Source organism: Henckelia pumila, chromosome 1 (assembly GCF_033568475.1).
Source record: "Henckelia pumila isolate YLH828 chromosome 1, ASM3356847v2, whole genome shotgun sequence".
NCBI lineage: Eukaryota > Viridiplantae > Streptophyta > Magnoliopsida > Lamiales > Gesneriaceae > Henckelia > Henckelia pumila.
The window spans coordinates 86993828-87138006 of record NC_133120.1 but is presented as its reverse complement, the minus strand read 5'-3'; the positions used below and the strand labels follow the sequence as shown (position 1 = coordinate 87138006).

General features: G+C 34.9%; 12 protein-coding genes across 18 annotated transcripts; 5 read left to right on the top strand and 7 right to left on the bottom strand.

Annotated features, from left to right (window-relative positions):
• Positions 1-27571: 27571 nt before the first annotated feature.
• Positions 27572-28928, top strand: LOC140875280 (RHOMBOID-like protein 13). The gene is made up of 2 exons (XM_073278930.1): positions 27572-27594; positions 27679-28928. Exon 2 carries the CDS (start codon positions 27981-27983, stop codon positions 28794-28796), a length of 816 nt encoding a protein of 271 aa, XP_073135031.1. The 5' UTR covers positions 27572-27594; positions 27679-27980; the 3' UTR covers positions 28797-28928.
• Positions 28929-33914: 4986 nt separating this feature from the next.
• On the bottom strand, positions 33915-36518 carry LOC140875625 (protein ENHANCED DISEASE RESISTANCE 2-like). 3 transcript variants are annotated; one of them, XM_073279355.1, is made up of 3 exons: positions 36306-36518; positions 34865-35830; positions 33915-34162 (listed from the first exon to the last, which is right to left on the bottom strand). In XM_073279355.1, the coding sequence occupies exon 2, from the start codon at positions 35813-35815 to the stop codon at positions 34865-34867; it is 951 nt and encodes a 316-aa protein (XP_073135456.1). In that variant the 5' UTR covers positions 35816-35830; positions 36306-36518; the 3' UTR covers positions 33915-34162. The 3 variants fall into 3 exon arrangements, with proteins under 3 accessions (XP_073135456.1, XP_073135455.1, XP_073135453.1); XM_073279354.1 differs by having other exon boundaries at positions 36324-36518; XM_073279352.1 differs by lacking the exon at positions 36306-36518 and adding an exon at positions 36135-36290.
• A 543-nt stretch (positions 36519-37061) lies between these two features.
• Positions 37062-38650, top strand: LOC140876407 (protein STRICTOSIDINE SYNTHASE-LIKE 13). The gene is made up of 4 exons (XM_073280357.1): positions 37062-37432; positions 37529-37816; positions 37903-38070; positions 38167-38650. The coding sequence occupies exons 1-4, from the start codon at positions 37062-37064 to the stop codon at positions 38573-38575; spliced, it is 1236 nt and encodes a 411-aa protein (XP_073136458.1). The 3' UTR covers positions 38576-38650.
• Positions 38651-40702: 2052 nt separating this feature from the next.
• On the top strand, positions 40703-48541 carry LOC140884467 (electron transfer flavoprotein-ubiquinone oxidoreductase, mitochondrial). Its single transcript, XM_073291243.1, has 18 exons — positions 40703-41198; positions 42008-42084; positions 42891-42997; positions 43443-43524; positions 43594-43702; positions 43825-43871; positions 43972-44046; positions 44206-44322; positions 44940-45008; positions 45241-45333; positions 45507-45609; positions 46395-46519; positions 46830-46879; positions 46960-47026; positions 47198-47277; positions 47420-47548; positions 47624-47690; positions 48340-48541. The coding sequence occupies exons 1-18, from the start codon at positions 40730-40732 to the stop codon at positions 48421-48423; spliced, it is 1950 nt and encodes a 649-aa protein (XP_073147344.1). The 5' UTR covers positions 40703-40729; the 3' UTR covers positions 48424-48541.
• Positions 48542-49009: 468 nt separating this feature from the next.
• Positions 49010-53942, bottom strand: LOC140889784 (probable transcription factor PosF21). Its single transcript, XM_073297512.1, has 4 exons — positions 52656-53942; positions 51142-51274; positions 50487-50571; positions 49010-49579 (listed from the first exon to the last, which is right to left on the bottom strand). Exons 1-4 carry the CDS (start codon positions 53366-53368, stop codon positions 49266-49268), a joined length of 1245 nt encoding a protein of 414 aa, XP_073153613.1. The 5' UTR covers positions 53369-53942; the 3' UTR covers positions 49010-49265.
• Positions 53943-57183: 3241 nt separating this feature from the next.
• On the top strand, positions 57184-59593 carry LOC140875218 (uncharacterized). Its single transcript, XM_073278834.1, has 2 exons — positions 57184-57386; positions 59090-59593. Exons 1-2 carry the CDS (start codon positions 57258-57260, stop codon positions 59408-59410), a joined length of 450 nt encoding a protein of 149 aa, XP_073134935.1. The 5' UTR covers positions 57184-57257; the 3' UTR covers positions 59411-59593.
• Positions 59594-66715: 7122 nt separating this feature from the next.
• On the bottom strand, positions 66716-73269 carry LOC140889664 (uncharacterized). Of its 2 annotated transcripts, none has more exons than XM_073297388.1 (10): positions 72840-73269; positions 71797-71956; positions 70802-70863; positions 68867-69047; positions 68670-68790; positions 68043-68124; positions 67856-67959; positions 67273-67351; positions 67101-67151; positions 66716-67026 (listed from the first exon to the last, which is right to left on the bottom strand). In XM_073297388.1, exons 1-10 carry the CDS (start codon positions 73095-73097, stop codon positions 66943-66945), a joined length of 1182 nt encoding a protein of 393 aa, XP_073153489.1. In that variant the 5' UTR covers positions 73098-73269; the 3' UTR covers positions 66716-66942. The 2 variants fall into 2 exon arrangements, with proteins under 2 accessions (XP_073153489.1, XP_073153493.1); XM_073297392.1 differs by having other exon boundaries at positions 68888-69047.
• Positions 73270-74215: 946 nt separating this feature from the next.
• On the bottom strand, positions 74216-82921 carry LOC140875060 (DNA topoisomerase 3-beta). 3 transcript variants are annotated; one of them, XM_073278608.1, is made up of 15 exons: positions 82807-82921; positions 82653-82709; positions 82144-82247; positions 81430-81523; positions 80356-80455; positions 80013-80253; positions 79284-79446; positions 79085-79204; positions 78743-78822; positions 77950-78228; positions 76925-77093; positions 76338-76466; positions 76015-76227; positions 75623-75802; positions 74216-75072 (listed from the first exon to the last, which is right to left on the bottom strand). In XM_073278608.1, the coding sequence occupies exons 1-15, from the start codon at positions 82825-82827 to the stop codon at positions 74422-74424; spliced, it is 2601 nt and encodes an 866-aa protein (XP_073134709.1). In that variant the 5' UTR covers positions 82828-82921; the 3' UTR covers positions 74216-74421. The 3 variants fall into 3 exon arrangements, with proteins under 3 accessions (XP_073134709.1, XP_073134714.1, XP_073134721.1); XM_073278613.1 differs by lacking the exon at positions 82807-82921 and adding an exon at positions 81920-82011 and having other exon boundaries at positions 82653-82667; XM_073278620.1 differs by lacking the exon at positions 82807-82921 and having other exon boundaries at positions 81430-81518; positions 82653-82695.
• Positions 82922-84065: 1144 nt separating this feature from the next.
• Positions 84066-84661, top strand: LOC140866917 (cysteine proteinase inhibitor B-like). Its single transcript, XM_073272011.1, has one exon. It carries the CDS (start codon positions 84102-84104, stop codon positions 84480-84482), a length of 381 nt encoding a protein of 126 aa, XP_073128112.1. The 5' UTR covers positions 84066-84101; the 3' UTR covers positions 84483-84661.
• Positions 84662-84805: 144 nt separating this feature from the next.
• Positions 84806-95279, bottom strand: LOC140866823 (probable UDP-N-acetylglucosamine--peptide N-acetylglucosaminyltransferase SEC). Its single transcript, XM_073271910.1, has 28 exons — positions 94935-95279; positions 93663-93808; positions 93449-93547; positions 93294-93344; positions 92753-92869; positions 92612-92668; positions 92114-92233; positions 91902-91964; positions 91730-91808; positions 89941-90050; positions 89790-89843; positions 89630-89697; positions 89398-89500; positions 88768-88970; positions 88136-88232; positions 87799-87870; positions 87570-87646; positions 87368-87484; positions 87191-87275; positions 86953-87120; positions 86731-86841; positions 86555-86641; positions 86347-86474; positions 86186-86268; positions 85997-86102; positions 85754-85900; positions 85176-85296; positions 84806-85078 (listed from the first exon to the last, which is right to left on the bottom strand). Exons 1-28 carry the CDS (start codon positions 95116-95118, stop codon positions 84965-84967), a joined length of 2967 nt encoding a protein of 988 aa, XP_073128011.1. The 5' UTR covers positions 95119-95279; the 3' UTR covers positions 84806-84964.
• A 4814-nt stretch (positions 95280-100093) lies between these two features.
• LOC140867487 (uncharacterized) lies at positions 100094-100657 on the bottom strand. The gene is made up of 2 exons (XM_073272561.1): positions 100492-100657; positions 100094-100434 (listed from the first exon to the last, which is right to left on the bottom strand). The coding sequence occupies exons 1-2, from the start codon at positions 100655-100657 to the stop codon at positions 100094-100096; spliced, it is 507 nt and encodes a 168-aa protein (XP_073128662.1).
• Positions 100658-101500: 843 nt separating this feature from the next.
• LOC140874798 (uncharacterized) lies at positions 101501-130131 on the bottom strand. Of its 2 annotated transcripts, XM_073278211.1 has the most exons (3): positions 129951-130131; positions 129616-129801; positions 101501-101855 (listed from the first exon to the last, which is right to left on the bottom strand). In XM_073278211.1, the coding sequence occupies exons 1-3, from the start codon at positions 130066-130068 to the stop codon at positions 101752-101754; spliced, it is 408 nt and encodes a 135-aa protein (XP_073134312.1). In that variant the 5' UTR covers positions 130069-130131; the 3' UTR covers positions 101501-101751. The 2 variants fall into 2 exon arrangements, with proteins under 2 accessions (XP_073134312.1, XP_073134311.1); XM_073278210.1 differs by lacking the exon at positions 101501-101855 and having other exon boundaries at positions 129275-129801; positions 129951-130130.
• Positions 130132-144179: the final 14048 nt, after the last annotated feature.

The following is a 144179-nucleotide window of genomic DNA, read 5'->3' as shown; positions in this document are numbered from 1 at the left end:
ATTAACAACAATTAAGGCAAGCTACAATCCAAGATTCAAAGCAATAAAAATTTTTTATTTTTTTTTAAAATGAACAGTGCTCCGCTCGATCTGCAAGATCTTGCAGATCGAGCGAGCCAAAAATCTCAAGCCTCTGTCCGAGGCAAAACAGCCCTCGCTCGATCCGCAAGATCTTGCGGATCGAGCGAGACACAAAATTCTCAAACAGAGGACTGAACATTTTCTCTCGCTCGATCCGCAAGATCTTGCAGATCGAGCGAGGACAGAAACATGGCAAAAAGAACAGCAGAAGCTAGCTGAACTCAAACTCACACATTCAAAATACAATCATGCATCAAAACATACTATCTCCAATTAATACATGAAGTTCTAGAGTCTATCAACTACGCATATGGAAATAACATAAAATCGATGAGCTCGCATAATCGATACAACATAAACAACGAAATTCGAGATCTAAACATGTTCTAACATAAACTAGGTAGACATGCCGACACGACTTCTAAACCGAGTCTCACTTCTACATCTTTCCCTCGAAGCTAACCATGCCTCTTCTGACTTGGTCCTGCCCCACCTGTTGCCAAGTACACATACAAAACAAAGCAATAGCCGGATAACCAGTGAGAATGATAATCCCAGTAAAAGCAACATACCAAATAATAAATAGACAACATGCTATCAAGACAACATATTCCAGTCGAAGATAAAGATATGCATGTCTTTAAAACAAGGATATCGATTCTGATAAACAAGGGAGTGCTGCTCTGCTTTTGGGATCCCGAGGATGAGATCACGTAACGACTCACCGACTCTCCCAATCGAGGTGGTGCCACGTGTCCCACTCCTCTAGACTTTGAGCAACCATAATGAGTATGCTAGCACTAGGCAAAATACTACAACCTAGGCCACTCAATCATAGTTCCCAAGCGTCTAAACAAAAAGGGCGGTTCTGCCCGCTGAAAACAAGATTGGCTCAAGATGAATGCATAACAGAAACATAAAACATAAGCCATTTAACAAAAGCCAATACAATCAAACAAAACACAGTTCCTCATGCTAGAACAAGTTTAGATGCAAGTATGTGATTTCAAAAGGGAAAACTCGAGAACCACAGTCCCGAGTCTGGATACGCTACAAAGAGATTGTATCAAAGTCTAACCAATCTATACAACAACAAGGTAATGGTTCAAGGTAAACTCTTTATACCGTTCTTCATTCAAATCTCTGAAACGATCAAACAGCTGCTAACTCAGGGCTTGAAAACTCCAAATGAATCTGTTCAGATACAAGAGATGATTGATCAATAACCACGATCAACTTACAAGCCAAGTTCATAACTCAAAAACGGTTCGAAATCTCCAAAACTCAAACCGACGGCATAACGGCTATAACTGAACAAACCAGCAACGCAGACAGCAGTTCAATACCGATAACAACTCAATTCAATGCTAATACAACAACAACAAGACAACCCCAACAAATCTCAAAACCATGATTTTCGAAAATGGCTTCCAAAAATCATAACAATTCCGAACGTCGCTCTATTTCAAAACCGACAGATAATAAACGATCAGAACTCTATCAAGAACAACATACTCGAATCTAGAACTATTCTAACAACATCCAAAAACTAGAATGTATCGGATCGAAGAAGAACTTACGATATAACAGAGCTCTCACTGCAGTGATCGATAATCTGTCTTCAGAAATAAATTTCAACGGCCGGATCGAGCTCGGAAGGAAATCTGAAAGCTCAAAACTCCAAAAGGGGCGGCTCTAATGGAGGCTCACGGTTGGAGAGGAAGATGAAGGCTTATCCAATTAAAATCCATGTGTAGATAATATATAAAAATCAATATTTGCGTTTTAGTCCCTGAAATTTCCAAAATTTGCAAAAAGTACCCTGATCAAAATCAAGTCGGCTCGTGAACTCTGCAATCTCCGATTAACTCAAATAAATTCATTTAAGATAAAAACGGGTCGTTACAATTCTCCCCTACTAAGAAGAGATTTCGTCCTCGAAATCAACGAGAACCACAACTCATAAGATAGAATAAAGAACTAAAGACAGTAAGAAGAACTCACGTCATCCGAATAGCTCTGGAAAACGCTGTCTCATGTCAGACTCTGTCTCCCAAGTCGCTTCCTCGACTCCGTGACGGCTCCACTGCACTTTCACCAACGGAATCAACTTGGTTTTGAGTTGCTTTTCTTTCGATCAAGGATCTGAATCGGTCGTTCAAAGTAGCTCAGAGTCTCGTCTAACTCGGCTTCGTCAGGCTGAAGGATATGAGAAGGATCTGGATGATACTTTCGCAGCATAGAGACGTGAAAAACGTCGTGAATACCAGATAAAGATGGAGGAAGTGCAAGTCTGTAAGCAAGATCGCCTATCTTCTCGAGAATCTCGTACGGCCCGATGAATCTCGGAGATAACTTCCCTCTCTTACCAAATCTGACAGTGCCTCTGAACGGAGAAATCTTAAGGAAAATGCGGTCTCCCTGCTCTAAACTCAGAGGTCTACGTCTGACATTCGCATACTTCACCTGTCTATCTTGAGCTGACTTCATTCTGGTCTGAATGATCTTAATCTGCTCTGCCATATCTCGAAGCATTTCCGGCCCCAAATCTGGTGACTCGGACAAATCATCCCAAAACAGCGGAGATCGGCACTTCTTGCCGTACAAAGCCTCAAAAGGCGCCATACCGATACTCGCTTGGAAGCTATTGTTGTAAGAAAACTCGACAAGAGGCAAAAAATCCTGCCAACTAGTGCCAAAGTCTAGCACCACCGCTCGCAGCATATCCTCTAACGTCTGGATAGTCCGCTCTGACTGTCCATCTGTCTGAGGATGATAAGCTGTATTCAGATGCAATCGAGTACCAAGTGCCTCCTGAAGACTATGCCAGAAGTGCGAAGTGAATCTAGGATCTCTGTCTGAAACGATCGACTTCGGCACACCATGCAATCTCACAACATTGCTAACATACAACTCAGTCATCTGATCATGACGATACGTCATCCTGTACGAAATAAAACAAGCAGACTTCGTCAATCGGTCGATCACTACCCAAATAGCATCGCATCCTCGAACGGATCGTGGTAGCTTCGTGACAAAATCCATAGAAATGTGATCCCATTTTCATTCAGGAACATATAGACTGTGCAAAAGACCTCCTGGTCGCTTCCGCTCTGCTTTCACCTGCTGACAATTCAAACACCGAGATACAAACCTTGCTACGTCGCTCTTCATTCTCTTCCACCAGAACTGACTCTTCAGATCGTTGTACATCTTACGACCTCCAGGATGAATACTGAACCGACTGCAATGAGCCTCTCGGAGAATACGCTGTCTCAACTCCGCAACATCAGGCACAACAATACGGTTATTCACAAACAAGACGTCATCTCTAACCTGGAATTCTGACTGATGCCCAGATCTGACTTTCTCTACTGAAACCTGAATGCTCGGCTCAGACTTCTGTGCTTCTCTGATTGCAACAAACAACTCCGGTTCGGCTTGAATAGCAAACACTCTGATAATCTCCCTATCTGTTTCAAACTCTAAACCAGAAGTGCAACAATCATCGATCAACTGAGAAACACCAATAGTAGAAAGAGATAAAGAACAAAGCTTTCGGCTCAAGGCATCTGCAACTGCATTCGACTTCCCGGGATAATACTTGATTTCGCAGTCAAAATCTTTCAACAGATCTAACCATCTTCTCTGTCTCATATTCAGCTCCGCCTGTGAAAACAAATACTTAAGGCTCTTATGGTCAGAAAAGATCTCGAAAGACTCACCATAAAGATAGTGACGCCAGATCTTCAGTGCAAAGACGGTCGCAGCTAGTTCAAGATCGTGAACCGGATAACGGGTCTCGTGCGGTTTCAGCTGTCTCGATGCATACGCTATCACATGCTTATGCTGCATAAGAACACAACCCAAGCCTCGGTTACAAGCATCACAATAGACTGTGAAACCTCCAGTACCCCTCGGAATAGAAAGAATTGGAGCACTGGTCAGTCTCCTCTTCAGATCAACAAAGCTAGCCTCACAATCTGGAGTCCAAACAAAAGGTGCATTCTTCTGAGTTAGCTGGGTAATTGGCTTGGCAATAGACGAGAAACCCTCGATGAAACGACGGTAATAACCAGCTAAACCCATGAAGCTTCGGATCTCAGGTACTGATGTAGGTCTAGGCCAATTCATAACCGCTTTAATCTTTCTGGGATCGACAAAAATCCCATCTTCAGAAATAATATGACCGAGAAAGACAACTCGATCTAACAAGAATTCACACTTAGACAGCTTGGCAAACAACTGCTCAACTCGCAAAATCTGCAGTACGGTCCTCAAGTGCTCTGCATGGTTAGTACGGTTCTTCCAGTAGATAAGAATATCATCGATAAAGATGATGACGAACTCATCTAAATAGCGCTGAAAGATACGGTTCATCAAACCCATAAAAACCGCTGGAGCGTTGGTCAAACCGAACGGCATGACTATAAACTCAAAGTGACCATACCTCGTCCTGAATGCGGTCTTAGGAACGTCTTCCTCTCGCACTCTCAACTGGTGATAACCTGACCTCAGATCAATCTTAGAGTAGACAAAAGAACCCTGCAGCTGATCAAAAAGGTCATCTATTCGGGGTAAAGGATACCTGTTCTTAACTGTAGCCTGATTCAATTGGCGGTAGTCGATACAGAGCCGCATAGAACCATCCTTCTTCCGAACAAAAAGCACAGGAGCACCCCAAGGCGATACACTAGGTCTGATGTATCCCTTGGCAATCAAATCCTCAAGCTGTTACTTCAACTCTCTCAATTCAACAAGTGCCATACGATAAGGAGCTTTTGAAATAGGTTGAGTACCTGGCACTAAGTCAATGCTGAATTCGATTTCTCGAATAGGTGGCAAACCAGGAACATCTTCCGGGAACACATCAGCAAATTCTCTAACCACCGGTAAATCTACCAGAGCTGGGCTAGATTTCAGTACATCAACCGCATAAACCAAAAATCCTTCTGCACCTCTCTGTAGCAAACGAGTCATAGATAACACTGAAATCAAAGGAATTCTAGATCGAGAACCCTTACCAAAGAATTTCCACTCGTCTGCCATTTCAGGTCTGAACCTGACAACTTTCTGGAAACAATCGACTGTCGCTCTGTACTTGGTTAAAGCATCTATCCCAACAATACAATCAAAATCTAACAGTCCAAGTACAATACAGTCGAATTCTAATAAATTTCCTTCAAAACACAGTTCACAGCTCCTGACTAATCTGACAGAAACAATTCCTCCACCCAAAGGTGAAGTAACAGCTACTATTGTAGGCAACAATTCAGTTGGCAAAGCATGCAATAATACGAATTTCTCAGAGATAAAAGAATGGGAAGCACCTGTATCTATCAAGACATGATCAGAATAACCAAAAATCGAACAGTTACCTGCTATAACATCGTCAGGTGCTGCTTGAGCCTGATCCTCTATCAGAGCAAAGACTCATGCTTGCTGTCTCGGAGGCTGATTTGCACTGGTACTACCTCCCTGTCTGTTCTGCTGCTGAGGCTGGAAAGAGTGCACTGCAGACGACTGCCTCTCCGGCTGAACTGCAGGTCTTGAAGAACTCCCACTCTGAGCTCTATCTCTGTTACGTTGAGGGCACACCTTAGAGAAGTGTCCCGGTTGCTGACATGTGTTACAATTGCCAAAGACTCCCACACACTGATCCGGTGAGTGTCTTCCTCCACACTTGCTGCAGTACAAGGATGATGACCCAGAACTCGGTCCTGAACCGAATTGCTTCGAACCACTGGAACTGGACGAACTGTTCCCCTGCCTTTTGAATAGTTTACCTCTTGCCTTGTACTGATCCTTTCTGTTTCCCCCACTGTTTCCACCTTCATACCTCTGCTGCTGGTTCTGATGTTGAGGTGGCTGATTCTGGTACTGAGATGGTTGGTTCTGATACTGCCTCTGCTGCTGAGGTGCCCCCTGATTACCTCTTTGCCTCCACAAGCCTGCTTCTGCTCCCTTTGCATGATTCATGGCATCCGCAAAGTTGCTAGGCCTGTTGGTGTTAACCAACGTGAAGACATCGGGGTTCAACCCGTTTATAAACTGATCTGCCTTTGCTTCTTCATCTCTGGCAATTAGCGGTGCAAAACGCAACAGACTATCAAACTTGGCAACGTACTCTTCGATGTTCAGATTCCCTTGCCTCAGATTGGCAAACTCTGCTCCCTTTTCCTTGCGATACGAGATAGGGAAAAACCGCTTATAAAAACTCAGATTTAAAAAGAGTCCAAGTAACTTCCGTACTTCTATTCTCTATTGCTTTCTTTGTCATAATCCACCAGCTCTTAGCAACCCCACATAGCTGATGAATGATTAACCTGATTCTGCGGTCATCTGTGTAGTCAATGGAACCAAACAACTGATCAATATCATCCAACCAACTTTCACAGTCAACTGGATTTTCTGAACCCATCAACAACGGCGGATTGAACGACTGAAACCTCTTCAGTAAGGTTTCCATAGGCGTCGCTGAAGCATCCAACTGATCAACTTCAGTGCTAGCTTGCTCAGTCGCAGGGATAACTGGCGGTGTGTTTCTGTTTATCACTCGACGAGGACCCATCTGATAATCAAAGGTTAGGACACGAGATATCTCAATCGCTACAATCAGTGCCCTTACAACCGCTTGGAATACCGGATACCAGTCGATAACAGAAATAGTTATATCTCAAGTAGATCATGTTTTATAAATTAAATCACAAAACCATGTAATTCAATAACTCTCAATAATAAAGCATGCTCGCATGGAATTAAATACACAGTTAAAATAATTCAAATACATGCGAGGAGCCAATACACGCAGACTCGATCTACCCGCTCACTCTAGTTCGACCAAGAATCTTAACTCTCTGATACCACTTAATGTGAGACCTCGGTTCTAAACAACTAATCTCGATATTAACAACAATTAAGGCAAGCTACAATCCAAGATTCAAAGCAATAAAAAAATTTTTTTTTTTTTTAAATGAACAGTGCTCCGCTCGATCTGCAAGATCTTGCAGATCGAGCGAGCCAAAAATCTCAAGCCTCTGTCCGAGGCAAAACAGCCCTCGCTCGATCCGCAAGATCTTGCGGATCGAGCGAGACACAAAATTCTCAAACAGAGGACTGAACATTTTCTCTCGCTCGATCCGCAAGATCTTGCAGATCGAGCGAGGACAGAAACATGGCAAAAAGAACAGCAGAAGCTAGCTGAACTCAAACTCACACATTTAAAATACAATCATGCATCAAAACATACTATCTCCAATTAATACATGAAGTTCTAGAGTCTATCAACTACGCATATGGAAATAACATAAAATCGATGAGCTCGCATAATCGATACAACATAAACAACGAAGTTCGAGATCTAAACATGTTCTAACATAAACTAGGTAGACATGCCAACACGACTTCTAAACCGAGTCTCACTTCTACATCTTTCCCTCGAAGCTAATCATGCCTCTTTTGACTTGGTCCTGCCCCACCTGTTGCCAAGTACACATACAAAACAAAGCAACAGCCGGATAACCGATGAGAATGATAATCCCAGTAAAAGCAACATACCAAATAATAAATAGACAACATGCTATCAAGACAACATATTCAAGTCGAAGCTAAAGATATGCATGTCTTTAAAACCAGGATATCGATTCTGATAAACAAGGGAATGCTGCTCTGCTTTTGGGATCCCGAGGATGAGATCACGTAACGACTCACCGACTCTCCCAATCGAGGTGGTGCCACGTGTCCCACTCCTCTAGACTTTGAGCAACCATAATGAGTATGCTAGCACTAGGCGAAATACTACAACCTAGGCCACTCAATTATAGTTCCCAAACGTCTAAACAAAAAGGGCGGTTCTGCCCGCTGAAAACAAGATTGGCTCAAGATGAATGCATAACAGAAACATAAAACATAAGCCATTTAACAAAAACCAATACAATCAAACAAAACACAGTTTCTCATGCTAGAACAAGTGTAGATGCAAGTATGTGATTTCAAAAGGGAAAACTCGAGAACCACAGTCCCGAGTATGCTATCCCGCTACGATGACTGCTTTTACCTTTCAATGCAGTAGCTCCCAAGTCTGGATACGCTACAAAGAGATTGTATCAAAGTCTAACCAATCTATACAACAACAAGGTAATGGTTCAAGGTAAACTCTTTATACCGTTCTTCGTTCAAATCTCTGAAACGATCAAACAGCTGCTAACTCAGGGCTTGAAAAATCCAAACGAATCTGTTCAGATACAAGAGATGATTGATCAATAACCACGATCAACTTACAAGCCAAGTTCATAACTCAAAAACGGTTCGAAATCTCCAAAACTCAAACCGACGGCATAACGGTTATAACTGAACAAACCAGCAATGCAGACAGCAGTTCAATACCGATAACAACTCAATTCAATGCTAATACAACAACAACAAGACAACCCCAACAAATCTCAAAACCATGATTTTCGAAAATGGCTTCCAAAAATCATAACAATTCCGAACGTCGCTCTATTTCAAAACCGACAGATAATAAACGATCAGAACTCTGTCAAGAACAACATACTCGAATCTAGAACGATTCTAACAACATCCAAAAACTAGAATGTATCGGATCGAAGAAGAACTTACGATATAACAGAGCTCTCACTGCAGTGATCGATAATCTGCCTTCAGAAATAAATTCCAACGGCCGGATCGAGCTCGGAAGGAAATCTGAAAGCTCAAAACTCCAAAAGGGGCGGCTCTAATGGAGGCTCACGGTTGGAGAGGAAGATGAAGGCTTATCCAATTAAAATCCATGTGTAGATAATATATAAAAATCAATACTTGCGTTTTAGTCCCTGAAATTTCCAAAATTTGCAAAAAGGACCCTGATCAAAATCAAGTCGGCTCGTGAACTCTGCAATCTCTGATTAACTCAAATAAACTCATTTAAGATAAAAACGGGGCGTTACAAAATATTTACGTGTATGTGTGGGGTTGAGAGAAATCTTGGCCTCCCTTACCAAGTATGGGCAAGATGGGTTGGGAAATACCTGACCTCCTTGCGGCATAGTGCACTGCAGCCATGATCATGATCGAAATAACAGAGTCACAATCCAATGATCTAAGTTCAATATTTATGACTATGTTTCAGTACAGTTTATGCAGATATATGGATTATGTTAGAATTAGCCATGCATATGTTTCATTCATGTTCACTTCATTTTTTTAGAAATCAGTTGTTTAAGTTAAGGGCATAAAGTATTTTACTACAAGATACTTTTAATCTGCATGTGTTTGTATTTATGTAGTACTCGTTATCCCCCCCCCCCATATTCTTGTCGAGTATTTTAGACTCACTACACTTAATATTTTTAGGTGAGGAGTATTTCATTGAGATCGAGGGGCAAGACTATCGAGTGGACTGCGATGCGGGCACGACACATCCCTCCGACCTATGCTAGTCTTCCGCATAAGTTTTATTTTAACACTTTAAAGTCTTTTATTTTGTTGATTGGATAAATGTTATTGTAAGGATTTATAGAATTATTTGTGGGCATGTAAATATGTAATTTCTTAATCTTTTGATGTTCGAAATGTCGAATCTTTTCTCCGGTTCTCATTCCTTTCTCGATCTAGTTTATTTAGTGTTGTTGTTTGCATTTTAAATTTGTTGTCTGTGACAGGTGGTTTGTCATATAAATAGATATGTCATGCCGAAAATTTTGAAAAATCCGTATTTTATTTAGTTTAATTTAAAGTAGAGTTAGGATCGTTTCAGTTGGTATCAGAGCATGGTTTTGGTTTGGGTTGTGCCTACTGCCGGTTGCAAGAAACTCGAGAAATCTCGCATCAAAGTCTGTAATTTTTTAAAAAATTTTATATGTTGGTCATACTTGAATTAATACTTTAAATTTTTTTATGTTATTTTTTTTATATTTTCAAAACTAGTTGTTTAATTTATTTAGGTGTGTAGCTTTTTGTTTATTTTCGTTTTTTTAAAAAAAAATTCTTTTAGTAGTTTAAGGTGTACTATTTGAATTTTTATTTTTATAGCATGCGGTTCCAAGTTAAACGGAGTTGGTGTACCAATATTCCTTCCAGTTTTGGAGAGTATGTGGATGTTGTTTGAATTAATAGGTAGTGCTAGCAATTTTTAGGAGATAATAGGATTTGGACGAAAATACTAAACTTGCGTATTAGGAGTGTAGTGACCCTTACCCGGATCACCTACTAAACAGAACTTATGCATGCAATTAACTTAATAAAACAGATATCAGAATAAAACTGCGGAAACCAAAACATTATACAATCCCAAGTAAAGGAATCTGTAATTATCCAATATTATACAACCAAATCGAATAGCTGTATAAACCCAAACAACAGTAATAAAGCCTAGACGAAGCTCCAACTGGCCAACCACTGACTAGCCCCTCCTGGATCCACCCTCCTCGTCCAATCGCAAACCTGCCCCATGGAATAGGGTGTCCAGAAAATACAGAGTACGAGACGTGAGCATAAAACGCTCAGTGCGAGAGTATGAGTATACATGCATGCAAAGTGAACTCCCTATAGACTCGAGGTCAAGGATCAGATAACAGAGACAGACCGGGCCCTGGTATGTAGCACGCTGTGCCATCGCTTCAGGAGGTGGCTCCCATACCGAGATAACCGTGGAAACGCCGGACCCAAATCGATGGAAGTCCATCCACTAACAGGATAGGGTACAACCCTACTAACAGACATCTCGAAGGAGATACAGCAAGATGCAAATGAATGCAGCATAATATCATGGCATATAAATCATGCAGTCATATAATACATGCATACTCAGTCAGGATATCTCGAACAGTACTTTCGTACCTCAATACAGTGCAAGATCTACCAACTCTAGGTCCACGCCTATAGTCTGCTTTACACTGCCAAATGATACTACTATCATCAAAGTGCTCTAAAAGCCTTAACTAAGCTATTGCATACTCCTAAATATTTATAGGAAGCAAAAGCTATACCTTCGTCCGTCGTTAGCCCTTTGATGTCGATGCCTCCAGAACTTGGGCACAACTCCGCTACGACTATCGAACGCCTCTCCGACCTCCGGACCAAGCCTAAGAAGACTAGAACAGCTCGAATATGACTAGAAATAGAGAGGAAATCCGGAATTGGCAAGGAGAAATGAAGTCTCGGCCTTCTATTTATAGACAACGATCGGAGCCTCCGATCCTCGATCGGAACGTCCGAACCTCGATCGGAACGTCCGATCCTGCCATCGGAGCTTCCGAAGATCCTGATCTGCCACGTGTCAAAATATCATTTGATAACTCCGGATAGGGGTGATCGGAGCCTCCGGTCCTGATCGGAGCTTCCGATCCAGCCACACGTCATGGATGACGTAATATCATCGGTGCCTCCGATCCTCATCGGAGCTTTCGATCCCGATCGGAGCTTCCGATCGTCCCTTCGGAGCTTCCGATCCGTCCAATCCCCAATTTATTTAATTAGCATTAATCCTTTAATTACTCAATTAGGGTTCGGGCTACTACATTCTCCCCCACTTAAGATATTTCGTCCTCGAAATCAGATCTTAAGTACCGAATGCAAATACAGAAATCAGAAACATTCTTTATTCAAACAAACGTTTACAGAGTTTGCAACTGAATACAACTTAAAGAATGAAATCAAAACAACTCAGGATGGTCTTTACGCATCCTGTCCTCAAGCTCCCAAGTAGCTTCCTCAGTGCCTCGGCGCTGCCACTGAACTAAAACCAAAGGAATGACTTTGTTCCGTAAAACCTTATCCTTAAAATCAAGGATGCGAAGAGGTTTCTCAACATAAGTCAAATCCTTGTCTACCTGAACCTCAGACCGCTGCAGAATATGAGATTCATCCGCCACATACCGTCGCAACAGAGATACGTGGAACACGTCGTGAATACTGGATAGATGCGGTGGCAATGCTAGTCGATAAGCCAAATCGCCAATACTCTCCAAGATCTCAAACGGACCGATAAATCTGGGAGACAACTTGCCCTTAAGGCCAAATCTGAGAATCTTGCGGAAAGGTGACACTCTCAGAAATACTTTCTCCCCGACCTCGAACTGCAAAGGCCTACGCTTGATATTAGCATAACTGGCCTGACGATCCTGTGCAGTCTTAATCCGTTTCTTGATTTGATCAACAATATCTATCGCCTGCTGGATAAACTCCGGTCCTTCAGCCTGTCTCTCCCCCACTTCTTCCCAGAAGAGTGGAGTACGACAACGTCGCCCATACAACGCCTCAAAAGGTGCCATCCCAATACTAGTGTGATAGCTGTTGTTGTAAGCGAACTCGATCAACGGCAAATGATCCTGCCAGGCTGAACCAAAATCCATGACGCACGCTCTAAGCATATCCTCTAACGTACGGATAGTGCGCTCTGACTGACCATCAGTCTCTGGATGATAGGCTGTACTCAAACTGAGAGTAGTACCCATCGCACGCTGAACACTCCCCCAGAATCTAGAAGTAAACCTGGGGTCCCGATCGCTGGCAATGCTCACAGGCACTCCATGAAGTCGGACGATCTCCTGAATGTACATCCGTGCCATGCGATCCACAGAGTACTCTCGGCTATAGGCAATGAAATGCGCTGACTTGGTGAGTCGATCCACCACAACCCAGATAGCATCACAGTTCCTCGGGGATACCGGCAAATGGGTCACAAAGTCCATAGTGATAAACTCCCATTTCCATTCAGGAATAGGCAGACTGTGAAGCAATCCTCCAGGTCGTCGGTGCTCTGCCTTGACCTGTTGACACACCAAACATCTCGAAACAAACTGATAAACACTGTGTTTCATTCCCTTCCACCAGAGACGAGTACGTAGATCCTTGTACATCTTGTTGCTCCCAGGATGAATACTCAACTTAGTGCGATGTGCCTGAGATAAAATCTCCTCTCGCAACTCTTCATCCTGTGGAATCACAAGCCTACCAGACAAACACAGAAAGCCATCTGACTGATAATGAAATCCAGACGAGCTACCCTCGTTAGCTAGACGAGCTAAACGCTGGGTCTTCGAATCAGACATCTGAGCATCTCGGATCCGCGAGTACAAGGCTGGCTCAGATAATATCGCAAACATCTGGATACTCTGCATACCTTTCTTATGCTTGAAGGTATAACCTGAAGTACAACAGTCACTGATCGCACTAGACATCGAACAAGTCTGAAGTGCGGATAGTCGCACCTTGCGACTCAAGGCATCAGCGGTGAGATTAGCAGCTCCCGGATGGTACTTAATCTCGCAATCATAGTCCTTAAGCAAGTCCATCCAACGTCTCTGTCTCATGTTCAATTCTGCCTGAGTGAACAAATACTTGAGACTCTTATGGTCGGTGAAGATCTCAAATTTCTCGCCATACAGATAATGACGCCAGATCTTCAAAGCGAACACAATGGCTGCTAACTCCAAATCATGGACTGGGTAGTTGTCCTCGTGAAGCTTCAGCTGTCTAGAAGCGTATGCGATCACATGCCCATTCTGAGTCAGGACACAACCTAACCCCTGAAGAGAAGCATCCGTGTAAACTACATACCCTCCAGATCCTGACGGTAATGCTAACACCGGCGCAGAAGTCAACCGCCGTCGAAGCTCACGGAAATTCTCCTCACACTCGGAGGACCACTCGAAATCCACACCCTTGCGGGTAAGCTGCGTCAACGGTCGAGCTAACTCAGAGAAATTCAGAATGAAGCGACGATAATACCCTGCTAGACCCAGAAAACTACGGATCTCAGCAACTGTCGTCGGACGCGACCAATTAAGTACCGCTTCAATCTTGCTTGGATCAACAGAAATCCCCTCCCTGGATATGATATGGCCAAGAAAGACCACTCTATCCATCCAGAACTCACACTTGCTCAGCTTGGCGTACAATTGCTCATCTCGAAGAGTCTGCAGTACCAACCGCAAGTGAGAAACATGCTCTTCCGTATTACGCGAATACACCAAGATGTCGTCAATGAAGACCACGACAAACTTGTCCAAATACTCCCTGAAGACACGGTTCATCAGATCCATGAATATAGCCGGCGCATTGGTCAAACCAAATGGCATCACTAGGAACTCGTAATGCCCATAGCGAGTACGGAATGCAGTCTTGGCTACGTCCTGATCACGGACTCTCAACTGATGATACCCAGACCTCAAGTCAATCTTGGAGTAAATAGAAGTACCCTGCAGCTGATCAAACAAGTCATCAATACGAGGCAACGGATACTTGTTCTTCACAGTGACTCGATTCAGCTGCCGATAGTCAATGCACATCCGCATCGACCCATCCTTCTTCTTTACGAAGAGAACAGGAGCTCCCCAAGGAGATACACTAGGACGAATGTACCCTTTGTCCAAAAGATCCTGTAGCTGATTCTTCAACTCACGCATCTCTGACGGAGCCAGACGATACGGTGCTCTAGAAATAGGCGAAGTACCCGGCATCAACTCTATGCCAAACTCGACTTCCCTAGCAGGAGGAAAACCCGGAATCTCATCAGGAAACACATCTGGAAATTCATCCACAACAGGAATGCTCTCTATCCCAATACTCTCAGCGGACAAATCAACTGCATAGATAAGGTAGCCTTCCCCGCCAGACTCTAGAGCTCGACAGGCTCTCAAAGCTGATACCAAAGGCATCGGGGGTCGCGCTCCCTCACCATAGAAAAACCAACTCTCACTCCCTTCCGGATGAAAGCGTACTAATCTCTGATAGCAGTCCACTGAAGCTCGATAGGTAGTCAACACATCTATTCCCAGAATGCAATCAAAGTCGTCCATCGCCAGGACCATGAGATTCGCTAACAGAATGTTCCCTTCGAACTCTAAAGGGCAACCCATCACTAGACGCTTAGCCAAAGCAGATTGGCCCGTCGGAGTAGAAACAGACATCACTACGTCTAGTGCAATGCATGGTAACTTATGCCTCTTAACAAAACGTGCAGAAATGAAGGAATGAGATGCACCAGTGTCAATAAGTACAAGAGCAGGTATACCATAAAGCATAAATGTACCTGCGATGACTTTCTCATTCTCCTCCACAGCCTGATCATGTCTCAGGGCAAACACCTGGCCAGAAGCTCGTGGCCTCAAATGAGAACTCCCAGCAGACTGTCCCTGCGACCTCTGCTGAACGGTGGCCTGAGAGCCAGATCCTGAACCAGAACCAGAACCGCCTCCCCCAGACAGTGGACAATCCCTCCGGATATGACCAGTCTCTCCACAACGGAAACAAGCTCCAGAAGCTCTGCGGCACTTGTCGGATGGATGGTTCTTCCCACAGTGATCACACTTGTCCTTCTTACCGAAACGGACAACACCTCCCGAACCAGAGGAAGAAGTAGACCCGGACTTCTTGAATGACTGGGCACGGGGGGCCAAAGAACTAGCAGGCCTCGACTGAGGGAAAGACCTGTTCCGCCGAATGCTGTCCTCTGCCTGATGACAACGGCTCACCAAACCCTCGTAGGACATGTCGTCACCAACCGCCACACGATCATGGATCTCAGGGTTAAGGCCCTGAAGGAACAGATTATACTTCATCTCTGAGCTATCAGCAATCTCGGGGCAATAAGATAGCAGATCAAAGAACCTCTGCTGATACTCATCGATAGACATGGCTCCCTGTCGCAGACTCAGTAGCTCGCCTGCCTTCGACTGTCGGAGTGCAGGAGGAAAATACCGCTTTTGGAAAGCTGTGCGGAACTCGGCCCAGGTGGCCACTCCTCTCGCCGTAACAAAAGGTGCAGAAGTAAACCTCCACCACCTGCGCGCACGCCCATCCAGAAGATAGCCAAGGGTCTCCACCTTCTGCTCATCGGTGCATTGAAAAGTCTGAAAAGTCGTCTCCATGCGGTCTAACCAGTTCTCCGCATCCTCCGGAGACTCACCTCCAACTAAGGGCTTAGGACCCATAGCTAAGAATCGACGCACAGTGAAACGCTCGTCGTCATGGTGACGATGACGCCGTTCTCGACGAGGCTCCCGGTCGGCATCACCCCAACGCCCACCAACACTGCCATGAGAACTCTGGTCATCACGATTTGACATCTACAAAAATACCTCAAGATGAGACTAAATCCCAAGAAATCTTTTGCATGCTCTGATACCATAAATGTAGTGACCCTTACCCGGATCACCTACTAAACAGAACTTATGCATGCAATTAACTTAATAAAACAGATATCAGAATAAAACTGCGGAAACCAAAACATTATACAATCCCAAGTAAAGGAATCTATAATTATCCAATATTATACAACCAAATCGAATAGCTGTATAAACCCAAACAACAGTAATAAAGCCTAGACAAAGCTCCAGCTGGCCAACCACTGACTAGCCCCTCCTGGATCCACCCTCCTCGTCCAATCGCAAACCTGCCCCATGGAATAGGGTGTCCAGAAAATACAGAGTACGAGACGTGAGCATAAAACGCTCAGTGCGAGAGTATGAGTATACATGCATGCAAAGTGAACTCCCTATAGACTCGAGGTCAAGGATCAGATAACAGAGACAGATCGGGCCCTGGTATGTAGCACGTTGTGCCGTCGCTTCAGGAGGTGGCTCCCATACCGAGATAACCGTGGAAACGCCGGACCCAAATTGATGGAAGTCCATCCACTAACAGGATAGGGTACAACCCTACTAACAGACATCTCGAAGGAGATACAGCAAGATGCAAATGAATGCAGCATAATATCATGGCATATAAATCATGCAGTCATATAATACATGCATACTCAGTCAGGATATCTCGAACAGTACTTTCGTACCTCAATACAGTGCAAGCTCTACCAACTCTAGGTCCACGCCTATAGTCTGCTCTACACTGCCAAATGATACTACTATCATCAAAGTGCTCTAAAAGCCTTAACTAAGCTATTGCATACTCCTAAATATTTATAGGAAGCAAAAGCTATACCTTCGTCCGTCGTTAGCCCTTTGATGTCGATGCCTCCAGAACTTGGGCACAACTCCGCTACGACTATCGAACGCCTCTCCGACCTCTGGACCAAGCCTAAGAAGACTAGAACAGCTCGAATATGACTAGAAATAGAGAGGAAATCCGGAATTGGCAAGGAGAAATGAAGTCTCGGCCTTCTATTTATAGACAACGATCGGAGCCTCCGATCCTCGATCGGAACGTCCGAACCTCGATCGGAACGTCCGATCCTGCCATCGGAGCTTCCGAAGATCCTGATCTGCCACGTGTCAAAATATCATTTGATAACTCCGGATAGGGGTGATCGGAGCCTCCGGTCCTGATCGGAGCTTCCGATCCAGCCACACGTCATGGATGACGTAATATCATCGGTGCCTCCGATCCTCATCGGAGCTTTCGATCGTCCCTTCGGAGCTTCCGATCCGTCCAATCCCCAATTTATTTAATTAGCATTAATCCTTTAATTACTCAATTAGGGTTCGGGCTACTACAAGGAGATATTAATTGTGTGTTACTATTGTAAGTTATTTTCTTATATTGGATTTTAGTCGAATTCAACTAAGTGCATAGTTGTTTAGAAAATTGATAAGCCATATTTTTTGGTCTGTTAAGTTGACAAATAGAAGTCGTGTGAATACTTGGGATACATACTTTGTTTTCTATTATTATGGATAGTTTGCGTTTTTCTTTTGTTATATGGGCAAATATGATTTTGGGAAATAGTTAGTCGGTTACTATGAGCCTTTCGATTATGTGAACTATTATTCCGATCGTTATTTCCTTTTTCGTCTTTTGTGCTCAAATCCATTGCAACACATACTTTTGAGTATCCGAAATTTCTTTGCACATCCTTCGTTCATTTATGAATTCATATGACATCAGTCAACGTGTATTCAGCTACTTTGGCATTGGTTGAACTTTTAGTAAAATCTTGTTAATGTCTCTCATACTTCTTGAAAATTTTTCTTCGGTTCTAGAGCCACATGTTGACGTGAGTAAGATTCACTTTCTCTTTCTTTTTGTCAATCTACTTATGTGTGTGGCTGACATCTGATTTTTCTTTGAGATCGGTGTTCCCTGATTATTGACTTGTGTGGACTTATCTCAATTGAAGGCACACCGATTGCTCTTATTTGTGCTTTAATTGTTTGAGCATGATGTCATTACACTTGGATGAATGATCACGAGATTTGTATCTTGTTGGCTCATATTTAATATTCATGGAGCCTCCATTATTATTCACTCATCTCTAGAATTGAATTATGAGTGAGTTGTTTTCACTTATCTAGATTTTCATTTTCAACTTGTTTGCTTGTAATGTTTTCACTAATTAATTTCGCATTGAAAAACATTACTTGTATTTTGTTTCCTTTCATGATCCATCATGATGAAAATTTGGGTGGATCATAATTTCAATTATCATTTCGATTTCTTGTGTAGAGAATTGGCTCGTAACCGCGTAGTAAGTATTTAGACCGTTGGGATTTAGTACTAATACTAGATGAAATCCTAAGTTATCGTTGTGTTCTGAGGAATGACGACTACTAATTATATCTAGTTCTAGCGAGAAAACTTCTGGTTAGTGAATTAATTGAATGAGTGTTTCAATTTTAAATAGGATCGTTAAGAGTAAACCGACGATGTTGGTAAGCTGAGTGGGTGAACAGTTACGAGATAGGAAATAGAGTCGTCCCTAGAGACTTTTGGGTAATTTATATTAGCATTCTAAGATTTTGTGAATGTCAACAAGTAAGACTAATGCACCAACTATGAGCATAGAATGATGAAGAGAATATTTATGAAGATTTCTGGATAAGCTGTAGACGTACTTACCGGTGAAATGCTAAGGTACTTGAGGGACAGTTAGAAAGCAATTGTGATTGGGTTACAAACTCTTCGAGGTGTCTAATTATATATTAAGTTCTAAAAATATGAATTCAGGTTGTATATATAATAATTTGAGAATTTTTGGATTTTCAGACTTGCTGTCGATTTGAACTAGGAATTTGAGATATGGCTTCATACGATATGTAAGAATTATTTGGTACTTAGAGACCATCTAATGCAATAAGTGGATAATATCTCGTGGTATATTTTGATTTGAGGTGTAAATATGGATTTCTTAGTTGTTGCGTCTGGGATAGAAAAAGTGGATAAATATGTTGGAAAATTTTAATCAAGAGTTGGTCTTTTGGTAGAATCAAATATGCTAGAGATGAACGTATAAATTGATGATTGGATGATTGAGATCTGTTTAGTCATCTATTTGGATTGTATAAATTGATGATTGGATAATTGGGATCAAACAACAGTGGATTTTAAGGTTATAATTTTCTTATCAAGGATTTAGTTAGATTTATTTATAGAAATAGGTCGATCAATCCTAAGTTAAGGAGAGTCATTATTTCCACTTGAAGGTTAACTGAACTAGAGTCATTGCTTAAGAGAATTTTTAAGCATCCTTAGAAGCATTGCGAGTTATAGTAACTAATAAGGGATTTAACATAGTCCAAGAGAATTAAGCAAATCATTGTTAATAAGTGGCGTAGGCCTTTAGAATTTCAAAATGGATATTAAGTTGTTCTTGAAGATATCAATATTTCGTAATATTAACGATTTGGGAATATAAGGGAATTAACTCGTTTTGTCGGTCCTTATGCGGTTGTTGAGGAGATAGGTAATTTGTTTTATCTTTTGAGCTGGCGCAGAGTTGTTAGTGATGCATGATGGGTTTCATGTATCGTTTTTGTGGAAGTATGGGTCGGATTCATATCTTATTTCGAGGTCTAACGAGGTAGAATTGTATAGTACATTAGCTATCCTATTTATAAGAGTTTATTGTTAATTGATAAGTTTTTTGTGAACTTGTGAATTTCTTAAGAGCTCAAGTTGTATATTATATGAATTAAGCTCAATTGGTAAATAGACATTAAGCATAGCTTCGTTGTGAGAAAAAATTTTAAGTTATGGTCGGGGTCGACATAAATTATTTATGGGTTATATCAACTCTATTGCATGGAATTCCGACGTAGGGTATAAGGTTAACAAAATGTAAGTTGTGCAATAACTTAAAGATCTAAGAATTTGTAGGATGGAGAACTTATCAATTGCAGTAAGATGACGTTTCTGAGTTTGTAAATTTAGATCGAAAGTAAATTTGAGGAGTGATAGAATTTCCTTGAGGATAAGACCACTTGGGAATAGGTAAGAATTGTAAGTTTTATATTGCAATAAGAGTTAGTCAGATCCTTGATGTTATAGATATCGGTAAGCATCGGAGTGCGCAACGTAAGCAAATTAGTGTCAACTCTTGTAGGTGAAAAGTTAGAAAATTTAGCGTTGATCTGGTCTAAGGTGTTCGAACCTAGTTAGTAAGTCTGGAATTTCGAGGACGAAATTCCATTTAAGAGGGTAAGAAATTGTAGTACCTAAAACTCAATCTACTAAATCGTATTCATTAAATTTAATAAATATTATGATTATTATTTTTAAGTTTATCTGATTTAATTCTTTATTTGAATTATGTGCTAATATAATATTTTGTTATTTATTCAAATGATTTTATTGTGTAATTTATTTGTTTTAAAGATTTTAAAGGTTTAAGGTTTTGCTTATTTAAATGATTTTGTTTTTTAATTGTTTAGTTTATTCATTTAAATGATTTTAACTGTTTAGATTAATTATTTAAATACTTTTGATTGTCTAACTTGTTTATTTTAAATAACTTAAGTTTAGCGGTTAGTTATTTTAAATTATTTAAAATGTTTAGCTTATTTATTTAAATCATTTTTAATTGTCAAAATTATTTTAAAGGTTTTTATTCCGCTTGTGTATTTATTTAATTTTATTTTAAACGTTAGTCTAGTTTGTTTAAATTATTTTAATTGCTCTGTTTATTGTTTAAATATTTTATTTATCGCCGCGACATCAAAAAATTTAAATTGTTGATTTTTAATTCCTAAGTTGTTAAGTTTGGTCTAGCGCTTCTTAAAAGTGTGTAGCACTTTTTCCTAAAATTCATACACTTACATTTCCAATAGGTTCACCTATACATACACACTCAACCTTATTCTTAAACTTAGATTAAACTCTAGCCCCAAACTATCACTCATTTCAAGCGTCAAACACACACACACACACACACTCAAAACTCTCGACATCTCCCATGTTCTTCCAAAACTCACGATTTCTTCCCATTCTCTCAACCTACATCCCTTCTCCTTTAGCTTGCCACCGCCGAACAACCCGTCACCGCCGCCGCCAGCCATCGGTGTGACACCCGGAGCCAAAAAGTCCTAGGGCGGTACATGGTCCGCAATATGGGTGGTTAATACCTGAAAGATGGAAACCCCACCAAAGAATGGGCGACGGGTGACATGAATGAACCGATCCCACACCGGAATGAGAGGTACAAAAGATTTGATATGTACAACTCATATCAAGAAGGTGCATCTTCTTTTCGGAAGCTCATCACATAAGAACTCCAAAGTTAAGTGTGCTTGACTTGGGGCAATTATAGAATGGGTGATCCCCTGGAAAGTTTTCCAGGTTGCGTGTGAGTGAGGACATAAGCACGCTGAAAAGACCCGTTTTGATAAAGTGGGGCATTACAAATGGTATCAGAGCCTGGCCTCTCCCAGTACGGTGTGTTTCGGGGACGAACCAAGAGGAAGCTGGTGGGCATGTGACACCCAGAGCCAAAAAGTCCTAGGGCGGTACATGATCCGCAATATGGGTGATTAATACCTGAAGATGGAAACCCCACCAAAGAATGGGCGACGGGTGACATGAATGAACCGATCCCACACCGGAATGAGAGGTACAAAATATTTGATATGTACAACTCATATCAAGAAGGTGCATCTTTTTTTCGGAAGCTCATCACATAAGAACTCTAAAGTTAAGCGTGCTTGACTTGGGGCAATTATAGGATGGGTGATCCCCTGGGAAGTTTTCCAGGGTGCGTGTGAGTGAGGACATAAGCACGCTGAAAAGACCCGTCTTGATACAGTGGGGCGTTACAATCGGTCCGGCTTAGCTTCATCCCTAGTCAAGCTGTTCGAAACTCCTACATATTTCCTTGGCCGATTTCAGCTCCCTTGAGCTCCTCTTCATTTTGATTTTTGGTAGCTAAGGCAAGAGTGTGGTTCCTTTTCTCACCAACGTAGATTTATTATGTCATGTTTTTTGATTATGTGTGCATTTCATATTTTCTAAAGAATTGAGCAAGTACCATGTTCGGTTACTATCAAATGTGTTCCATACATGCTTGAAAATTCTTGATATTTCGATTGCTTATTGAGGAATGAATAAGTTATAGCTTTGATATGGTGGCTTCATTTATGGCAAAACATTTTTGAAATTTTAGATTTGTTATGCTATGGGATTTTCGTTTTTTTTTTCAGAAATGTATGCATAGTTTGTGATTCAAAAATATTGTGTGCTTGTGTGTTGATTTTGATGGTGATTTAGGGCTACCATGATTGATATGTAGTTCAGATGGTAGCGACTAGGATGACTTGAAGTTAGCTTGGTGGATGGAGTTGAGGTGCACTCGAGTAATGGGGATTGTTGGGCTCGATTTTGGTTGGGATTAGTGGCTGCCATTGTTGAGTTAAATCAAGCTGGTCTGGGTGAGTTTTAAGGTGGTTTTGGGTGAGCTTAAATTTTGGTTATGATACTAGGATAGTAGCTAGAGTTTGGAGACAAATACCTAAGTTTGTTGGTTGAGTATGAAAATGAGGCACGAGCAGAATTTTGAAAATGAGTTGGGATTTTCGAAAACTGGTTTTAACACATGGATTAAACTCATGATTTGGTGAAGGCCTCGGGTATGGAATTATCCTAGGATGTTAGAAATATGTCGGTTCAAGTGGGAATTAATTCGGTTAAGTTTTGATTGAGTTTTAGGCATTTGAATAGAGAGGTGCATATTTTTGATTAAAAACAGGGCTGTCCAGAAATGTCCATGTAAAATAGGGTTAACAATCATGGATTGGATAAGGGCTCGGGTTTGGAATTAGTCTAAGATGTTAGGAATATGTCGGTTCAAGAAGGAATTAATTCGGATAAGTTTTGATCGAGTTCTAGATTTTTGAATGAATAGGTGCAGAATTTTGAAGTCATGGGCTTGCTTCCGGGAAATAAATTTTTATAAATGATTGGATATGAATAATACTCCGAGGATGATTTTCTTACTTAGTTCTAAGTGTCATGGAGTCGTTGTTTCAAGCGGAATCTTTTGTTAATAAGAATCGAGCAAGTTACAAATTTTGCGGGCGAACCACTCGAATTGTCTTAAGCGCTAAATTATGGTTTAGTTTCTCATCTTTTGGTTTGTATCATAAATCACCATCCCGATCATCCATGTATGAGTCATATGCATGATTATCGATTAATATTTACATGTACGTCATATTTACATATGCATGCTAAGTTTCATGTTCAAGAATGAAAGGAAAATTACTTTTTACGAACGAAGTGAGATGATTGTGACTATAAAAATTTACGTGTATGTGTGGGGTTGGGAGACTTTATGGCCTACCTTAACACCTGACGTGTATGTGTGGGGTTGAGAGACGTTTTGGTCTACCTTACCAAATATTTACGTGTATGTGTGGGGTTGAGAGAAATCTTGGCCTCCCTTACAAAGTATGGGCAAGATGGGTTGGGAAAATACCTGACCTCCTTGCGGCATAGTGCACTGCAGCCAGGATCTTGATCGAAATCACAGAGTCACAATCCAAGGATCTAAGTTCAAATATTTATGATTATGTTTCAGTACAATTTATGCAGATATATGGATTATGTTCGACTTAGTCATGCATATGTTTCATTCATGTTCACTTCATTCTTTTAGAAATCAATTGTTTAAGTTAAGGGCACAAAGTATTTTACTACAAGATATTTTTAATCTTCATGTTCTTGTATTCATGTAGTACTCGTTATTCCCCCCCCTCCCCCCCCCCCCCCAATATTCTTGCTGAGTCTTTCAGACTCACTACACTTATTGTTTTCAGGTGAGGAGTATTTCATTGAGATCGAGGGGCAATACTATCGAGTGGACTGCGATGCGGGCACGACACATCCCTCCGACCTATGATAGTCTTCCGCATAAGTTTTATTTTAACACTTTAAAGTTTTTTATTTTGTTGTTTGGATAAATGTTATTGTAAGGATTTATAGAATTATTTGTGGGCATGTAAATATGTAATTTCTTAATCTTTTGATGTTCGAAATGTCGAATCTTTTCTCCGGTTCTCGTGCCTTTCTCTTTCTAGTTTGTTTAGTTTTTGTTTGCATTTTAAATTTGTTGTCTGTGACAGGTGGTTTGTCATATAAATAGATAGGTCATGCCAAAATTTTTGAAAAATTCGTATTTTATTTAGTTTAATTTAAAGTAGAGTTAGGGTCATTTCATTCATGATTTTTGATGAGTCTCCATAATTTTCTAGCCAGTAGTGAACGGTTAAATTCTTCCATTTTCCGAAATCCAAGGCCCTCCTCAGGATATTGAATGACATAGAAAGTACCAAGAACACCAATGTAGCTTTCTCTTACCATTCTCCACCCACCACAAGAAATTTGCACATTTTTTTGTCAAATCGCCTCACAGATTTGAACATGTATCTTAAAACAAGACATAGTATATGTTGGAATAGCTTGGAGAATAGATTTGATTAGATCTCCTTGTCGTCCACTGAGAACAAACTATTGCCCCATCCTTGTATGCGTTTCACCACCAGTTCCACCAAATATTTGAACTAAAGTCGCTTTCTCTTCTAGGATACAGTGGGAATTCCCAGATACAAATAGTGTCATTGAACCATAAGAATAAACAGAGTCTCCTTTATCATCTCGATGAACATGGGATTAGTATAAGAGCTAAACGAATTTATCAAAATTGACCTGATGCTCTTTCATAGAGTGTGATACATTTTTTAACTCATGCCCCTTCTTCCATTGTAGCTCGGAAGAATACCAAGCTATCGTCCGCAAAGAATAGATGTGTCACTGATAGGATCGGTTTGTGGTGTTTCTGGTAAACTGATATGCCTTAAATCAGTTTCTTAGTTGACTCCAAAATCTCTCAAGTTGAGTTCAGTTGAGGTTGGTCAACTAAACTCTGCCTTCCTGTGTGTCGATATTAATTGGAAAATAACTATAGTGTACGGAATGATGTCAACTAACAGATTGAACTTAATATTAATGGACTGTGTGTGATTGTGGTAAACTGAAGACAAATAACACAGATGATTGTTTATGAATGTTCGGAGATTTCAAAGACTCCTACATCACCTCTTCTTTCACCTCGAAAATATTCACTCTAGAAGACTTTGACTATTACAATCAATTTGCAAGAGCCCACTCCAAAACTAGGTTACACACACTGTCTATCCTAGAACTAGGACTGTCATACCATTAAAATACCAAATTATATCGATACCGTACCGAATTTTTTTTTATATACAGACATTTTTTCGGTATATAAAATGTTTTTCCGTATCTATACGGTATCAATATATATTTTTTTCATACCAAAATTTTGAAATTTCGGTATCGGTATCAGTATGAATTTTTTTCATACTCATATTTTTATGACAGTATACCAAAAAATCACCTTACCTAGAACTCCTAAAAACACTCAAAAAAACAGTTCGCGACTGCTTCTTGTTACTATGAGGCTTGCAGCACCTCAACTGATACAAAATTGTATCTCCTGATATTTATATTTTATATTAAATATTTAATTTTTAAGACATCGAGTTTATTATAGATACATCATATCCGAAAAACAGCGAACAAAGCTACACATATGCTAGCTCGTGAAAAGCAATCAATGCTGAGACAAGTATCGAATGACTTATTCTATTTAAACAACTTGAATTTCTAACGATGTATCTTGTGATTTAATTCAAGAGTTTTAATAGATGATTTCTTATCTCAAAATATTAAATATCTATATATAATATTATCAAATAATATCGATTTTCAAATACAAATTTCTCAAGTAAATAGGAGAATATCTTCTTGATTTTCAAATTGTGATATTACTACGTTGTCCATAAATGTTGGTTGTTGGGATATTTTTGTTTTGACAATCATTGAAAATTGATTGTCAAGATTTATATCTAAATTACGACTTTCAATTTCTGAAATTATGATCGATAGTCAATATGTTACTTTTAAGAAATATTCTAATAAACACTAAAAAAGACCGATTAAGATTGATGTGTGACGAAAAAGATTTTCTTTTCACAAAAGTGTGAAAAATGTCAATTTTTTTGTTGATCGTATTAAACGTGAAAAAGCGAGAAGCAAAAAACGTGAATCACACATTTTGCTAGATAAATGTATAAGTTGATTTTTATAATAAATTTTTTATGTAAATTTTTTTTAATTAAAAAATATTTAATAATGTATACAATTTTTTTTAAAGCATTTAAATAAATGTTTCCTTAAATCCTTCTTTTATTTGCAATTTAAGGATGATACTTGATCCTACCGCTATCTAAAAAAGTTATTCTACACATAAATTGTGATTTTGATATTCATGTGTTTTATAACTTGAAAATTTATGCATTTATTCGCAAAGTTAAGGGGCAAACTAGGATTATGTGGTAGGAAAAACTAAAATATAAATTAATAATTTTTTAGTGAATTCATCAACGTTATATGTTGGGTGCATTAATCATCTCTGTTGGGTAGAGCAATTGAAACGTGGTGCTTGAGATGTTGTATGGTTTAAAATTAGATTTTAGTTGCACCGTTGCCATCAGAGCTATAGGTTTTGGTAAAACGGTAAGTGCTTGGTCCTGCAATTGGTATCAAATCTAGGTTACATGTTTAATATTCATTGATTGTAAAAAGTGCAATAATTGAGAAAGGATTATTGTATGCAATAATTGTTCATGTCTAAGACTGTGAGACGAGTCAATCAATGATGGACATTCTAACCTACCAAAAACCCACCATTTGGTTGGATAGGGTGGGCCTGCCCGCCATCCCGACGAGCTAAAAATCCACAACCCGTGGTAAATTGCAGGTTAGATGAATCATTCCAAAAAAATAAAATCAATAAATAAAAATAAAAAATCATTATAATTAATTAAAATTTTCATTTCATATGTAAGTATTTATAGAAAAATATCAAAAAAATTCTTGATTACTGAATTCACGTCTATCATGTATGTGCATTTTATACGAAGTAATTCTACAAAAATATTTCACAATTTTCAGTGAAAAAAAATACTTATATATCATAATAAATCGACAATGTACAAAAAAAATTTATTTAAATTTCTCATCCTGCCTGTGGGCCAACCCAAGGCTACCTGGACCCGTGCAAGCTGATCTATTTTAGGCCCAAATTTAAATGAATTGGACAAAATTTGGACCCAAGTTACTCAACTTAATATGTGTAGCGGGACGGTTCGATCAGACAAGCCCAAACCCAACCCAAATTGATGACGGGCTATAGTCCAGTCCCTTTAATTTTTAGAGAAAGACCCTTCGGAGACGAAAGAGAGATCGTCACTCTCAGCCTCGAACTAGGTAATACTCGTTTTCCCTTCTGAATCTCGTGTTCTATCGTTCTTCGGACTTCGCTCTTTGGTGATAAATTTCGTATTTTTTTAGTATTTGTAGGCACTTTGATGGTCATTTTTCTCCTTGTATAAAGCATACCGGATTGTGATATTTAGGGATCACGGGTTTTGCATATTACGCATTTGCTAGTATTTTGTGCGGGTAAATTTCCACTATTGCGTGGCGGTGGGTTTCTGAGAAAATTCTTGAAGTTGTATTTGGTTATTAGTTGACGAGCAATTCGTCGAAGGACCGCGGCTTTATTCTGAGTATACCCATTGTACAATATAGAGTTTTTGTTATTAATTTATCGGAAAGTTACAGCCTTTAGTTGATATATTGTGGCTATTTGGATGGGGAAGCCATTGTTTTATGAGATATGGGAAAAGCCAGCTACAAGTTGTGTAATAGGGGTATGTAGTTTGATTTGGTTCTATATTCAGAAGAAGAATATAGGATATTCACATGTTGGTTTGAGTTACGAAACTGCGTTAGAGAGTCATCATTGGAGGATAATAACTTCTGCATTTTCACATATTAGCGTCCTTCATCTTGTTTTTAATATGAGTGCACTTTGGAGCTTGGGGATTATTGAAAAATTAGGAGACATGGGTCTTGGGGTAGAATATTATCTACACTATACGTTGCTGTTGGTTGTTCTGTCGGGATTGCTGGTTCTTGGGATCTACCATGTCTTGATTCAGAAGTTCAAGCTGGAGTATTTCAGGAGAGTAACTGCTGTCGGGTACTCTTGTGTTGTTTTCGGGTGGATGACTATTTTGTCTGCAAAGCAACCCTCTTCAAAGTTGGAACTTTTTGGGTTTCTGTCACTTCCTATCAGTTTTGCGCCATTTGAGTCGCTGATTTTCACCTCTATAATTGTCCCACAAGCTAGTTTTATTGGCCATTTATCAGGAATCATTGTTGGGTACTCTATCGCCTGGGGTTTGATACACGGGATGAATAATTATTGGGCGGTATCTATGCTTGGATGGGTTGTTCTTGTATTTGTTTATAGTTTGAAGAAGTCCGGTACATATGATTTCAACTTTCTTGTGATTGAATCAGTGACAGATCCTTCATTGCCATCTGTGCGATTTCTTGCTTCTGGAAATGGTAGAACCTTGCAGATGAGCTCGTCGCCTGATGTTGGTGCCAATCTTGTGTAGCTTATGCCAAGAATTTCACATGATACTATGCTACTAAGATTTTTCATGGAATACAATAGTGCCAGCCAATAATCTTTGTTTCGATGTATATCAATTCAACAATTATCAATGGAAAACAGGGTCATTTTCTCATGGCATTTTTTTGATTTCCTTGACAATATTTATGTTTCATATGAAATGATTTTCTTTCTACGAGTTAGAAAATGACTTCGGTGAGCGGAAAATAAGGTGAGGACTCATTTGTATTTGATACTTATTTTCCAGTTAAATATGGTTAGAGGGAAAATTAGGTTCTTTATCCTCATACGTATACATATTATTTGGTATAATATCACTGATTGAATGACGAATGGATTGACTATAGTTGCGCGGACGCCAACTTAATTTTTGGTTGATGATGGCATTGGAGAGCTCTTAATTCAAACGATTCTTTGAGATAGCAAATGTTGATTGTATTTCTGCACATTGGATATGATTTAGCTGTAATCTTGCATTGGTATCCGCTGAACTTTTCTAGGTCGAATTTTTGCATAGCTTGATCACATCACTATGATCTTAGCATGAGTGTAGGCTTCCAAGTTTGCATAGCTTATATATATATCATAATCAAGTCATAACATGAACAAGTTTGATATGAATGCCGATGAAACTTTTCTTTAGTTTGCTTCAGATTCAATAGGGACATTTATGATTTATTATCCAGTTTTTGTATTTGTTGAACTCAAATTATTGGAATTAATGGGACAAAAATTACACTATAATTCTTTTTTTAAAAAAAAAAAAAAAAAAATTTGATGATGTTCCCTTTTACTTTATCACCGCTGTATCATGCTAAGGTAGGAATGTAAATTTCCAAAAAGTGAAATGAGGGAGAACTAGGAGTCTCGAATGAAAACTTCAGTATTTTTGAAATAATCAACTATCATAAATTAAAACCAATGGGTATTCTCATGAAATAGATCGAATACATTGCATAAAGTACATTAAATCAGAATCAGAATTCAAGTTCATATAAATTGAAAGTTATGAATAGAAGTAAAACAAACTTAATAAATTGCACAAAATGTTATAAATTTTAATACGTATAATCAAATAGAATTACGAAGCTATTAAAAGATTTTGAATGGATTGCCACAAAAAGATCTAAAAAAACTTTAAAATTTCAGTAAAATTAATTTTCAAATTTGAATTATCAAAAAATTTATAAACATGATTAAAAATAAGCAATACGTAGGTATTAACATCATTATATATATTAGTCACCGCAGCACACACATTGCGTGTGTAACATAAGATATATATATATATATATATATATATATATATATATACATAAAACTTGTGGATCGAAAATCTAATTTTATAAAATAATTATGTATTTTTTTATTTTTTTTAACGGTCGTTGAGTTTTTTTATTGGAAAAGTTTTGTATAAATTTATTTAAGAGACTTTTCTGAAAAAAAAAAAATACTTAAAGAGAAGGGCAGAATGGAAAAGAATTTTTGGTGTAGTCATGCCACACCAAAAACAGTTTTTCTAATTACCTCAACTATTATAAAATAGTATATATATATATATATATATATATATAGAGTTTTACTATGCTGTCCACCCATCATGTCCATCAATCATTGGTTCTATTGGACCTACAATTTATCACATCTTTATCACATTCAATAGAATAATGTCACATGTCATATCATTGGTGGGTATGGTAGTGAGCATTAGGTGGGCAACATATATATATATATATATATATATATATATATATATATATATATATATATATTGTCAGGACTAATTTTCATTATTTATATATGATATTCAATGGATTGATAAGTACGAGATACTTAATTTTTGTATTATGACAACAAAATAAAAATTATTTGTATTATTAATTCATATTTACACTACTGAACTAATAATGCGTTTAAAATAATATAATGATAGAAAACATCATCTTATATATTATTAGGACTAATTTTTATAATTTACATAACATAAAATTAAGTATTTCGAAAGATTAAAAAGAATAAAGCTAAAAATGTAGAATAAAAAATAACTGTGCAAAATAAAATATAGGTTCGCGTGTGAATTCACATGTTAGTGAATTATAAATATAAAAAATACAATTTTGATGATAATAAAATTATCAAAGAAATATGTTAATGGCGGAATTGATGGTTAACGATGACAAATAGATTCTTATTTATATAAGATAAAGACGAATATTACATTGTAAAGATTAGATCAAATCCCTTAATCACCAACAAAAGTACAGCGTAGAAACTAGAATCACGTTTATTTATCATTCTGATTGAGTTTTGATTATTCTAAATACCAAACTAATTTATTTTTATATGCATCACATTATCTAAATAATCAATTATGATATATTTGAATTATGATGAAATCATTCAAATTTCATAGGAGATGGATCGAACATATAAACTTACAAGTTACAATGAAGTCCAAACTAAATAAAACACAACTCCACCATCCAAGTTGAAACAAACGCAAAATTTGTTATCACTCTAATAATAAATATAAAAAACTTGTGAAATATTTCAAGATAAATGTACGTATAGTTAAAGCAATGTGATCTTAAAATTCATGCAAACTCGTATATGTCGGTATGAAGCTCAAATTAAATGAAACTCGACTAGATTGATTGATTTACTGATAATAATCATAAGATAATCATAAATAATATATATCCTCATAATTTTTGGGCTAAATATTGATGATACATATTAAAATGAAACAAGATGTGATCAATATTGATTTGATCAGAATTCTAAGCAAACTCAACTCTACTCCTTAGCTCTATAAAATCCAGGTGCCAGACCATTAATCGTGACATCGGACTCAAATTATTCATTCTTCATTCCCAGACCATTATTCGTATTATTCATTCTTCATTCCCAGACCACTAATCGTATTATTCATTCTTCATTCCCATAGTAATAGAAAGTTATACAATGGTATCAAAAAAACTGATAGTTTTCTTTTTGCCGTTGTATATTCTTCTGTCACTAAGCCAAAGTTCGCCTCTTCCACCATCACCTCGTGTGTCATCATCGAATCCACATAAAATATGTCAATCGGTGAGCGAACTTTTGGATACTTGTGGAAAATCAGATTTTTTTCTTCCGGAACTGCAAGATATACGTGCATACTGCTGCTTGCAAGTTAGAAAGATCACCAAACATTGCTACATGAGCAGCTTGAATCCCATGGACCGTAAATTGCTTCAAGTTGTGAAGAATATTTGTGATGATGGTCGTAAGCCTTTGCCGCCTCTACCTCCTCCAGTGCCGTCGCCGTCGCCATCTCCAATCACCCCAACCCCAAAACCATCTCCTGACACATTACCGCCATCTCCATCTCCATCTCCCGACTCCCCAACCCCATCACCTTCTCCAGATGTCCCAACACCATCGCCATCACCTTCTCCAGATGTTCCAACACCGTCTCCATCTCCTTATGTTCCAACCCCAACACCATGACCGTCATCTCCATCACCAGTTCCATCTCCTGATGTCCCAACACCATCACCGCCATCTCCAACACCAGCTCCAACCCCAACACCATCACCTCCATCTCCATCACCAGCTCCATCTCCTGATGTTCCATCCCCAACACCATCACCGCCATCTCCAACACCAGCTCCATCTCCCGATGTTCCAACCCCAACACCATCACCGCCATCTCCATCACCGGCTCCATCTCCTGATGTTCCATCCCCAACACCATCACCGCCATCTCCAACACCAGCTCCATCTCCCGATGTTCCAACCCCAACACCATCACCGCCATCTCCATCACCGGCTCCATCTCCTGATGTTCCATCCCCAACACCATCACCGCCATCTCCAACACCAGCTCCCGATGTTCCAACCCCAACACCATCACCGCCATCTCCATCACCGGCTCCATCTCCTGATGTTCCACCCCCAGCACCATCACCGCCATCTCCATCTCCTGATGTTCCAACACCATCACCGCCATCTCCATCACCAGCTCCATCTCCTGATGTTCCAACCCCATCACCATTACCGCCATCTCCATCACCGGCTCCATCTCCTGATGTTTCAACCCCAACACCATCACCATCACCGCCATCTCCATCACCATCTCCTGATGTTCCAACCCCATCTCCATCACCATCACCATCTCCTGATGTTCCAACACCATCACCATCACCGTTCCATCACACCCGCCCCTCGACATGTTCGATAGACACGGTGTTATATGATTCATGCAATCCAAAAAAACCACATGTTTCTGATGCAAGTAATACTTCAGAAGCAGAAAGGGAGTTCGTTCCACAAAACATCAGCAATGGGTTCATGACTGATGGAGCAGGCTGTTGCATCGGATTCGCCATCTTGACAAACGACTGCTTGCCCACCATTAAAGATCTATCATTCGCAAAGAAAAATATATACCACTACATGGAGGTAGCATGTAGTCCCGCTTACTAAGGGACTCATGCATTTATTTTTTTGATGTTTGTTACTTACATTAGATTAGATTTTTATGGTTGAGTTAGGTGAATTTTTGTCGAGATTTTATTAGTGTTGGTTTTGTTTGTTTGTTTGTTTCTGAAATTTTGGTTGGTTTATGAAATTGCTGAATTTTGATATATATATATAATACATACATATTAGTTGGTTTTGATGCGTTTCCATCGTTTGATTAGCAGAGGTTTCCACACCAATAAGCTAAATAACATGCCTTGAATATGATGGAAAGCATAAACACATTCAAAGGTGATTTAAATGTAGATATTGCGTACGTTAAGAACTGTCGCCGATTCTATATTAATAAAATAAAATTAAAAATTTTAAAATTGTGTCATAAATGTTACTGGCACAGAGGCAACTAATTAAACAAGATACATATGGAATAAAGTCGATGCTTCGTGCGAATAATGTAACCCAAAAATCTCCCTTCCAATTATTGCTAAACTGTTTTGAGTTAGAATCCATGAAGTTGGTTTTTATATCAATTTTAGTTTGTTCCGATTCGATCATTATACTGTACAAGCTTATGACAATCGCTGCTACGACTAGGTGCACAAAAAACATTGATCGTGCAATTATTCTCCAAAGAAGCAAAAGGTTATTTCTATTGACGGATGAAAGAATTCTGAATCATAGTGTAATCAAAGTTAAAGCTGGTGTCAAATGCTAAACGAATGAACTTTTAACAGCCCCGGCAGTGCGTTTCTATATCATATACAGCAACGAATAGGAAAAAGGAAGAAGCAAAGCACAAAAGAGGATTAAATAGCACCGAGGACCATCCAGCTCAAATACTTCATTTCACCCGGTGTTTAATGAAAGAAATCCAATCTGCACCTGTCAAAATAATTGGCCATTGTTAATTTACCATATAAAGTATACTGACACATCAAGATGACTTCAAATATTTAGCATGCATACAAATAGTTTACAAGAAGTTAGACATTTTGATGTCAGAATCCATAGTTGCAAGAATAGCAGCAACAGAAGAGTTTATGTAGCATCTAGCATCAGCTTCATGGATGGCATATACGTCAAGATACTGACAGAATAGAAGACAGTGGCCAAGAATAGCAGTAGTTATTTTGAAGGTCGTGGTGGAAAAAGAAATGCATTTTCATTATTCAAATCCAAATAACTGAAAGCATTGCTAGCAATAAGAAGTCATTCAGGCACATTCATTCTTAATTCGCTCCAAAAAAATTTCTCAAAATGATATATAATGTGTTATCATGGAATTCCTTGTAGACCTGATTCGTCGGCACCAAAAAAGCACATAGACACGCAGTTTCCCAGGATTCAAGTGCTATACAACATCATTTGGTTAAAAAGGAAAGATGATCAGCATTAATCCTGGTAGGCACCTCGACAACAATAGCCAATCAAAAACATATGAAAACGAGGGAAACTCATCCAAAAAGGACTAACTACATGAACTATGCCACAGTGATCAAAATTTTACAAGGGTAATCACCCAACACGGATTCAGAAGTATATGACCTATGAAGGTAATCTACTTGAGAGATTGAAGATTTGTACCTATTGTTTCTTCAGATCTTCACTATTTTTGTCATGATCAATGACCCCATTGACATACGATGCACTTGAATTGGAATCACTCCCTTGACCACTAGGATTCAGAAGTTGTGAAAATCCCTGCCCAACTGATTTCCAGAAACTGGTAGGCAGAGATGACTGCAAATTCCACGTGCTTCCTTCAGGAGGCAGTTCAACTGACCTGGCTGATACAGTATTCAGCTCAGAGAATCTTACAGCTCCTAAGATTCGCTCTGGGAGCTCTGATTCGGTTTGACCTTCAATAAGGAAAGCTAAATCAACTGTAAGGGTGGTCAAGTACCCAAATGCTAGATGAACAATTGCATTTGCAACCATTGAAGACCCGATATCAATGTCAACTTCCATGAAGTTCTCTCCAGTACTATACTTGCAAGTAAGAGCCCGACCAATAATGCAGATAGCCTGCTCACCAACAGCTTTTCTCACAATCCAAGGGCCTTGGACAATATTCGCTATCAATTTTAATCTTGAATTTCTGAATCCATCATCACCGTTAATGAATCGGGTAATTAGTGAGTCTTCTAGTCTAGGTTCACTGTCCACGAAATATGCAACAGCGCTATAGTTGTCTTTACTCGAGACTTGTAAATTGAAAGCCCAGACAAAAGGCTTATTACCCTTTGCAAACTCCTCATCAAGAATTCTCCTAATGCGATTTTTGGGATTGCTCAACAGCTCAGCAACTTTTGCCGTTCCTTTGATCCAGTCAAAACCTATAGGCTTCAGCAAATAATCCCCACCAGGGATCTTAGCCTTCGTCTTCAGGTATTCTGGTCCTCTAACCAAGAAAACATCTCCAGGAGGAGAAGCCCAGCCATTAGAACAGTTATCTGGCTCGAGAAGAGGGATAGCGCCTTCTGATTTAACTCTCTCAATCCATTCCTGATCCTGGTTCTTTTCAGAATATCCCATGCTAAGATAAATCACCTGTCAGCAAATTGTTATGGAGGGAGAAATCAAAAAGTGGGCAGCTACAGAAAGAATGCACAAATATAATTTTTCAAGAACATCAATCCAACAACAGACGTGCATACCACGAACCAAAAAAAGGGGGGGAAAAATAGAATAAAAACTTTTCACAAATTTATACACCATTATAATCAAATTCAAGACTAATGGTCACTTGAACTTAACAATGATTGCATAATCTTATAAACATTCATTAACCTCTTCACTCTCAATGGAGATACTAAAAATCCAATCATTCACATACAAGATTCGAGCACAACACCTGAACCCAAGGAAAGCAACATAACATGCCCTACACAAACCCATAAATGATCTGCGTGGAAAAAATGGCAAAATTCACAGGCCCAAACAACGAAATTGCAAAGAAATAAATTGATCACAGAAACAATCACATGATAAAAAAAAAAGAAAAAAGAAAAAGAGGAACAGAGACCGAATTGCGAGACTAAACCTTAATCCAGCTGGGGAAAAAAAAACTGAATTTTGATATTAGGGTTCCGATCACTGAAATGAAATTGCCAAGTTGGGATCGTTACAGGCACCAAATTCTTGGTTGGATTCGTGCGTGAGATTGCAATATGGTAGGCTGTGTTTCTTTGATTTATCAAACATAAGTTGGGTTCCTCACGCAAAGTTGAGAACCCATTCAGACTTTAATCCAGAAATGCCAACATCAAAGTAAAGGGAATATTTTAATTAATTAATTTTTTTTTCCGAAAAAAGAGTAATTTAATTTTGTAAAAATAATAAATAGAATCAAATTTCAATATTTTTATCATTTTACCTGAATTTTTTAGAATAAGTTATTTACTTTCTCTAATTAAATTGAGAAAAGATAAATTAAGTGACTCAATTTGAATTGGACCACGGGTTTTAAATAGAGAAAAATAAGTTTCTTTTCTTTTTTTTTTTAAGCGAGATGAGTCCATCTCCTTGCCAGTTGCCATCCCTAGTTGGTCACCCTCAAAGTTATAATAAATGTATATTTTTGTCACGTCCTATGTCAAATTATCAACAAAAACAAATAAACACCAAATCCATGAAGAATCTACTCCCAAACCACAAAATGTCTCACGATTCTCACATGAATTTAAAGAGTCCAAATCCTATATTACCATTTCACAACATTGCTCGACATGAATTGCCGCAAAACAGTGGCACAAAACACACTTACTTTCCTTCATCCCAAATGGAGACAAGAACATTGCAAATAAAAGATGGGATTCTATTGCAGCATCCATATCTTGTGCTATTTGTGTTGGCATTAAGCTTTATGGTTATGGACCCGTTCGGGTTGAGTCCCGTCGGGGGAAAAGACTTTAGGCCGGTAAAGAACGACATCGCACGTTACCACCAAGTCATGGAGAGTTGGCCGGGGGATAACCGGAGCCGGCTTGGACTAGGGATATTGGAGTTTAAGGATGAGGTTTTCGGGCCGGAGTCGTTGGAATTTGATTCTCGGGGTCGTGGTCCATATGCTGGACTAGCTGATGGGCGTGTGGTTAGGTGGATGGGGGAAGATGTTGGGTGGGAAACATTTGCACTAGTTACACCTAATTGGTAAGTTCATTTTTGCACCAAATATATATAAGCACAAAAAGCATGGATAGAGTTAATTAATTAAGTAACCATTTTATGCAACTCTGCATGTCGCAGGTCTGAGAAACTATGTGCAAAAGGTGTCGATTCAACTACAGCAAAGCAATGGAAGTCCGAGTCAGATTGCGGGCGACCTCTTGGCCTGAGGTTCGACGCTAAAAGCGGAGACCTGTATATTGCTGATGCTTATTATGGCCTACTAGTGGTAGGTCCCGAAGGAGGCCTGGCCACGCCTTTGGCGACGCAGGTCGACGATGGCACGCCTATTCTTTTTGCCAACGACCTTGATATTCATAGCAATGGATCCATCTTTTTCACGGATACTAGCAAGAAGTACAATAGGGTGTAAGATCCTAGTATGATTAAGATGTTTAAACTGATTTGGTACCTCAATTTTGGCAAGTAATTACAAAACAAAATCTTGAATGCAGGAACCATTTCTTCATCTTGTTGGAAGGGGAAGCAAGTGGGAGACTTCTTAGATATGACCCTCCAACAAAAACAACACATGTTGTGTTGGAAGGATTAGCATTTCCTAATGGAGTCCAATTCTCAAAAGACCAATCTTTTCTACTCTACACGGAGACTACAAATTGCAGGCAAGCAGAGTACTCTGTTATTATATTATCAAGACCTGTGTGGCCTTATACATACTACATAAACATGATGTGATCGGATTCCTAACCATGTCACAGGATCATGAAATACTTCTTAAAGGGTCCGAAAACGGGCACGACACAACTTGTTGCAAATCTACCGGGATTCCCAGACAACGTGAGAATAAACGACAAGGGAGATTTTTGGGTGGCGATAGACTGCTGCAGGACTCGTGCACAAGAGATTCTCGTCCACAACCCATGGCTGAGAAGCGTGTACTTCCGGCTACCGATCCCGATGAGATATCTGGCTAGAATGGCGGGGATGAGAATGTATACTGTGATATCAAAGCTGAACGATGAAGGGGACATTCTGGATGTTCTTGAAGACAAGGAAGGTGCTGTGATGAAGTTGGTGAGCGAAGTGAAAGAGGTAAATGGGAAGTTGTGGATTGGAACTGTGGCTCACAACCATATTACAACTCTTCCTTATCCTCTGCAAATTTAGTTACATGTATGAATTTGATCCAATCTTGTATGATTGGTGATCATTGTTAGAGGAAATATGGCATTATACTCTCTGTGTATTCAACCTTAAATTATAATTTGTTCTTTGTTTTTCATGTCATTAGATTATTACTTTCTTTTGTTATATTATAAATTACAATGTTACGATGATTGGTTTGATGGGGAATTTTTTTTTAATATTAGTTGTAATGGAAAAACTCGAGTAATTGTGAAACTAACTATCAAATTTAATTCATTCCACTATATTTTTCATAGGACAAACCCAAGAAGGAAATATATATTTTATTCCTAACTATATTTAATTTTGGAATAATTAGATGATATTTTATATAAATTAATTTAATTAGATTTTATTAAAATAAAATATTATGAAACTTACTATTAATATTTATTATAATTATATTTAAAAAACTAAATTATAATTTTCGGGTCAAATCGATTTCCTGGTAAATTTTATTTTAAGAAATACAAGAATTTAGTTTCAAACGATTAATTTTCAATTAAATTTAGGTTATATTATGAATTTTCATAATTTGAGACAAAAATATATCATGTTTGCTTGAGCATGCTATTAAATTAATATAATCAGATAATAAATTGGTTAAAGAATAAATAATTTTACTTATTTATTACTATTATTATGTAAGAGACATGCCCACAAAATATAAATTTTTTTTTATAAAAAAAACACACACACACACCTTAAAACGTTTTCCTCCACTATCTCAATTTCTTTTTTTTTATTTAATTATTTTTTTTCCCAATTTTTGTATTTAATATATAATACAATCAATTTATTTGACAATTTTAATTAGAACATAATTTTATTATTAAAAAACGAATTGTTTAGCACGCAATGCGTGCAATAAATACTGGTTTCAATTAAATTACATTCCATAACTTTATCAACTAATTTGCGGTCTAATTTGGTGAAACTTTAATTGGGCTAATTGCATTCACACCCCCTGTGAAAAGTCTAAAAGACATAAAAAAACCCTGTGTAAAATTAATAGCATGTTAGACCCTATGTTTTAAAAAAATTAGCATAAAAACCCCTATGAGAGGATATAAATGTGTCCGAGTTTGTATAACATAGGGATGAAATGTGCTACATTTTAAAAAACTAAGGGATGCATTAGCCTATTAATATTTCTTAGAGGATTTTATGATTTTTAGACTTTTTATGGGGAAGATTAATGCAATTAGCCCAACTTTAATTACTTTAAAAAAATACAATCAAATCTTATTTTAATCTTCAATCTTATCCTTTTCTATATTTTAAAATTCTATCATTTCTCTATCTATATTTAATTTTTTAAATATTTTTTAGTAAAAATTGAAAATAATTATTTTAAAAATAACAAAAATTATGAGGATTAGATAAATATATATCAGTAGATTAATAATACTTTGGGGCTCAGTTTGGTACGGGTGATGGGATAAATAATATATAGATAAGTAATGTAATGTAATAAAAAATAAATAAAAAATGATAGTTGATATTTGATTTGATTGATATATTATAGTTTATTTGATTTGATTGATTAAATTTTATATAAAAATGATAAATTATCATATTATCTTTTTAATAATAATAAAAATATATAAATAATATTATTTATAAGGGGTAATATATTAATTTCAATTCAATGATTTGATTGATGTAAGATAAATAATTAATGATTTGATTGATGTAAAATTATAATTAATAGATGGATAAATAATATGACGAGAAGAACGTGTGATTAGACATGATAATTTTATACATAGATTATTAATAACGGTACCAAACGAAGCCTGGATAAGATAAATAATTAATGATTTGATTGATGTAAAATTATAATTAATAGATGGATAAATAATATGACGAGAAGAACGTGTGATTAGACATGATAATTTTATACATAGATTATTAATAACGGTACCAAACGAAGCCTGGAAATTTTAAAAATTGAAGTAAAAATTGATATTTATATTCCATTTTTAATAAATTAAACACATATTTTACGCTTAAAATAAAAAAAAAAAAAAAAAAAGGAATGTTGATAACATAATATCAACTCTCAATTGAAATACATAATCAAATATAATTTCACATCTTCCAGTTTTCGCTTCTTCCTACCAGTGCAAAATCATGCTCAAGCTTGTCTCCTCCTCTTCCAAATCCAAATCATCTTGCAGAAAATTTTTCTCCTTTACGATTCATTTTCCACCACTGCGCATTATTTTGGAACATAGCAACCTCCACTCTTTGTATGCGCAACCCAAGGTTCTTTATTCATGTTGGCATTCTGTAAATTCGGCAAAGACCGAACTTTTAGATCATAATAGAAATGGGTTTTTCTCATCTGCGTTCCCCAAAATCCCGTCAAAAATTAGAGAACTTTGTCGTTACGGTATTGGTTTTTGGAGGCCTCAGAGTTTTGTTGGTTCAGTGAGGAGTTTCAGTGGTGAATCGGTGTGCAGAGAATCTTTAAATTATGATGTGGTGATTGTAGGCGCAGGACCTGCTGGGTTGTCTGCAGCTATAAGATTGAAGCACCTATGCAAAGAAAAGGATGTTGATTTATCTGTGTGCGTTGTGGAGAAGGGAGCTGAAGTTGGTATGTCTTTGCTTCTCTTTTTAAGCTGCCAAATTTAATATTTCATTATATGCATATGCAAACGAAGCTATTCAGTTCGAATTAGATAAAGGCAGAGCCAGTATATTCTGTGTGATCTACATTTGTATGAAATTTTTTAACTGTAATATTTGAATTTTTTAATCAAGAGAGCTGAGCTTGGTATTATGAACGCTTTATCAAGTGTATTAATGTGGAGATAGTGTGTAGGATTAAAATTTGATGATCGTTAACAACAGGGACTGTTTCTGTGTCTATATAAAGTGTCCAACGGTCTTGCCTTCTTCTTTCGAGCGTTTACTTGTGTTTGGGAATGGATTTGAAGAATGGACTACAAGTTCCCTTCTTGAATTCTCTCATCTGCTCAGAGTGCTTTTGATTGTAGAAGCTGCACGTTTATTTTTTTTTATTTTTTTATTTTTATAAAGGTGCTTATGTTGAAAAATGTAATGTTTGGTTATATAAGTTGTTTTAAAAAAGCATTTAACTTTTTAAAAGCTGTAATTTTTGGCTTTCTAGCTTCTGCTTCCACATCTATTTAAAAATAAAAACAAAATCACCTTTCAAAATTTATATAAACATCAAAACTGTTGCTGTTTTTTTATTAATAAAAGCACTTTGAAAAGCTGGACTTATTCAAGTGTTTTTTTTAAAACTACAGCTTATGTGTCCATACTCACATCAGCTTCATTCTTTATCAATATGCCTACTCTTTGTGACATGTTCTGGTTCAGCATGTTGATTTTTCTAAACAACTTAACTGTGACCATTGTTTGTGGTTTGGTCTTTAGGTGCTCATATACTATCAGGGAATGTTTTTGAGCCTCGGGCATTGAATGAGCTACTTCCAAAATGGAAACAGGAAGAGGTTTGTATTTGGTTTTGTGTGTGTGCCCTCTAAAGATCAAACATATCTTCTAAACGCAACTTTCAGTTTCAGTTTTCATAGTATATGTAAAATTTCCTTTTGAGAGAATTTACCCAGAGCTTGTGTTTTGCTATTTCGATGAATATCTCAATCAATCATGTCGTCGTTCCGGAAATGACAACCATTGTATTAAACATACCTTGATAAGAGTGGGTTGTGTAAAACCCTTACGCACATAGTTTGGAACTTGGAAGGTGGTCGGACTAGATGATCGGGAGTACTGAAAGAATTGTTACCTGAACATTACAATTGGTTTATGTTGACTCAGCAAATATTCAAGAATGAAACCTTAGAAGCTTTTGCATTGAATGTTCTTGGTTATTTTCTGACACCAAAGTTTTGTGATCGAGGATTCTCTCCATTTCCCTTTCCAGTAGTGAGGTGGTAAATACCGATGCAATGAACTCTGGTTTGGATGATTAACATCATCCATTATGATGTGTGTTCTTCCCTCCTCTTTCATAAACAACCAAGCAACATACCCCAAAACCATTGAATCTATTACAAATATTATGGCTTGATATTTCAAAATAGTGTTCTAGACTAGCTAACTTTAAAACGCTAACAGTGTATGATCAAAGTTCAAATATTTGAAGTTAGAAATGTGTTCTCCATCTATGATTGCTACAAATGATGTTTTTCATCTATGATTGCTTGTGCTTTATACTCCACTTTTTCGTTCTTAATAATTCTTATTAGCATACCTGATACTCTAGTTTGTGTCTTACTGGTTAATGTTATTGCAGGCACCTATCCATGTACCTGTGTCTTCTGATAAGTTTTGGTTACTTTCCAAGACTCGTGCTTTTTCCTTGCCATCTCCTTTTAATAACCAAGGAAATTATGTTATAAGGTACTTTTATAGAGTTTTTCATATCTTTTGATGGCACAATTATGTAAACGAGACTCAACCGTTGAGGCCACTTTTGAGGAAAATATTTTGAAAGCATTCTACAGTTTTCTCCTTTGTTACCTTGTTTGTTATGTTCTGACTCGGTGGAATCCTGTGATTCCTCCCACTTGGAGTTTTTTTCCCCAAGAATAGCCACCCCCCCCCCCCCTCTTTTAACTGGTAAAATTACTTCTTTTCTTATGTTTAAGTTCCTTGATATTCTTGTTATGGTGACAACTCAAACTGTGAAGCTGAATAATTGAAAGTGCTTCTTTCTGCTTGAGGAATAAAGAATGCTTTTAAAGTATAACTATATCAACATATTCATATCTATTTACAGACGAGCTTGGTATACATGCAGTTGCCATTTATACCCACATTTATTAATGCTTAAGCTACTTTTCAGTTTGAGTAAGTTGGTAAGGTGGCTGGGACTGAAGGCTGAAGAATTAGGAGTTGAGATATACCCAGGCTTTGCTGCTAGTGAGGTGAATGTCTTTTTTTTTTTGGGATCATTTCCTGATGTAAATGTTTTCTTATTTATCATTTACTTTCAGATATTATACGACACAAATGACAAGGTAATTGGCATTGCGACAAATGATATGGGAGTGGCTAAAAATGGCTCTAAAAAGGATAATTTTCAGCCTGGCGTTGAACTGAAGGGCAAGTATTATGACCTATCAATATACAAATGTGTCTGTTTGAGATAAAGAAACAAGATTATACCTTTTCTTTAGGTTCCACATCTTACTTCTGTTGATTGACTTTGCTATGGTAATATATAGGCCGCTTGACACTGTTTGCAGAAGGTTGCCGAGGATCTCTATCTGAGGTTTTCAGAAAATTAACTAATGTCTTCTTGATGGTATTCAAAAATCCCTTGGAAGGGTCTCAATCATGTAACAATGTGTTCTTATATGATTTATGCTCAGAAAATAATTAAAAAGTACAATTTGCGAGAGAAAGGACAAGGGCAGCATCAAACTTATGCTTTAGGACTCAAAGAGGTGATTTACAGAATCCCACATCTTTACACTCATTTTCTATTTTAATTTTGAGCAAAGCATTCTTATTGGGTAAGAATGGAAATAAAAATTGTTTCTTAATCTTTCCTGGTATTTGGATTTTCAAAAGCCGAACTTGTTCCTCAAATAATGTATGGGCAGGTTTGGGAAATTAGTGCAGACAAGCATGATGCTGGGGCCGTGCTTCACACCATAGGCTGGCCACTTGACCACAAGACTTACGGGGGCTCGTTTTTGTATCATATGAAGGATAGGCAGGTAATTCCAATATTATGTGTATTGGATAATAGGAAGGCACCTGTGATCGTGACACCAGAAAAATTATGCTCTAAATGAACATCAGTTGAAATACTTACTTGGCTTCTAGATATATGTGCTCTGCCAGTTCAAGCACATGTCTTGGATAGTAAATTTAATTTGCCTAAAAGAAAGTTCATCTCTGATCTCTGATAGAAATAATTATCATCTGACTATTTAGGCTTTTGTTGTTTTCATTTTAAATGAATCGGGTTGTTGGATGGATATCATCACTAGAACCGACAATAAACTCCATGCAAAATGTTTTGCATTCTTACTAAGATTTAAATTGCAAAAAATTTTAATATCAAAATACGCGCCGCGGTTGAAACTTTTAAATTTTATAACAAGTGAAACCGACTTAGTTGCTAGTTAGTTTCCAACCTTCTCATTTCCAAGTTAGCTACGGAAAGGGTAAATTTTCTCATACGCCCTGTCCTGCTTGTTTAACATGAATTGTGTATCTTCTGTCTCAACTTATGTTTCAATATATATTTTGCACATGGGGCCTGCCAACCATCTATTATCATATACCTTAGTTGAATTTGGAATGTGGTTTCATTTTTTCCACTTTACAGGTGGCTATTGGTTTGGTGGTTGCGTTGAACTATCACAATCCGTTCTTAAGTCCATATGAAGAGTTCCAGGTATTTTTGGTGAACAATTAATGGTTTCAGTTTGCTTGTTATTGCTTCACTGTTTTCTTCTACCCTCTGGATGATTTTTATCACGGCCCTGGCTCTCTGAATTTTTCTTATTGAATTTATCAGAATTGAAGGAGTTTAAAATTCTTTTCTTGTAATCCCTCACAGCATAAGAGAACGTTTCATGCCAGGAAATATCAATCTTGATTTTTATTTTCTGTAATTTTTATTTCAGAAATTTAAGCAGCACCCAGCCATCAGACCTCTTCTTGAGGGAGGTACAGTCCTCGAGTATGGTGCTCGCACTTTAAATGAAGGCGGATATCAGGTGTATGAGAATTGTTTTTTTCTTAAAACATTTTAAACTTTTGATATCGTGAGAATATAGAAAAGAAGTAGAATTCCAGTGCTTTTCCTAGTTATTCATTTCCGTAATGTTCCAGCAAATTATCGATTCCTTAGACCTTATACAATTAGAATTTTATGTTAGTCAAATTGCAGTCCCTCCCATATCCAGTGTTTCCTGGTGGAGCAATCATTGGATGTTCTGCCGGTTTTCTAAATGTACCAAAAATTAAAGGGTCTCACACTGCAATGAAATCAGGTACTGGTTACTGAACATATTATTATTTAAAATTTTTCCATTAATATTTACTCGATATTTGGCAGTGAATTTGAAACACACGAGAAAAGCATATGATGTTTGGTTACGTCAATATTTCTAATACTGTCTTCAATGCTGATGATAATTGCGGAACAATAGAATGTTTGCGGTGTTGCTCGTCGAGACATGCATTGTGTTGTCTAATGTTCTTTACGTATAAATTAACTTTACTTTGGTTTAAGTAAACAAAATTTCTTACATTTTAAGTAACATGTATATGATTTGGCACTTATCAGTGGAGAAATATCCTGGAGCCTTTAGTAGGAGAAACCCTCATCTGGGGTTGTTCTTGGCCAAATGAAAAATTAAACTTTCTTCAAATCAAGAATCAAGGGGTTTGTTAAAAAATATCGTGTAGTGAGACTAGATGTACAAGCACCATATTTGTGAGCGGATCAAGTGGTTGATGTTTAAGGCAATAAGTTTTTTGACTTAGAATAGGATTGGTTTCATGGAACAAGCATAGTTAATCAACACACTATTCTTGAGATGGGCACACTCTTTACGTTTGAATGGATTTAATTTTTGTAAAGATTTTTTAATGTAAATGAACAATAACTATAAAGTGTGTGAAGTTGGTGGTTTTAAATATTTTAAGGATATATGTATAGCAACGCAGATTGGATATGTCAAGGTAATATTTTAAGGTATCTGGCTGGATAAAAAAATTTTATCATATATTTCTGTTCATAAATGACAGCATGTCCATTCACTTTCTGTCTCAGGAATGCTTGCTGCTGAATCCGTTTTTGGTGCACTCTGCGAAGATTCATCTTTAGATGCCTTCTGGAGCAGTTTAAGAAATTCATGGGTATGGAAGGAACTTCATACTGCAAGAAACTATCGTCCAGTTAAGTGTTTTTATTAAACAGTAACTAGGTTGATGGTTCTATTACGTGAGAAACAAAATGTATTTCCATGATTTCAATCTTATCACAGATGTACAGGTCATGAAGCTCATTTTCACGGGACTATTAAAGTGTTTTGTGTAAATAATGTTCCACCCCCCAAACGAACAAGTTTGTTTGTCTTTTTTTCCAGAAAAAAGGAACTTTGTGGCATAATTTTATCGTGTCATAATATATTACTGCATGTTTGGTTTCTCCAAAAAAAAAAAAAAAAGAAAGAAAAAAACTAGAATTTTCTTGTGTGTATTGCAGGCATTTGAGTATGGACTCTTTCCAGGTTTGGCTCTAAGTGCCATAGAACAGTAAGATTATCTCTAATTTGTGCAGAAACGTATCTCTGTTATTTGGATTATAAACAACCAACTTAATTTGCCTTTGGCAGCTACGTAATGAAAGGAAAATCTCCTTGGACACTGAAACATGGAAAACCTGACCACGAAGCAACTGAGGTAAGAACTTTCTGCAATATAGTCACACATTTATTATTGCACTATCTGATGGCGAGTTTCTATCTACATAAAGTATCGGTTTAGCAGTTTATTGATCGGTTACATTATTATTTGCTGAAATGAAAATATGAATATTCTTTCTTGCTGGTTGCTTGTGAACAAAATTTTCAGGAAGCACGGTTGTGGGCACCAATCGATTACCCAAAACCCGATGGTGCTGTATCATTTGACATAACAACCTCTTTGTACAGGTACTTTCTCTATTCAAGTTTATCTAGACGTTTATATTCATCGGGAATCCTTGGAAAAGCCATGAAAAGAATCTGTCATTTGATCTTTTCCTGTAGGCCTTCCATTTTTCATTGCTAAATGCTATGTTTCATTTTCAATTAGGAGCAATACAAATCATGATCATGACCAACCTGCTCACCTTCGTGTGCGTGATCCAAAAATCCCCGAACTTGTAAATTTACCAACCTATGCTGGACCTGAATCCAGATACTGCCCTGCACGCGTTTATGAGTAAGTATGGTTTTTATATTTTGTATAAGATAAAAGTTTTTCATCGTCACGGAATTACTTCTATGATCCATATAGGTACATTGCAGATGAAAGTGGTCAGTTAAAACTGCAAATCAATGCACAGAATTGCTTGCATTGCAAGGTACAAACTATATGATTACTTGCTTTTCTTCAATGATGAACTTGGCATGAAAAAAGTAATTGAAATGTATTGATGCAATAACTTGACCCCACAAAACCAGAAAAAGATAGTTAAAGAAAGGATTCAAAATGGACGTTTAGTTTCAAAGAACTTGAGGGAGCGTTCTAAAACTTAGTATTTTGATCGTATACTACAACGTAAAGCACTGGTCGTTTTGGAACTTCAATGTCATCACACGTTTTCATGTGAATCGGTTTGGGAATCATAAGATTGCCAACCCCCTAATAGTTAGAAGCCTACAAGGCCTAGTTTGTACCGATCTCACTCCTACACCAATGTTTATTTTTTTTTTGAGATTACTCCACCAATGTTTGGTCTGTGCAAATTCATTGATTCTAAGTGAGGAGCTTGCATGGAGAATGTACTTGGTAGGAGTGCCAAATTCAAATAATTGGTCTAATAAGTGGACATGTAGAGCCAATATGACTCTGGTAACATATGAGAAGAACATTCTCATGCAACTACCATGGTGATTATACCTGTTCCGATTCATTTGATCAAGGCCCTTAGGAGATGGGGACATTTGTTTTTTTTCTTACATTTCTTTGTAGTGAACATAAATGAGCCGGGAGTTTTCATCCTTTTTCAGGCTTGTGATATTAAAGATCCAAAGCAAAATATTGAGTGGACGGTGCCAGAAGGTGGCGGAGGACCTGGCTACACAGTCATGTGATAATATTGGAGTCAGAATCTTGTCTCCTTGCCATGCTGTAGTTATATGAGTATCAAAATGTTCTTTGATTCTGTAAAACTACAGAATAAATATGATTTTTTTATGAGAAAACATAAAATTGCAAAATCTACCTTAGTTTGATTTGATTTTTCTTTGGTTTCCTAAAATTCTTGACGCTCATCTTTTCTTACCACCAAATATTGTCCCTGGAACAGTATTTACACCCAATTCTGATAAGAATCAAACAGACCTACAGTTGTATTTGAATTTATGAAATTTAATTCACGTAAAGACATTTGATTTAAGAATATATTTTAAATATAATCGAATGACATCAAATTTGGATTCATTTAAAGTCTTATCGTAGTTGCTCACATTCAGAGATTGAATTTCAAATTCATCCAAATTATATTAATAATGATATTTCAGAATTTTCCATTAAATTAATATTTGGAGAAAATAATGTGTCAACTCACTCTGTAGGTCTGGCTTAAGCAAATAAAAAATCATATGCAATACTTCAGATGACTATTTTACACAACTATTCACTGAAATGAATAAAAAGAATACTTGTAACTCACCAAAACACAGAAACAACAACAAACTGAAGTATCAATTAGTAATACTAAAGCAACTGACTAAACCAAGGAGCCGAATGCTCCAGAGGCAGCAACTGAACAAATACAGTAACAAGTAATTCACTACCAGGACAAGAAATCACACATCACGTTAATACAATGCCTAAACATACTGACCAAGAGTTTCCAAGCTTTGTGATAAACAATATTTCATGCATGTACAGATCTTCAACATCGAAAAAACAATATGCACATTCACCACTTCTAGTCCTTCGACAATGCATTGGGAGCAAGGTCTTTATGCAGAGATGGCACAGAATTTCTCAGCTGCTGCAGTTCCTGCTGCATCGAGGGCTGCACCTGCTGAGTCAGGTGTGGCTGTTTCTGACCCTGTTGTATCTGGAGCTGCTGCAATTGTTGAGCTGTTAACAATGCATGCGCCGCATGGTTGTTGGAGTAATATTGCTGGTTCGTGCCATAGGACGCAGGGAAATTCATTTTCGCTCCACCATTTAAAATTGTTTGACCTGTCAGCATTTTCAGATGCTGGATCTCTTCCTTTAGTGCATCATTCAAAGCTGGTTTAAACAGAAGGAAAATCAGATTTAAAGCTTTTGATATGAAATAAGAAGGCCAGATGAATGAAAGTGAAATTATATCACATGTTCCTCTTGCATGAAATAATGGTATAACTGTTTAAAACATAATAATAATAATTATTATTAGTATTATTATACAGGAGTAACTAACAAGAATATCAAGTAATAGACGTGCAACTCGCAAAAAAAAAAAAGCATGTGAATTAGTTTCCAGTGTTTTCATTAATTTTCTTGAACGAACACAAAATGTTTTCCACAAGAGAATCAAAGATGATAATAACATAACTTAAATGAAGCTGAAGGAAATCTGTGTACGAAAATTTCACCCTCCCCGCTTCAGTTATTTACATTGAGTTTTGAGCTAACAAATTCAGGATTAGGATATTATTTATTAGGCACTAAAACTTGTAATTTGATTATTATTCAGTGATGTTGCGGGAGAGGAGGATAAAATGCGCGGTGACGAAGAAATTTGTGTTAAATTTAGGTAATATATCGATAATAAATATTAAGCTATGTTAAAAATATGTCACGATAATTAGGAAAAAACTCACCCAATGTGATGATAAAGATACCCTTTCATAAAAATGTAAAGTTTTATTTCAGAATTCAATGGAAGTTGGAATGCCGCTCTAATCCTATCTCATTTGAGAGAATTAAAGAATAACGAAATGATACTAATCTCTATTTCTTTTTTGAAATGGCAGCAAATGGCACTAGTTAATCCACTTAATTATCAATCAAGGGCAGCACCAACACTATAATGTCAAATCCAGTATAAGTTCACATCATTCTAGTTAATTGTTCCGGTATTCCCCAATGACTATTCACTAGGAAGTAAACAGAAAAAAGTGACTGAAAGTTACTGCCAACAAAGCAGTCTTACCATCTTGCAAGTGTACTTGTTGTTCCGATGTTTGCAACCGAAGTTTGAGTTCACTGTTCTCAGCGGTAATACCGTTTGTATCTCTCTGTTGGTTAAAAAGAAAAGGACGAAGTCACACAAAGCTGTCTCAATCTTGGTTCGATGCAGCTAAAAGCTATGGAAGTAGTTGAGAAAGAAGAAATAGATAATTATGTGACAATTGCATAGGGCATACAACATTTGAGCCCATAAACCATGCCTTTTTGTTATCTTAGCAAAGCCAAATCATGTTCGTCCTGTTTCCTGAACAAAATCAAATGCCTATATACCAATAGTCACGTACACAGAGACGGGGCCTGTAATTTCTTAGTCCAGTTTGCAGTGCAAAAAGTGAAGAACCTCAATCCAACCCCAAAAACTAGCAAATAAATACAAAAAAATCTTCATTTTACTAGGTTTCTGTTTTCATCCTTTTTCGCATTTCATTTTATTCAACTAAGTTCACTTTACTTTCCCCAAAGGACCCTGAGGAGCTTTATACTTGTAAGCCTTTTGGAAGATATGCATGATTTTCTCTAGTGCTTTTGCCTAAGGATGGATGGAGGGCAAGTGTTGTTTATGGAAAGCCATCCAACAATGACAATTATTATCACTACAATTAAAGGTTTACACGAACCTGCAACAAGGTCAACTGTGCAGACAAGGAAGTTGCTTCCGTTTGCAAGGTCTGGACTTTCCTTTCAAGCTCGCCTATATACCTCATTTTCCGTTCCTTTGACCTTGCTGCCGACTGCCTATTCGCCCAAATCCTGTTCAAGATACACAACATACATATGAGAATTAAAAAAACCTGCTGGTGTGCCCTCTCTCTCGCAATAATCCAATCAAGAAAAAAGACCAGCTAAATGTTCAGATATGGTAAAACCAGCAAGAGAATAAATGACGGGTTAAGAGCACATATTCAAGTAAAAAAGGCAAACAATTCTAAATCTGCTTCAGCACTTTATATTACCCAAAAATTAAAACTCGAATAATGACAAGAAAGAAATAGAGGATATGATTAAGAATTCAAAGTCAGTGGAGTAAATCTTCTAACATATCAAGGCCAAAATAGAATGTGCCTGTGCATGCATGGAGGAGACAAACAATAGAGCAATCCAAAGAATGATATGCAGAGAGATTGATAGAAAACATGTCTTGGAAATAGATAGAGATGTATACATAGCTTTTACTACCAGAAGCCCAAGTACTATAACAGAATATTACCAGTATTTACAATAATATTTTAAAATTTTAAAATAGATTTATGTTATCTGGTAAAAAAATACATAAAAACATGTCTGAATCTTCTGAAATCTGAAAGTAGAAAGACATCATCCAATCAAATACCTTCAGCCAAATATTGGATACAGGGGCTTGATAAAAGGAAAGCACCCAAGTGTCAAAAAATTATGTGCAAGTTTCTACTCATGACCGAGGAAAAAGAATCATGTTTGATAACTAACATCTAAACACAAACTCTTCAGCGATACCATTGCTAAATAGATATTATTCGAGTAGCTAGCATCAAAGCATACATTCCTCAGTTGAGTTCAGGTGCTTTCAAGAAACTTGCTGATCCTTAAAAATAGAATCAAATATTGAAAATAGAAAACATAAAAGGTATCTTGAAGAGTTGCTTGTCAACCGCTAAGAACGAAATCACCATAAAATCATACTAGAATCAGTGAAGTAAAACTCAGAAACTACCGAAACACATAAGCAAGCCCACTCAAATTGAGGAATCTACGAAAATTTGAAGGTAACACGCCAAAGAAAAACTTAAAAAAGTGATGCACGATAAGTAAACGAGCTTTCTATTACTCATAAAAAAAACATAATCAAGGTGACAACTTGATATTTGGATCTTGACAAAATGGCATTAATTCCTTGCATCTTCACTCTTAAGGATATTATAAAAACAAAAAAATATATATAAAATAACGTTCAACCAATGGGCATAAAGTGTAAAGTTACTATGCATTCAACATCCTGCTATTGTAAACTACAAATAGAATAGAAGATCATCACAACACCCCAATTAGTCGAGCCATACATATAAATCAACCAATGGTTTGGTAAATACTACTAAAGACCAAAAGAACTAACTTGGTTTTAAAGTTATCAATGTGTTAGCACTGAAAATATTACCTCTTAGCACGCTTTGGATCGATGAGAGCAAGTTCAGCAAGCTTAGCAGCAGACATTGCTTTCTTGGATTCAGCTAGTGTTAGATCTTCTGAACCAGACATTAGCACCTCAGATTTGACAGTAGCCGATCCATCCATGGACTGGCTATGCTGATGCCTGATTCTTGGCTTATCATATAAACCAGTGGCAAAAATATCGGTTGACATGCTGCCTGATGCCGATACCGATGGCCGAGCAAAATGAACTTGTGACTCGGTTATTATAGAAGCAGAAGCTTCGCCGACTTGGAATTCAGAAGTCACCGAATGTGAATTGAACTTATCCATATCAAGATACATCAAGAGCAAGTCCTCCTCTGTATCATCAGAAAAAGATGGTCCATCAAATCCGCCCACGACCCCAAGATCACTATCGAAGCTTATATCATCTGGGAGGGTGAGAATCTCCGAGTGAGCCCGTCGGTGCCCCAATTTCTTAGGTGGGTTATCAGGCATCTGGCTTATATCATAACTAAAACGGCTAGAATCAGGTAGTGACCCGTGAACAAAATGACTTGTTTCTAGTGAATTGTCTGGTCCAAAAGGAGGTAAATTTGAAGATCCTGATACCTCTGACTTCACATTATAAAAACTACCAGATGGTGAAAAAGCAGAATACCTCCCCGAAGGTGGTAGTAAGCTTTCACTACTATGGTGAGAATTATCCTTATCCATTACTATAAATCTTTCAAAAAGCTCCAAACACAATGCTTTTTACTTCTAAAGGCTCCTTAAAACAACGAAATTGCCCTATCAAATAGCAAATGAGGTACACCCTATTTAATAGGCAGCTTAAAGTTTCAACAAACAAGATTGCCTTCCTCTGGTGAACCTGCCAAATGGGTGTCTGATATCAACCCTAGAATGCCTCTCTCCGGGACTCAAACGCAAAATAGAACAAAGGGACGGGGAAATGGTTGCATAAAAACCATACAATCTACAACTCAACAGCAGAATACAAAATGTGCATACATATAAAACAAGCAAGCGTGAAATAGATCAGCGGGGAAATGGGATTACAAATACAATCCCAAAAATCACATGCACGCAGAAAAATCCATACTGCAAAAATTTCATCCTTTCATCAGATGTCCGAAGATCTGCTGAGACAAAGCATATGCTTTTCCGCGTCTCACATGGTTAGATACAAAGGGAGGCTTCTAAGTGACGGGTGGATCTTTCATCAATTATTATTATTAATGCAAACAAATAATTTTGTCAATTCCTAATATGATTTCAGTGTTTGGGAAAACTTACCCCTATCCTATGAACAATTATCTTTCCGTGTTAACATAAGCTAATTAAAGAATATTTAGGAAATTTTTGAAATTAAGAGTTTCATATTTTTATATTATTATTTTTCGATTATATTTAGTAAAATTGTTATTCTAATTTTAATATATCATTGATATTGAATCACAATATTTTTAATGATAAATTAAAATATTTTTTCTAGTTTGAAAAGCTATCATTTTTTAGACCAAGTTATCTGATGTGCAATCCTAAATATGTACAAATAATCTACAAGTCACACGTCAGCTAAACTTACAAAAGATTATAGGGCTCAGACACATAATACAAAATTATTCGAACTTGACATCTAAAATTTAAATTTTAAACGCTCGATCACTTCAATTATCCCACGAGGACATTAATAATGATATTTTATAAATGGACGAAATGACCAGTTCTAATCAAAAAGATAAATTTGGAAGAGAAGAGAGATATCTAATGACCTTACACTTCCGGCTTCCCTGTCGTGAACTGTATTTTATCTCAATTGGATGGTAAATTTATGTTGGGCCTGTACACACAGAGAACCATTTTGGGCCTCTAATTTAATTGTATAGCTCTCTGTATTGGACCCCAACATTCACAATAAAAGATCAGTCTCGTAGCCCAATTATACACATGAATATGATCCAATTTTTTAAATCATAGGAAAATATAATAAACTAAATGCATTTCTTATATTAGTTTGTATAATTGGGCTGCGAGACTGATCTTTTATTGTGAATGTTGGGGACCAAATGTCCAATACAGAGAGATATACAATTAAATTAGAGGTACATATATACTGCCCAATAATTCCTGCCCACCTCGTTTTCAGTTTTTAATTGTTTTTTTTTTCGCATCACTAAAACACGTTACCAGATTTTAGTGGTCGGGGACGAATTGAACATCATTGGTTGGACAGCTGAAAATTTCTATATATATGTATATCTATGTATGATCCAATTTTTTAAATCAGGCGATGCTCACATAGTTGGTCACGGTGGTTGTCCAAAAGATTAAAACTCTCACTATATATAAGTACACGATGCAATAGACACTTTTTTACGATTAAATCAAAATATATACTATATGCATACGATAATATATTGCAAAAAAATCATCGTTCAAGATTTGTTGCAATAAATTAACACATTCGAATAATTTATAATAATAAAATTTTCTTAAAATACAGAGGAACACTTTTAACTACATGATTTCATAAATTTAGATACGTTAACATGTGATATTTAATAAATTGAACATTTCTTTTCATATATTTGATCCACCGAAAAAATTGAATATCATACATATTGAAAAATATTTATCTTTGAATACATTTTTAAGAAAACTTTTAAGACATCTCATTTCTTAGTGTAATATATATATATATATATATATATATATATATATATATATATATTATAATCTGATAATCATGGGATGAAACCGTTTGGTATCCTATATTATTAATCTATGTATAATTTATCTTATACAATCTCGCGTTCTTCTCGTCATATTATTTATTGATCTATTAATTATTTATTTTACATCAATCAAATCATTAATAATTTATCTTACATCAATCAAATCATTGAATTTACATTACTATATTATCTCTTATAAATAATAATATTCTTATTTTATTTATTGTTAAAAACACAAAATGATAATTTATCATGTTTATATAAAATTTAATCAATCAAATCAAATAAACTATAATCTATCAATCAAATCAAATACTATATTAACTATAATTTTTTATTTATTATTAATTACGTAATATTACTTAACCATGTATTATTTATCTCATTATATCTTTCAAACGGTACCAAATACACGTAGAAATGAAGGCACATTCAATGAAAGGATTGAACGTGGGACGAGAATCAATCGTACGGCTACACAATCATATGACTACCATGGTTCCCACGGAAACCCACTCACCTATTATTAAATTCCAATTGGGCCCCCCTATTCTACGCACACACTCAGTTGCCCTAATTATATATTTATATATACTCGAATAGGGAAAAAATAATAATAAATAAATATTAGAGAAAATGACATTTGACTCCTCAAATGGTCAAATAAATATCATATCGCACCTTATCAGGAAGATATTATAAGAATCAGGGAAAAAATAAATAAACTAAAGGTCCTTTTTAAGCCATATATAATTAACATATTGATTAAAACTCAAATTATTAGTTTAAAACCAACTAAAATTTTGAATGGATGTATTTAAGCCATATATCTAACATATTGATAATCATAATTCATATACAATAAAATACTCATGCTCCTCTACTCGTGTTCAATATTGTCGAAAATCAAATTAGTAACAAGTAGCTTGTGGTCACTATACTTCATACGTGCATCGGATGAAATTATAATTACATACATAATATAAATCTATAGAAAATTCATAAATGTACAAACTTATATGAAATTCCAATGGATGTAAAATTCATTAAATGTATAATGAGATATTTTAAAATAGATGTCTAATACTATGAAATCTTTTTATACATATTTCAAAAAAAAATCTCATTATACATATATATAGCTATGTTTGGTATGGATGATGAGATAAATAATATATAAATAAGTAATGTATTGTAATAAAAACTAAATAAGAAATGATAGTGAATATAATATTTGATTTGATTGATAGATTGTAGTTGATTTGATTAGATTGATTAAATTTTATATAAAAATGATAAATTACCATTTTATATTTTTAAAAATAAATAAAATATAAATAATATTATTTATAAGGGGTAATATAGTAATTTAAATTCAATGATTTAATTGATGTATAATAAATAATCAATAATTTGATTGATGTAAAATTATAATTAATAGACGAATAAATAATATAATAAAAAAACACAAAATAAATTTATACATTGATTATTAATAATGCTACTAAACATAGATATACTAATATGTTGCTTAAATATGTATTTGACCGAAGACCGTGGGCAAGGGAATTGTCTTATTCAATGTGATTGTCAGGAGGATATCATGGAATCTATATTTCATAGGATCGAATAATAATTATTATAAAATATATCAAATTAATATTTTAATAAAGAAGTTGGAATTAATTGTAATTTTAATTCTAAAAAAACAGAAGAAAGAAAGAGTGCAAATGTGCAATTGAATTGGAGGAGGGGCAAAATTGAATATATATATATATACACCCTAAAATCATTTTAGAGTCACGCATAAAAACCGAGACATCAAAGAAAAAGGAAGTTGCAGCTGGTCTGAAAACGATATCAATATGAACAACAAGGGAGAATCGGAGCAACGGGGGGTGACCCTCGATGATCTGAAGATCAAGATGGCGAATTTCGCCAAGGAAAGAGATTGGGATCAGTTTCATAGCCCAAGAAATCTGCTCCTGGCCCTGGTTTGCGCCTCATTCTGGACCCTTTTCACGCCATTAAATTTCTCGGAATCTTGCTTTCAATCTCGTGTCGGCGTCTTCTTTTATACGTTTTCTTTTGTTTTTGGTTTTATCTCCGACGTGGGTTTTTGGGGATTATTCATAAGAGGGGAAAAAGATCGTTTCTTTTTCGAGTTATTTTGAATAGGATTTTTTCTGTTGTTTCTTCTCTTGCTTTACATGGTCGGTAAAGGGCTCGCCGTGTTGGGAGGGGTGGGGTGGTTCGTAATTGTTCTTGGTTGAATGCTATCTAGTGCAAAATAACATGCTGATACGCCTATCTTTGCTTCTGTTCTTTGATTTGTGAACAACATTACCATGCACATACGAGACTTTAGGTTTCTTGGTCTCCTCGTTTTCACTGTCTCCGCTTTCCCATTTAATCTTGCTATTGTTCGCGTTTGGTTCTTGCTAATTAATCATTCTGTGTTTGTTGAGTTTATCCCTTGTGAAATCCCGTTGAAATATTGAATAAATTGTTTTTCTTTTTCTATAATCCTTTCTTTCAACAAACATATTTCTTTTTCCTATGTTTCTAAAGCATATAGGGTAGCTATCTATATATAGCTTTTTTTTGTTTTTTTTGGTGGAGATGTAGTTTTAATATAATTAGGGTCTGAGTAGAGAATTGGGACGGGCCAGGATAAAGCTAACTCAATAATGTTTTGATGGAATTTACATTTTTAAATATTGTACTTCAAATTTATTCGTGGGTCCTTCCGTAGAGAACAAAAGTGATGAGATAAACGAAAAGGGTCTTATATTGACAGGCTTTAATATTTACTTGAATCCGTTTCTTGGGAATTCTTGAAGAACAAGTGTAAAGTTTGTTGCTTGGTTTCCCATAAAAAAGGCAGGCCTTTTTCCGCAAAACTTCCTTGAAAGTTCTCTCTTTTTTTCCTTTTGATGTGTATATCCTTAAAAAGTTCAACCATTTTTGTTTTTGACAATAAATGTTTGGCCGTTGATACAACATTAATCACCTCAATTGTTCAAAGACATCATGTCTGAAAGGAAAAACCAGAAAACCCCTTTATTTTCCACAGATTTCATTGTACCTAAAACTAGCTAGTATCGTGTGATTTTTATGTTTCCCACAATATCATTATAGCACTACTGTCAGAGAACACTGTCTGAAGCAACATCAGAACTGCCACCAACAATAATATGTTTCTACTTAGCCACACTTAAAATTTATCCGAAACTGTGACTCAAAAAATAAAGTTATCCAAAAGTGCAGTTGCTTTGGCACTCCTACACAAAATTATCATCATATCGTGTCTTTTAGCTGAATGCTATATTCCTGCATGCCTTGTTTTTCTAGTGTATAATATAAGACAACACAGAATGGGGAGAAGTGAGACTGATTATGCCTTAAATTTGCTGCACTTAGTAGACTAAAATACATTTTAAAACCTGGTGCTGACTCAAATTTCAAGAATTTTTGGCGTCAGCAGTTTGTTCCAGTACATCTAGGCTCTAGTTGTTCAGTATGTTTTGCCAAGTAAGCAATTTTTGCAGGCGGCTCTACCAATATAATAATCATCTACCGAAGTGTTTTAGCACATATATTAATGCTCTTATTTCTACAAAAATTCTGTTTCCCACGAGATGGCTGTATGATTTAAAATATTTAACTGTAACATTTCATATGTGCGTCAAATCAGGTGGGGGAAGTGGGGGAATTGTCTGAGATATTTCAGTGGAAAGGCGAGGTCCCAAGAGGGCTGCCAGATTGGCAAGAAAAGGAGAAGCAACATTTGGGAGAAGAGCTTTCGGATGTTTTGCTTTATCTTGTTCGATTATCTGATATCTGTGGCATTGATCTTGGTAAAGCAGCACTTCGAAAGTTGGAACTAAATGGATTGAAGTACCCAATTCAACTTTGCAAAGGATCTTCCCAAAAACACAACCAAATTCATTGCACCAATGACAATCAAGATCATCTCGTAGCATCTATTCGTAACCATGATAGTGATGTTAATTGATGCATGAATCTTTTTATTTCATTTATTATTATGATCATCTTCATCATGTCATAGCTATTATTGCTTTCTTCCCTCCCCCCACCCTCTCTTTGTGTTGTCAGTTGGAGTACAACCTATATTTGTGATATATATTTGATTTGAGTGAGTCTATGAACTGTCATTTTGGGGTCTATTGAACCTTTTTCCCCAGCTTTTATTGCATCTTTAGTTGTCCATTTTGTTCTTTTGACACTTACATTACACAGTGGTCTGTGTTATGTGGTACATGTAGAAAGTGGTCATCGAGTAATTACTCCCATGTACCATGCCTAGTTGTGGATATGTTCAGGCCCACTGCAAGTTCACTCCTTCCTATGGGGATGGGACTGACTGATTCACCACCAATATCTATGTTTCGCCCAAGTTTTTAATCCGACGTTTTTCTCATCTCTTTAATCATATATCTCCACCCGTACGATGAACTTATGATGAGGATGATGTGAATGAAATTTTATGGTTAATTAATCACTCGACAATTATGATTGATTTAGATTTTGTGACGACATTTAACATATTATGACATAGTAAATGCAATAATCATGTAGGTTAAAATTATACAAAACAATATATTATTAATTTATCGCATATATTGTAGACAATTAAATTTGTCAACCTTCAAATATGGCAAGTACGAAATAATTAAATATCAATAAAACAATTAGCTATTTTTGGGAAGATTAAATTCCTAAAAAATAAATAGTTATTAATTGATATTTTAATATATTTTGTGATCAAATCAAGATTTTTAAATCAAGATTGCATTTTGCACAAATTGGAATAAAATACTAATATTTTTAGTATTTGAGATCAAATCTTGTATCAAATAGAAGAAAATACTAATATTTTTAGTATTTAAAATCAAATCTTGTGATTAATGGAAAATAATCACCAAATAAATCATGAGGAGCCAATCAAATTGCGACATCTCATAAAATCAAAATGGTAGGAATCTGCATCCTTCAACTATAAATAGGGGGCAGATGACCAACAAAAAACACAACACAGAAGACTAAAGCAAAGGAATAGAAGAATTCAAGAGTTTTTTTCTCAAGTCAAATTCAAGAAGTTCAAGACGCAATCAAGACGTTCTTATTCAAGTCCATCAAATTCGAGAAGATCAAGGCGTGATTCAAGGGATTAATTGTGTTCTTCTTCAAATATACTTAAATTCATTCAAATTCAAGAAGATCGCGTTCTTCATCAAATTCAAGAAGTTCGTGTTCTTCATCAAACAAATCAAATTCAAGAAGATCGTGTTCTTCATCAAATTCAAGAAGTTCGTGTTCTTCAACAAATAAATCAAATTCAAGAAGATTGTGCTCTTTATCAAAATCAAGAAGCTCGCATTCTTCATCAAATAAATCAAATTCAAGAAGATTGTGTTTTTCATCAAATTCAAGAAGTTTATGTTCTTCAACAAATAAATCAAATTCAAGAAGATTGTGTTCTTCATCAAATTCAATAAGATCGTGTTCTTCATCAAATTCAAGATAACAAATTTCAAGGCGCGGTTCAAGGAGTTCATCGCGTTCTTCCCAAATTTTGAAGTTTAATTCGATATCAAGGTGTTAACCCATCGAATTAACTTTATCAAGACATCAAATCAAATCTCAAGACATCAAATCGTCTTCAAAAAATATCAAATACTCAGGAATTTCAAATCCAACAAGAAATTGTCATTGAAAAGAAAAATCAAGGGATTATTTAGAGATTGCATCCACTAATCTTTATTTAATTTCTCAAATTCACTTTGTATCCATTTTCTATTTCTTAATTTCAAGAAATAAAGAATTTTGTGCTACACATATATTTTGTTCATTTTATCCATAGTATCAAACAATATTTGATGGTATTGTCGTAATTTTATCCGATTTATGTTTTATCACATTCATAAGAACATTACTTTTCCTTCATTTGTTCTTCTTGTGCATTTATTGCATTCCTTTTTTTAATTACTAAGTATAGTTAAAAATCATAGTTTAATATGTAATTAATGGTAAGTTAGATCCTACCTATACAGGCACTGCCTTGAGGTAGATCTAACGGTGGACATTTATCAATAAATGTGACATCCATTATTTTTTAGTGGACCCCACGTGTATTGATAAATGAGAACTCTTGGATCTATCATGAAGATAATGCCTGTATAGATAGGTTGAAATAAACCCAAATTAAAAATCAACCATATTCAAAGTTTAAAGGTATATCTATGCAATAAATGATCGAGGACGAATGCAAAAAGCAAAAGGCACATTACCAATCGAGTACGTACATTGAACCCGTAAATTTTCACTCAAATGGACACTTAGAGGCTTAGAGCAATAATTATTGTCCAACTAATATTTATATATTGACAAGATTTGGGTCACGATTTGTTAAAAAAATTATTGATAATGCGTATTTAGTGCGACTGCGAATCATGTCAGATCCTTGTCGAAAACGATTTAGATCATTGAAAAACAAAGATTTATAATTAATATTGCTTTGACAAAGAAATGTTGACAATTGTAATCCTTCTATTCAATGCTATCACCTAACAAAATAATTTTTAATTTTAAGACCCAGTACTAATGATACTTGTGATCTCTTTTCTGATTTTAGACTTATGTTTGGTTAAATTTCAGTTTTCTTTTCCAAAAATATATCTTTTGAAGATCACTTTACTTAACTGATCAAACTTTTTAACTTACAATCTTCGGATAATATGATTTACCATACATATGATCTTTATATAAGTATCATATATGAAGTATTTATGAACGTCATTTTCTAAGTTTTTTGACGTTGTCCCCACTATAGTTATCTAGATTGAAAGTGCATATATAAATTGGGTATTTGGGTTAACCATGGACCCAAAAACTTAGTTTGAAAGTGAGGAAAGAAAAGAAAAGAAAGGGAAAGAAGAGAAAAGAAGAGAGGAGAAAAGAAGAGAAAATATTTGTCTTCCCTTCCATTTCCTCTCACAAATTGGAGGAAAACTTTCCTCTTCAATTTTAAAAAAAATTCCCTTCTTTAGAGAAAAAAATATAATATTCTTATTAAAATTTGTAATTTTATTCTAATAAATATATTTTTATATATTTGTCATAAATAAAAGTGTGGAATCTATAAATCAAATATTATACTATAAATTTTTCATCTAATATCGAACAGACACACGAACGCGTCTAGTAATGAAATTGTTCACGAGCTAACAAGCCGAATATGATCTTAAAGCTTGAGCTTGGTTCATTTATCTCAATGAGCCACATTAAACAATCTCAAAGGAGCTTTTATCAATCGAGCATCGAATAGCTCGCGAACGACTGGTTCATTTATGTCTCTCAGGGGCGGAGCTCTTATATGGGCAAGAGTGGGCTCTTGCCAAGCAGACTCTTGTCCATATTTTATGTATATATGTAGTCCATATTTTAGATATTTATGGCCCAAAATTACCTCAAAATATCTTACATGTCTAGCCCACACTATAAAAACTTATGGCCCAATGTGTGTGGGTTTCACTTCACATGCATATTGACTCACAAAGAATTATGCTATCATTAGTGCCCTGGTCATGTCCGATGCCCCTACTATACAAATTAAGGTTACAAACTTACAACCATTTTTGTATGATATTTTTTACTCGAATCTTATATGGTATTTTATTTTAATTGAAACTGTATTATTAATTAGGTTTAACATTCAGATTACAAATCCGATTTCGCCCACTAAATACAAATTTCCTAGCTACGCTCTTGATGTATCTGCCACCACCACCACCACCACCACCACCACCACACACATATTATTGAACACAATTATTTCTCATTTTCCCATAACCACCGCATAAATTAAAATGAATGCTTATACAAAGTAACAAGAATTAATTATAAAGCTATTTCTTCTAGTGTCGTCATTAGGATATTAAACAAAAATTATGTAGTATAAATATTGAAGTGTGATCATCATTGCATTTACAATAAAGAATTCAAAGCATTCATGGATAATTAGTAATTTTAAACACTATTTAGGTCGTGAGATGAGATGCATGTTAGAAGATGTAATATTAATAAAGATGATAAATCAACATATATGAATAACATAATAATTTACAAATCCACTTATTTTTATAAATAGAAACGTTAGATAAAACAAAAATATGTAATGAACATGTATTCTATAAGAACATTGCGGTATTAATCGATATACATTATCCATATACAAGCCTTCTCCAAATATTATATAAAATAGATCCCAAGGAAAATTTCCAAGTGAATGCTTAATTGAACCGAGTGTTATGCCGCAGACAAAAGAAACAGCTAGCTAGCTTGAACGTACGAGGGACAAAAAATATAAACACATATATATATTATGGTACATTGTCGAAATAAAATAAATGAGACTACTTATAATATGTCCAAATGTTATATGTATGTATAAATTTTAGTTAAGATTTAATGTCGCCATGTCGGCCATTTGAATCTCTCTATATATATATGTATGAAAGATTAATATATTTTATATAGAAAGACGTGCAGTTTTGACATGCATGCATGCAGCGTATCTTGCTTTCACAGGGCGTTTCTGCAGAAAGGGCCGACAGGGCAACAAATTCTCCTGAAACCAAAATATTATATGCTTATTTAAAAATCTAGCTATTTCCCGGCCGGCTCACTTTTGGATTTTATTGTAAGATATTTACATAAAGATTCGTTTTAAGGAATCTGTTTAATTCTTTTAATTATTACAGATTAATAATTAATTCGGTGTATGCACTCATCGGGGTAAAAAAATTAAGGATAAAGCTATGTGTACATAGAGTTGTACATAGAGGTTTACATGTCATATAAATTAGGAAAGTATATCAAAAATATTTTAAAATATCTTTATTTTCAATAGTTTGTCTTGCTCAAAAAAACTATTAACGAAAATATTATTATTTTTTATTTTATTATTTATTGTGCAGTTTTAGGGGATGTCAAAATTGAACCCGATCCGAGCTGACCAGAAAATTATCGGATTAAGGTTTTGAGGTTTTGGGATTCGGGTTGACCTGAAATATTTGATTTTTTTTATTTTTAACAAAATAATTAAATACACATAATAATAATAATCAATATATTTTAATTTAAATACATAATAACAAAATCTCACTTATATAGTTTTATATAATTTAAATTGAAAGTTTAATTGTACGAAATTTAAAATATACTTACTACACAAAATAAAAATTAATTTTAAAAATCAATGTTTTAAAAAATAATTATTACATGTGGAAAATCTATGATAATATACAATAAATGTTTTTCAAACATATAATATATAAAAATATAGTAAATACTTCTTAATTAATCTATAAGTACAAAAACTTTTTAAAAATTTCTCAAACTAAACCCGAATAAATCAATAGCGACCGATCTGAACTCGACTAACTCGATCAACCCAAACCTACATGTTTGAGTTTTGATTTTGTTTTTTAACAAAATATTAACTATTACACATAATAATAATAAATATATTTTGATTTAAATACATAATAATAAAATATCGTTTATATATGATTTAAATTTGAAAGTTAAATTTTAAAAATTATAAAATATATTTACTAAAAAAATAAACAATTATTATTTTTGTTGAACTCAGTAAAAAGTTATATATATTTTCATAATTATTTTTTTAAATATTATAAAATAATTATTTTTGTTGAACTCAGTAAATTAATTCTAAAAGTAAGTAATAGAATAAAAATAATAATATTTTAGATAAAGGTTTTAGAGTAAGACAAAAAATTATAGGTTGAAGAGAAAAAAAAAATTTAAGATACTTTCCTAATTTAATTGACATGTAACCCTCTATGTACAACTCTATGTACACATAGCATTGTCCAAAAAGGATATAATACTAAGGAAGCTAAACTTTCAGATTGTTTTGCTCATGGACAAATAATGGACATGCAATATAGTCTATGGCGGATCCACGTGGAAGCCAGGGTGGGCCCTAAATTTTTTAAAATTTTGTATATAAAAATTTTGAATACATTTTGTTTAATTTGGTGGTAGCTTGGGTAGCTCAATTTAAAATATTAAAAGATACGAGAGCTTAGAATTTTATTTCGAATAGACTAAAAATCCTGAGTTCACCACGAATTGATGTTTGATTTCATCCATTATTTGTTGTTCCCTACCTATATATGCATGATATTCTATATTATATAAATGTTATATTTTAATAAACCCAAAAACTGTTTTGTCCCAAAGGTCGTTTCTTTATTGAGTGAATTAATAAAACCTCGTGGAATTATAGGTAGAGTTCAACATATCTTAAAGGTTTTATCCGAATCATAAATTCAATATCACATGATTTGCCACATCAACAATATCTCATTAATTATGTTCATGTGTAGAGATATTGACCATCAGATACATAATTTGGATAATACTCATAGTGTAGGATCTCATTAATCAGAATTATATATAAGTCACTTGAGTTGTGTTTGGATTCTTCCATTTATGGCTCGCCCTTCCTTATATGCGTAGTATTCTACATTAATATTACATTACTTTCTGAGAAAAGAAAGAGTCGATTCATATTTATCCAACCATAGGAATTGGTAAAAATGTTTGAATATTAATGATGTAATAATAATGAATGGATAGTATCGAAAGTACAAACACAGTGTCACGAAAGATGAAGGTTGAGACACGTTGAGACAGCAGCGTTACCATATCTTTTCACAAAAGACTTTTTTCACTGGTCGGCATGTTTGTTTGCTTTAAATTCCAAGTGGTCCAATCCCTATAGCCACCAATCATATAGTACACTTACAAAGTGCACAAAAGCTCCCAATAAATCCTAGTACATGTGTCACATGGATGTTCGAATTTTATTTTTTATGTTAAATCCCAAATGGGAATCATACACTTGTCATTTTCAACGTCATTATTGTAGCTATGCAACCTTTTTTGACACAGAGGAGAGGAAAACTCGAACACGACCGACGATAAAAATAACATCTATGGCACCCACTTGGGCTAATGTCCACTGCCTGTAGCTATGCACTTTTAAGTATAATCACAATATGCAACAACTTTGAACTTTATTTCACCATAATAACAAATTAAAGGAAATCCTGCACAATGATCCATCGTGTGTTTTCTTTTCTTTTTTTTTTAAAAAAAAAAACGATAAGGTTTGCTAACAAACACCAAGAATATAAGTTCGGAATAGCTCGTGTCTTTACTGCTTTTTGACAAGTATTAGAAACGCAAATATATGTGATTACCATGGAACAGTTGAAAATAAACAATGACATTATGAATCATGTAAAAATTCACTCAACTATGTACAGATGTGTGAGTTAATTAATAAGGGTTACACTGTACAATAGCTGCTGCACAAGAAATGAACATGGAACATTGAAATTGAGCATAGTAAACCAGAAATTTCTATGTTCTTTAGTTTGATATATATGTTGGACCTTCACCAATATTAGTAAGAGACTTTGAAAAGATTAGTCATGGCACCCGTTCTAAAACGTGCTGCAACGCTCCTTTGATTCCATCTTGATCGAGTGAGGTAGTTAGCTGTATTTCTTGTACCTGATTCAAAAAATGAATGTATACTTAGATTACAGAGAAAAATTAGACGAGTGGGTCCTGATAGAGTTACATGCCTGTCGTCCAGCTCGAGCAAGAAGTGTGTATTGATCTCCCACAGGGGGCGCCTGCAGATAGCAAGATTTGAAGTTACTGAATAAATTATTATTTTTTCCACTCATAAGCAGAGGAAAATGAACTTTTACGAATGGTTTTAAGGATGGGAGAGCATAGATTGTTCACACTAACGTTTGAAAGCCATAGCTGCAAATCTTGCGAAACCACCCGTTTCTCAAATCCTTGTCGGCTGATTCTCACATCATCAATGCTGAGACACCATAAGTATATGAACCCAAACAAGTTGGTTTAAGATTTTGGAGATGATGAGATAAAACCAAGAGAAGAAGACACTTGTCTTGTGTGGAAGTTGAAAGACTATGCTATGTCTCAAAAAATGAAAAAAGCTCAAATGCATAGCTGCATCTTAGTCCAAGCACCAGTTCTTTACAGTAGTAAATCAATCACAAGGCTATCAATGCGAACAAATAGCCCCACAGACCCAATTTCGTTTCTATGAACACTTTACAGCATTAAACTTTCAGCATGAGTGTTACCTTATCTTTGTTCCATCATTATACATAGCATGAAAAAGTAGATCGCCCTTTAAATTCGTCAAAATGCTTAAAATTTGATTTTTTATTCCACCTATATTCATGTTTAGGCACCGAAATCAGAATTGACATGACAAATGCACGTGCAGCAAATATTTCAAGTTGATATTTACTATAATCATAATCAAATAACCATGAATGTCAACAAATGCTAGTCATACCCATCTTCCTTCAGTAATTCTCCAATGATTGTGTCAAGACCAGGAAGAGGTTCAATAGTTACATGGTCATTTGCATTTAAAGTATCGGAGTCCACAGAATCGTCCTGTGAAGCAGAGTAATTATTAGTAAATCGAACTGCAGTATGAAAATAAAAAATAAGGCTGAAGAAAAATAACATCACAATACCTGTGGAATAACTTTGTCTAAAGTTTCGAGAAGTGGATCTTCCTCTAGTTGCTTAATGGACAATGTGATCCGTGACTTTTCCCTGCATCATTTCCAGAGCAGTAGAAAATAGCTACATCAGTCCTTGAATCAAATAATGTATTCCATTGAAAGAAGGAAGTCAAAAAGTAACAAAAATTGATTTTGTGAAACATGTCCTAAAAAAAGATGCTTAAACTCTTTGGTCACGATATAATTCTATAATTCAACAAATATGTAGAAATAGTATTTGCTGTTATACCAAAATATAATGGTTACCAGCTCAAATTTTTTAAAATGCACAAATGCTATATTTCGATCATTGCACCACACAGATCGGCATGCATGACAATACAATGGGTGAAATTGCTTTTAAACTGCACATAGTCTAAACACTCTATTTCAATTATTTACCATATGGACTTGCAAAAAAGATAACGGGAGCAATTGTGACTACCTAACATGATACTTGTGAAGAAAGTTTTAGTTCTTTTACACAGTTAGTTTAGTATGTTTGGATTCATATACATGTGGGTGATTTATATTTTATAGACACTGATGTATTGAAGAAACAAAAGATGACATAGAATAGCTGAATTAAAAAATTACCTATCTATGTTCACAATTTTGACATTCACCTTATCGCCCTCAGTGAGGACATCTCTCACATCTTGGACTAAATCCCATGAAACTTCCGAAATATGCACTAGTCCGGTGAGATGATATTGACCTGGATCAGAGCTTAAATGTGAGATTGATGAGATTGAATTACATCATATAACATAATTATGCACTGCGTCAAGTACCACTGTTCAAGAAGTTAATACCATCAGGAAAGCGAAGATGGACAAAGGCACCATAGTCCTCGACCGATCCCACTATACCCTCATAAAGGTCCCCCACTTTTAGCTGAGAAGAATATCTTGACCAGGCAGTTTCCTTTTCCGAGAATATTAATTTCCTGTTTTCCTCATCTGCTTGAATAACCTAAGAGAGGTAACAAGATTTCACTGTTATTCAATGGTAACTAGAAACATTGTCAGTTTCTCTCCAAAAAAGAATTGTCAATTAACACTGTTATCCTGAAAATCTTTAACACATTTAAGTTCAAAACTTCTAGGAAACAAATCAACAATATCTCCTAAAAATGGCGCAAGTAATTATTTTTACACGCTTAGTCATCCCACATAAGAGACAATAATACTTAGACCTTAGTTCAAGTACTGTTAGACAACGTGTGTCAAAGGTAATATGTATTTTTTCCGGGAAAAAATAGTCAAGACAAAAGTCGAATTCGATTCTTAAAACATCGTTACCCCGCACCAGTGATTAAGGTCATAGACAATAGATGTCCCAAGATACAATGACTGACAATTTTGAAGTAGCAGCACCACAAATTTTTTTTTTGATAGGAAACATATGTATTATATATAAATGAAAATGATAGATTACAAAAAGTGGACCAGCGATCCACGCTAGCTAGCTATATTCAAAGCCAAAAAGGGCTTCTAACAATCTAGATCAAAGCCAATTTCCAATCTCTATACAAGTCTAACATGGACAAAGATTTAAAGTTAGAACCCTTGAGAGCCCACGTGGCAACTCTCAGTTTGATTTTATCCCAAGTAGAAGAATTGCTTCTCAAAGATTTGTGTTTAAATGTAATTGATTAAAAAAAATCATGATTAGATAATCTAGAAAGAAAGATGACGGATTATTTTGTATTCAAAAATAAATTTTGTTGGTGTTTTTATACTTCCTCAAAAGCTGTGGACTCGACTGGAGACATTTTCCATGGAAGATTTCCGACCCCGTGTTTGGAATCGAGGCTTTTGGGCCAGCATCGTGATGCCTCTCATGCAAATCCATAAAATGAAGGATTGGCATCACAACATCACTCTGTTGTGGCTTGACCCACAAACTCGGTTTCACAACGCATTTTCTATGTTTCCTACACCCGAAGACTCAAAGTCGCGATGCATGCAGTCCCTCCCCTACAATACACTTGATTCCCATGCAATAATTTCAAACAGATAATTTGGGACATTAATTTTTCATTCACCAATATCATTCAAGCACATAAGCATACTACTATAATTTACTCTTGAAATAAATTAAATTAATCCAAATTGTTTCGGTAGTTGACTCATAATAAGTATCTCTCATGTCATCCTTGAAAAAAAAGAAAATTGATACAGGGTGCTTTTCTCAACAATCATAGATTGAGAACTAAATTGTTTCTCAACGTATGGTTGGAAAGAAATCGGAGGATTTTTGAAGACGTAGAAGACTTGATTGAAGAGATTTGGGATAAGATCAAATTGAGAGTAGCAGTGTGGTTACATAGTTTAAATGAATTCCAAGTTTTTGCGATTTCAGATTTGTATAGGGGCTGGAATCTGGTTTGAATTAGCATAATCTTCAAACTATACTCCTAGAGGAAATTGTGGACCTCTAGTCCACATATGTATTTAACTCTTTTAACTTATTAATAACAATATTTATGTTTCTGATAAAAAAAAAAAGAACTAAATAGTTTGCATATTTAAAATATGGGTATCTTGTGACTTGTATAACCACAATAACACTCGAGTTAGGACATAACAGATGTGGATTTCAATGCTAGTATGCAACAAACTATAAAAACTATTTCAGGAAACAAATAAGTCAACGCAACATCAGCAACATCAGCAACAACCGGAAAATAATATATTCCACACATCAGTGATACAACTCAGTACCTTCACGGGAATGATTGAACCTGTCAAAGCTCGTGCAATATCTTGGATGCTCTTCTGTGGTTCTACACGATAAGTCAAAATTTTAATATCTGGTTGCTGATCCCAGAAGCCAATGATGCATCAGTATGACAATGGGAGATGCTGGTTTTTTTTTGGGGTCAAATTCATCAAAATTTATTTCATTCATCAAAATACAATATGGTGAAAAGATTCACCAAAAAATGTAATATGTACCACACAAGTGTGAAGTAATACGCAGATACAAAAAAGTTGGCAGTCGCTTGGAAAAGCCTCCAGCTATCAGGGGTGCCCATCGGCTAATTTTTCTCAAAGTTAGTAGGCCCCCAGTGTATTGAAATACACTAGGGGAGGGTCAACTTCAAAATGAAAGGTTGATAAAACATAAAATTATAACTGCCCCCGGGGACGGGGCCGACGTTAATTTTGTAAATAATATTTCTTACCCCATTTCACCCCCCCCCCCCCCCCCCCCTCCTTCCTTTAAATATGATGATGATTAATTCAATGTATTTTCCTCTCTTTTGGATTTAATTATAATATGCTATCAGAAGTTCATGAAACTGCAGTTTACAAGTGTTGAACTAGTTCCACACATGTGAGGTGTACATTACATTATTTTGATCAAACTTTTCATCTACCTTAAATTTGTAAATGAAAACAAAATTTTGATTATCCCTCCAAAAAAAATCCAATTTTAATATATTTGATACAAAGCAGAGAAGTGGTGAGAGATGACACACTCAAAATAAGATTCTTCCAACAGACTATGATGGGTGTATCCAGTCCAGCAGAGAGTGACTCCTTGGGAAAAATTGAAACTTGTGTAATTTTTCTTAATCTGACGAGTCAAAACCTTCATATATATATACGAACCATTCCCAGATTGCAGTGCACCCACTCCCTCGATTTTCTGGGTCAGCTTAGTCCAAAACAGAGAAAAAAAAGTACTAAATTTAATGAGATTCAGTGCATACCTTTACATGAATGCGCAGGGCTCAGCTGTGGGAAAGGAAGAAAACCAACGAGTGAATAAAACTTAATCAGCAAACCACCACCATTGAATCCTTCGATTCTTCCCTCATAGATGAGTCCCTTCTCGTTATAAGCTCTTGCAGCTTTCCAATCAGCAGACCTCTACTTCTTTGTGGAACAAAGGAACAGGTAAGAAGGTTCCATTGAAAGAAGCCACCAAAAACACGCATATAAAAGGAAATGATAATGAAAATAATGGTTACTATGGATATAATAATATGCACAACTGTTGAAGTTGGAGCAAGTGGAATACTTAGTTTAGTCAAGTGGATAAAAGAGAAGAAGTCATAACAGCTTCATCATTCACCTGATATAATCCATCCTACTCAGACTATACTACTCACTATTCTAGTGTAATGAATTTGAACTGAAAATTTGATCAAGATAGCAAATGCAAATAAAACCAATCAAAAGTAGGCTATTCAAATAGAATGAAAAGCCAAGGACTTGTTTAACAATAAAATTCGATATTCCACAAGTGCTACATGGATGTGTTTGTCATTTTGGCTAATCATAAAAGGGCACTCCAAATTTATAGTCATTTTAACACATCATGGTTAATGATATGATATGATCTTGGGCTTGTGGCCCAACAAAAGACGACATTGTTCAACAATGTATTATTTTATATAGCGGGAATCGTACAAGACATCCTCTATAACATATCTGTATCACCTATTTCTCCTTAAGGCTTCATTTTTGTCAGAAGTGAACAATTTGAAACCCTCACCTCACCATAGAACAGACACGCACTTTATAAATAAATAAATAAGTTCCCCGAGATAAATAAATAAGTTCCCCGAGACTATATCATGTCATAAAAAAAATTAAATAGTCACAGAAAATCTGATATATATAATCCTGACAGCATAATCAAGCACATATATCTACTCGAATCTTCCCATACAGAAAGAGGGATTACTTTTCACTCAATAATCCACAAGGAAAAACAGTAAAAGGAAATTGAAATCAACATAAAACACACCCGGTCTTGTCTAATGTGATCAGGCAACACAGCCTGATCCAATCCATCATCCGTTCTGGTGGTACTGCCACTTGAAACTGTTACTTTCAAGAAAGTTGCCCGCTTGCTGGAATAACTGCGGGAAAGGGAACAGGGGAAATTGAATGAGGGTGCCGGATTTGTTATCAGAGCGGCATTATGGCTGGTGTTATCAAAGAAATGGGAGAGAAACGCTAGGCCGCTGGAAACTGAGCCTAGAGAAGCAGTGAAAAGTGGCATTTTTTCAAGATTTCTTCGAGGTATGTGGTGTGTAGGCCGCAACACCAGTGGACATAAGATTGGAATATGGGAGTGTTGGGGAATGTTGGCTGTTGCTTTTGTGGAGAGCTGCGGTGTGTGTGTGTTTTGTGGATTTGGTGACGTGGGTGATATGAGTGCCAGCAGTTTTGGATCATCCATCCCCCCACCCCCGGCACATCCCTTTTTATCAATGCTCTAAAACGTTCGCGTAATATCGTTTAAGCTCGATTGACCGTATTTTTTGAATGAAAGATTTTATTTATTTTTTAAAATAAAAATATTTTTATAAATATGTATATTTATAGTTTAAAACTTGAATTATCAATTAAATCATATATTTATGGTTAATTTAACATTTTATTTAATGTTTGTTTTAAAATAATTAAAATTATAGTAAAAATTGAAAACGTTTTTTCACGCTTAAGCTCGTTCTAAGCTCGCTTAAGCTTGACCTTCACACTTCGACACGCTTCACGCTTTTTAGAACATTGCTTTTTATATAGTCAGTGTGTATGTTTTTATTTTTATTTATATTTTTGCAATATAAAGATTAAAGAATAATCTGTACAATTTTTATTAATTAATCTCTACACCTTATTATAAATTATTGCTCTCTATAGTTGTTTAAGAATATTTTATTACAAATTACTAAAATTAAACGCGCATTTATATACTTTCTTTGTTTTAAATGTATCGATTGGATTAATCTGATTTTTATATAAAATATTTTTAGCTGGTTTTGTTTTGTGCAAATTATAATAAATCTTGGTTTTGACATTTTGATTCTATCAATAACTAATTCAGCTATTGCAATTATATGTTTGATTAAATGGTTGTAAAATATTCATGTTCAAAAAAAATTTTGTGAAATATTATAGAATTGGTACTCCACAAATTGTGTTTTGTTGAAACTGCGTTGATTATATAATTAATAACAAATTCAGTTTATTTACAATAGACTATGGACATATTAATGTACATTCTCTTGATTGTTACTGAAAATAGTAATTGACGATAGAGAGTTTGACTTTGACCTACTTCTTTGATGACAGATAATTTCCTTACAAGAACTAGGTAATCTCATAATGGATGTTCAATTATATAATAACAAATTAATAAATTTTATAACTAAAATAAATTAACATTTTTAATACATTTTTTTTATAAAAATTTAAAAGTAAAGCAACAAATCACCATAAGTTGTTTCAGACATAGTCGATAAGGACCTAATGCATATGACTCCAGCGTCCACTCTTCTACAGATTCTGCTCAGACTAATAGTCAGCTACAATGCAGAATATGTTCAAAAATCTCGAAAGCTCATCTTCGGGTCTTGAGGTTTCTTCCCACCACGTCCTCTACTACTACGATGTCCACGTCGTCCTCTTCCCCTACCCCGTCCCTTGTGTCTCCCATATCCCGAAAACGACTTCCCATGCTTCATCTCCACCAGTGAATGCAGCAATTCATCGCAAAGAATGCATCCAACGTGTAACGTAGTTCCATCCTTTAAAGGGGTAGTCTTCTTATTAAAGTCTACCTCTATGATAGTTGAGTCGCACTCAGGACACTGGTCCTCGGTTGTAGAGATCCTATGAGCGCCTTCAGGAAGGGAAACAAGGCACTTGCACATATTGCAATACAGCCTCCATTTCGGAGCGCTGACTGGGTCCAGCACCATAGTGCCTTCACATTCTGGACAAGCACAAACGCCTTGGGCTATCATGGAATGCTGGCACGTGGGGTGTGGGCAAAGGAAACATGGCATGCCAGCTCCCTTCCCCAATGTGACAGCATTGCTAGTTTTACTTCCACCAAATAGATTTTCGATGCCTTCGAATGGTGGATTATTGTAGCAGTAAGGGCAGAAGGGGAAGGATTTACCGTCCGGACCAGGCATCGAGAAGATCAAAAGCTCGAAATTATCCAGGGGGCAGGTAAGTTCCTTGTATAGCTGCAAGAAAAGAGATACCCAGTATGTAGCAAGTGCTACTAAGCTAATTAAAAAGAACAGTAAAAAAATGACATCAAAGCCAAACAACGTAGTAAGGAATCTATCATCGGCATCTCTTTATGAAATACTCTCTGGTCTGATACCGCCAAAACACAGTATGCTAGTTAAAAGTACAAAAACAATTTGCCAGTTCATTTACTAGATCGAAACCATGAACACTATTGTAGAAGAAAGAACCTCGTGACAGTAGAAATTATTAATCAAGCAAGTCTGATAAAGACAAACAAACTAACGACTATAAAATAGGGATCACGTCTTTGTTCAAGTTCACAATATCAGATATTTTATGCATATTTTTAGACTTATAACAGAAAAATGCCCAACAGGGGTTAGTTATCTAGGAGGTTGAAGTAACTGTACCCAGAAATTGAATGCAAAAATCTAGGTTGTGAAGAGGGGTGCTAGAAGAACATGAAGAATGAATAAGGATCAGTGCAGTCTCTCCAACCTCGGGAAAAAATTAGTAAACACATGCGATACACGTGATTACCTTGATTGTACCCTTTTGAGGAGTGTAATAAATTTCCTCACAGGTCGCACAGTATAGCCGTGACGGCTGGCTTGATATGTGTTTCATGTATCTCAAACATTTGCCACATTTGCTGAGTACACGCCCTGAATCCGAGAGAGGAGAAAATTCTGCTTCAAATAGTGCATCCATGTTTTCAATCTACACCGAGCAAGTAGCATCAACTTATAAGAATTACAAGCTCTCTGTAAGGAAAAACGACAAATCAAACTTTGCCGCATCAACTGAACTAATTTCTAGCACAGAATACAATATAGAAGAAAAGGATGCACTTCGAGCACTAGAAAAAGGTAAAATGAAAAGAAGGATAAAAGGCCATGCACTGGAAAGCTAACTCAATATAATCTCATCACCTGCTTGACAAAGTAAATAAACTTCTTTTTGAACTGCTCTATCACATGCTCTACAACTATAGAATGGTCTGCTTGACCTTTAGCTACAAGGTTGATCTGGTGCTCAATGAAACTTCGAATGTCAGGCAAACAGAGATCTGGATCTATACATTGGTAGCCTCTTATTAAGCTGATACCTAAAACAGTAGGATACAATCTTCTACCTGCTTGTACCTGTATTTTGATTACAATGGCACATTAACTCTATAAATCGACATCTTACCAAATCATATTCCACCTTTTTTCAAGTTCAGCCATGAATATAAATATATTTAAGCGATAACCTGCACATAATTGCGTTCACAAATGTTGTTGATATGGACAGGAATGGATGCATCTGTCCCTATGCCATTTTTTTCCATCAACGATATCAGTTCACTTTCACTAAGGTAATCTGGGGGTTGTGTGCTTCCCTGAAAGTCCAGAAAGTTTAGATAGTATGGAAGATATGTAGTATCACACTTTAGCATATCTCATCACATTGCATGCAGATGAAGAGAACATCAGTGTTGTTACCAAAAAAAGCTGAACTGTTGAGATTCACGTATATTGTCACCCAATTAATAATTTTGGTATAATTACTCGCCAAAGATTCACTGGCCAGTTCTTCTGAAAGCTAGATTAAGCACTCAATCAATACTAAGATTCCAAGAATAAGTTCTCAGCCTTTCACCTGGAACTTCATTTCGGGAGTCCAGCATAAATAGTTAAGGATATTGAATTATTAAAGAAAAATAATACACACGATCACAAAAGGTTGACGAAGAAAAAATATGAGGAATAATAGGAGCATATGCAGCTCTTAGCACAAAATGAGAAAGGGGGAAAAAGGAAAAAACGTATCAACTAAAACATTGTGTCCTTCCGGTACCTCATCAATTTCAATTCGCGAAATGCGAATATTCTCCCCTTCAGAAAACTGAGGAATATTTATCTCACTTACTGCCAACCACGGCATAATAGATGTGAATCCTTGAGCTGTGACATGCTGTCCAACACAATGGAATGATTCTCCACCAGCTTCAAATTCAACTTTTACCCTGGAGGAAATCAGAGTCATGGAAAGTATAACCGAACGCATAAATATTGATAACTAGCTTTCAGTTAAAAATAAAATAAAATCACATTGTTCATCAAGCTTCCCAATACATTTCAAAAGTTGTAAAAAACTGGAGGAAAAAACTGGTTATGTTTCAAGCCAGGCATCTGTGTCAGATTTATTAGTTTAGTTTATTTTTTGATTATTTGCGTTCGTTGATTGTGCATAATGTAAGACATAAAAAATGTAAACTAAAAGCAGAACGTAGAATACAAGATGGTTTGTTCAAACCCATAAAATTGCACATCCTCAGTCGTGAAGAAAAAACGCAAATGAGATTTTTTTTCTCGACAATGCTACCAAAACTCCAAATTAAAGAGCAAAAAATTAATTTCAGGACAACAACCTCAAAATGCTTCTGATCCTCTATTTTGTAGAGCTGCCAAAAATATGTAATTCGTGCTGCAATAACATGCAGCTGCCAAGCTACATGCACAATAGTATCACCATGCTGACATAGTTTTATGAAAATCGCATGATAATAACTTTCCCATTCATAAACGTTCACAAACATCACACGCATACAAATATTGCAGAAAATGAGGTCTACTTAGTCAGCTGACTCCAAAATTATAATCAACTGAAAAATAGATCCCTCTGCAAAGTAGCAATTTACTCATACAAGAGAGGAAGGCAATGAAATATTTTACGAATAAAATGGATTGTATAGAACTTGAGAAAGCCAAGGAAAATAAAATTTTGGTTTTATAATAATAAAACAAACCCGAGAAACAAAAAAAGCACTCATGTAATACAATAATCGCAAATTTCAGGGGGGAAAAAAGAAATAATTTTACCTTGTGTATTTGCAATCAGGAGAAAGAGATCCGAGAAAATGTTGACAGATGTACTGGTAGAGCTTCCATGCATCATGCCCAAGCATATCCTCAGTAGCTGAAGACATTGGAGTAATTGGGGGATGATCACCTGCATCAGTTCCCGAGCGTGGCTTGTGATATCCCTCAGAGAGAAGGTGCTTCACGTAACCACCCCATGCTGGATTCTGGACTAGTGCCCCAAGAGTGCCCTTGTAATCAAATGAAGATGGATATGCAGTACTCTCTGTACGAGGATAGCTAAAGTAGCACCAAAGAAGGAATAAAAACCAAGATTCATAGCAATTATGATCAACTCAACACGAGACCCAAAGACACATATATCATCACAATGCATGATCTCAAGCTGTAACATCAAGAGCAAGGGGGGATTTTCCGTAAAGCTCGCATTATTTTTATGAAAATGCAATTATACAACACATGGAGTGTCACAAATACTCATTGGAATGTTAGTGTAAACTGTTGAATTATTTGTGCTACAAAATTCTAAATTTGAAGTAAGATGTGAAAAAAATCTGGGACAATATGCAGTCATAAATAACTATTTCCAGTAAATTTTTATACCAAAATCCCACAGTGCTGTAGATTTCTTCAAGAATGAAAGAAAACTAAACGTGTGATCTAGCCATCAGCAAGCACGCCATTCTTTCTGAGTCACTCATGCACCTTTTATTGATGGTATGTGATTTTATCAAATACACAATGTCGCTAGAACACACAATAGTTAGATGAAAACAGATGAGAAATGGGAAACCTGATAAAACCTTGCGTATATAATCGCTCTGCCAATTGCATAGCCAGGTGAGGTCCAAAGCCCAAAGCACTTGAAGCAACCTAAAGTTAGACAAAATTGACATTGTTAACATTTTTATTCCCCTCCAAATCATAATTTCCTCCTTCGCTTTCAGGTAAACAGGAGAAAAGAGAATGATTTATTTTTCATTTGTTTCTTTTCTAGCTGAAAATAATCTAAACAAAGGTTGAGGATATTTAACAAAAAAATGGGTGAGTGGCATTAAGTAATCAGTCCGACAATGAAGGCAAATCATTCAGACCACAAGAGAGGTCAGGAAATATCCACTCAGCATGGTCTCACCTTCAGAAGGTTCACCGTGTTTAGACCAATAGGACGACCTTTTGACTCCTGTTTTTCAGATATAGCAGTAACTTTCAAGATTCCATCTTCTTTTACAAGGTTCTGGAACATCATAGCAATCTGCGAACAGTAAAATACGATATCAGAATTTTCTGATAATATGAAATAGGTTATTCAGACTTAAGATAGATGACCTCACATCTGAGTCAAATAACCTGCGGCGCTCCCATTCTAATTTGAGTTCGTAGCCTTTGTGCATTATGTAAGGATGCAGCGCCCAAAATTTTTCTGGTTTAAAAGTAGTAATTTGTAGGTGTCGCTGCACACAAAATCCAAGAGTTGGAGTTTGGCACGGTCCATAACTGCAGATATAATCCATAAATTAGTAAGTTGCAAGACCAAGAAAAATCGGCTTTCATGAAGGTCATTAGTAAGTATATGATAAGGATAAAAGCAGCATAGCCAATAGGAATTACCAAACATGGTCCGGAGTTGAACTACTATAAAGCAGTAAACTGAGCAATTAACAATCTATCATGATCAATACTTTTCATAGGTCATGCAATGTGTTATGAATCAAATGTAGAAATAAAAGCAAAACATGCGGGTGAATTCATCAAGTTTCCTCATTATATAATTCACAACAATGAAAGAAGCTGCCATGTATTTGAAGTACCCAGCAACAACACAGTTACATCTCAAAACTCACTGAGACTGATAACAATCAAGGGACTCCACTGGGAAATTGAGAGAATTGCATAAAGAATGAAATAGCAACCACGTTGCTGTGGTTTAAACGCAATTGTCATTAATGAATTGAGCAATGAAGCAAAAAGATAAAAAACATTCAGCAGAGAATAAATACACAGCCCAGAGAGAGTAAAAGATTCTGCTGGGAAAAAATGGCTGGACGGGTAGAAAGACTAACGAGATAACTCTTGAATCAAGGTTTCCATATTTCCCATTGAAATAGCTTGTCTGAAATCTCGTGAAGGCAACACCAACTTTCAAATCGATCTCTTGGCGGGCGTCCACAGCCAATGCCTCATTCTTGTTAGGTTCGACAAGGCTGTCCATGGCTTTATGAATATCCTTCTCAGTGACAGATGAGAACCGAGCACGATAAACTTTTTTGCCATCTTTCAAGTGGAATCCAGCACTCTCAATGACTGAAACCAAATGCATAAAAGAGCAAGAGATGGCCATTTAAAAAAAAACCAGCTTCAAAACATAGTAGTATACTACAAGCTGAGGCATAGAAACAATAATACCTTCGAAACATATATTTTCACCTTCACGATCACAATCTAACCACAACACTAGATGTCCACAACCACGAGCTTCTTGGCTTAAATGCCTACAAATGTGAGCCTTTCTCCAGAAGCATATTAGTAAATGTCTACTTCAAAAACCAAAGGAAGAAAAAACTGAATAGTACATTATATAATTGAGTAGAATTGAACAGTTGTAGTATCACTATGTTCAGAGGAACTGAGATGTCTTTTACCGGACAAAAATACAAGAAGACCAAATAAAATGATTAAATGAAAGTAATTAGTCAGATAAAAACATCAGGAATATATGGCATTGCGATGGCATTCATAATATGTAGAATTATTAATACATCAAGCTCTAACATGTTAAATTTATGGCATTCTTCTAATATCTTTTTAGTCTCGTTCTTGCACATGCTTTTGTACTTTTCTGCTCCAATAATAGAGGCCCTGGTTTATGATGGCACCATAAATAAGACTCTAACATGACTCAAAATATCTCTCTTTCACTCTGTTTATTGATATGTGATGATTCATGCAGCTAATAATTTTCATTCTTCTACGTGTTTGTCTACGACTCTACGTGTGCTCAGCTGTACACAAAGTAATCATCTTTCAAATTTGTACACATCTATCAAATTGCTGATTATAATTTATACATGCACAGTGCAGCACCAGTAGAGTATGCCCTAGTGGCTTCTTGTAATTTAATACAGCTCTTAAAATGTAGGAGAATGCTAGTTTTGATTTTATTAATTCAGTTAATTCAGAGCTACATGATGTTATATTGCTTGAAAAATCACTTTAGTTCCCTCAACTCGCTCCCTAAGAGGTACGTAGATGGCTTTCTGAGACAAACTTAATTCTAAGCACCTTGCATACAGTCAACTGACACAGGTCAAAATATTATCAACAAGTGGGAGGGATATGTTAAATTAATGTTTCGAATATTAAAGTTTCCTTAATGCACTTCACATCTTTTTTTCTTTTTAATAGAGATTATGCATCACATCTGAGTGCTATCAAAGACGTACATTTCAAGTCTTAGTGAATTACAACGAAAGATTTTACCTTTGGGTTAGATTCTGTCTTAGCAATTGGGGCATCGAAGAGATCGAGAGGATTTGTAGCATTCCAATCCTGATATCGAGCTGGAAAATCTACACTAAATGTCCAACAAAATTTCAGTAAACATCAAACTTTTTTGGAACCCATACAACTCAAGTGTTAGAACAGAATATTTTTATTTTAGATAAATGTGTTGTACGAGGACAGAAATCCAACTTTAACTAAGAAAATATATCGTCAAATTCTACACTTCCGAGATAGGAGAAACTATCTCCAAAAGTCTATATCAGGAAGTCATGCAATTTGGGCTGGATGTATAGTTACTAGTCAATTAAAGTTTCGATATATTCAATCTGTAGGCCTAATAGGACAGACAACTGAAATGACCGTGCTCTTTCTAGATAAATCATTTAGTGTGAATAAGAATGTTTCAAGGAAGCCATTCTTGTACACCAACTGAAATAAATCGGAAGAGAACTTGTTAAAGGTATACTTGTTTATTCGTTTCTTGATATTAGGCACCCTTGTGAAGCCATCAATCTTTTTCGAGGCCTGATGTTGATGATGGATATCCATGGCTTCTAGCTAATCAAAAACCAGATAAAAATTTATTATATATCCTCTTCTACTGGTAATGTACCGGCACCTACCCTCTATTCAATGACATCATCAAGTCAGATAGCAAAAATTCAGAAACATACAAAGGAAAATTTTAACCTGAAAACATGGCCAATCACTGACGTCACTTTATAATGAACGGGAGATCCCAAAAACATCCCATCGAACTCATGCACCTCAGTACTCCCCCTTCGGGTAGACATCTGCAATAAAATGAGCCTTTTAGATTCGAGTAACCATTCCTTGACCATGTAATCAACAGAATACCAATACTAGATACAATCTAATTCTAGGTATGCAAAAACGTAAAGAAATGAAAACATTTATTCCAGTCATGACTCAATCAAGCCAATTAAACCCAGAAAAAGCCAACCACAGCCTGCAAAAGGGTCACGTTACCGAGCCAAAACAAAAAAACTTCATGATGCATATATACGTGATAAACCAAATAAAGCCATAATCTTTTATATTTTCCTTTTCGCATAACCACCTCCAGAGCAAATACAAAACCGGTATCTATTATAAACTGACTCAATGGAATTCCATTAATTCCCAAAGCCATCCAAACACAAATTTGTAAACAAAAAAGAAAAAAATTGACTACATACTCGGTCACCGGAAAGTACTGAAGCGATCGAGACAGCGATGCTCGGCTTCTCTGCTACCTGAATTTATGAAATGCAAAATGTCAGACATCAAGAAGTACAAGCTGCGCATCAACTTATTTGAGTAAAAAGTGAGTTTTTTATGCAACTGTGTTACCATGAGAACTTTTGGTGCCATATTTGAAGCTTTTCTTTTTCTTTTTTTTCCCAGAAAAATATTTGAAGCTTTTCGGATGAATTATGGTGAAGCAGTTGATTGAATTCGTTGTCCTACTAGGGTGTAAAGCATATGTGAATACTTGTATAGTCGAGACGGATGACCCGTGGACCTGATTTTGGATCTCACCCGACCCGAAAATTAATAAATTTTTTTCTACTTTTATTTTAGTAAGGGGTGTCCTCTCCATAAAATTGGTAAAAGTGGTATCAATTTTTTGTTAGCCGCAATATTCGGTGCGCACTGGATAAATCCGAACTAACGCAGTAGCCTGCAAACTACATTAGTCAGTTAAACCACACTAGGTTAGTCATGTGTGACAGGCTAGTCCAAAAAAGCGTGGGTAGGAGAATCGAACTCCTTATCTCTGACCAAGAGTTACCTACTCCACCAACTTGGACAACCCCTTAGGGGTTAAAAAAAGTGGTATCAATTATCATCAGACCAAGTAGTGATTGACGAAAACGAATTTAGAGAAGTTTTCTTATAACAAATTTAAGTGATCTTCGTTTATGGAAAAATAGTGATGACAATATAGTAATTTAACTTGTTTTCTGGTGATATACAAATCCTTCTACTATGTATCAAATTTCATGCATGGTTCAACAAAATTATATATGTAGACGTTAAAACTATAATTCTATAAATATGGTTTATAATTATGTAAATTGCAACGGAAGTGAATTGTGCTTCCTTTTTTCATATCCTTGGTTTTGATGTCATGTATTCCCAAAATGGAATTTGTCGATGACTTGTATATCAACTTATGTCGTCCAACATAATTATAAAATATATCAACTTATGTCGTCCAACATAATTATAAATTTATAAAATCATTCGGTTTGGTTTCTTGGATTTGATTTGCAGCTAAGTATATATATTTGGTTTGCATGACTAAAACAACGTATTGTATTTGTGCATGTCCGTTTGTATAAAGAAACAAGAAGGTTGAAATTTTAAAATACCAACACCAACATGTGAAATGAATGAATGGATTACTTTACTTGCACGAGGTGACAAAATGTGATGTCACGTTAATCGTCCAATGCATGGCGACGTCCGATCCAATGGCACTGCTAATGCCTTCAATATACGCGGCAGTCTGTGGCTGTTGGCTGTTGCCACCATCTTCGTACGTGTCCATGAGCACCCCCCCGACTTCTCACCCAGACCCCCTCTATATATATCTCCCCACCCGTTTATTGCATCATTCTAGTTCCAGCTAAACAGCAAAAATGTCGAAAGCACTCACCATAACCTTCCTCCTCCTCACACTCCTCCTCGCGCCGCCAATATCCATCCGCTCATCCGTCGCTGTCGGAGCAAGACTGGGTGGCCGGACAGAAGTCAAGGACGTGGAAAGCAACGGGGAGATTCAAGATCTCGGCAAATTCTGCGTGCAACAATACAATCTAAAGCTCCAGAAAAGGGGTTCGAAGCCACTGGAGTTCTCCAAGGTGGTGGAGGCGCAGACTCAGGTGGTTTCTGGGATCAAATATTACCTGAAAATCTCGGCTTCCGGCGAGATTTATGACGCAGAGGTGGTGATTAGGCCGTGGGTTCGCGCCAAGGAGATGCTCACGTTCGCACCTTCGCCGCATAGCTCCGGCAATTAAGTATTATCGTTGTGCAACTCTTAATTACTTAACAATGTAATGTGAAACACTCAAGAACCACAATCATCAAGGGGTTATTAGATCTTCGTAATGTGACGATATCTCGTATTTTAAGCATCAATTATTGAGAAGAAAAGAACCATCCTTCGTGCATAAAAATAAATTACAGTTTGGGTGCATATTTCAGTGACGTTTCAAAATTCGTCAAATGTAAAGTGTTTGTCCTTGTCGAGAAGAAAAAAAAAAAGAACTAAATTGTGTATAAATCATAATCAATAGTTGATTATTTTAAAGTAAAAAAATCGGACAAACTGTACTATCGCTAATGACAATCGCTTCCTCGTATTTTCTCAGCCGAATTAAGTTCCACAAGACACTATAAAATTATGAAGTATAATAAATATCATACGAGTAGAACTAACCCTCCTACAATCTTCGTTCTTTATCTACAAAAATCTAACCTTTTTCTCTATATAAATCAACTACCGATCATGTGGAAATTCCAAGTCATTCTCAGTGACTTTGAAGGGTTGAGGATGTTGGCCTGAACAATACAAATTCCACATCCTGAAGTAAGCACGCTCTAAATTCTTCACCTGAAAAATGTTAGGAAAAGTGTAAGGATTTAGTTTATGTGACTATGTCTGAATCCAGAGGAGGATAGTAGCCTAGTTCTAAGAAAAGCCGACTGACCCATCGTGCAGTGTCGAACAGAGGGCAACTAAGACGGGCAGCCTTGAGCCTGCTGGTGAGATCTTGAAGCTTCGATGGATTCATGGCCAAAGACACCGCTTTTTCTTCATACTCTTTCATACTGTAAAAGATGAGAGTGAATTACAAGCAAATACAAGATGAAGTTCACCAAAATATAATTTTGTACAAAACCCTCGAATATTGAAAGCATGGTGAAACTTTGGTCTAAAGGGGGGAAAAAGGCATAGTTCAACCATATTTCCTTCTTAGCAATATGTTTTCAAGAAATGGATTAGATTTGTGATAACTGGTGCACAAGCACTGGCCAATTTTGGCAAGCTCGAGGTGGGGCCAAAATAGGGTGCGGGGGGGTCTACTGGGTTGGTTGGAGGGGAGGAATTTAATGCTGCCATCCGTTGGGTGAGGATTTCTTAACAACTTATACAGAGCGATTTTTCCTAATTAGAAACACTTTTCCAGAGCTGCATTCAATCCGAGACAATAGGCACACAAATCCAAACATCCACATATTAGGAAACAAAACTAGCTACTAGATAATTCCGGGTTCAAACACCTACCTATGAACAATCATCTCCTCTCCGACTCCTGTCGCCAAACAGAGTGAACCAGCAACTCTAGTTGCCATTTTCTCGAGAGGAAGAGTGACCATAGGGAGACCAGCCCAAAGAATATCCGTCCCTGTTGTATGTGCATTGCAAAGAGGCCTATTCAAATGGAAATTGAAAACTATTGAGAGTTCAATTCAATAACATAACACATTTCTTCAAATGGTTTTTGCTACAACCAAAGTGAATACTTACGTATCTAGAAATAGGTCTGCTAACGAACTGCGCCTAATGTGTTCCTGTTTCATTGCAACATCTGTGAAAATAATTTGGTCTGGTTGCACACCTAATGAAGCAGCATCTGGGCCATAGAATACCATGTTATAAGGAATTGTCTAAGAAAAACACATTTTCATTTGTCACCAGAAAAAATCTGTAACATACGTGCACGAAGCCTCATCTCGCCTGCAGCTGGAAATCTAAGAAGCCAAAGTGCACACTTCGGGACACGCTTAAGGATATTGCACCTGCACAAGCAAACTACATGTTTATATTTCTGACTTGCCATCTATGATACTCAAGAAATGAATGCTAAATCATGCTACCATGTTGTGAGTATTTCAGGGTCCATCTTGTAAAGCTGATTGAAACAGGCGAATATAAATTTGTCCTCGGGAAGTCCATAGTCTGATCGCTTGGGTTGGCAATTTGGATCCAGTACATCACGGTTTTTCTTGGAGACATAACAGCATGTGTAAGAATAACATTGGAGAATTAATTGTGTGTTTGAGAGAGGGAGAGTTCGGTGTTTACCTGTTTATAATCGTTCACAAAATAGCAATGAGGAAGATTGACTATTTTTTCGGAATATATATGAGAGTAAGACATTGGAGAAACAAACTGCCATGAAACAAGAATAAACAGTTCAAGATGATAAAGTCGCGTCATGCGTGCATAGGTTTATCATAAGGGGGAAAAATTGCACATACCTCGTCAGAAACCAAATAATGTATGTAGGACGCTCCTGTGGTCCCGGGAAATCCCATATAGGAAACCTGGATGGGAGCAGGCTGCATAGCAAATATTTCATTTCTTGCACCCTGCAAAGAGTACGAGTCAAAGTCATTTATAATGCCAGAACTCAACAATACAGAGTTCACAGAAATGATGATTACCTAGAAAGGAAAAGTGATATTATAGCAATGTGATACCTTTGTGTACCCATTTAGATTGATGAGCACTTGTATCTGATGTTCATTGATCATCCTCGCTATCATATCGGATGACATTGAAGACACATCAATAAAATGCTCTGCTTCAGATTGGATACGAAGCCTCCATTCAGTGCCATCATTTGGACTCAATGCATAGCAGAAAATCTACAAGGGAACCATAAATAACATGTTAGAAAAATAAATGCAAACCAACTCAAGCACAAATCAAGCTTACCTCAACATTTTCTCTATTATGCATGCCAAAAACCGAACCCATAAGATGAGACAATGGATGGTTGCCAAAGTCACTGCTTACATATCTGCAAGAGACGACATAATTTGAGAAAAAGGTTCTTTCAGTCCCAACAGAGAGACCCAAAAGGAAAAGGAGGAAAAATGTATATCAACAAACCCGATCCTTAACCGGCCGTTCCTGCCCCCGCTCTTTACAGGCAATGGAGGAGCATGATTAAAAGGAGGAAGTGAATAGCGAGATGCTACTACCGAAGAATGCGCTGCATATTTTCGACTGCAAATATATATAAGCTCTTCATCAGAAAATTTCATTTGCAATCATAAAACAAAAAAAGGAAAGGAATAATAGAATTTCTCACCTGATCTCCAATGCAAGCATGGGGTCAAGGGGATATGCAATTGCATGAAATGGCTGCACACTTGGGATGACTGACAACTAAATAAGAAGGGAAGCCAAAAGTTAATCATTATCGATAATGACAAGCTGTAATATGGAAGCAAATGGACAAAATGAGGGAAGCAATGAAATTTTCAAAGGGCAGTAGGATATGAGCATATAGAGTCTGCGAAACACGACTTTTGGCAAACCTTGATCTGTCTCCTAAGTATCCCTTCAACCTCAACAAACAACTTCTCCCGATCATCCCAGTCGCAGACGCACTGAGGTAAATACCAATCAGACAATCATATTAGTGAAAGTACAACCAGTTAATCAGTTAGAACTCAGAACCAAATCAATAAGAAATCAAAACTGATAACTATTAGCTCAGACCACGAGTAAACAGATGAAACAAGAAGATTACAAGAGAGAAATCTCCGTGAAGGAAAATATTTTTCCAGCATATGAGGATTGTTCTCATGACATCTCACAATATTACTTGTTTGGTCCCAAAAGAAAAAAATCGATCCCCAAAACGTCATGTACCTGCAAAGTGTGAAGAAGGTTACATGTTGCCTCAGGGAAATCTGGGCGCAACATCAATGCTTGCTTATAGCTTTTAATAGCTGCTTCCACGTGACCACTGCAAGCAGCAAACAAGGTAAATAAATCTTAGTTCATGCTAATCACCATAAATAGGTCTAAAACTTCCCAAAGCGATGATTGAATTTTGACTTTCATTGAAGAAAACTACAACGAAATGGCATTCTTTTGTGATATTTAATAGGAAAATACAAAGGAAAAGTAAGTACAAGTACAAAATAAGAAAAGATTATGATATTTATTAACATTTTCATAATACCCAAGTCCCAATATCATATATTACAAAAATTTTAAAACTGATAATTCATTTTGTATAAAGTAAAAATAAAGAAAACCTAGATTTGTTTTCCTTTCACTCATCACTAAACTCAGGATTCAAACAGAGAACTCATAACCCCACCCCCCTCAGCCCCCAAAACAATCATAATAATAATAAGCAAATAACTTCAATGGTTGCTTTGTCACATAACTGTGGGATGATAAAACTAGGTGGGAAAGCACTATTGATTCACATATGATTTGTTAGAGTACAAAATTAAGGACTAACATTCGCAAGAGACGAAATGAAAATATACCTGTCCTTGTAAGCGGAAGCCAAATTCGCATGAGCCTCAGCCATCATAGGTCGGATGGCGATAGCACGGAGATAGTCCTGAATCGCCTCATTAACTCTTCCGATTTCTTTGTAAGTGTTTCCCCGATTAACCAAGCCATCTGCAGCCAATGGATCTATCCTCAAGACCTCGTTGTAGCAAGATATTGCATCTGCATGATTACCCTGTAATTGAAGAAAGTATAATCACACACAAATTTCTGATCATATTTCATTAGCATGTGAGCAACAAGTTAGGACTTCAAAAGGCATTCACGCCCATCATTTTGGAAAGCTGCTTCTGCATCGACAGAATGAACGGAATTGACTAAGGCAATTAGTCTTAGGCAATGGAGAAATTTGTAAACGATATTGTAACTTGTCTACCCATGAATTTGCTCTCTGAAATGGTATTTATTATATTAAGCCGAGAAGAGTTGGTGGGAACATCTTATTGCATGCATAATATCAAAGTTATGACACCGGTCACCCACACATAACACTTCGATTGGCACAACCTTACTATTTCTAGAGATGAAAACAATCACTTTAATTACATAAACTAATTTAAGCTCTTGAGACCTTTTTTGCAGGAAAAGAACCAGCAATGCACCTGTTGTTTGTATATTATAGCCAAATTATTGAAAGGGGCAGAAAGTCCTGTCGTGACGGATAGTGTTGCCTTGTAGCATTGAGCTGCAGCACTCATCATATTCCTTAAAAGAAATAGCAGACGAAATTCGTAAAAATTGAAATTATAAAAAAATACAATTAACGGCGAAAGCAATCAGAAATAAGAACCATACACACAACTCACAAGTGGAGCACATTGATAATGAACATACCACTCCATATAAATATTTCCAAGATTGGTGAGAGCTTGAGGATGACTTGGTTGAAGAGATAGGCATTGCTTCAAAAACAAACAGAACTTGAATCAAAAAGCAGCAAAAAAATAAAACAATGAAACCACAACCAATTCAATACTGGTGAAAGATAATATACGCGGTAACATTGAATTGCCTCCTCCACTCTTCCAGAATCTTTCAATGCATTGCCCTAGCAGTTAAAAAAAACAAAAAACATAACATCACCAAAATGCAACAAGTACAAATTTACAAAACAAAAGCCTAAATCAACACTATATAACAGCAACCAAGTTATTGTAGGCCTCCAGGAATCCAGGATCACAAGCAATAGCTCGTCTGTAGTTGAGTATTGCCATATCAAGGTTGCTTTCCTCATAGTACACACTTGCCAGGTTGCCTGCATGGATTGGAATGCATCATTGTAAAAAACTCCAACTTTAGGCAATAACATGAAGTACAAAAATCTAAGAGTAGTGACAAATGAATTGAAAGTTCAAACTTAGATAAATAAACAGAATGTCAGATTGCAATCAGATGATATCTAAACATTAATATATGGCTGCATTTTCCAGCTAAATTAATTTAGCTCTAAAGTCTACAACTTCAAAATAATCTTTACCAGACATGAAACACTACTCACTATCAATCCAAACTCGATACGAAAGCAAAATACTAGTAAGATATCCTCTGAATTAATTTCCCCATAGTTATTAAAAGCGCTCGCCTGGCTGCGCCTAGGCGACAGGCGCAGCCAGGCGCACCCATTGCGCCTGGGTACTGACCCAGGCGCATGTATTGCAACAGGCGCGCCTTAGGCGCGCGCCTGTGCAGAGTCGCACAGCAGGAGAGAAGCGCACAAGCGAGCGCTTCACTCCTGCTGCACGCAATTTAGATTTTTAATTAGAAAAAAACCCTAGTCCAACCAAGTTTTAAGCCCAATAACTAAAGCCCACTTTTATTTAATAATAAAAAAGCCTCCATGCATGTTAACGGCGCAATAGTCTCTACATCTCCCTCAATCTTTCTGCTTTCAATTATAGTTTCACAATTTTCTGAATATTAGAAAGGAAAGAAGACTGCCCAAAACAACTTTTGTTTTCTGATTTCTATTGATTAAAATCAGGTAACCTTAGAAGGCAGCCAGCAGCCTTTCTCTTTTTCGTTTTTCCTATTCCTCTTGGTTACTGCTTCCAGTTTTTCAATTCATATCATGTCATTAACATTCTCCTTCACCTTTTATCTCTTCTAAAGCTTATTCTTGCCGAAAAATGCCGAATTTTGAAACAGCAAACATTCGAAAAGATCCGGCATGGAATTATGCAACCTTATTATACTTATGCTATGCACTTATGACTTCCTATTGCGTTTTAGATGATTGAAGTTTGTACTATTCAAGTTTTTCTTTAGTCATGCACTTATGATTTAAGCCAGGTTATATATTACTTAATGTTTTATTTCTATTGTTTGATATTTTTGCGAATTATATCTAATTTATGTAAAATTATAGCATACATCACTTTATAAATGAGGAATTATAAAATTTATGGCTAATACGCTTTACTTCGATAAAGCGTGCGCTTCGCCTTGCGCCTTGCGCCTCAGGCTCCAGAGCACGCTAGCGCTTTTGTGCGCCTTGCGCCCTAAATAACTATGAATTTCCCACAGTTAAAATGGATAATTGTAGCAAATTGAGCAAGAAACACTGTAGCACTTGAGGTTCTGCATTAATTTTAGCAAATTGAGCAAGAACTCTTAAAAAATAGCAAACAAAGCTAAGTAACTTGATTATTGTCAAGTAGTTTCAACCAACAAACATTCTCTCTTTTTGCAACTTTACACCCAAACTAACATTTTTCAACCCCAACCCCAAACTAACATTTTGAACCCCAGGGCTGCACTTTTTTTTGGCTTAATGGTGATGCGTTGAGTGTTATCCCAAGCTGCTGAGGAGATCAATGATATACGCAATGAATAATATCACAATCGGTATTTCAGAACTAGAGTTTCCAAAAGGGTGAATCAAATGGAGATCAACAACAACAAGACTGGAGATATCAAGGTGTAAAAAGAACTCACCAAAAGCCATTGCACTGTCTGGTCGTGACTGCAGAGCTCGTTGATAACATACAATAGACTCTTGAGGCATTCTCAAGGCCTGGAAAATGTAAAGAAGACTGGTCTTTCCCTGATATCTTGCCCTTGCATTTACAGCTACCCAACCTTACAACCAAAATATGTTAGAGTTTACCTTGTAAACATTTCCCAAATTCAAGTAGGCATCTGAGAAGTCAGGCTTCAACTTCACAGCTTCCTGAAAATAGAACAATACACAGTAAGCAGTAAGCACGAGATCAAAAAGCATCCAATTCAAACAAAATATAACACCATACATGAATTAGTCAACATCCGCCTCACAAGACCTTTACATTCTTAAAAGAATAACAAAGATTAGTCAAATACCTTGTAGTAGTGTAGGGCCCTGTTAAGATCACCCGCCTCCATACAAAGAGCAGCAAGATTAGACCACGCAATAGCAAAAGTTGGCTGTATGTGGAGTGCTTCCATATAACACTTAGAGGCCTGAGAAGAAAAGGACCGATTATAACCTTCAATTAGGAAATAATTAATGAGGACAATGAGGACTGCGATCACAAAGCGCTTGCTATTGCACTAAATTTGGTCAATGAAAATTGCAAAATAGGTGAGAAATGTCACCGAGATGATTGACAGTGTCTATCAAATAACAGGTTTGAAAATTCAAATAGATATTAATGCCGAAAGCCATAAACCAAGGAGTAAAATAACTACGAAGCTAAGTACACAACCAGCAAGCCGGCATAAGATGTAATTATTGTCCCACATATACCCAAATTCCCTACACCCGCACCCAAAGAAGAAGAAGAAGACCAAGCGAGTAATTATTGAATAGCTGGAAGATGGAGGCATCTGCTTCATTACCTCTTGCACTAGTCCTTGAGCTTTCATCAGATTTCCAAGGTTACTATGAGCATCAACCTAATAAGTTGTCCGTTGACACAAATGTGAGTTTACTAACACGGTTGATAAGAGTGATAGCATGATTAAAAAATAGAAACCTACCAACAGAGGATTCAGAGCAAGTGATTGGCGACAGCATTGGGCAGCTTCATTCAACCTTCCTTTTCTCATGTAAGCACTGGCTAAGTTAGACCATGCATCAGCAAAATTAGGTCGAAGCTGCGTAAAAAATTTACATCATAAACAGACAGAAAAGTTTTATATTACACTACGTAGAATGCAGTCATGTAGCATGGGTACTCCTAAAAAAAATTTTAGGAGTATCGGGTACGGGTACAACACGCGAATACGCGTATCGGATACGGCAAATCCCGTGTCGTTGACTTTTTTAAGTTTGACCAGTTGGGTACAGGTTGGGTACGGGCTGGGTACGTTTGAGCTAAATCGCAAAAAATTAAAGTTTTAAGGGTTCAATTGGAAAATTAGAAATTTCCGAGGACTATCTAATAAATAGATTAAAATTTATTGGGCATAAAAAAGCCCTAAATTAGCCAATAGCCAATCTTTCTTCTCCTTCCCCAATCTTCTGCTTCTCTCATTGCTTGATAGTTTAGTACGGTAAATATCAAAGTGACAGACATACCTCAATCGCAATCAAGTAATAGCGAATAGCGAGATCAATATTGCCTTTCTCCTGCCAGAAAAGTATTAATAACAGAAATCAGCTATTTCAAGTCTTCACCATCAAACTAGAAAGAGTTCTGAGGCAGGAAAAACAAAAACATCACAAAAACATACTTTCAAAGCATTTGCCATATTCCCATAGCACTCGGCAAAATGTGGATCAATTCTAAGAGCTTCTTCATTCTTCGCAATGCACAGATCGAAGTCGTGTAACTGTAAAACAATCAGTACAAATTCCAGCTTGAGATGATGTTTTGCTGAAAATGCTAGTTCAACTTTAGTTACCCAATAATAACACGTGACATAAAAAATGTAGTGAATCAGTAACCTGATAATAAACAGCACCCAACAGAAGAAGATTATCAGTGCGACGCGGATTTCTATCATACACAGCCTTGCTATGTTCTAACGCCTGCTTATAATTTCCTGCTTTGTAATTCTGATGAGCAAGGTTCAAGAGCATGTCCGCGTCAACTGAATAATGAGAAATAAGAGAACAAACACAGTAAGATTTCAGAAATATAATTGTACTCCAGACTAACTATAAATTGAATCAGCGAAGTTTATTGGTTCATATGTCTTTGTGGTTCGGCTTCTATCATAGAAACTATTAAAAGCTACACATTCTCATCACAGTTCATATTTATGCTTTCATGGCCTGACATTTACTGAGATATGCTAGATTCAAATAATCACGGGAACCTCTTAAATATTGAAAAAGAAGATCCTCAAAAGTCAAAACCTGGCATATTCATATTTGTTTACGGAAGGGCATTTTTGCTTATGGTGCTCGTAAGAAAATTGTTGCATTTATTAAGCATATATTTTAAGAGAGAATCTCAACCATAAAAGACCAGGCAATTAGGCAATATCATTGTTGCAATGGAAATCATGTGCTAAAGGTTGAATACAGATACTGAACTTCAGTAATGCAGTAAATACTTATCCAATGATAAGATTAACATAACAAAAAGCTGTAAATCCACTTTATCGTAGTCGTTACATTGCCCCTAACAACGACAAGTAGCGTAATAGCATATGATTAAATAGTTGACGTGCATTCTTCCAACTTAAATTTTTTGGCAATTGGATTGAAAATAAGGCATCCCATGACTAAAGCTAATTCACAAAGACAACATAATTGTATCAATGAACAACTTGAGATAGAAGACACATTGGATTGAATAACAGCAGAATCATAAAGAAGTAAGAAAAAGCTTACGCTTTAGGGGGCTTACATCATTTTTTGGATTTGAATAGCTCCCGGTATTAATAAGGCTTATGACATAAAATGCTTGTTCCTCGTGTTAAAAAAAAATGGTTCAAGCATACCGATCATTCAAAACCCAATATTAGGTTAGACTACCAAACAGCCCACAACTTTGTAAGTTTTATATTTTCCCTGAATTCAGTTAACAACTATTTGAAAAGGAGAAATTTTTAATTTCTCTATAAGATTCCTAATTCCACAAATTAACCCAAAAAATACGCAATAAACACTAAAAACCATAATTCTTCTCGCACACCTAGTGAAAAAAATTTTAAAAACAAGATGAATCAAAACGTAATACCAAAATCACAAAACTGAATAAAATCGAACCTTCGCTCGAAAGCTCCTGCTTGACGTTAACCCCGGAGGGAAAAGACAGAGATGGATCGTCTCTGTGATGATCGGCGGCGACATTGTAAGGAGCCCTAGACACCACCTGCGGCTGTTGCTGCTGCCGTTGTACCTGTAGCAGACTCAGGCTGTACTGCCGCGGATCGCTCTGCAACGAGAGCATGTCTCGTGATCTAAACAACTACTACCTCCGCCCCGTAATTAATCTCATAAAACGGCGGAAGAGCTCGAAATCCCAGCGGAGAAGGGGAAATTGAGAAGGAAAAATCCTTGCGAAGGGTTTTTTCTAGAGAAAATTGAATAAAGACAAAAGTTAAAAAGAATATTAAAAGGAAAGTAGAAAAGAATAGAATAAGAAAAGGAAAAGGAAAATGGGCAAAGAACAGAACAAGATTCGCACAAAATGCACTTTCACCCCTAGATATACATGGTTTTCACTTTTCGAACCCGAACATTCTCGAGTCGACACTGTGTTTTGGTACAAGGGATTTGGTTGCACTTAGATTCGAATTTATTATTCTAGTGTTTAGCAAATTGAAATTTTAGGATGAGATTATATTTGATTGGATTTTATAAAGATTTGATTTAACTAAGGGGAGAGTTTTAATGACTTTCAGTGACTTTTTAAAATGATAAATTTTTGTGGAGTTGATGGATTTTTATTAACTTTTATAGAATTTCACGGATTTACAAACAGATTTGCATAGATTTTTTGTAAACTTTTGAAGGACTTTTATAGAGATTTGTAAACTTTTCATACAATTACATGAATTTATGTCTTTAATATATCTTATTATTTTTCTTTTTTTTTCCTTTGAAATAATAATTATTTGACATAAATAATAAATTTATTTGAAATATTTTTTTAATTTATTGATGAAAATGGATTTCATTTATTTTAAATGTATATATATATATATATTAACGTAACAAAATTATAAACTAAAAAAATTGCGATTGTGTAAAGTTATTTTTTTTTAAAAAAAACATATGATAAATTATAAATTATTTTATCAATTATATCATAAAAAATTATTTATCAATTTTTATTTTTTATCGTGTATGTTATCAACTAATCAAATATTTAAATTAAATCATATTATAATTTTTTGAATCATATATTATTATCATTAAATATTATTATTATTGGTATAAATCATAATTTAAAAAACACAAAATATTTTGAAAATTTTAAATATTTAAATAATATTTTTTATTTTTATTTTAGAAAAAAGAACAAATATATAATTCATTTTGAATATGGGAGAGAGTGAGATAGAGATGAGATTCATTTTGAATATGAGAGAGAGTGAGATGGAAAGGAGTGAGATAGTGAGGAGTGAAGAAATGTGAGAAAGAAAAGGAAATTATGAGTTTTATTATTTTAGAAATCCATCCAAATCTTTGGGTTATACCAAAGACTTTTTTTTACAAAATATAGTTGTACCTTAAGCATTAATGTTTGTATGTCCATGATTTTCATGGAGTTATTAAAAGTTAATTGACATTTTGAATAACACTAGACTTTTATAGAGTTTTTAAAAGTTCAGGTTGAATACCACTTGACTTTTAAAACTCTATAAAAGTCTATTTTGAATACCACTAGACTTCTATAGAATATATAAAAGTCATGATTGAATACCTCTAAACTTCTAAAATCCATAAAAGTCAATAATTCTTCGGATTGAATACACCCCCTAAAAGAACTTTTTTATAAAATTTGTCCGATTTCATTGGTTTCATGATATTAGAGATTTTAAAATAATAATAATTTATTAAATATATATTAATTACTCATAATTTCAAGTTTTCTTTAAAAAATTTACAAAATACAATTTATTCAAAATTTATATTATCAATTTCCAAGTACGATTATATTTAATTTTTTTGTCAAAATTGAATTTCATCCATGGAGAATCCAATTCCAAATCTCAATTTTTCTATATAAAAAACACATTGTTATACACCGGATTTTAGTTCTCTTTTCCAAATTAAACGTATTATTCAATTATCCCAACTCGATTGACTCTAATATTCGAAAATTTTCATGCTAATCTTAAGACAGTATTCTAAAGGTGAATTATCCCAACTCGGTTGACTCTAATATTTGACAAATTTTATGCTAATCTTAAGACAGTATTGTAAATATGAATATAGTTGGTGATATTTAATAATAAATGTAGAGTTCACTAAAAAAATAAATGAACATCATATATATTGATAAATAATTATTGTTGAAGTAGAATCTCATCAATATTCACCTTATACCTCTAGATATATCTAATCTTTGTCAAATTTTCAATTGAAAAATGATATTCTATAAAGTATTTCAATACATTCACAGCGAAATTTATACAAATAAAAATTGAGGAAAAAAAGTAATACAATCGACATTTTTATTTAGAAAACATATACCAACCCGACTATTGGATATATAATTGGTTACTGTCGTGCAAATTCATAAATTTTGCAAACATATCTATACTGAATCAAATACTTATGTTTCGCTTGGTATGCATGATGAGATTAATAATGTTAAGATAATGAAAGGGCAAATAATGTATCAGATAAGGATATTTAATACTATGTTAATAAGGTGTCCGTGTTTGATACGTGTGATATTAATCCACATAAAAGAGGGAGTAATATTTCAATATATCGTATTTACCATTTGAGCAAACATTATTTACTTAGGTCATCTCCAACTCATATCCTTTAAATTTCATCATCTATCCTCTAAAATAGAGATCTGTAATCTCTATTTTCAAAAAACTTCTTTAATCCATATCCTCTAAATATTACCAAATACTCCATTTTCTATTTTTGTCTTTTACAACATATATATATATATAATAAAATAATTACATAATATATTTTTTCAACTGTATTAATTCTATAAGATTAAAATAAAAATCGTGCAATATATTAATAATTACTCGACTCTTTTTTTTAAAAAAAAATATATATTTATTTGGTAATTAAATTGCAAACACATCAAAACAATTGCATTGCACACAATATAAACATTAATCATACAGACAAAATATAAATTAACATAAACATAAACGACACATAAAAGTTTAAAAAAATACACCAATTGGCAATTAGAAATACTAAGTTATATTAAGTCGACAAAATATTTGTAGTAAATCGTGTTTTGAATAAAATGTTTGTACTAATTTTTTTTGTGTTTTTCTAATAACTTTGTTCATTATTTCCATTTAATGTTATTTAAAAATAATAAAATTACAATTAATTTATTAAAAAATAAAAAAAATTCAAATAAATTTTAACTAAACTAAAAAAGTGAAACACAAAAATTAATTAAAAAAAATTAAAAATAAAATGGATCAAATTAAAAATGGAAGAACACTCAAATTAATAAAAATTGGACCAATTAACCCACCAATATTTAATATAAAAACTGAAAATAATATACAATAATTTGAAACAAGGATCAAAAAATAAATTCGTAATTTAAAAGATCTAAATAATAATTTTGGAATATGACATTTTCGTAAATATGACATCCTCCAAAACCATATTCCATATGAACAATGATCCACCATATTTGGAAGATCACTGTAGCATCCTCCAAAATGAAGAATGCAAATGAAGTATGAAGGATGCAAATGGAGTACAATCCTCCAAAATGAAGAATGGTTGGAGACACTCGTAAAAACTAATTTGAATACTTATCTTCCCCTTTACTCGCAAAAAGGAAATGCACAAAATTTTTCGGTCGCCTGCACTTATTTTCACTTGCTCAATCTTCTATCGTCTCTCTCAATTCTCAAATCTGATATTAGTTTCTTTTTTTTCTCATCTTTGTGTTCCACTTGTCTCTCTATTTTTTTCTTGAATTCTGACTATAAATTAGAGGTGATGTGAGGTGAGGTTCTTTCTTTGTTGAGCGGAGATGGAGAATTGTACGAAGGAAATTGTTAATTTACGACAAGAAGAAGAGGAGGAAGAAGCCCTGTCTCTGTATGATCTCCCAATGATTCACAACTCAAGAAAAGAGAAAGATGACGAGGAAAAAAGCACGAGTAATGCTCCACTAAGAGCATCTACAATGCTATTTTGTTATTAACACAATAACACTTTCTACATCATCAAAAATTGTGGGTCACACTGTTAATAACACATACATCTTTTCATCCACATTCCTATTAACATTAATACTCATTATTAATGGCTCCCACATTCCACTCAATAATATAAAATTATTTTATTTTAAATAAATAAAGTTTATATAGATTTTCAAATATTTAAAATATATTTATTTTTAAAAATAATAATAATATTTTTTAGTTTTAATTATATTAAATTTAAAAATAATAATAATAAAATTATTTAATATTGTATCTCTCACCTACGTTCTTTTTAACATTAACACTAACACTCATTATTTTTGTGTCCTATTAATCACTCAATCATATTAAAATTATTTTATATGTTTTCAAATATTTAAATTATTATTATTTTTTTAAAAAAATAATCTTACTTTTTAACCAAATAATTTTATTAATTTTAAAAAATAATATTTTTATTTTTATTTTTATTAAATATTTGGATTTTTTAAAAAATTAATTCGGATTTAAATAAAAAATATAAAAAAAACTAAAAAAAAAAAAGAAATGGTATTACCACTTCCAAAACAAAAAAATATTAAAAAAAAGAAGAAAGAAGTAAAAGGTGTGCATACGACGTGGAGTAAACACAACCAAAAAAAAATATTTAAAAATATGGATGAACGCGTTCATTGTCCTGAACGCATTCATCCACGTGGCCAGGGTAGGTGTTAATAACGCCTTATTAATGCACACCCACATTACTTTGAACACACATTAGGTGTTAATAACGCCTTATTAACATAGCAATGCAGGTGCTCTAAGAGCAAGTGAAAATCAAGAAGATTTCTCTTCTGCTCTTTGTACAAAGAATCGGAGATGTGCGCAGCGGAGGAAGTGTTCTTCCAGGGACAAATTCTGTCATTACGCTATTCAGGGTGAAGGGTAGTTACGTAAAATACCCCCGTTATCAAGATTATTGTTCAAACGTGGACTACAATACTTGGATCTGGCCAAAGATTTTTTTTTTTTTTTTTGGTTTTTTGACAATAAAGAAGATTGATATTAAAGATCCGGAACAACCACAACAGAAACAAGAGAAGGCGAAGGAATAACTCGACCTTTCCGACCAGACAAAGAACCAGCTGCTCTGGCTAGACTATGAGCCGCCTGATTCGCTGATCTACGAACAAAAGCAAAAGAACAAGAGTTCAATTCCAAAGCTAGGAATCTAGCATCTTCAATAATCAAACCCACATAGAAATCATCCGGACTCCGATTCTTCAACGCTTCAATCAATGTAAGAGCATCTGATTCCAGCACTATATCCGAATAAGAAAGATCTTTGAACCAAGTAAGTGCTTCCCGGATACTCAGCGCTTCTGCTGTTCTGGGGTCGAACACACCTGGAAAACATCAATGCACAGCAGCAATAGCCTCTCCCATGCTATCCCTAATAATACACCTGAATCCCATCCGAGGAGGAGAGTTGAAAATGGCTGCATCGACATTGCATTTGAGAAACTGCATCGGCGGCTTATTCCATTTACTATTGCTCTGCTGGGTTCTTGGTGGACTGTTGAAAATTTTCTTCTGGTTGGCTTGGAACCATAAGGAATAAGTTTCCATGGCTGAATAAAAAATATTTATCGACGAGTTCTGCTTTCCATTCCAAATCACATCGTTACAATTATTCAAAATTGATCACAGAACAATGTTGCTTTCTCAATATCAAATTTGGAATGATTAGTCTCTAAATCCTGCCACCAAGCCCTAAATGAAGACTGAACCCACGTAACTACCAATGGAAGCCAACTTACTGGCCAGAGATTTAATTCCCATTTTTTTCAAGCTTGAATAATGAATAGTACCCCTATCACGGGCCTGAGGCCCTGAGGTTATCACGAGGATTAAAAATAGAAACAAAATCCCTCCTAATCCTACCTACCAAACGTAGCATTATATTTGAAATATATATAATATATTGAATTTGAATTGAGATTGGCCATATTCGAAGATATTTTCTCAAATTATCTTATTCGATAATTTTTTAACAACTCACACGTTAATATAAACGACTTTTTTATAAATAAAAAAATATTGTAATTTCCCATCATTCTTTCTTCCAAATCAAGATAAAAGATAATATATTATTATTCGTATTTCATTTTATGTTATATACGTTCAACTTAATTCTTTACAGGTAGAGTATAAATAACGAGACAGTTAATAAATATGATCCAATTTTTTCAATAATTGCAATAAAACTAGCACACATACTGAAGAAGATCACTAGAAAGTTCCTACCACACATGATGAGGACCAAATATGTTTAAAAATCATTGTTTTTTTAAAAAAAAGAAAGTACATTTTCTTGAGCAGATCTTCGCATGCACGACAAGGTCCTAATGTACTTTTTTTATTTATTATATTAGAATGTAAATGCTGGAAATCCATGTAAAAATTTATAATAAAAAAAGAGCTTGATTACTGTATTATTGCACATAAACACACTTGTACACGTGTATCACGAGGCATATATGTCCCCTTGTCGCAATTTATTTAATTTGCAAACTATCAAGCAACCAAGTCTAACTATATGACCATATTACAAGGAAATTAAGTACTTGGACCATATTATATATTTTCCACATGCATCTATAGCTTGGTTCAACATAGGAACAACGCCTGAAGCAATGCAAGTAGCTCCGACCGAAACCACTTCAAGGGTGTCCACCACCATGACCTCCACCACCATGACCACCACGGCCGCCTCCGTATCCACCTCGGCCACTTCCGTATCCACCTCCGTATCCACCTCGGCCACCTCCATATCCGCCACCACGATATCCTCCATAGCCACCACCACGATACCCTCCATATCCACCTCCCCGATAATATTTCTCATCACTAACCTCCTCATCTGCCTCATCATGATCTATATCATTTGCTGAAAAATAATAGGCAATAATAATAATAAAGTATTACTATTTACATGATTTGGCATCTATAATATATAACATGTCAAGAAAAAAGATTAATTTCATAGTGTCAAATAATATATATATTTTTATTTGGATATGACTTACTTGTGTCCAAAGTAGTGTCCGTAGCCTCAGCCAATTCTCTAGCTGCAGACACTTCAGAGAGAACAAGAAGAAACGTAGCCAAGAACAAGCCAAGGAAAAAAATCGCCTTCAAACCCATATTTGAATTCTAGTGTGTTATTTAATTTTGTTTCAAGTTTTGGATGAGAATATATGTTGGCACATTCGGGTCTCTATTTATAATACTATAGAGCTAACTAGGATCATATACATATATATTTTTTATTAATAAATATTTAAGAGTAGGCCCCTAATTATTATATAGTATGTTAGCCTTCAAATAATTGTTTCAAAAAATAAAATGATAGCCTTCAATTAACATTTAATTTTTTTTTTAATATTGTACACTTTATTGATTCCAAAAGTCATGAGGGCGCCGAATTTCAATTTCGATCGATGCATATAAGTACGTCCACATGCATGCATTTAATTAAACTTGTCCTCATATACATAGGTCGACGTCTCAAATCTCAATTAACACACACACATGAGAAAGAGAGACTTAGTCACTAACTGGAGTCGACTAGCAAGTTCGATTTGACTCATGAGGTAAGGTGATAATAATAAGATAAAAAATCGAAATTAAATATAAAGATAACATTGCTATTATATTTTTAATTGAGTCAAATATAAAATGATGTTGAGGACGTTTAATCTCGTAAATATACAAAGAGATTGTTTGCGATCACTAAAAAAATTGATGGTTAGATTTTGACTTAAAAAATCACTTTTGTGTATTTTTTTAAACCTAGATTATGTGTTAGTGTATGCTTGCAATTCAAAAATTAGTAATATGGTGATTATGATTTTTCAAAAGTCATTCTAATAAAAAAAACCAGTGTTAAAATCACTCTAATCACTTATTTATGAAAAACTACCTCACTTTGATTTTTAGATTTTTACATTTGTTTCCAAACACTACCAACTTTTGATTTTTCTTAACTTTTTTATAATCTATAAATTTAATTATTTCTATGAAAGCATATAATATATGTTTTGCAAACAGTACTTCCAAAATGTGGTCTAAATTTTTTGCATGGACGAGGTCGTTGCCCAGCAGGGCATGTTGTGTTAATAACTATAAGACATAATATTTGAGATGGTACGTCGCATGATACATGTGGTATATTGGAAAGGAATAAGTTAAGAACGAAATCAAATTTGGAATGAAATGAGATTCAGAATGAAATTATTGTTATATTTCATTCCAACGATTGATACCGGTTGAAATGAAAAGGAATGGAATGAAATTATTTTTAATAAAAAAAATCATATTTTAACTACATATACCAAAATAATAGTTATTCATACGCTTTATTATTATTATTATTATTATTGATGATGTATTAATTATTATAAAATTATCATTATATACTTAACTAATTTAAATTTATATTTTTCTAATAATGATAATTATTTTATTATAATAACAAATACAATTATAAAATTATTATTAAATTTTTATAATAAATAAATATTAAAATAATATTAAATAATAATAATATTTATATTGGTTAATATTAGTTTAAATAATCTAATTTTCATAAAATTATTGCAATATCATATATATTTGATATTAACCGCAAAAAGGTTTAAATGATATATATATAATACGAAATTAATTCATTTAATATATATATCATGATTGATTCCTATATATTGTGTGTGTTTATATATATGGAACGCAGATTCATACGCGGCCCTATGTGTGATCAACATTTCAAATGATTGGGTTGACGAAAGTCAAAATAATAGATTATTGGGATCTTCATTAATATTTACAGACTTTGGAAAGTTTCGACACTATCCAAATTTTTAAAATATTTTTTGAGTATGCTTCAAAAAAAATATTTTTTAACGAAATGGAAATTTTGCATTAAATGTTTTTTTAATTAATTAGGAAGCTTCATTTCCTTTTTTCGATTCATTTCCAACTTGCCTGATGAATATTGGCGTCTGTGTCAGTTTAGTAGGGATAGGAAAGATTATCACATGAATTGGTAATATGGAATATAAATGTCGATTATTAAATGATTGGTAAATGAATATAATGTATATGATATTATATTAAAATAGTCTCATAGTTGATGTATAATTTTTGCAGAGTTATACAAACTGTACTTACATTATACATAAAACGTACACAATCGCACATAATATTGCATTATGTATGTATCGATTCATGTTTTTCCACTGAGTTGAGGGCCAGGCAAATTCACAGTATGCATGGCTTTGGGATTTTTCAAATGAGATAAAGAGAACGAACCCTGGGAGTACAATTATAGTATCTAGACATCAAGGAAGCAAATTGTGATAATATATTTGACAAACTTTACATGTGTTTGTATGCTTCAAAGTTAGGGTTTCTATCTAGACATAAGCATTTCATTGGGGTCGATGGGTGTCATTTGAAAATACCTCATGGTGGAGTGTTGTTGATAGCCGTAGGTGCAGATTCAAACAATATCAATTTCCCCATTGTCCTCGCCATAGTGAATAACGAGACAAGGGAAACATGGGGTTGGTTTATAAGTTTATTGAAGCTATATTTAAACATTGAAAAAGATTATGAGTGGACTTTAATGTCAGACAAGCAAAAATTTTGATTCAAGCATTCAAAGAGGTGTTTCCAAGCGCTGATCATAGGTTTTGTATTCGGCACTTGCATGAAATATTAAAAAGAGCTGGATTTAGAGGTCAAACATTTAAGATTGCACTATGGAATTTTGCTATGGCCACAACTGTGAAAGAGTTTGGAAGAAGAATGGAAAAATTAAAGGAGTTTCATAGAAGTACAGTGGAATGGTTTATTGACTAGCCAGATAGTCAATGGAGTATATCACACTTGAGTGTATTTCCCTTGATTTTATAATCAAACTCAATTTAATCTCTCGGTGCTCGGTTTATTTTTTGAACATTTCAAGAACGAACTATTAATGTTAGCTCAAAACTTTTTAAAAGTATGCATTCATCGTACCCTCCTCTAGACACGTTTTCGATCATATCATTTGGTATCAGAGCAGATTGTTCTTGAAAACGAATTTGAAACTGATTTTATTTTCAAAATTTTGGATTTTGAAATTTTTATAGCATATATATTCCTAGTTGAGTTTCTGACAGCTTGCAGCGATCTTGGAAAAAATGACATAACTCTTTACTCGAGTGTCCAAATAACAAACCGTTTTTTGCATTGCAAACTAGCTAGACTCAGAGAGGATTGCAGCGGTATAAAATTTGCAGTCTGGTGATGCATGAGAAAAAGTAGTTTATTCTATGAAATCGAACCAGTCGTGCTGCAGTAGAAATTAAACATGACATGAATAAGAATTGATGTTTCTGTCAAGATGCTCAAGGTTGTTGCACTTAACAATAGAAATGACAAATAAATTCAAATTTCAGTCACAAATCATCAAGAAAACTGTTACAATCATTCTAAAAACTTTTATAATTGCTTACAAAAGTACTTGAGTTGATGCCAACATGATATTCTACTTTGTGCTAGCATTTCTTTGGTGTGAGAATGCTTAGAAATTCCCTTATAATTGTGATTGTGCTTAATGACTAAGAAATGACTCTTAAATGTTTATAAATATTTGAGTTGGCAAATACATCTTGATCTTGTGTTGTTTGAAACTTTGAGTTGATATTGCCTATTCTTGGTGAAAACTTATTTACTCAACTAATTGAAACGTGTGTGTGTGTGTTGAATATGTCTCATAAATGCCTTATTTTTCTATTGAGTTGAGATTAATTAGTTTGTGCTATTATTTGTGCATTTCATATTTTTAAAAATTTATGAAATGATTTCATATGCTATAAAAGGTTTTGTTTGCTCTCAATTTTTTTTTTTGCTCATATTATTAGGATATGGGGATCAATAATAATTTTTGACTTGCAATTGTATCTTTCATATATTTGCACTTCTATAATTTCCAATATCACATCAATTTATTCGAAAAATGATTTGATTTCAAATTTTATTTTTTTTACTTGCATAAGTAACCACTTGTGTTTGTAAAAAAGGAAGTAGCAATATCATTGTGATATCATTATTTTTGTACGTGAATATCTTTTATAAGTTTATAAAATCTTTTTAGAATCATTTGTTGAAGGAACACATCATAAGCTTACTTGTTTTGGTATTACAATGATATTTTACAACTTTTTGATCTATTTTATACTTCTTGAGTACATATGGTGACAAAGACAGAGAAATATGGAAGATGATTTGGTCAAATCAATTTTTAATTATCTCTTGATCTTTCTGAATGACTAAAAATCACAGCATGTGATATTTTCAAAAATTTTCCTCATTAATTTTAAAACTCTAAATTAAGGTGAATATAGTTAGTGATATTGAATAACAGATGTAGATTTCATTAAAAAATAAATGAAAATCATATATATTGATAAATAATCACTGTTAAAGTAGATTCTAATCAATATTCATCTTCTACCTTTAGATATATCTAATCTTCGTCAAATTTTCAATTGAAATTTGATATTCTGTAAAGTATTTCAATACACTTGCAACGAAATTTATAAAAATAAAAATTGATGGAAAAAAGTAATACATTCGACATTTTTATTTAGATAACATATGCGGAGAGGTGTTAAAACGAGCTAGCGGAACGGGCTGGCCCACAATCCGTCGCAACGCACCATTAGACGGAGCGGGCCGGCCCACATTTTAGGTGGGTTAGGAAAACATCAACCCAACCCACCTATTTTAGGTGGCGGAGCGGGCCAACACGGCGGGCTCACGTGTAAATTGGCGGGTTTTTGCGGGCCAACCCGCAACCCATCACAACCCACCGTTAGGAGAGGCGGGGCGGGGCGGGGCGGGGCGGGGCGGGGCAGCCCATCTTTTAGATGGGTTGAAAAATTGCCAACCCAACCCTTCAATTTTGTATGGTGGGGCGGACCAACCCGACGGACCTAGTCTATTTTCACATCTATACATATGCCAACCCGACTATTTGATATATTTGGTTACTGTCGTGCAAATTCATAAATTTTGCAAACATATCTATACTGAATTATATTTGAAATATATATTGAATTTGAATTGAGATTGGCCATGTTCGAAGATATTTTTTCAAATTATCTTATTCGATAGTTTTTTAACAACCCACGCGTTAATATATTAACTATTTTTTTTTATAAAAAATATTAAAATTCAAAAGAATTAACTTATTCAAGTCGTGGACTAGTTTTTGATAGGGATGCGAAAAAATATTGATTTTTTGGTATAGAGAGGTTACCTATCGAATTTATCGGATTTTTGGTGTACCGATTTTTGGGTACGGTACGGTAACGATACCGATTTCTTCGGTACGTTAACGTTATGAAATTTAAAAATTTCGTATATACCAGTATACTGATATATTATATAAAAATTTAAAAATATGTAATATTTTTAAACAATAACAAGACTGTTGATGAGTATGATCCAATTTTTTCAGTAATTGCAATAAAACTAGCACACATATGAAGAAAACTAGAAAGTTCCTAGCTACCACACACATGATGATGAGGAGGACCAAATGTGTTTTAAAAACATTTTTTTTAGTAAATTTTCTTGAGCAGATCTTCGCATGCACGACAAGGTCCTAATGTACTTTATTTATTTATTTATTTATTTATTATAATTATAATGTAAATGCTTGAAATCCATGTAAAATTTTATAATAAAAAAAAAGAGACTTGATTACTGTATTATTGCATATAAACACACTTGTACACATGTATCACGAGGCACGTCCCCTTCTCACAATTTATTTAATTTGCAAACTATGAAGCAACCAAGTCTATTGACCATATTACAAGGAAAGTAAGTACTTTAGACCATATTGTAGCTTAATTTGTTCAACATAGGAACAACGCCTGAAGCAAGTGGCTCCGACCCAAACCACTTCAAGGGTGTCCACCAGGACCAATTGGCACATTCGGGTCTCTATTTATAATACTATAGCTAGCTAGCTAGGATCATATACATATATATTTATGATAAAATATATATTTAAGAGTAGGCCCCTAATTATTATATAGTTGGTTGTTAGATGTTGTAAGTTTTTAATTAACGTACATTTAAATTTTTTGAATATTGTACATATAATTGTGAAAAATATAGTTCAAAGGGCGCCACACGTTCAATTTCGATCGATGCATATAAGATATAAGTACGTCCACATGCATGCATTTAATTAAACTAGTCCTCGTATACATAGATCGACGTCTCAATTAACATACACACACAGAAAGAGAGACTTAGTCACAAACTAGGGTCGACTATGAACTATCTAGGTCGATTTGACTCATGAGGTGAAGTTATAATAATAAGATAATAAATTGAAATTATATATTAAATATAACATTGTTATTATATTTTTCAATTTTTCAATTATTGCAGAACTTTAATTGAGTCAAATATAAAATGATGTTGAGGGAGGACGTTTAATTTCATAAATATACAAAGAAAGTGTTTGCAATCACAAAAAAAATTGATGGTTATATTTTGACTTAAAAAATCTATTTTGTGTGTTTTTTAAACCTAGTTTATACGTTAGTTTATGCTTAACTTAAATGAAATTCAAAAACTAGTAATATGGTGATTATGATTTTTTTAAAATTAAAATTTATTCTAATAAAAAAATCAGTGTTAAAATCACTTTAATAACTTATTTATCAAACACTACCCAACTTTGATTTTTAGATTTTTACATTTGTTTACAAACACTAACAACTTTTGATTTTTATTAACTTTTTTATAGTTTATAAATTTAATTATTTCAATAAAAGCATAGTATATCTTTTGCAAACACTCCCAAAATGTGGTCCAAATTTTTTACATGGACGAGATTCGTTGCCCAAGGGGGCATGGCATGCTGGGTTAATAACTATAAGACATAATATTTGAGATGGTGCGTCATACGTGATACATGTAATCTTTGATTGATATGTCTAGTTATTAAGGACATCAATGGTATCTTGAAAATAAATAAGTTAAAAACGAAATTAATTTTGAAATGAAATCAGGAGAATGAAATTGTTGTTATATTCTATTCCAACGATTGGTACCGGTTGAAATTGGTTTTAATAAAAAAAATATATATTTTAACTACATATATCAAAATAATAGTTATTCATACGTTTTTTATTATTATTATTATTATTGATGATGTATTAAGTATTATAAAATTATCATTATATACTTAACTAATTTAAATTTATATTTTTCTAATAATAATTATTACTTTATTATAATAATAGGTTAATATTAGTTTAAATAATCTAATTTTCATAAAATTATTGCAACATCATATATATTTGATATTACTATGTGTCATCTTTGATTGATATGTTTAGTTATTAAGGACATAAATGATATGTTGGAAAGGAATAAGTTAAGAATCAAATCAATTTTAGAATGAAATGAGATTGAGAATGAAATTATTGTTATATTCCATTTTAACGATTGGTACCGGTTGAAATAAAAAGGAATGAAATTAAATTATTTTTAAATAAAAAAATCACATTTTAACTACATATATCAAAATAGGGGGAAATGACATATATCACCTCTGTGAAATATCGGGTTTGCGAATAACTCCCTATGAAAGTTTTTTGAGCGAGTAGCCCCCCGTGATTCTAGATCTGTAGCATACACAACTCACACCCCTTCTGCCCAAAAAATGATGAAAATGTCCTTTGACTTTTTTGAACTCTTTAATTTATCATCTTTTATTGAAAATTTAAATGAAAACACCAATGCATTAACTTATATTTTCAATTAATTTTATTTATACAATCACTTTAATTAATTTAAATATTAAATTATATTTAAAAATAATTAAACTTATTACATAATTGAATGCAATAATACAATTTAATATTAAAAAATATTTCGTGTATAATAAATATTAATATAAAATAATTATATATAATTTTCATAGTTATTTAACTAAAATTTGATTATTTTATTCAATCAAATATAGAATTATAAAATAAAATTAATTTAATTACTTATTTAAGGGTATTTTCGTCATTTTTAGCTAAAAAGGGTGTGTATGCTACAAAACTAAAATCACATAGAGTTATTAGCTTAAAAAAATTTCATATGGGGTTATCAACAAACTAAAGATTTCACAAGGGTGATATATGCAATTTTTTTATCAAAATAATAGTTATTCATATTTTTATTATTATTATTATTATTATTATTATTATTATTATGTATTAATTATTATAAAATTATCATTATATACTTAAATAATTTATATTTATATTTTATAATAATAATTATTTTATTATAATAATATAATAATAATTATTTTATTATAATAATAATACAATTATAAAATTATTTTTATATTTTTATAATAAATAAATAATATTATTTATTATTTTCAAAATAATATTAAATAATAATAATATTTATATTGGTTAATATTAGTTTAAATAATCTAATTTTCATAAAATAATTGCAACATCATATATATTTGATATTAACTGCAAAAAAGTTTAGATGATATATGATTATATATATATATATATATATATATATATATATAATACGAAATTAATTCATTTAACATATATATCATGATGCATTCCTATATATTGTGTCAGTGTGTGTTTATATATATGTAACGCATATTCATACGCAGCCTATACGTGTGATCACCATTTCAAATGATTGGGTTGACGAAAGTCAAAATAATAGATTATTGGGATCTTCATTAATATTTACAGACTTTCGAAAGTTTCGACACTACCCAGATTTTTTAAAATATTTTTTGAGTATATATGCTTCAAAAAAAAAAAAACATTTTTTAAAGAAAAGGAAAATTTGCATTAAATTTTTTTAAATTAATTAGGAAGCTTGACTTTCCTTTTTCAGATTCATTTCTATTGGCGTCTGTGTCTGTGTAGTATGGATAGGATATTGTCATATGAATTGGTAATATGGAATATAAATGTCGATTATTAAATGATTGATAAATGAATATTATGTATACGATATTATATTAAAAGGAAAAATTGCAAATTTAGTTATATATATTTGTCAATTTGCGATTTTGGATGTTTTCATATTTCAGTTTTAGTCCGCTATCTTTATTTTTTTGGCAAATTTAGTCCTTTTTTTGACGTGGAGCTGACGTGACACCAATTCAGTGCTGATGTGGAGCTGACGTGTACAGTGCCACGTAAGAATTTTCGAATAAAAAAGACCGAAATTGCCAAAAATCAGAACATGCAGGACTAAAACTGAAATGTAAAAACATAGAGGACCAAATCGCAAAGTGACAAACATACCGAACTAAATTTGTAATTTTTCCTATATTAAAATAGTCTCATAGTTAATGTACAATTTTTGCACAGTTATACAAACTGTACTTACATGATACATAAAACGTACACAATCGCACATAATATTGCATTACGTATGTATCGATTCATGTTCATCCACTGAATTGAGGGCCAGAAAGATTTACAGTATGCATTGCTTTGAGATATTGCAAATGAGATAAAGAGAACGAACCCTGGGAGTACAATTATAGTAGCCATCAAGGAAGCAAATTGTGATAATATATTTGACAAACTTTACATGTGTTTGTATGCTTCAAATTAATTAAGTTAGGGTTTTTTATGTGGATAGCATTCATTGGGGCGATGAGTGTCATTTGAAAAGACCTCATATTGGTGTTGTTAATAGCAGTAGGTGTAGATCCAAAATATATCAATTTCCTCGTTGCCCTCGCCATAGTGAATAATGAGACAAGGGAAACATGTGGTTGGTTTTTAAGTTTGTTGAAGCTAGATTTAAACAATGAGAAAGATTATGAGTGAACTTTCATGTCAGACGAGCAAAAATGTTGGTTCAAGCATTCAAAGAGGTGTTTCCAAGCGCTGATCATAGGTTTTGTGTTCGACACTTGCATGAAATATTAAAAAGAGCTGGATTTAGGGGTCAATATTTAAGATTGCGCTATGGAATTTTGCTATGGCCACAACTGTGAAAGAGTTTGGAAGAAGAATAGAAAAATTAAAGAAGTTTCATAAAATTACAGTGGAATGGTTTATTGACTAGCCACATAGTCAATGAAGTATATCACACTATGCCGCAAGGAGGTCAAGTATTTCCCAACACATCTTGCTCATACTTGGTAAGGGAGGCCAAGATTTCTCTCAACCCCACACATACACGTAAATTTTGGTAAGGTAGGCCAAAACGTCTCTCAGCCCCACACATACACGTCAGGTGGTAAGGTAGGTCAGAACGTCTTCCAACCCCACACATACACGTAAATAAATATAGTCACAATCATCTCACTTCGTTCATAAAAATATTTTCTTTCATACTTGAATTAGAGACTTAGCATATATTTTCTTTCATACTTGAATTAGAGACTTAGCATGCATACATAAATATGACGTAAATGTAAATATTAATCGATAATCATGCATATGACTCACACATGAATGATCGGAATGGTGATTTAGGAAACAAACCAAAGGATGAGAAAACTAAACCATAATGTAGCGCTTAAGACAAATTGGAGCGGTTCGCCCGTAAAATATATAACTTGGTCGATTCTTAATCAAAAAGGATTCCGTTTGAACACGAATCTATGAAACTTAGAACTAAGCCAAGAAATCAACCTCGGTTTTTATTTCCTAAGCGATCATTTTATGAAAAGTCAAATTCCAGGCAGGAAGCCCATTGGCTTAAAAAATTCTGCACCTAATCAATTAAAAATCTAGAACTCGACCAAGACTTAACTGAATTAATCCCCGCTTGAACCGACATATTCCCAACATCTAGGAAAAGTTCGAGACCCTAGCCCTTATCAAAATTATGATTTTAACCTCGCCTTAGATATACATTTCCGGACAGCCCCAAACGCTCTTAAAATTCTGCACATGTTTCACTTTCAAACTCAACCAAAACTTAGCAATAAATCTTCCAATCTTCCAAATCACTAGTCTAGGTTCAAGACCAACATTTAAGCTCATCTTAACCCCTTAGAAACTCCCATAAACCAGCTCAAACTCAGCTCAACAAGGCAACCAAACCAATCCCCAAAAATCTGGAAATTCGAAGTTCCTCCAAACCAATTCACAATCTAACTTCAACCCATCTTAACACTACCATGTGAACTACATATCATGGAATCCATGGTAACTCTAAATCACCATCCAAATCAACACAACAAACACCAAGTGTTCGAACCAAAACATATATAAAAATCTGGAAATTTAAATCGAACCATAAACCAACTAAAATCTGGAAATTCGAACACATAGCATGAAGGCAAAAAAATCTGGAAATTTCGAACTCATGCTTATGATACGACTCTGAAAATTTCGAACGTCATGCCAAGGAAAAATCTGGAAATTCTCAACGAACATGCTAGAGAAATAGATTGGAAACTTCAAACCAACAATGAAACGACCCTAACTCTATAATTATTAAATAAACAAATATGCGGAAATTTTTTTTTTTATATATATACTTACTAAATAAAATATGCACATATATGCCCATACATACATGCACATAATAAAAAGATTTAAAATACATAAATAAAAACTTAAATAAAAGAATTTCCTTCTTTAAATAAAATAATATCTGAGTCAAACATTTAATTAAAAGTACTGCATAAATAAAATGATTAAAATTTGCATGCACTGACAATATTCAATAAAATATTCAAAACACACAACCACTGAAAAATAATATAAAATGTGTAACATGCTGACATAATCAAAACATGCATGTGACTCAGACATCTATCACGGTCACGGGGTCACTGCATGTCCGCTCAACATGCATGTGACTCAGACATCTATCACGGTCACGGGGTCACTGCATGTCCGCTCATATGTCCTCGCCGCCGGTAGGAGCTACATCCTCCTCTACGAACTCACCTGCACCATACCAGTGTAGTGAGCCTAGAGGCCCAACATGCTAACATAACAAGGGTTTAAAATAATTTAAAACAATTGAATATTAATACATAACATATACATGAATGAACATGCTTAAAAATAACATGGCATAAACATAACTTAAATTAACTTAAATAACATAATACATAAACATTGTTGAGCAATTAATTTTCTAACATCGCATGGTTGTATCCGTAGTGTAACCTTAAATCATACATTAAATACTGATCAGCGTGGAAACCAACGTACGTGGCGGTGACGAATCACCTCTTAAATTGGCAGTAAACTGCCCTTCAATAGTTCACATATGGGGACGAATCCCCCTTAAATTGTCACACTACTTCAACTTCCAACATAAAATATTTTATTATTGCTCAGCCTTAAACATTTAATTATGTATAAAATTATTTCATGAATGCATGTACTTAAATAAAATGTGTGTCCTTCATATATATTTAATTTAATTTCTTACTAACATATAAATATTAAAATAACTTCAATGCATAAAAATAATTAAATATATAATCAGGACACATGCAAATTTCTCATGGATTGTACTGGACTGCTGGCCCTAACACTCAAACCCAATTATTTAAATCTGGCCCAATAACATACTTAAGTCCAATAAAATTGTTCTAAGCCCAATAAAATAATTTAAAGCCCATAAAACATTCTAGGCCCAATAACAACTTAAACTGGCCCAATGGGCCCAAAAGCCCAAAGACTGGCCCAATAACTTTTATGGACTCAAAAGCCCATAAAATTAATGGAATAACTTAATTAAAATTTTAAAAGCCCAAATAAAATTATTTGGGAGTCCAAATAATTTTATTTCTAATTAATTGGCCCAAAAACCAATTAATTCATAAAATACTTTAAAAATAAAAAGACTCGAGCCCGGCCCACCGAACCCGGACCTGGACCAACTTAACCCGACCCTATACCCTACTGACCCGACCCAGACCACAGACCCAACCCGGACCACACCTAAAACCCTAAACCCGAAACTCCCCCTCCCCTCTCCTTCTCGGCCGCCGCGTGCAGCAGCCCTTCTAGGGCTGCTGCCGCCCTGCTCCGGCCACCCCTGGCCGGAGCCCCGCCGCCCAGACGTAGCCCACGTCTGGGCGGTTCGAACCTAACCAAGACCCCGACCCCATGCAGCCCAAGGAACCCAGCTCGAGCCCCCTTCCACGAACCCTAGCTGCGCACCCCATGGAGGCCGATCTGCACCAACTCCAAACCTGGGCTCGTTTGGCTCGAACCACTCGAACCACTCGAGTCCAAACCACCCTCTCTCGACCTAGGGACCCTCAACCAGCAGCTAGAACAACCATGGCTAGTAAAAAAAACGTGAACATGATCAACAATTTCAAGAACCATATGCATACATCAAAACCGATTGAATTTCTAAAAGAAAACTTAAATAAAAATCGATGCATACACACACACACCATAACAACTGATATGGTACGATAAATAGAGAAGGAATCATGCCTTTCACCGATGTTTGAGTTTAGAAGCGCGTAGAACGATTCCCGGGACGACGAACGATGAACAACCCTTCAAAACTTACAGAAAATCGAGCTATGGAGTCACCTTGGCTTTGGTTCGAGGAAGAAGATGAAGATGGAGGAGGGGTGTCGGCTGAGTGGAAAAATAACGTGGGGTTTGGGGAGATTAGGTTTAGGTTTTTAATTAAAATAGGTTTTAGGTTAATTAAAAGTTTTAAATATAAAACATAAAATTTTAAAACTCTAAATAAAAGTTAAAATCTGATAATTTAAGTTAAACATATGAAAATCCCGAAATTATAAATTTAGGAAATTTTAAAAATACTAAAAAGTCAATATTTTGGCTTATTTTGAATAAAAATGGAATCCTAAAATTATATAAAATTAAATACTAAAAATTTTGAGATAATAAAACTCAAAATAATATTTTAGAGCTCTAAAAAGGCTCATGAAATTAATTGGCTAGAAAGTTGTCATCTCGTCCGTCCACGGTCCCGTCTACGCGATAAAATAATTAAAATACTAAAAATCATAAAAATCACTAATTATGGGTTAAATGCTTAAAAATAAATTAAATCATGCACAAATAATTCACATAATTATTTAACCCATAAATCTAAAATTTAAATAATTAAATATCCTAATTATGCATGCGGATTTACGTATTTAAAATACCGGGTGTTACAATTCTCCTCCCCTTAAATTGAATTTCGTCCTCGAAATTAAAGTACTTACCCGAACAACTCCGGGTAGCGAGTCCTCATATCTGCCTCGGTCTCCCAAGTAGCTTCCTCCTCCGAGTGATTCAGCCACTGGACTCTGACCATCGGTATGACCCGCGTCCTAAGCCTCCGCTCCTCCCTTGCCAAGATCCGCACTGGCCTCTCCTCATACACTAGATCTGGTGGCAACTGTAAGGGCTCGAAATCCAACACATGCGACGGGTTAGAGACATATCTCCGAAGCATGGATACATGGAAAACGTTGTGCACTGCCGCTAGTCCTGGTGGTAGAGCTAAACGGTAGGCCAACGTGCCAACTCTCTCCAAGATCTCGAATGGCCCTATATACCTCGGATTAAGCTTGACTCTCCGGCCAAAACGTACTACTCTCTTCATCGGTGACACCTTCAGGAATACGTGATCACCTACAGCGAACTCCAAATCTCGTCGTCTGGCATCTGCATAACTCTTCTGCCGACTCTGAGCAGTCCTCATCCGATCTCGAATCTAAGTCACTATGTCAGCTGTCTGCTGCACAATCTCAGGACCCAGTAGAATCCGCTCACCAACCTCATCCCAATGCACAGGAGATCTGCATCTCCTCCCATACAACGCTGCATAAGGAGTCATACCTATAGACGACTGAAAACTGTTGTTATAGGTAAACTCCACTAATGGCAGTCTAGTCTCCCAAGAGCCCCGAAAATCAATGACACAAGCTCTCAGAAGATCCTCGAGAACCTGGATCACCCTCTCAGACTGACCATCTGTCTGGGGATGAAATGCTGTACTGAACAAAAGCCTCGTCCCCAAAGCTATGTGCAGACTCTTCCAAAATGCAGATGTAAATCTCGGATCTCTTTCTGACACAATAGACACTGGTATGCCATGCAGTCTAACAATCTCTCTGATGTAAAGCTCTGCATACTGTGTCAAAGAATAAGTAGTCCTCACCGGCAAGAAATGAGCTGACTTGGTGAGTCTATCCACAATCACCCAAATCGCTGTGCAACCTCTGGCACTCCTCGGTAAGCCAACCACAAAGTCCATCGTAATATTCTCCCATTTCCATTCCGGAATAGGAAGAGATCTAAGAAGTCCTGCTGGACGCTGATGCTCTGCCTTGACTTGCTGACAAGTCAAGCACTCTGACACCACTCTCCCGATGTCACTCTTCATCCCGGGCCACCAATACAATAGCTGCAAATCTTTGTACATCTTCGTACTTCCGGGGTGAATGGAGTACGGAGATGTGTGAGCCTCTGCTAAAATCTCAGCTCTCAATTGATCGACGTTCGGTACCCACATCCTACCACGGTACTGAACGATACCATCCTCCACTGTATACAAGAGGTTACCTCTAGCCTCATCTCTCTGTCTCCATCGCTGCAACTCCTCATCAGTAGACTGTCCCTCCCTAATCCGATCTCGCAGAACTGGCTGCACCGTCAACACTGACAAGCTCGGTGCATGGCCACTCGGATAACACTCCAAGCCAAATCTCTGAATGTCGCTCTGTAGTGGTAACTGTACGGTCAAACATGATACCACTGACGACTTCCGACTCAAAGCATCGGCCACTACATTAGCTTTACCCGAATGGTAGCTAATGTCACAGTCATAGTCCTTCACCAACTCCAACCATCTGCGCTGTCTCATGTTCAACTCCTTCTGTGTGAAGAAGTACTTGAGACTCTTGTGGTCTGTGAAAATCTTACAATTCTCTCCATACAGATAGTGCCTCCAGATTTTCAAAGCGAAAACCACTGCTGCCAACTCCAAGTCATGCGTCGGGTAATTCTGCTCATGAACCTTCAGCTGCCTCGACGCATACGCAATAACCTTGCCACACTGCATAAGTACTGCGCCTAAACCCAGCTTAGACGCATCGGTGTACACCACTAACTCCTCGTGTGGTACTGTCACTGCTAACACTAGTGCAGTAGTGAGTGCTTCCTTCAGCTGATCGAAGCTCCTCTGACAGTCTGAACTCCAGATAAACTTCGCATTCTTCTTGGTCAAGGAAGTCAAGGGTACTGCAATAGAGGAAAAACCCTTGATGAACTTCCGATAATATCCTGCCAAACCCAAGAAACTGCGAATCTCTGAAGCATTCTTTGGAATACCCCAATTCTGCACTGCCTCAACCTTCGACCGATCAACTGCAATCCCATCTCTCGAAATAATGTGGCCCAGAAATGCCACCTGCTCAAGCCAAAACTCGCACTTGCTGAACTTGGCATACAAACTATGCTCCCTCAAAGTCTGCAAGGCTATCTGAAGATGCTGTCTATGCTCCTTGATGCTCCTAGAATAGATCAAAATATCATCAATAAAGACTATGATGAACTGATCTAAATACGGCTGAAAGACTCGGTTCATGAGATCCATGAAAACCGCTGGAGCATTGGTCATCCCAAATGGCATCACTAAGAACTCGTAATGCCCATATCGTGTCCTGAAAGCAGTCTTGGACACATCTGCATCTCTAACACGCAACTGATGATAACCAGATCGCAGGTCGATCTTGGAGAACACCGAAGCTCCCTGCAACTGGTCAAATAAATCCTCTATCCTCGGCAATGGATACTTGTTCTTCACTGTGACCCTGTTGAGCTCTCGGTAATCGATGCACAATCTCATACTGCCATCCTTCTTCTTCACAAATAACACCGGAGCTCCTCACGGAGAAAAGCTAGGACGAACAAAGCCTTTCTCTAACAACTCCTGAATCTGCTCCTTCAACTCTTTCATCTCGGTAGGAGCAAGTCTGTACGGTGCCTTAGAGATAGGCACGGTGTCTGGCACTAAGTCGATGCTGAACTCCACCTCTCTCACTGGTGGAATTCCGGCAACATCCTCCGGAAAGACATCCGAAAAGTCACGAACCACCTCTATCTCTGATAATGATCTGCTAGATGGCTCTGAAGTCGTGACAATACTCGCTAGAAACCCCTGGCAACCCCGTCTCAACAACTTCCTCGCCTGAATAAGAGATATCACCTGAGGAATATCACCGCTCTGAGATGTATGAAAAGTGAACGGGTCGCCCACTGTAGGTCTCACTGACACTGATCTCCGACGAAAATCAATCGAAGCACCATTGACTGTCAACCAGTCCATACCCAAAATCAAATCGAATCCACTCAATGGCAAAACCACCACATCTGCTCGAATGGAGTGTCCCTGCAGCTCTAACTCCAGTCCTCGAATAATCTTCGAGGTAGAAATAATCTGCCCTGACGGCATAGTAACATCATACCCACTGTCACTACTCTCAGGTGTGATGCCTACCCGCCTGATAAACTCCAGGAAGATAAACGAATGCGTAGCCCCTGAATCTAGCAACGCAAACGTGGAGTTGCCCCCAACTAGAATTCTCCCTGCACGCAGAAAATTCCCAACAGTTTCATACCACTACTAAATTTTCCCCAACGAGTCACTACTAATTCTTAATTCTAATCACAAGTAAAACATGCTTCCTATTCTAACATGCAGTTAAATAACCCAAATGACAACAAATTCCAAATTAAAGACGAAATTTTAACCAAAGGAAAATTATTAAAATGTTAGGGGTAAGATATACTGGTGATCAAGGAGGTGTCTGGATCTACCTCCTCGGCCTGCATCACAAACACCCTACCAGCGGTGTTCTTCTTCCTCGGGCAGTTAGCTATCTGATGCCCTGGCTCCCTACAGTGGTAGCAAACTCCTGCTCCCAATAGACAAGGTCCCGAATGCATCTTCTGACACTTCGGGCAAGTAGGATAAGCTATGGCATTAGGGGCCCCGTCCCTCTGCTGCTGCGGCCTCTGCTGCTGTGGCCTCTGCTGTGGATTCGGGCCCTTAGCCGGCCCTGTAAACTGCTTCTTCGCAGGAGGCTGCGAAGATGGTCGCTGATACCCAGCCTGAAACTGCCTCTTCCCCTGCTGCTCTCTCTGAATCTCTCTCCGACCCTCCTCGGAACGCAAAGCTCTACTGACTGCAGACTCATAAGTAAGGACGTCTGCCATGCGAACATCATGCTTGATATCCACCTTCAAACCCTCCACGAACTGCCTCAACTTCTCTGGTGGACTATCTGAAATCAGAGGCACAAAGTGACAGCCCCTCTCGAACTGCCTCACATACTCAACCACTGTCTTGTCCCCCTGACGGAGACTCATAAACTCACGGATCATGCGACTGCGCACATCCTCAGTGAAGTACTTGGCGTAGAAGATACGCCTAAACTCTGTCCATGTCAGTGTAGGAAGGTGAACTCCCCTGACAGCACCCTCCCACCAAAGCGCTGCGTCATCCCTCAGCATGTACGTCGCACAGTTCACCCTGTCGGTGTCTGTGATCCCCATATAAGCAAAGATGGACTCCAGAGAGCGAATCCATCCCTCAGCCACCAAAGGATCGGTGGTATCAACAAACTCCTTGGGTCCCTTCTTCTGGAACCTCTCAGCAACGTCCTCCTCATGGGACAACCTGGGACGAGTAGCCTGCTGCTCTAACAGAGCAGTAATCCCTGCCATCATATTCGCATTGGCCTGCTCCAATGCTGCTAGAGGGTTCTGCGGAGGTGGAGGTGTAGGTGTAGGTGTAGGTGGAGATCCCCCACGTCTGTTCATCGGTCTAGGAGGCATTCTGCACCACCACATATTTCTTTACGTAAATCGCCATGCATAACTAAGTTGTTTAAAATTAATGCTAACTTAAATTCTAAAAATTAAATCATGCTATAACCACTTAAAACTTACAGACCGGTAGCGTGGATTTCTGAGCTCGCATAGCAGTAATGACCCCTCCGAGGACCGTGCTTTGATACCAACTGAAACGACCCTAACTCTATAATTATTAAATAAACAAATATGCGGAATTTTTTTTTTTTTATATATACTTACTAAATAAAATATGCACATATATGCCCATACATACATGCACAGAATAAAAAGATTTAAAATACATAAATAAAAACTTAAATAAAAGAATTTCCTTCTTTAAATAAAATAATATCTGAGTCAAACATTTAATTAAAAGTACTGCATAAATAAAATGATTAAAATTTGCATGCACTGGCAATATTCAATAAAATATTCAAAACACACAACCACTGAAAAATAATATAAAATGTGTAACATGCTGACATAATCAAAACATGCATGTGACTCAGACATCTATCACGGTCACGGGGTCACTGCATGTCCGCTCATATGTCCTCGCTGCCGGTAGGAGCTACATCCTCCTCTACGAACTCACCTGCACCATACCAGTGTAGTGAGCCTAGAGGCCCAACATGCTAACATAACAAGGGTTTAAAATAATTTAAAACAATTGAATATTAATACATAACATATACATGAATGAACATGCTTAAAAATAACATGGCATAAACATAACTTAAATTAACTTAAATAACATAATACATAAACATTGTTGAGCAATTAATTTTCTAACATCGCATGGTTGTATCCGTAGTGTAACCTTAAATCATACATTAAATACTGATCAGCGTGGAAACCAACGTACGTGGCGGTGACGAATCACCTCTTAAATTGGCAGTAAACTGCCCTTCAATAGTTCACATATGGGGACGAATCCCCCTTAAATTGTCACACTACTTCAACTTCCAACATAAAATATTTTATTATTGCTCAGCCTTAAACATTTAATTATGTATAAAATTATTTCATGAATGCATGTACTTAAATAAAATGTGTGTCCTTCATATATATTTAATTTAATTTCTTACTAACATATAAATATTAAAATAACTTCAATGCATAAAAATAATTAAATATATAATCAGGACACATGCAAATTTCTCATGGATTGTACTGGACTGCTGGCCCTAACACTCAAACCCAATTATTTAAATCTGGCCCAATAACATACTTAAGTCCAATAAAATTGTTCTAAGCCCAATAAAATAATTTAAAGCCCATAAAACATTCTAGGCCCAATAACAACTTAAACTGGCCCAATGGGCCCAAAAGCCCAAAGACTGGCCCAATAACTTTTATGGACTCAAAAGCCCATAAAATTAATGGAATAACTTAATTAAAATTTTAAAAGCCCAAATAAAATTATTTGGGAGTCCAAATAATTTTATTTCTAATTAATTGGCCCAAAAACCAATTAATTCATAAAATACTTTAAAAATAAAAAGACTCGAGCCCGGCCCACCGAACCCGGACCTGGACCAACTTAACCCGACCCTATACCCTACTGACCCGACCCAGACCACAGACCCAACCCGGACCACACCTAAAACCCTAAACCCGAAACTCCCCCTCCCCTCTCCTTCTCGGCCGCCGCGTGCAGCAGCCCTTCTAGGGCTGCTGCCGCCCTGCTCCGGCCACCCCTGGCCGGAGCCCTGCCGCCCAGACGTAGCCCACGTCTGGGCGGTTCGAACCTAACCAAGACCCCGACCCCATGCAGCCCAAGGAACCCAGCTCGAGCCCCATTCCACGAACCCTAGCTGCACACCCCATGGAGGCCGATCTGCACCAACTCCAAACCTGGGCTCGTTTGGCTCGAACCACTCGAGTCCAAACCACCCTCTCTCGACCTAGGGACCCTCAACCAGCAGCTAGAACAACCATGACTAGTAAAAAAAACGTGAACATGATCAACAATTTCAAGAACCATATGCATACATCAAAACCGATTGAATTTCTAAAAGAAAACTTAAATAAAAATCGATGCATACACACACACACCATAACAACTGATATGGTACGATAAATAGAGAAGGAATCATGTCTTTCACCGATGTTTGAGTTTAGAAGCGCGTAGAACGATTCCCGGGACGACGAACGATGAACAACCCTTCAAAACTTACAGAAAATCGAGCTATGGAGTCACCTTGGCTTTGGTTCGAGGAAGAAGATGAAGATGGAGGAGGGGTGTCGGCTGAGTGGAAAAATAACATGGGGTTTGGGGAGATTAGGTTTAGGTTTTTAATTAAAATAGGTTTTAGGTTAATTAAAAGTTTTAAATATAAAACATAAAATTTTAAAACTCTAAATAAAAGTTAAAATCTGATAATTTAAGTTAAACATATGAAAATCCCGAAATTATAAATTTAGGAAATTTTAAAAATACTAAAAAGTCAATATTTTGGCTTATTTTGAATAAAAATGGACTCCTAAAATTATATAAAATTAAATACTAAAAATTTTGAGATAATAAAACTCAAAATAATATTTTAGGGCTCTAAAAAGGCTCATGAAATTAATTGGCTAGAAAGTTGTCATCTCGTCCGTCCACGGTCCAGTCTACGCGATAAAATAATTAAAATACTAAAAATCATAAAAATCACTAATTATGGGTTAAGTGCTTAAAAATAAATTAAATCATGCACAAATAATTCACATAATTATTTAACCCATAAATCTAAAATTTAAATAATTAAATATCCTAATTATGCATGCGAATTTACGTATTTAAAATACCGGGTGTTACAAACAAGGCATGAAAATAAATATGAAATTTCGAACAAAGCCATGGAAGTAAATCTGAAATTTTTGAGCAAGCAAGCTAAGGAAACCTTCTGCAAATTTCGAACACCAAGCATGAAGTAAACGCTGGAAAATTCGAACATCAAGCGTGAAGAAATCTGGACAATAAACGAACCAATACTATAAAATCTGAAACTTTCGGAAATGTGGACAGCAATGCAATCACCATAAACTTCATAGCACATTCCATCCCTCAACAATAAATCATAATAGGATCCTTTCTCAAGCAAGAATGCAATAAAATATTTAAGCCAAAAAGAAAGAAAAACGAGCAGGGCACGTTTTTTTTTGTCTTCAAAATAAATTTTCATGAATGCAACACACAACATATAATAATCTACAAGGTGAAGCAAAGAAGCCCATTATCCTTGCCTAAGCTACATTCAATCGATGAAGCAAGAACTCAAGTGAGTTGGCCGATCCATTTTCTTCTAAAAACAGGGCACGAACTTTCTGGAAAAAAAAAAAAGAAAGGCGATTACACAATCTTCACACGACACAATACTCTGAAATGGTGAAGAAAGAACTCGTATTCTTGTCTACTAAGTGAAAGAAAAATCGAAAGAGGCAAGATTTGCTGCGGCCGATCGAAGGCTGGAAATGGAGCTGGAATCGAGCTCAAAAATCTAAGGTAACAACTTGCTCAGCCCGCCGATGAAGCTGCCTTGCCGGAGAAGAAGAAGGGAAGGAAAGAGAAATCTGATGAGGCCGATCGTGAGTGAGGGAAAAATGGAAATTGAAATGAGTCTGTAATCGATTAGGGGATTGGAGAAGGGGAATTCGTACATGGCCGGTTGTTTGGGCTTGAAGGAGTTTCTTTAATGGGTCGGGTGACTTGAGTTGGGCCGGGTAATTTGGGGTGTGAATTCTTTTAATGGCCGATCAACACATTTTAAGTGGGTAATGAAAATAATACGAAAAATATAATACATAGTATTTTATATGTGTTAGGCCCAAATTTCGCAAGTACTCAGATTTGAAATTTTAAGAGTTAAATACTTAAATTCTACTTATCGGATTTGAAAATGCTAATTTTCAATAATTAAATATTTTGATGTCACTACGATATATAAAATATTTAAATAATAACAGAGAGATTAAAATATTTTAAACAGACTAAACTAACGTTTAAAAGAAATTTGAATAAATACAAGCGGAAATAAAACCTTTAAAATGATTTGAACAATTACAAAGGATTTAAATAAATAATCTAGACATTTAAAATAATTTAAAGTAACCGCTAAACTTAAATATTTAAAATAAATAAATACTTAAAAATATTTAAACAAATAAACTACACAGTTAAAATCATTTAAAAGAATAATCTAAAAAATTAAAATCATTTAAAAGAATAAAAATTATTTAAAATTATTTAAATATCCAAGCTTAAACCTTAAAAAATATTAAAACAATTAAATTGCATGATAAAAATTATTTTGACAAATAACCTTAAATAATTAAAAACATTAATTAAATAGTTAGTACAATAGAATCATTGAATAAATAATAAAAAATATTTTATTAGCACATAATTCAAATAAAGAATTTAAATCAATTAACCCTAAAAATAATAATCCTAATATTTATTAAATTTAATGTATGTAATTTAGTAAATTGGATTTTAGGTGCTATAGAATCGGATCCTAAGGAGATGCTAAACTGCGTTGAAGTTACTGTTGCGGAAGTGAAATTCTGCATATTTCTGCAACAGTCTAGTTTATTAAGCATAAATTTCGTATATGAACTCCGAATGGAGTGATTCTTAATTCCATGGAAAGCTAAGAGAAAGAGCCACAACTTTTATGTTGATCACTTTACCCAGAAATCAATGAATCAAGATATATAGTACTAAACTGATCGTATGCACTCAACTGATTCTGTGCTAAACTGATTTTGAGCAGCTCTGGTATTTCAAGCATAACTTTTGAATATGAACTTCGAATTGATTGATTATAGTGACGTTAAAAAGCTAAGATCAAGGGCTACAACTTTGGTATTCATCACTTTGCTCAGAAATCAACGAATCAAGATATATAGAGCTAGACTGATCACATGTCTCCGAAATTGTTAAACTACTACCTAAACTGAAGTTGACCAAGAGTAGTTTACCTACCCAAACTGAATGTCGCTCAACTGCTACAGTGCCGAAACTGCTACAGTACCAGTTTCACACCAAATTCAGTTTACCAAGATCAGTTTAGTGAAATTCAGTTTAGCTCCAGAAAAGGTACAGAAACAGTACAAAAGTATTTTAACGGCTCTATTTTTGTGTTTAACGACTATATCACTCTTGGAGCCTATAAATACAACATCTTCAAACACTAGCTTTGCATGAAGATTCAAAGCATGAGCAGCCTATTTGAAGAAATCAGCTAGTTGAGAGCAAAGCTCAAGGTGTGAAGAACACATCAAAATTCTTGAACATGAAAAGTCAAGTTCTTCACACCCAACTCACTCACATATAAAAGAGAGATTCATTTCATAAATTAGTTGAGTAAGAGTTTTTACACAAATACGTTAAAGATTGTGTTTGTAGTCTTGGCATAAAGACGTAAAACTATATGCGAATTGTGATGTTGCGGCCTACAATCGAGTGGTGGCTAGGAGTTATAAGATAGGCAATGGTAAGTCCTAGTCTTGGATTGGGTTTGTTCAAATGACTTGTATAAATCAAAGTCTTCTAGTGGATCCTTACGAGGAGAAAGAAGGGGTGACATAGAAGTTGTTGAAATTTCCGAACATCCATAAACAAATCCGTGTCTCTTTATTTCTTGCATTTATTCATTGCTATCGTTTTGGATTGCATTGTTGAAGCATTTTATGTGCTTGATAAAATACCTAAATGTTGCCTTCAAAGTGTTTGATAAAATGTTTCAACTAAACTGTTTTCATCTATCAACTTGCATCCTTTTAAAATGATTTACAAAATGTTAAATTAGTTTCTATGAAAGATTATTTCGAGTGTATTCTGCTTGATTTGAAAACCAAACTCGATTTAATTCATCGGTGCTCAATATTTCAAGAACCTAGCTATTGTAGCTCAAAATATTTTAAAAGTGTGTATTCACTCCCCTGTACACACCGTGTTCGATCCCATCAGTATGGAAATACAAGAAATAATGATTTTGATGATAACAAAACATGTTATTATGTTTATAACATATTTACTTAATTGTGTAATTCATTGATCATATTTTGGATGTTTTGAGATGATGAAGTCGAATTCATTTCTAGTGAGTTGTTTGTTTCAAGCATATCTCATCATTCGATGATCCCAATGACTAGCAACCAAACCCACTTAACAAACAACTCAAAAATCTTAAATTCATATTTCAGACCAGTTGGATTAATTCGGATGTTATATAGGTCAAACTGTCGTCTCAAGACTCTACTGGAGCTGAAGTAGATGAGCTTAAAATAGAAACCAGTAATCGTTGAGCAGTTTTGATATTTTGGTCATATCTTACAACTCAATTATCCAAAATGAACTATTAAATATGCATTACGAAGATAAGAAAATGACCTACAAATCATATTCAAAAGTCGAAGTCTGGATCGTAGCATAAGAATCTGATAAACAACATTGAAAAATCTAGTTCTCCACTGATATTTTTCATAGAATAATTTCCAACACAATTGAGTGTTTTGAGCATATCCCTCGCATACAAACCCCAAATTGAGTGATTCTTGATGTGTTGGGAAGACAAGAGAAAGGAATACAAATTTTATGTTCACGACATTACCAGAAATCAATGAATCATATTGAGATATAAGTAGAAAACTTGACTACTGAATACAGCGGTGCGGAAATCATCAATGCAGAAAAATCAGTAGACTTTGAAATGCAGCAGAGTCCAAACTAGTAGACGCTAAAAATCAGTGTCCGATGAACAATAGACAACCAGTATCTACTGCACCAGTAGAGCAAAAAATTAGGAGAAGATGAGAAAAGTGGTTAGAAGCGCAAATATGACCGTTTAAATGATAGAAACAATAAAAAAATTTTATTAACTGTCATATTCTTGTATCTAACTTATATATCTCTCTTGGACGCTATAAATACAACATCACTCTGAAAATCAAAGAGAGAAGAAGAGCATCTAAATAGATTTATAAGCTAGTTGAGAGCTTGCTTTTGATGGGATAGTTTTCAAAAAGTTGTAATACTCAAAGTCTTCTAGTGGAATCCTTTCATAAACAAAAGGAGGGGACATGTAGAAGGATTTGGTCTTCGAACTTCCATTAAAAAAATCATGTCTCTTTACTTTATCGCATTTAGTTTTTGATACTGTTTTTGGATGACTTGTTGAAGCATTTTATGTGTTCTTTAAAATACCAAAATATTGCATACAAAGAGTCTGATAAAATGCTTCAACAAAAATATTTTTATTATCTTAACTTACAATATTTTCAAACGATTTCCAAAATGATTAATCGATTTTTAGAGGATTATGTTGAGTGTCTTCTGTTTGATTTTATAATCAAAATACTCAATTTAATCTCTCGGTGCTCAGTTCATTTTTGAACATTTCAAGAACGAGTTATTGTAGCTCGAAACTTTTGAAAGTATGTATTCACCCTCCTCTACACATGTTTTTAATCATATCATTTGGTATCAGAGCAGGTCGTTCTTGAAAGAGAATTTGAAACTGATTTTATTTTCAAAATTTTGGATTTTGAGATTTTTATAATATATATATGCATAGTTGAGTTTCAGGCAGCTTGCAGCGATCTTGGGAAAATGGCATAACTCCTTAATCGAGTATCCAAATGACAAACTATTTTTTGCATTGCAAACTTGCTAGACTCATAGAGGATCATATCAGTATAAAATTTGCAGTCTGGTGATGCATGAGGAAAAGTATATGAAATCGAACTAGTTGAGTCGCAGCTGCAAATTAAACAAGACATGAATAAAAGTTGATGTTTTTGTCAAAACTCAAGGTTGTTGCACTCATCAATAAAAATGACAAATGAATTCAAATTTCAGTCACAAATCATCAAGAAAACTTGGTACAATAACTTACTTACAAAAATACTCGAGTTGATGCCAACATGATATTCTACTTTGTGCTAGAATTTTTTTGGTGTTAGAATGCTTAGAAATTCCTTTACGATTGTGATTGTTCTTAATTTCTAATAAGTTACTCTTAAACGTTTTATAAATATTTGAGTTGGCAAATACATTTTGATCTTGCGTTGTTTGAAACTTTGAGTTGATATTGTGTATTCTTGGTGAAAACTTATTTACTCAACTAATTGATATACATACATATATATATATATATGTATGTATATGTGTGTGTTAAATATGTCTCATAAACGCCTTTTTTATTGAGTTGAGATTAATTAGTCTGTGCTATTATTTGTGCATGCACGACAAGGTCCTAATGTACTTTATTTATTTATTAGATTAGAATGTAAATGCTTGAAGTCTATGTAAAAATTTATAATAAAAAAAGTGACTTGATTACTGTATTATTGCACATAAACACACTTGTACACGTGTCTCACGAGGCATATATGTCCCCTTCTCGCAATTTATTTAATTTGCAAACTATATATCAAGCAACCAAGTCTAACTATATTTTCCACATGCATGCATCTATAGCTTGGTAAGTTCAACATAGGAACAACGCCTGAAGCAATGCAAGTAGCTCCGACCAAAACCAGTACTTCAAGGGTGTCCACCCCCATGACCTCCACCACCATGACCACCACGGCCGCCTCCATATCCACCTCGGCCGCCTCCGTATCCACCTCGGCCGCCTCCGTATCCACCACCGTATCCACCTCGGCCACCTCCGTATCCACCTCGGCCACCTCCATATCCGCCTCCTCCATAACGGCCTCCGCCACCACGATATCCTCCATAGCCACCACCACCATACCCTCCATAGCCACCTCCCCGATAATATTTCTCATCACTAACCTCCTCATCCGCCTCATCATGATCTATATTTTTTGCTGAAAAATTAATAATATAAGTATTACTATTTACATGATTTGGCATATATATATAACATGTCAAGAAAAAAGATTAATTTCATAGTGGATCAAATAATATATATATATATATATATATATATATATATTAATTTGGATATGATGCTTACTTGTGTCCAGAGTAGTGTCCGTAGCCTCAGCCAATTCTCTAGCTGCAGACACTTCAGAGAGAACAAGAAGAAACGTAGCCAAGAACAAGCCAAGAAAAAAAATCGCCTTCAAACCCATATTTGAATTCTAGTGTGTTATTTAATTTTGTTTCAAGTTTTGGATGAGAATATTGTTGGCACATTCGGGTCTCTATTTATAATACTATAGCTAGCTAGCTAGGATCATATACATACATATTTTTTTATTAATAAATATTTAAGAGTAGGCCCCTAATTATTATGGGTGATGCTACATGTACATAGAGGGTTACACGTTGTACTTGAAATTACATAAATATCCTTAATGAATTTTGAAAAGATTTTTTCCAAATCAATTGGAAGGATAATTTTGTAATTTCATGTATATTGTGTAACCCAATGTGTAGCCTTCTATATACATGTAGTATGATCCATTATTATATTGTTGGTTGTTTAGATGTTACTCTTCAATTAACGTACATTTAAATTTTTTTGAATATTGTATCATATAATACTTCCGATTCTTTAATGATTTCAAAATTAAGGTCAGCGCGGGGGCCCAGCTTAATTACAGCTTTCAAGAAATTGTGAAATTAGTTTCAAAGGCCCACGTACAATTTCGATGCATATATGTACGCAGTATGTCCACGTTCAATTTCGATGCATATATATATGTACATAGGTCGACGTCTCAATTAAACTAGAGAGATATACTTGATCACAAACTAGAGTCGACTGGCTAGTTCGACTTGACTTATGAGGTGAGGTGATAATAATAATAAGATAATAAAATTGAAATTAAATATAAAGATAACATTGTTATTATATTTTTAATTTCAATTATTTTACAACTTAATTGAGGCAAATATAAAATGATGTTGATATGCCATCACTAAAAAATTGATCGTTAGATTTTGATTAAAAAAATATTTTTGTGTGTTTCTTAAACTAATATTAAAATAACTTTAATAACTTATTTATGAGTAACACTCCTGTGAGACGGTCTCATCCGTGAGACGGGCCAATTCTACTCATATTTATAATAATAAGTAATACTTTTGACATAAATTGTAATATTTTTTAATGGATAACCCATATAAAAGATCCCTTTCATAAATATGACCCTTGAGACCGTCTCATAGAAGTTTTTGCCCTTATTTATTAAACAATGTCGAATTTTGATTTTAGGTTTTTACATTTGTCTCCAATCATTACAAACATTTGATTTTTCTTAAATTTTTTTATAATTAATAAATTTAATTATTTCTATAAAAACATAATATATCTTTTTCAAACACTACCAAAATGTGGTCCAAATTTTTTATATGGACGAGGTCGCTGCCCAACTGTGCATGTTGTATTAATAACTATAAGACATAATATTTGAGATGGGTGCGTCATACTTGTCATCTTTGATTGATATATTAATTTGACTAGTTCTTTGTGCATGATTGGTATGTTGGAACTTGGAAGAGGATAAAGGAGGAATGTAATCAACCTCAAAATGAAATGAGATTGAAAATGAAATAGTTGTTATATTTCATTCAAACCGACGATTGATATCGGTTGAAATAAAAATGAATAAAATGAAATTATTTTTAATAAAAAAATCATATTATATATATATATCAAAATAATAGTTATTCTACGTTTTATTATTATTATTATTTTTATTATTATTATTATTAATATTAATATTAATATTATTATTATTGAAGATGTATTAATAAGAAAATATTTGTATATAAACATGGAAATGTGGGAAATGAGAATGATCATTCTCATTCCAATGTCAAATCAAGCATATGTATAGAGAACGAGATGAGAATATTTATTCTATTCTCACCGCATTCCTTTATACCAAACATGCCCTCATTGATCAAAACAATTAATTAGTGCCCTTCAATCAAAGGCATCCCGAATAATCAATTCATCCAAACTATACCATATTTTCAAAATTCATATCTATGGGCTAGCTAGCCTGAAGGAAATATTTATTTTCCTAAAAATCTTTTAAGTTTGTGAAGATTTATTTAAATTTTTTGTCTTGGACTTGAAAGTTTCAATAGATTTATTTGATAAGACATGAGTTATTATATCATAATATCTTTTATTTCTCATATATTACTTATTTTTATTTCCTATATTTGTAGATTCAATCTTTGATTTAAGGAAATAAAGATCAATCTTTTTTTTAAAAATAAATTTAACACGTCTATAAAGAAACAAAGACAAGGATGATTCTTTGAATATTTCTAGAAGAGGCGTGCACATGAGTAAAACAGAGATGACTAGGGGTGGTTCGGTACGATATACCGCATACCGTACCGAATACCGCATATCGTATCGGAAATTTCGTTACCGAAATTTTCGATCCCGATATCGTACCGAAAATTTTGGTATGACATAAATCCATACCGATACTACTGAAATTTAAGGTATACCGAAATTTTCGATATTTTTGATTTTTTTCGGTACGGTAAAGGCGATATGACGGTATTTCGATATTTTTTGTCAGCCCTAGAGACGACCAAGAGAGCTTTCATAAGAGATTTTGTGCGTTCAACTTGAGAGATTTTAGAATCAAATTTGAAGGTTGATTCTAGAACATCTGATCTTGGTTTACTTGATCGACTTGGAAGTTTAGAGATCATTGAAGATTGGATCAGTGTTGTATTGCTCTCGTGTTTCGTCGACAAGGATCATCTTCTTTATGTGTTTTTCTTGTTCTATTTTACATAGAATTTTTAGTAGATGTTTTATTCTTTATTTTCTTACATGTTTTGAGAAAATTGAGTTTGACAATAATTCACTAGTTTTAGGATTTTGTAAAAACTATTCGATTTGTTTTTCTAGTGAAAGTTTTGCCCTGAGACGTTGTAAGAGTATTTTTTACTCTTGTTTAATTATTTGAGTCTTTTTATTTGGTTATTTATTAATTTTTTTGTTTTAACCACGCGTTCATAAATTTCGATGCATGTTAAGCTAGATGTTGCCAACATCTAATGACAACATCTGAATTTGATTTTATTTACAACCATTTATTCCTAACATATCCTAACCGATTTTCTAAGATATTGATCACTTTCATGGCTGGTATGTATTTTATGGGGATTTGAGTTAATAATTGGTCTTATTATTTGTAACTTGGATCGATATAGTACTTTTGTACTCTAAAAAAAATACTTCAAAAAAAACTTTATTGGTTCCGTTCAAACAATTTTCGTGATATACAATATCTCTAATTTTGGGATCACCATTTCAAGTGATGAGTAACACTCTTGTGAGACGGTCTTATCCGTGAGTCGGGTCAATTGTACCCATATTTCTAATAATAAGTAATACTTTTGACATAAATTGTAATATTTTTTAATGGATAACCCATATAAAAGATCTGTCTCATAAATATGACCATTGAGACCGTCTCATAGAAGTTTTTGCCTCAAGTGATTGGGTTGACGAAAGTGAAATAAAAGATTATTGGGATCATCATTGATATTTATGAATTTGAAAATTTTTGACCCTATCAAGATTTTTAACATTTTTTTTTATTTTTTCAAACTCAAAACCCCATTTTATTAAACATCAGTAGGGATAATATTAAACATCAATAATAATACTACTGATAGAACTAGGGATAATATTAAAAGAACCAAAACAAGCATGTTGAAGAGTCATTTTAACCAAGATATGAGCGACTCTATTTGCTTGTCTCCTGACATGTTCGATTTTGAACGAACTCTCATTCATTATAAGTGAGCGACATGCTGAAATGGTGTGGCCAAATTCAGTTAAATAAACATTTTGATTTCGCAAGATAAATAAAATATTTAAATAATAAACAGAATGATTAAAATAATTTAAATAAAATAATTGAAAATCTAAAAGTTATTTAAATAAATACACAAGCGGCATTAAAAGTTAGAAATTTAAAATCATTTAAATAAGTGAATAAGCAGAAGTTTAAGTTATTTTAAATAAGTAAGCTGTATAACTAAAATAATTTAAATAAGCAAACTTAAACCTTTAAAATCATTAAAACAATTAAGTTGCACAATAAAAGTTATTTAAATAAATAAACTTAAATAATTAAAATCATCAATTAAATAGTTAGTACAATAAAATTATTTAAATGAAGAATTAATATTTTTATTAACTCATAATCAAATAAAAGATTTAAATCAACTAAACTTAAAAATAATAATCATAATATTTATTTAATTTAATGCATGCGATTTAGTAGATTGGATTTTAGACGCACACATATCCTCCTCAGGGATAGCCTCCATATCCGTCTCTTCCAGGTAGAAATGACAATGGGGCGGGGCGAGGATTGAGATTGTCTCCGAATTCGAACCCATTTCCATACCCGCTCCGATCCCATAATTTTTTTATCGAAGATTCCTCATCCCCGTCTCTGCGGGGACCAAGTATTACGTTATCATAAACGGATGTATTATATATAATGTATAAAAATATATATAAACCAAATTAAATAATAATAATAATACTTTTAATTTTAATTTAATAAAATTTTATAATTAAAATATTTGTATACTATATTATTATTATTATTATTATTATTATTATTATTATTATTATTATTGTTATTGTGGTGGGTTCGGGGACGGGGATAGGATCCCCATACCCGTCCTAATATTACGAGGATTTTTAAAAATCTCCAAACTCAAATCCAAACTCAAACCCAAATTATACACAAAAATACTCTCCTGATCCCCTTGTATTTCGAATTTTCTCCGCGGACCTGCGAGGAAAATTATCAAAGATAGCCGCCTTATCCTCCTCGGGGATAGCCGCCATATTGATCTACCCCGACTTCATTCTTCGTGTTATCGACTTTATCATTTGCTAAGAAAAAATATACCTATATTGTCTAATTATTGTGCCACTATAATAAGATCTATATGTTGTGAAAAAGTAAAAATTTACGGTAAAAATTAAATATTCTAAAACTCAAAATATATCAAACTCTACACTTTATAATATTTTTCTCTCAACTTCAATTGTATTTTTCATCACAAATGAAGACCTATTTATAGATCCACATTTGAGATTAGTCCAAAAATTAAAACATTATCATCTACATCATCACACACTAATTTTCCACATTTTACAACTCAATATTCAACATTCAATATTCAATATTCAACATAATAATAATATATTTTTCAACACTCCCCCTTGTGATGATGACCGTGATATGATGACTGTATTCATTACGTGTTTTATACTGCCTCGTTAAAAACCTTACTAGGAAAAACCCAGTGGGATAAAAACCATAGTAAGGGAAAAAGAGTGCAGCCACGTAAACTCCCCCTCATGTTAACATGAGTGATTCTTCACATATTCCGTAGATTGCGCATCCCAATGTTGTATATATGCTTTCTGAATATCGTCGTGGGAAGAGCCTTTGTGAAGAGATCTGATGAGTTCTCACTTGATTGAATGTAACAGATATCAATATCTTTATTCTTCTCAAGCTCTTGAGTGTAGGCAAAGAATTTTGGGGGGATATGTTTGGTTCTGTCACTTTTGATGTATCCTTCTTTCATTTGAGCAATACATGCAACATTATCTTCATATAGTGTCACAGGCTTCTTTTCTACTGTCAATCCACACGATATTTGAATATCTTTGGTCATTGACTTTAACCATACACATTCACGACTTGCTTCATGTAATGCAATAATCTCGGCGTGATTTGATGAAGTTGTTACGAGTGTTTGTTTCTGTGAACGCCAAGAAATTGCGGTGCCTCCACGAGTAAATACATATCCGGTTTGGAAACGTGCCTTATGTGGATCAGATAAGTATCCAGCATCAGCATAACCAATGATACTTTGATTGGTGTCTTTTGAGTACAAAAGTCCCAAATCTGTCGTTCCTCGTAGATAACGGAATATATGTTTAATTCCGTTCCAGTGCCTCTTTGTTGGATATGAACTGAATCTTGCCAATAAATTTACAGCAAAAGATATATCAGGTCTAGTGCAATTTGCAAGATACATAAGGGCACCAATGGCACTTAGATATGGTACTTCTGGACCAAGAATAACTTCATCATCTCCACATGGACGGAATGGATCCTTTTCTATGTTTAATGATCTTACAACCATTGGAGTACTTAATGGATTTGATTTATCCATATTAAAACGTTTAAGGATCTTTTCTGTATAATTTGCCTGGTGAACAAAAATTCCACATTCTTTTTGTTCGATTTGCAAACCCAGACAATACTTGGTTTTTCCAAGATCCTTCATTTCGAATTCTTCCTTCAAGTACATCATAACTTCTTGAATTTCTTTATTCGTTCCAATGATGTTTAAATCATCAACATATACAGCAATAATTACACATCCGGATGTTGTTTTCTTGATGAAAACACAAGGGCATATTGGATCATTTACATATCCCTTTTTCATCAAGTGCTCACTTAGCCGATTATACCACATTCGGCCGGATTGCTTTAACCCATATAATGATCTTTGCAATTTTACAGAATAAAATTCTCTGGGTTTTGAACTTTGTGCTTCAGGCATCTTAAATCCTTCAGGGATTTTCATGTATATATCACTATCAAGTGATCCGTATAAGTAAGCTGTAACAACATCCATAAGACACATTTCCAAATTTTCAGACACTGCCAAACTAATCAAATATCGAAACGTAATTGCATCCATAACAGGAGAATACGTTTCTTCATAATCAATTCCAGGCCTTTGAGAAAAACCTTGTGCAACAAGTCTAGCTTTATATCTGACTATTTCATTTTTTTCATTTCGCTTTCGAATAAAAACCCATTTGTATCCAACAGGTTTTACACCTTCAGGTGTGAGGACTATAGGTCCAAAAACATTACGTTTATTCAGCGAATCCAATTCAACCTGGATGGCATCTTTCCATTTGACCCAATCATGACGAGTTTTACATTCACCAAAAGATTTTGGTTCATGATCCTCATTTTCATTTACGATGTCACAAGCCACATTATAAGAAAATATCTCATCAATATCTTCTATGTCTTTTCGGTTCCATATTTTTCCAGTATTAATATAATTGATAGAGATTTCACGATTCTCGTCAGTTTGTGGTTCTGACAGAATATTTTCATCATCAGGTGATTCTTCTGGAACACCATTTTCTATTTTATGATCGTCGTGTTTCTCTATGCCTTTTCTTTTCCGAGGATTTTTATCCTTGGAACCGACTGGTCTTCCACGCTTCAAGCGTTTTATGACATCATGAGTGTCTTCAATTTGTTTCTTTGGAATTTCAATTCGAGCAGGGGCATTTACAGCATGTATATATGATTTTGTTACCCCTTTTGTGTCTGCAAATGCATCTGGCATTTGATTTGCAATTCTTTGCATGTGCACAATTTGCTGTACATCTTTCTCACATTGTTTGGTCCTTGGATCCAAATGTAACAATGATGGTACATACCATGTGATTTCTTTTTTGATGTGTTTCTTTTCTCCCCCTAACACTGGGAAGATTTCTTCATTAAAATGACAATCAGCAAAGCGTGCTGTAAACACATCGCCTGTCTGAGGCTCAAGATATCTAATGATTGATGGACTATCATAACCGATATAAATACCGATTTTTCTTTGAGGACCCATTTTTGATCGTTGAGGTGGTGCAATAGGCACATACACCATACATCCAAAAATTCTCAGATGAGAGATATTTGGTTCTTTACCAAATGCAAGTTGCAATGGGGAGAATTTATGATATGCACTTGGTCTGATGCGAATTAATGCCGCAGCATGTAAAATTGCATGTCCCCATATAGAAATAGGGAGTTTTGTTTTCATAATCATTGGTCTAGCAATCAGTTGTAAACGTTTAATCAATGATTCAGCTAATCCATTTTGCGTATGAACATGAGCTACAGGATGTTCAACAGTGATTCCCATTGACATACAATAATCATTGAAAGTCTGGGATGTAAATTCTCCAGCATTATCAAGTCTTATTTTCTTGATTGTATAATCTGGAAATTGATTCCGCAATTTTATTATTTGAGCCATTAATCTTGCAAATGCCACATTCCGAGTTGACAATAAGCATACATGTGACCATCTGCTAGAAGCATCGATCAATACCATAAAATATCGAAATGGTCCACATGGTGGATGAATTGGCCCACAAATATCACCCTGAATGCGTTCAAGAAATATGGGTGATTCTGTTTGGATTTTAGCTGGTGATGGTCTTATAATAAGTTTTCCAAGAGAACATGCTTTACATTGAAACTTATTATTCTGAAAGATCTTCTGGTCTTTCAATGGATGACCATGCATATTTTCAATAATTCTTCGCATCATTATTGAACCAGGATGTCCCAATCGATCATGCCAATTTGTTAATATTGAAGAACTATTAACCACCATATTTGATTCGATTGGCCTTATATGTGTATAATGCAATCCAGTAGGGAGCATTGATAATTTTTCAACCACATATTTCTTTCCTGATTTATATGTGGTAAGACACATATATTTCTGATTTCCATCAGTTATCGTCTCAGTATCATACCCATGAGAGTATATGTCATTAAACTCAGCAAATTTCTTTTCGATTGTGGTGAATATAAAGCATCATTTATCAGAAATTTTGTACCATTAGGTAACAAAAAATGTGCTTTTCCACAACCTTCAATCAAGTCTACAGGGCCTGATATGGTATTCACCATTGTTTTTGTTGGTTTTATTTCCAAGAAATATATTTCATCTCGCAGAATAGTGTGTGTTGTACCACTATCTGGTATGCAAATTTCCATGATATTATTTCCATGTTTGCTCATAGCATTTTCCATATCAAACTTCACAAAAAATGCAATAAAGAAAAATTAAGTACAATACAAATGCAAAATATAACATGCTTTATAATACAAGAATGCATTAAAAATACAAATTTGTTACAATATAGTCCCACCAATCTTTTAATCAATGTCTTCGAAATCATTCAAAAAATCTGCAGCATTGAAACTAGTTGAGCCAATTAAATGGTCACTATTTTCAACAAAATTGGTCTCTTTTCCTTTCCCTTTTGTCGATTCTTTATAAAGCTTACATAGATGCTCAGGGGTTCGACAAATATGTGACCAATGTCCTGGAGTGCCACATCTATAACAAACACTCTCAGATCTTTTTGAGTGATTTTCATTTTCACTCGGGTTTTCATGCTGCCTTTTTGGTGGGTGGTTCGCGACGTTCTTTTGAGATGAGTTATTGAAGTAACTATCTCTATTATTTTCATATCCACGGCCGCGACCACGACCGCGATCATTTTTACGTCCACGTCCACGTCCACGCCCACGTCCTCGACCTCGTCCACGACCAAAATCTGGTCTATGCCTTTGATTTTGATTTTCATTACGACATTTGCTTCAGGAAATGCCGTTGATCCAGTGGGTCGGGATTGATGATTTCTTATTAACAATTCGTTGTTCTTTTCCGCCACAAGAAGACATGCAATGAGTTTGGAATATCTCGTAAAACCACGCACTCTATATTGTTGCTGTAGAGTTATATTTGATGCGTGAAAAGTGGAAAATGTTTTCTCAAGCATTTCCATCTCTGTGACTTCAAGTCCACAGAATTTTAATTGTGAGACTATTCGATACATTGCAGAATTATATTCACTGACTTTTTTAAAGTCTTGGATTCTCAACGAATTCCATTCATCACGGGCGGTCGGAAGTATCACTTCCCTTATATGCTCAAATCTTTCTTTCAACCCTTTCCATAAAATCATTGGGTCTTTTTCTGTGAGATACTCACATTTCAACCCTTCATCAAGATGTCGGCGTAAGAAAATCATTGCCTTTGCTTTATCTTGTGAGGTTGATATATTAATTTCTTTGATGGTATCACTTAGACCCAATGACTCAAGATGCATTTCTACATCGAGAGTCCATGGCATATAATTCTTTCCAGTGATATCGAGCGCAACGAATTCAATCTTTGCCAAATTTGACATGGTGGTACTAGAAAAATAACAATACATTTTATTAGTTAATTTCCATTAATATGACAATACAAAATAATGGATAAACGAAGATTACAAGTGCGTATACAAATAGAGAAAAAATAGGTGGTGGAAAATCGCTGGTGAGTACAAAACTCATGAACATGATGATCATAGTCGTTATGAAAAATATCCTTAGAAAAGCCAAAAACTCCATCTTCTTTTTCGAAAAAAACCGAGGAGAATGTTTTGAGATGAAGAATGAATTTTGGTGTGATTGAAAATGAGTTTGAGTGAACATATTTATAGGCAAAAAAACTAGCCGTTTATGACCGTTTGTGACCGTTGAGGGTAAGAAAAAAATGATTATGTGTTGAATAAAAATTCGTGATAATCATGTGATGCGTATAATGATAATCATAATTAAATATACGCAATAAAATATATATCATATCACGTTATTATAAGGTCAGTGTCCTAGACAACCTCTTATATAATAACATGAAATTATATATTGATATAGTTAGTATATATACATATATCATATCACGTTATTGTTTAAAAAGCTTAGAGGCTTTTATACTTGTCGTATCCCTTACCGGGAGTGTGGGATGTCGTCTTAACATCCTCCCAGGATTTATAACAAGTTTTTAAAAACTAATTTTTTTTTTCATAACATGATAATATATATTAAATATATACACAATAAACAATAAAATAATTATTCTTACTTGTTGAATATTTTTGACTTCTTCTTGTATTTTGGATCGTCGGAAAATATAGAGAACCTTCGAGCGATCGTGCTGATAACGTGTTGTGAAAAAGTAAAAATTTACTGTAAAAAGTAAATATTCCAAAACTCAAAATATATCAAACTCTACACTTTATAATATTTTTCTCTCAACTTCAATTGTATTTTTCATCACAAATGAAGACCTATTTATAGATCCACATTTGAGATTAGTCCAAAAATTAAAACATCATCATCTACATCATCACACACTAATTTTTCACATTTTACAACTCAATATTCAACATTCAATATTCAATATTCAACATAATAATATATTTTTCAACACTATACATGGTTTTTAACATAGATTAAATGTACTTAAATTACCACTATCCTCAGCGGTGGAAGCAGCTCAGCCAATTCCCTAGCTGCAGCTACTTGGGAGGAAATGACAAGATACGTGGCTAAGAAAAAGCCAAGAAAGAAAAGTGCCTTCAAACCCATATATGTTAATTTCTTTGAAAATATTTAATTTAATTTTTTAAATATTTGGTTTTGATTTAATTTAATATTCGAGTTTCGATTTATAGGTACATGATTGGGATATGATATTGATAATTGATATGAACATATTAATTAAAGGGTCACACGAGTAGGCCCTTGATTTGGTTGGCTGTTGGAAAAATGTCTTTAATTAGCTACCACAAGTCAGCACCATATCTTGATATATGTTCGTAGAATCACGCATGAAAATAACATATTCCTTATAAATCAAATACTTGTTCCAATCCAAGGCCCTAGTGGTTGTTTCGTGTTCGAATCTCATCGACGAACTGAGCCGATGTTTAGGTAGTGTTTGGGAGAGCTTCTTGGAAGTACTTCTTAACTTTTTGTTAATAAAATTTTACAAAATTTTAGATTTTTGTTAACAAAAAAGCTGAAAAGTACTTCTAAAAAGCTCTCTCAAACACTACCTTAGAGTGTCAGGTTAGGTTTAGGTAAATAATCACCTCCATTGTAAAAATAAAAAAAAGAAAAAAAAGACTGATATTTGTTTCATTTTGGTCTGTAATATTGGATATATATCTCTCATAAATCATGCCAACAGGTCTCTTATATTATATATACTAGTATTTCACCCGTGCGATGCACGGATTATATCTTGTGTATAATATAATTAAATTAGATTAAATGAAAATTTTGAATATAAAATTAAATTGTAAATAAATTTAATTTTACAATAAGTAATAAGAATAACGATAAAAAAGTACTTTTAAAAAGAAACAAAAAACTTTTTAAACAAAAATATGTCATGCGATGCACGTGAAGTTATTTTATAAAATTAATGATAAAAATGATAAGAATGAATATTTGAACGAATAATCGAAATATGGATTATATATCATATAATTAAAAAAACAAACAAATTATCTTAAAATTTTTGAAATACTTCCTTAAATATGCTCTATATGGGAGATTATGTGATGATTGTTTATGAAAATATGTAAGTTTGGATTTGAGATTGAATTGGGTGGTAAATTTTTTCCAAGAAGATGAGAGGAGCGGTTTGATTAAATATGCTCTACATTTGAGAAGCATGGATTATGGGATTGAATCCAAAACTTAATTATAAAATTTTTTTTTTAAAAAAATTGATTATGGGGTAATTATATATATTACAATTTTAGTATGAATTCACAAATTATATGTTTGTAATCTAATATGGAATATGTTAGACTTGCTGGTATTTCATTAAAACTACATTATATATAAAGGTTGATTTAACTAACGAATTATTTTGATTGATTTATTAAATCTTTAATTGATATTGTATATCAATTATCAACAAAGGAAATATACACAAAAATTTGATTGACTGGTCACGATTTTTTGTAATTTTACATTGAATTTTTCAGTTACATGTTTTTTTAATCTTTTATGGAATGTGTCATATTTTTCAGAAATATTTAGAAACTAAAACGTGTATTCATATTAAATATATAATTAAATCAAGAAATTAGATTGATTGATTTATTGATTTTCTAAAGTTGGATTGATATGTTCTATATTTTGAAAACAGAGATTATGAGATTGAATCTCATACTTGCTTGTTTTTCATCATCATGACTATTTTTTGCAACAATAATTAGTAGATATTATTCATAAGCTAACAATGTTATAAAGTTTTAAATTTTTTTAATAATAATTATTGCTTTCAGTGTACGGTATTTTAATTTTTGTGTATTATTAAGTTGGTTATGTGAAAGAATGAATTTAACGTAGATGTTTACATTTATGGGATTGAATCCCTTACTTATGTAATTTTTCTTTTTCGAATGGTTTTAATTTTGAAAATTTAACTACGAAAAAATTCGAAAAGTTGATTGGCCAAGTTGATTGACATGTAATAAATTATTACAATATTCGTATCAATTTTTAATCTGCATGTTTTTAATCTAATATGAAATATCTCATAATAAATTGAATATAAAAGTTGAAATTTAAATTAAGGAAATTATGTTGATTGATATTGTTTTGAATCTTTAGTTGATACTGTATATTAAGAAAAGAAATATATTCGAAATTTTGATAAGATTGATCATACTCTATTGTAATTATTGCATGAATTTTCTAATATATGTTTTTAAATCTGTTCTAGAAGGTGTCATATTTGCATGTATTTGATTGAAACTAAAGTATTTATGTAGAATTTTAAACTAAATTAAGAAATTAATTTTATTATAGATGTTTTGAATCTTTAATTATGAAAATGCTAGAGGTACAACAAATATCGTGTACAGCGATATTTACAACAATAATATCGTGAGATTTTGCTATTTTATCGCGAGATTTTGCATTTAATGTATCGTGAGATTTTGATAAATTAAATTATTGTATTGAATTTTTTGTGTTGTAAGATTTGTTGTACATATTTCGTTGTAACTGTAGCATTACTCCTTTAATTAATATGTTCTATATTAAGAAATCAAATATTATGGGATTAAATCCAAAACTTGTGATATTTTCCATCATTATGACTATCTTGTGATAAATAATTATTGTTTAAGTGTCCAATTTTTAAATTTTTTTATATCATTAATTGTTTATTTGAAGTTGCATTAATTTAACATAGATGTTTATATTTTATAGAGATTATGTAATACCAAAAGTAAAAAGTGGATGTATTAAAAAAATTATAAATAGGCAATTAAACTTTATTAATAAATATTCGAACAATACCAACATAATTAAAAATCCTGAAATTATCAAAATGTTTAAACCAATCAAAACTCATTGACGAATGAAACTCCAACCACTACATAAAATTTGAATTTAGCACTCTATATTTTGAAAAATATATTTCAATCTTTTCCCTTCTTGATGGTAGTTTTTAATTTTTTTTTCTATTATTTTTGAAGAAAACTCATTCAACTACGTTCCTTTCAGAGTATAATCCTTCAAACCATCTTGTGAAATAAGAG

Coding starts and splice junctions, on each gene's coding strand:
- LOC140875280 (XM_073278930.1), top strand. CDS start 27,981: ATGGGGAAGCCATTGTTTTATGAGATATGGGAAAAGCCAGCTACAAGT.
- LOC140875625 (XM_073279352.1), bottom strand. CDS start 36,161: ATGTTATGTTGCTTTCCTTGGGTTCAG. Junction 35,831..36,134: donor GTTGCTTTCCTTGGGTTCAG/GTGTTGTGCTCG, acceptor ATTTGCTGACAG/GTGATTTATCTTAGCATGGG.
- LOC140876407 (XM_073280357.1), top strand. CDS start 37,062: ATGGAGACAAGAACATTGCAAATAAAAGATGGGATTCTATTGCAGCAT. Junction 37,817..37,902: donor AGCAAGAAGTACAATAGGGT/GTAAGATCCTAG, acceptor TCTTGAATGCAG/GAACCATTTCTTCATCTTGT. Junction 38,071..38,166: donor ACGGAGACTACAAATTGCAG/GCAAGCAGAGTA, acceptor ACCATGTCACAG/GATCATGAAATACTTCTTAA.
- LOC140884467 (XM_073291243.1), top strand. CDS start 40,730: ATGCTCAAGCTTGTCTCCTCCTCTTCCAAATCCAAATCATCTTGCAGA. Junction 46,520..46,829: donor CTGCAAGAAACTATCGTCCA/GTTAAGTGTTTT, acceptor TGTGTATTGCAG/GCATTTGAGTATGGACTCTT. Junction 47,691..48,339: donor AGAATTGCTTGCATTGCAAG/GTACAAACTATA, acceptor ATCCTTTTTCAG/GCTTGTGATATTAAAGATCC.
- LOC140889784 (XM_073297512.1), bottom strand. CDS start 53,368: ATGGATAAGGATAATTCTCACCATAGTAGTGAAAGCTTACTACCACCT. Junction 50,572..51,141: donor CACAGTTGACCTTGTTGCAG/GTTCGTGTAAAC, acceptor TTTAACCAACAG/AGAGATACAAACGGTATTAC. Junction 49,580..50,486: donor ACAAGTACACTTGCAAGATG/GTAAGACTGCTT, acceptor TGTTTAAACCAG/CTTTGAATGATGCACTAAAG.
- LOC140875218 (XM_073278834.1), top strand. CDS start 57,258: ATGAACAACAAGGGAGAATCGGAGCAACGGGGGGTGACCCTCGATGAT. Junction 57,387..59,089: donor GAAATCTGCTCCTGGCCCTG/GTTTGCGCCTCA, acceptor GCGTCAAATCAG/GTGGGGGAAGTGGGGGAATT.
- LOC140889664 (XM_073297388.1), bottom strand. CDS start 73,097: ATGCCACTTTTCACTGCTTCTCTAGGCTCAGTTTCCAGCGGCCTAGCG. Junction 68,125..68,669: donor AAAATTGTGAACATAGATAG/GTAATTTTTTAA, acceptor GAAATGATGCAG/GGAAAAGTCACGGATCACAT. Junction 67,152..67,272: donor TGCAGCTATGGCTTTCAAAC/GTTAGTGTGAAC, acceptor TGCTATCTGCAG/GCGCCCCCTGTGGGAGATCA.
- LOC140875060 (XM_073278608.1), bottom strand. CDS start 82,827: ATGGCACCAAAAGTTCTCATG. Junction 76,467..76,924: donor CGCGAATTGAAATTGATGAG/GTACCGGAAGGA, acceptor CTGGACTTTCAG/GGAAGCACACAACCCCCAGA. Junction 75,073..75,622: donor CTCAAAAGGGTACAATCAAG/GTAATCACGTGT, acceptor CTTTTCTTGCAG/CTATACAAGGAACTTACCTG.
- LOC140866917 (XM_073272011.1), top strand. CDS start 84,102: ATGTCGAAAGCACTCACCATAACCTTCCTCCTCCTCACACTCCTCCTC.
- LOC140866823 (XM_073271910.1), bottom strand. CDS start 95,118: ATGCTCTCGTTGCAGAGCGATCCGCGGCAGTACAGCCTGAGTCTGCTA. Junction 92,234..92,611: donor CTCAAGGACTAGTGCAAGAG/GTAATGAAGCAG, acceptor TTTTCTTCTCAG/GCCTCTAAGTGTTATATGGA. Junction 90,051..91,729: donor AGACAGTGCAATGGCTTTTG/GTGAGTTCTTTT, acceptor CAATCCATGCAG/GCAACCTGGCAAGTGTGTAC.
- LOC140867487 (XM_073272561.1), bottom strand. CDS start 100,657: ATGGAAACTTATTCCTTATGGTTCCAAGCCAACCAGAAGAAAATTTTC. Junction 100,435..100,491: donor TCCTCGGATGGGATTCAGGT/GTATTATTAGGG, acceptor GATGTTTTCCAG/GTGTGTTCGACCCCAGAACA.
- LOC140874798 (XM_073278211.1), bottom strand. CDS start 130,068: ATGGGTTTGAAGGCGATTTTTTTTCTTGGCTTGTTCTTGGCTACGTTT. Junction 129,802..129,950: donor GGACACTACTCTGGACACAA/GTAAGCATCATA, acceptor TTAATTTTTCAG/CAAAAAATATAGATCATGAT. Junction 101,856..129,615: donor TGGCCGAGGTGGATACGGTG/GTGGATACGGAG, acceptor GCGGATATGGAG/GTGGCCGAGGTGGATACGGA.